We start from the raw sequence: 144,179 nt of genomic DNA on the forward strand, positions 1-144,179 counted from the left end.
AATGGCATTTAATACCTGTTGCCCAATGGAAGGAGGAGGCCACCATTTTGCTTTCTCCCTTTTCCTCATCTCCTTCCTTTAATCCAATAAGTAAGACCTGCGTCTCCTGTTTTCAAAATAGATCTGGAATCTGTCTCTCCATCCCCATTGCTGCCAGGGTGTTCCAGGCCACCAGCATCTCTCCCCTGATCTACTGCAATAGCCTCCTCAGTGGACTTTTCACACCCCGTCTTGTCTTCTTCCAGTCTATTCCTTTCAAAGTATAAAGTGATCTTTTGAGCACACATATCAGAGTAATGTTACTCTGCTTAAATCCTCTCATGGCTATACAATACACTTTTTTAAAAAAAACTTCTGTTTATCTACAAAGTCCTGAATGGTCAGCCACTTACCTTTCTCTCCAAACCAGTCTCAATGTGCCTTCCCTCTAGCTAGCTGTGCTGTAGCATTGCTGGCCTTTTTTTCTCTTCCTGGAGCATGCCAACTGATTTTCCAGGGACTTTGCCAGGAACATTCTCTTGGCCACCACAACAGCTTCCTTGCTAACATCACCTTCCAGGTAAGTGTCAGCTCTTCCAAGAAGCATTTCCTGACCGTTTTAAGTAAGCCAGTTTCACTACCACGCTCACCACCGTTTTCTCAGATCGCCCTGCAGGTCCCCTCCCAATATAGTTTATAAGAGCTGTGATGGTGGAGCTCACAGCCGTCTTGTCCACAATTATATATCTCATGTCTAGAACAGTACCTGGAACCTAGAAGGTGTTCAGTAAAGACCTTATGGACTTCGCATCTACTGTTTTCTGTTTTGTAGAACTCTTCCCTGACATCTCCACACTGCTTGCTCCTTCACATCTGTCCCCTGAGCTCGTCTCACCAGCCACCTCGTCAGAGAGGCCTTCCCTGACTGCCCTGCCAGCCTTTCCACCCCACCCACCCGCCACCTTCTTTTCCTTTAGTTAAGTCTTCATTATGTGAATCATATCAGATGCTTGCTTGTTTATTGTGAGACTTCCTCTAAGAAATGCGAGCTCCACAAAGGCAGTGACTTTGTTCATTGCTCTACCCCCAGCACTGAAAATAATGCCTAGAACACAGTAGACACTTATAGATATTTGTTGAATCAATGAATGTAGAAAGCCAGGCAAGGTCATGCTAATATCCATAATAAAGTAGTTATGAGGAAGTTTAGAACATGAGTTAGCATTAATTGCCAATTAAACCCTAAATATTTGGGGGCTTGAACCCTTTTCCTTGCCTCTGGCTCCGCCTCTGTGCTATAAGAAGGGCAAAGGAAGTGATCCAGAGCAGCTGTCTCCTTAATTCTTCCCTAGTATACAGTGTATTTTCATTTTAACTTGGTAGCTTAGTGGGACCTTTGCTTTGCATCTTTTAACTGTTGGAAACAAAATATAGAGTGCATGGATGAATGAACATTCAAATTAGAACATGAAAAGCATCATCGGTGGAAGCTTGAAGTTGTAGATCAGGCGTCACCTTGTAGAGTCACACACTACTGTGTTCTTGTGACTTGTGAAGCATTGTTGATATTATGAACAGAGTCTCCCAGCTCTGTTGTGCAGTAAACCTGTATTATATTTGTAATAATTTTTTTAAAAACATGTTTTTGAAAACTCCAGAGAGCTTTACCTATATTTAGCTAAGGATCCCTTCTCCCATTCATTAAAGCTAGATCATTTCAATGTGCTGCCATTGGTTTTTTTCCAAAGGGTACTCACAGGGGATTGAATTTGAGTGCTTGTGCAATGCGCCATTAGTTAAGTCCTTACAGATATTTTGGGTTAATATTGTCAAAACAGAAACATTATTTGCAATAATCAAGGAGTTTATCTTAAAGGTGTGAATCAATTTTTCAAGGAATCTCTAATTGAAAAATCATAGGACAAAAAAATGATCACATTGTTTAATGCAGAATATACTAATTACCCTGATTTGAGCATCACTTATTGTGCACAGGTATTGATATTCAATGCAGCACCCCACAGATATGTACAATCAATTATGTTTCAATAAAAAAATAGGTATATGTATAATATATGTGTGTGTGTGCACGCACACTAACAAATCAATTGTAGCAAAACATTGTAAGGTTTTTACAAGTATGTTTTTGTAGTTGTGAAACTCGATTGTAAAACACATATTAACATGCTTTGTAACATGCTTGTGGGAAGGTATTATATTTTGTGTATACAATATTTTACTAAATAGAACTACGTAAATGTCTTGTTCTCTTGTCCTATATGTGTTTTGACTGATCCATGGTTATTTGGACAAATTTTGAATTATTTCCCTTGGTAGGAAATAACCAAGACCATACATTTGTAAGGCCAAGGTCATGGATGTAGCCTAGAGCCTTGAAACCATTTTTCTTGGTGCAGTTCTAACTGGAGTAAATGGAATTTGACTGTAAATCATGCCCTGGCCAGTAAGAACCAATCTCTTAATCACTGAGCTGACATGCCAAGACTTCTTCTCTTGCTGGGGGTAGGTTTGATCCATACACCTCAGTACTGTGGGCTCAGAGTGCTGTGTGTGTCATTCAGCACCATGCCCTGTCTTCTCTGCCACCATGCACAACAAATGGCCACAAGCAACTTGGGACATGTGACCCTTCTGTCACTGGGTGGCTATGTTGTTGGCTGCTCTTCAGCGATAGAGGGAATGCGACAACACTAGCAAAACCCTAAAGGAGAAGAAATGAGAAAACCCAAGATAAAAGCAGTGAGGCCTTTGGAAACTCGGGTGCCGTACTGAATGTCACTCTGAATTTCTTTACTAGCTCCTGAGAATCTTTCAGGAGCATAGGAACTGTGGAAAAAGGATAATAGATTTTTTCTTTTCTTTTCAGCCCAAGGAAGCTAGGCTATAGGTGCCAGTTAAATAACCAAGCGCATTGGGTCAGGTTAATGATTTGCTGTTCTCTATTTCTTCCCCCATTCAGCCTGCAGAAGAGACATGTTTAAACTGTAGCAACTGGAATTTGCATTAAGCATAAACCATAAAACAAAACTTTAGAACCCGTGGCTCCTAACCAAGAGGTGCAGCAGAATAACCTGGGATTCTTTTTCAGAATAAATATGCCTGTCCCACCTCAGGCTTGCTGTTTTGTGGGGTGGGCTGGAGAATCTGCATTTTAATTTGGACTCGCTGTTGGAAAGGACCCTCTTTGGTTTTCATCTTTCGGAACACTGGATTCTTCATTGAAGAGCTCAGGACTGTTTTTCTTAGTTGATGTGGACCTAACTTTTCTATCAGCTCACATTGGCAGGAAGATGGTCTTCCATCTATGCAAAGCTCAGGATCCTGCTGTAAGGTGATGAATGGTTTTCTGAAAGGCCAGCAGAGGGAGCTGAGAAACAAGTCTTTCTTCTTGCCAAATATTCCCAAAGCCTATGGATGTAGAAAAACAGAAACTTTTCTCTAACAGGTTATAATTTGGAACAGATCAGACCAAGATCTAAATATTCCACAATTTTGCAAGTGAGTGTGCCTGGCATGGCAATCCCACTTTGCCTTCCAGAGCCAGTCATGTGGTCCCTGTCCCGGAGTGCTAGGAGAACAAAGGTAACACAGGCCAGCCAAAGTGAATGTCTGTGTCGCCTTACAAGCCCACGTGGGGTGAAAACAAGGAAAGCAAAATCCAATTGTACTTTGGATTATGAGACAAAATAGCCAGTACATTTGCTGTGGGTTGAATGCCCCCCAAAACTCACTGAAACGTAATCTCCGTTGTAACAGTGTTAAGAGGGTGGGAAATCCTATTATGGTAATTGAAAGGTGCGGCAGTGAGGCGATTAGGTTATGAGGACTATTCCCTGGGGAAAGGATTGATCCATTCATGGAGTAATGGGTGTGGCTCTGATGGGTTCAGAGGAGAGCAAGTGAGAAGGTAGCTCTCGCTTGTTCAGGCCATTTGCCATGTGAAACCCTGCATCACTGTAGAGTCACCACCCACAAGAAGACCATCACCTGATGTGTCCCCTGGACTTTGGACTTCCCAGCCTCTGAAACTAAGAAATAAATTTTGTTTCTTTATACATGACCCAGTTTCAGGGAGTCCATTATAAGCAACAGACTAATACATTTCTCCTCAGATTTTTTTTCCAACAACTTATAGAATGACTTTCCTTAAGGTAATAGTGTTATTCTTTCTGAGAGATGCTTTATTGAAGAGTCTGATGATAGCCCTTCCCTTTGATCCATAAAGAAAGCAGCCAATTACCCAGGATGGATAGCGTGGGGTTGATTTTATGCCAGGTCAGCAAATGGGTCAGAGAGGTAATTTATAAATGAAAAGGAGAATTAGCCAGAGAAAGGAAGGGAAAAATAGTAATTCAACCTAGTGTTGCAATTGTGAAGAGAAATGGAAATGCTTTTTTAAAAAAGACACAAATTTGAATTCAAAGAAACGCATTGATGGGCAGAATCCATTAAGTTCCTGAGCAAATGGAATAATAGCAATAATTCTGTACTAATGGCAGTACTTCAGATATTTCCTGGGTATCAGCTGGGAATGATGGCTACGACCAAATGGAGCGTAAGTATCATTTGAATGAGAGTCTGTACTGAATGGAATGATTACGGAGTGATTCAGCTAAAGCTCACTATAGAGATTTTATTTATTTTCTTATTTATTTCTTAAAGAAACCCCTGCAATAGATCAGGTTTGGTTTTCTGGCTTCTTCCACCAGTGAACACCTGCCTAGGAGTTCAGAGTTGCTCCGTTTGAAGGATACACTTAGCTTTTGGTCTACAGTGACTTCCAGGCCATATGGTTCTGGATACTGTTGTCTGCACCACCCACTCCCTTCCAGGGAGATGCCTCTGTAACAGGTGAGGGACAGATCCCTCTCAGGAGGCCAGAGTCCTCAGTTACCTGGTGATTTCACAAGGCTGAAATATTTGCTCCCTGACATGAACTTGGTTGCTTTTTCTAGTTCTTATGTAACTGGGACTCAGCTGGGGGCTGACCTGCCCCTTGACATGTAGGTGAAATTGCTTTCGACTCTGTAATAACTGGGCCTGTGGAAAGTGAAAACGAAGATCTCTGCTACATCTCCCTGGTGCAGACAGACATTATATAATTCTGAGTCTCCTCTGCCTCCTTGGCCTTCCCCTTCCTCCTGAGTTGTCTGGGTCAACACATGTCAAACTGGAAACTTGAACCCTTTAGTTTCCAACACAACAAACACACTCACACAGAATGCAGCCCTCTCCCTCTCAATGACACCCATTTCTCTCTCTTTCCCTTCTCTCCCTTCTTGGCTGGATTGCCCAAGGAGATCCAAGGGCTTCTCCCTTTATTTGCTGAGCATTCAACTGTTTCTCTTGAGCCTTGGTGCTGGCCGTTGCAGAGGTCCATGGTGCTGGTGTGAAGGCTTGGAGAGGACTGGAGGTGAACTTTTTCCTTAGGTCCTTCTCAAAGTATTTTTCCAAAGGGGAAGAGTTCCTTTCCTAAGATCAATTTTGGTGAAAGCCACAGGTTAATATTTTCTCAACTTCATTATGATGATTTTAACTCAATTATTGGTATCCTTGAAAGAATAGCTATTCCCACTTACATTAAGCTCCATTTACAACCTGGATCTTGCTACATAAAAATGAGAAATGAGAAAACCCAAGATGAAAAGAGAAATAAAGAAAATTGAGAATATTCTTTAGTAGGGAAAACATGCATATAATCGTATTCTATTAAAGCAATAATACAGATGAAAAGAAAAATCCAGTCCATTCAGATGGGCATATAAACAGCAATAAAATGTCTCACTTCCTCCTCTTCCTCTCCAACCCCCTCCTCAGAGGTGGCCACTTTTAACATTTCTGCTTTTAGCTGTTCTGAAGGTTACCATCATAACTTCCCTGCTGAGAGGGATGACTAAGCTCTGAGGGTGAGGCGGGCATGTGGGCAGGAAGTCAGGTTAGAACCACTCTTAAAATGCCCAAAGAGGATGGGTGGGCCCTTTCACTGTTGGTTGCCTCCTCAAATCCAGTGGTTCTTGAACTAGAGCCATCAGCACCACCTAGGAAATGGATAGAAATTCAAACCCACTAGCCCCACCCCAGACTTACAGAACCAGAACCTCTGGGGATGGTGTCCAGCAACCCGTGTGGTGCTTTAATAAGTTCTCCAGGCATTTCTGAAACATGTTCAAGTTTGAGAAGCACTGTTCTAACTTAACCCACAGGAAAAAAAAAATCCCATTCCTCCTGCCAGTGATCAGTTTGGAAGTGGGCACCTGACCCTGCTCTGGCCAATGAGGTGTGATGTGAGGTTTGCTTTAGGAGCTTTTGAGAAGAGTTCTTGCTCTTTAGAGAGGTGACTGGAAAGAATGGAAGACCTCCTCAGTCCTTCCACTAATATTTTCCAGACCAGGTGAGAGGCTTGGGACTGCTGCAGCTGTCTTATAATCATGAGGTACACTGACACCCTGAGCAGGAAGGAGCTGAAAGGTGGAAAGAATCTGGTTGCTAATGATGTCCTAGAGCCCTGAAATTAACCATCTTGGAGCCATCCTACTGTGAACTTCTTGTGTGATGTACGTATAAATATGCATATATATATATATATATATATATATATATATATATTTTTTTTTTTTTTAAATTAAAAACCAGTTGAGTTGAATTTAGTGGTCAAGTTTCCTGATAAAGTACTATTCTGGAGCTCTGTCTCCTCCCAGACCTATGGATAAGTGTCTGCAAAGACCAGCTCTCTGGCTCCAGATTGGGGCATAAAATCCACTAATACTCATACACGAATGGGTGAGGGAGGCGGGAGGCGGGTAGGAGACTGAACCTGCTCCACTGTCTATTCCATAGGTGTTTGTTCAGGAATCTTCCTCTCCGCCATTTCTGGGTCCAGGGCCCTTCCCAGCCACTGCAGCCTTCTCTGGGCTGTGTTCTGAGCTCTTGCTCCTTCTGCTGGTGTTTATCCCTCAGGGTTATTCCACCCACTGACTGGCTTCCAGAAACTCATGAACATTCTTGGCCTGCTGAGCCTTTTCCATGCTCTCCATTTTTCCTTCTTCACTGCCATTTAGATGGGGTTTGGGGTCAGTGGAGAGATGAAAGCATGCATGGTTTGCCAACTTGAATCAGAGGCTCAGCTTGTTTGTGTGTTTGCTTTCATTGAGACTTAGACTTATTGTTCCTTATAACCTGTTTCAAGAGAAGCAGGAACTATGATGTCACAGAGAAGTAGAGCTGCTCCGCAAGGTCCCCTCTGAATGCCCACGTAACAGTTTGGGACATACTCCAATGCTATGGAGGTAATTCTTAACTCCAGCATTCTGTGGCTCCTCCCGAAATGTAAACACTTCAGGATAGATGGGGACACTGCAGTGATCAGCCTGGTAGCGGAGAGACCCGCAGGGTGTCTGAGCGTGCCCGAGTTCTCCCATCCCTCCCTCTCAGAAGGTAGCTCAGAAGATGCGGATGTGGGTCCCTTTGCCTTCATTGTTTTATGAAACTTGTTTCAACTGTCTGGCACAGACAGGTCGAGGATGTATATATCTGGCTTTATTCAAACCCTCACCACATAATGTGATCTCGAGGTAGCACTTACATTGGTGACAAACCACCGTGGGATCTACAGGGCCATCTCAGATAGGTGTTCTTATTCGACTTTATAAAGTTTTCTGACCCAAACATCCTTCAATCTGGTGTTGGTTTGCCATAGCTCATCTTTCTCTTTACCCTTTGACCCTAGTTATACAATATATGCAGATTCTCTGTCTTTTTAAATGTCTGAATGTGACATTCTATATATTTAGTATCATTTGGTTTTTTTGTATTCCTTAATGTTTATGTTATAGTTAAATGTATGTTCAAACACAGGTTCTATGCTATATATAATCAGGGACCCCTCTTTTAAAGGGCAAGATATGACAGAAGCATTGTGATCTGGCCCAGGGTCAGAATGTTGAGGCCTTTACTTCCTCTAGAACTGAGTCAATTCACTCTTTTCTTTTTGAGCTTTAGACTTCCTCTGAAAAGATGGGAGATTAATCACAGCCTCTGACAGGTTTGTGGTGCTGGGGCTTGAAAATGGTGTTAGGTAGAAACTTCAGTGTTGTGTATGTGAAGCCAAAGTTCTGGAATGTAAACAGGCACACCGTCAGCAACTTTGTGAGTGGCAAAAGTCACTTGACATTTTGCATTTTAACTTGAAGAGTAGATGCCTATTTCTATGGCTTTTCTTGCAGAAACCTTATCTACAAGGTACTGGCAGAAGAGTTTTGGTTTCTTTAAAGTGAGTGCAAAAACTCAAGACATATTCTAAGGCATTACAAGTGTAGAGATTTTTATGATCCTCTCTTCCACTTATGCACATGTGAATTGACATATTTATGGAGATATATATCTACTCTTTCTTTCCAAAGCCATTAACTTAGTTTTTATAGAAGGAGCTCTGTTTTTTCTTTGTACTCATTTTACTGGTTTATGTGATCTACTTCATATACTTAGAATAGAAAGTAGAGCTTGTATTACCTTGGCATGCATTAGCTGGGGAACAGATACAACTGAGTTAATCCATACAATTCACTTGTTGGGACTAGAAGTGAGTGGAATGCTACCAGCTGTGAGCTCTCAGCAGATATTGGGCACCCATCAAGGAGTTTTACAAAGGACTGGAGGGAACTGGAAACTTAGTTAAGGGCAGATCTATTAAAGGAGTCTCTTTCATGCCAATCAAATGTGTTCCCTTAACCTGGCTACTCAAATTCTGGTCCAAGGACCAGCAGCATTACATCATCTGGGAATGTGTTAGAAATGCTGAGACTTAGGCTAGACCCCAGACTTCCTGAATCAGAATCCCCATTTTTTTCAAGAATGCAGATGATTCAAATGCACAGGGAGGTCCGAGAATCACTGATGTAGGGTGAGCCTTAGGGCCTCTGCTCATCGCCCTCTACACATCCTTCCTGGGTAAGCTCGCCTACTTTTGAACCTGGTATAAAATAGGTATGTCATAAATATGTGATAATCTTGTCCTGAAAAAATGGGAAAGATGGTCTTGTAGAAAATTGCCTCCAGATACAGCTTATGAAACACCCAAGAAAATTAGTTTCATAACCTTTGTATGAGTTTCCTCTTGCTGCTGTAACAAATTACCACAAACTTAGTGGCTTAAAATAACGTGGATTCATTCTCTGATACTTCTGGAGGGCAGAAGTTTAAAACAGATCTCACTGCACTAAAGTCAAGGTGTCAGCAGGGCTGGTTTCTTCCACAGGATCTGAGGGGAGAATCTGTTTCCTTGCCTTTTCCAGCTCTTGGAGGCTGCCTGTACACCCTGCCTTGTGGCCCCTGTGCCTTGTGGTCCCTTGATCCCTCTGACCTCTGCTTCTGTACTCACATCTCCTACTTTTCTAGTCAAATCTCCTCCTACCTTCTTCTTATAAGGAAGGACCTCTGTGATTATAATTAGGCCTCACCTGTATAACCCAGATTAGTGCCCTCATCTCAAGATCCTCAACTTAATCACATCTTCAAAGTCTCTTTACCTTGTTGTAAAATAATAAAGAATCTTTAAAAAGTTCATAGAAGCATTCATTATCTTTTAATTCAATTTTTTAGTGAACATTTTGAAGTACCCTCATTGTGTGTGTGTGTGTGTGTGTGTGTGTGTGTGTGTGTGTGTGTGTGTGTGTGTGTGTGTGTGTGTATCTGCCTCTGGTTCCTGACACAAAATTCCTAAAACTCTCATAATTCCCTAAGTAGTGGGGTTGCTAACAGCATGTTTTGTTCTAATATTTGGTCTTTGCCCTAATTCTTGGCATAGAGCTCTTAACACCCTTGTCATTTCCTAAGCAAATAGAGGTATTAGGAGTATCTTTTGTTCAAATATTTGAGCCTTGGTTCCTGACACAGAGCTCTTAAATCTCCTGTTATTTCTTGGCTGATAGGAGTGTCTTTTGTTCTAATGAGGCAACTCTTAATGGGCTCCTGGGTAGCTTCAGAATGGGGCCTGGCCACCAGAAAGACCAAGCCATGATTAGAAGCTTGGAACTTTCAGTCCCACTCCATCCTCTGGGGAGGGGAGAGGGTCTGGTGATTGAGTCAATAATCAATTGTGCGGACAAGATGAAGCCTCCAAATATGTCCCTAAAGTGCAAGGTTCAGAGAGCTTCTGGGTTGATGAACACATCCAGGTGCACCCCAACCCCAAAGGGACAGAAACTCTTGCACTTGGGCCCCTCCAGACCTTACCCTAGGTACGTCTTCATCTAGGTGTTCCTCTGTATCCATATCCTTTATTATATAATAAAGTGGTAAGCATAAGTGTTTCCCTGAGTTTTGTGAGCTCTTCTAGCAAATTATCAAACCCAAGGAGAAGGTCATGGGATTTATAGCGGGTCATTCAGAAGCACAGGTGACAACTGTGGACTTGCGATTGGCATCTGAGGTGGGGGCGATCTTGTGGGACTGAGCCCTTGATCTGTGGGATCTGATGCTAGCTCCAGGCAGATGGTGTCAAACTGAATTGAATTATAGGACACCCAGCTGGTGTTGGAGAATTGGTCACCATAGCAAAACAAAGCACAACAAACAAAACGCACATACAGACATTTTGGTGACCAGAAGCAAAGTATTGAGAACATAGAGAAAAAACTTTTTTTGTATACAAATGTAAAGAAACACATTCTCAAATGCTAGGGATTAGGACGTGGATGTCTTTGGAGGGCCTTTATTCAGCCTATCACAACCTCCTTGTTGGATACTGTTTTAAGGCAATCTATTATCACTACTATTTAACAAATGCCTGCTATGAGCCAAGCATATGAATATACATGAAGCCTAATTCTCACAAAAATATCCTGCAGTATATATTATCACCCTGCCCTTGTAGATGGGAAGTCTGGGGTTTTGAATCATGGCAAGTAATGATGGAGCAGGGATTGGTGCCCAGACACCCCTGGGTCTGAGCCTGCTGAGCTTCTCTTAGGGCCTGGCTCATGTCATCATCATAACCACCTGTTTTATTCCCAAACTCAGCATGAGTGATGTCTCATGCCAGGGTTGTCCAGTGACATATCACATCCACCTTTCTAAAGCCTATGCTTATTTTCAGAAGGAATTGTTAAATGTTATGCAAAGACCACATTGATGGTTTTGGTGAAAAACCCCAGAAACTTCCTGTGCACTATCAGCTGACTGATTGGGCCGTTTTCTAGAAATCACACACCCAGGAAGAGAAGGTTCCCATCTGTAAAATCTCAGGAGTCAGGCAGAATTGCAGTCCCTTGGCAGGGGTAGCTTGAGAGATGCCACTCTCATGAGTTTCCATGATAAACTGTGGCTCAAATGTTTAGTGGGACAGAGGGATGAAGCTGAGACAGAAGAGAGATCACCGACATGGGAACATTTCAAATGGTCTTCTTAAAAAATAGCTCCCATTCTTGTTCTGGAAGCTTGGCTCTGTGCAAAGATCAAATTTTCTCAATTATATGGCCATAATCACTTTGTTATTGGTGCCTAAGGGCCACAAGCTGTTTTCAGCCTTTTCCCCACCCCTCAGTCCTAAAAGTCCTATAGCAAGGTGGTTTTAAAACTTGCAGGCTGCTTTCTGATGCACTCCCTGCACCCCGGATGTTTTGTGATATTTGAAGGTGATCCCAGTAGATGCCTTTGTTTGACCAATATTATCTTTCAAAATTGAAACAGATTTTTATAGAAATCCAGCTGTGCTCACACTGGGTACAGAATACACTTAAGGCACACCCAGCCTTGAAAGCCTTATTGTGGATTAACATCCTTACCGCTTTTTCGCTGCCCCATGTATCTGGAACACACATGAATCATCTTGGGGACAACTTTAACTAATACCACCTCTAGCTTAACACTGGAACTGGTTATGTTTCAAATGAAAATGTACACAAGTTTTAATTGCACTGGTTACTTCTAATTTCATAAACAAACCTTTTTTTACATAACAGGTAAACTTGGTAACTTCTTTTATGAAATTAGCCAAAACTCATTTCTTCTTTTTTAGCATCAGATCCAGCAATCAGAAATTAATTCCTTGTTTTATTTTGAATTTTATACTTTATCTTAAGGATCACATTGTATATTTTCTGACCATTAAGGTTTGCAGCAACTCATGGACAAAATATAGATTTCCGACCTGACCTGTAAGCAAATTATTACCCTATTCCATGCCTCTTATCTGTAAAATGGGATGAATAATATTTGCCCCATTCACATGCAAGGTTGCAAGGTCGTGGCGAGAGTCATGAGGGGGAGATAGATGTGCAAGGGCTCTGAAAGTCAAAGTGTCCTCTCTGCCAATGTGTGGACTTAGTTTACTAAGTGAACTCACATACTCCCCTTAATTCTTCCCTTCCCCCAGCAGGTCTGGGTGTTCTTAAGTGTAATTACTCAATGTGAACCGTGAGTTTCATATCAGCAGGGAAATCAGCTGCCTTTGTCACTTCCTGTTCTGGCGGTGCCCTGCTGAGCATCTCGTGATCTCAGGAGTGTAGAGAGAAGTCCAGGTTTGACTTAAAAATGTAGTTCTCCAACTGAGACCTCCTGTCAGTGAAAAACCCAGGTAGACAGAAGATTGCAAGTTTGTCTTTCTGCTACTTGGATCTCTTTGGGTGTCAAGATTATAACTCTCCCCCTTCCTGTCTAACCCTCCTCACGAGGACACCACCCCCCACCTGCCCACATATCCAGGCCGATCAAACTGGATGTGTCATTGTCTGCACATGCTGGGCCGGTGGGCAGGCAAGGAGGGCCTCCTTAAACCACACCAGTGGTTTGTGGTCCAGAAGCAGTCCCCACCCTCAGCATCTCAGCACCGCAGTGCTTTGTGGACAGACAGGTCCTTCCTTACTCTTTTACATGCCCCTCTCCAACTGGCCCAAGCTGGCTTAGCCCAAGACAGGCCATTTAAGCAAGGAAGGGCAGGTCTCTCGTGTTCCTACAGTTGGAGCAGATATAGCACATTTTAACTTGTTAGCTATCCTTTCTTAACAAGTCACATGAAGTGGAGCTTTAAGGGCTCTTCAGAACTCATAATTCTGCCAGTGAAAATTATTTTCTTCTCTAACATTTATTTAGAACTTGCTTCATACCAGGCACTAAATTAGCTGCTTTTTATATACTACCTCATTTGATCTGGTCATCAGCTCCATGAGATAGACACAAGAGCTACCTTCATTTTGCATATTAGAAAAGTATGTCATAGAGAGATTAATTAACATGCCCATGGTCACAAGGGTAGTAAGCTGAAGAATTAAGATTCGAACCCAGGGAGTCTGGCTCTAGGGCCCCTGGTTCCTACAGCACCTTCTTACTCCTGCTAAGGCTGCTGAACTCCTGACCTTTCCATATTACTTATGGGCACATGAGCCTTCAAGGACAGCTTTGTTTAAGCACTGTGCAAAGGACATGGGGCAAACACGAGTGAGTGTCACTTTGTGTAGAATGTCAACAGGCACACAGGTTCCCCACTCTCTAAGCTGGGGAGAGGCATGCTTGGTCTGGGATTCAGCTGGAGAAACATGGGTTGGTGCTCCAGCAGAGGGACATCACTTCCTCTATGTTATCACTTCTTATGGACAAGGGTGATAGTGGCTGTGTTTTGGTCCTTGAGCTGGCTATTCCAGTCCTCATTTAGACACACTGGCAGTGGTTGGTAAGGTGTGTAGAACAGCCATCAAATTCCATGTTGTCAAGCCCACTAGAAGGCAGTGGTGATAAACTGAGATCCTGTTGTCAAGTGTCAGGGAATCCAGCACATGACAAAGGAGGTCATCTATAACATTAATAGTCTGTGGTCCTCCACTCAGGAGAGGTGGACAACTTCATTCTCTGAGAATGTGTTCAAGAAAGTGAAGCCCCCAGTCAGGTGCAGGGAGCCTGTGAAGTTAGTCTGCTCATCGTGGGCCATGCTAGCCCCGTGGGATTGAGCCCCGCTCACTTGAGCCACAGACCACTCACTGGCAAGCAGCACATCTCTGTGTCAAATAGGTTCCCTGTTGGGCTTCCACATTCTTGGTGGCTGTTTTATTACTGTGCGGGGTCTGGGCAGGGATCCTGCTGGCCTCCGTGGTCTGTGGTAGGTAAAATGGCTGTTGGATCCAACTACTTCTTGGGCTTTTTCATTCCAAATGCTTTTCTCAGAAGTGGTTCCTCCTGTGGAGTCCAGTTCCACATGCATGGCCAAGAGGAAGGGGACTGTGGTGTCGGCTGCTCTTCTTCCCCTGGTCCCAGCCTGCCCAAGAGGTGGCACTGGTGGTTTCTGTGGCAGAGTGTGTCAATGTGGAATAGGCACACGGGAGGGTATATGAGGCCCATACCCCAAGGGTGATGGCAGCTCAGGAGAGAGCAATAACAAGGGTGACCACAATGTCTACAGGCCAACAATACCCTGAGAGAGCAGATTACTGGCCCTAAGTGGGGGCTGGTGGTCTGGAGGCCATGGTGTTATCTGTAGACCACAAAAGCCCTGACAGGAGGGTCCCTCGGAAACCTGGCATGGAGGTCACCCATGTAGAAAGAACTGGAGCCATGAGGCTGCTGCATTCAGTCCTTCAGTTCCTCCTTACAGCGTGAAGGACCAGGGGAAAGGTGGGACCAAATGTGAGTCCCCAGGGTGGAGCAGCTCCTGTTTAGATGTACCCTGGGGAAGGAGCACTGGGCTCCCTGAGCCCGAGCTGGGAGCATCGCTATCTAGACAGAATCTCTTTGCAGTTGAGTAAGGCCACACGATAGGCAGTAGAGGGTTAATACTGGGCCCTTTACTGCAGAATGATGGGTCTAGTCTGGCTGATCAGGAGGGAGCAAGCACACCTGCCCCAGTGGTGAACGGGACTCACAGTGAACACGTTTACATACCTGTGGGGGATGTCACTTCCTAGAGACCCCAGTTGCAAAGTGGAGCATCCTTGCCAAGACCACAGGAGCCTGTGCACAGCCCGCATGGTCAATGTGAACTGTAAGATCCCAGGCAGGATGGTCTCCACCCAGGAAAGAGTTAGGAGAGAAAGGGCAGAGGAAGGCCAGAAAGGGAAAAATGGCTGGGACAAATCCATTGGGAAGAACTATCATCTCAAGCAAGATGGCTGACAGCGTTTTTGTAAAATGAGAAATAGAGGAATTCCTAATTCTTAAATTATGGAGAAAATACTGAAAGCCAAAAGGAAAAGCAAGGCTCAGCAGATCCTGGCAGAACCAGGGCAAATGCACATGGTGTTATCTATCTTGACACTAGGCTTGGTTGGCCTGCACAGGGCAGTGGGCTTGTGTTCAAGGCCAGGAGAAAAAATCTGGGCTTGAGGGCCTGCAGGCAGCCACCTAGGTGTGTGCACTGTGGATGCTAGTTAACAGCAAAAAAGTCTCAGTGGAGCCCAGGGGAGGGAGGGAGAGTGGTCATTTTGGTGGACTTACCCTCCTGGGGCTCTGGCCAGGGCAGCCTTCCCGGGCCTGTAGACCTATTTGGGGAAATAGGTCTGCAAAACAGAAAACCATGATCTACCCAAAACTTGGAGGGGCCTTTCAAAATTATAGAAATGGGCTATATTTACTGGGAACCCCCTTGCAGTTATTTGTAACAGCTAGGACAGAGCAAGAGGGAGCAAATGAAAGCCTACAGCAGTTATGGGAAGGAGGGTGACCATCCAGAACACGGCCAAGTAGGAGGAAAGGCAGAAAGGGCTCCCCTCTTGTCCCAGGGTTCCTTCTATGGATTAGTGACAAGTCCACCAGGTTTGGAGGACTTGGAGGAGAAAGAAGAAGGCACAAATCTTGGCATCCTGACCACTGATGTCTATCTCAGGGGCTGGTGTGGCTGAGTGCTTGGGGAATGCTGGTAAGGAGGGCTCCCTGAGGGGCTCCCCTGTCATGAGGAGACTCCTGGACCCTCGAGAGCAGAGGGATGAGGGCGAGAGATGCTATTCTCCACCTCACTGCTCACCTGCCTGCTCGGCCAGGTTGTCCTGCATGCTGCTCTGACTTCCAGTCCTGGGGATCAGAGCCCACAGATGCACCCTCTGCTACAGGGCACTGGGACCCTGGGCCTTGGGGGTGGGGGTGAGAGAGGAGGCACTGTCACTGCTATAGCCATCAGTCTGGGATAGACTCAAACTGAACATTTGGATGTGCCCTGGGTGGTTTTACTAACACACTGCCTGGTTCCTGGAGGTCACTATGGTGGCAAGATGGTGACTCCCAGATCCCTACAGAGCTTGTTGCTTCAAGGAGAAGAGTAAATCATCTGGCTCACTTTGGGAGGAGGAGAGACCCCAATTGACTGGGCATGGACACATCTGACACTGGGAAGTGGGTGGGGTGGGATAAATGATCTCTCCTTCATCCAGATAGGACAGGGCCGTGACCTTGGTTGATGAGCCACTGGGGTCAGAGGGCATAGCAGTGAGCTGAGAAGGACTGTCAGATGGCTGACCTCAGAGCTGGCTGGGTGGCCTGGAAGGACGGCTTTCCACCTGGACTCAACTTCACACTGGAATGGACCCCCAACTCTCCAAGTGTTAGGATGCTGACATTTGCCCTCAGCCCCCTAAACACCTGGCCTCTAAGCTGAGACCGCCTGGCATCTGAGCCTAAAATGTTTATTTCTCCTGAGCAAAGCCTCTCTCGTACTGGTACTAGCCGCTTTTTAAAAAAGGAGAGCAACAGCGGGCAGCTGCCTTGGCTGGCACAAGCCCCACCGGGCGTGATCTCTGCAGGAAGCTGAGCGAATGGGGGCTGCAGGCACCTGCTGACCCCTCAGGCCGCTACCAGCTGCACTTGCTGATGTTCTTCCTGAGCCACTCTGGGTGATCAAAAACATTTAAAGTTAAGGAAATGAGTCTTTTTACATTATCTAAACTGTCCATCCATTGGACCTCAGCTATAAGCACCAGACTCACATCCAACTGCCTGCCAGACCATCTCCATTTGGATGTTTACCTTGCATCTTTAGCTTAATATGTGCTAATCTCCAGCCCCCGTCCAAGCCTGCTCCTTTCCCGTCTATGCCACCTCAGCAAATGGGACCTTGTGGTTTCCCTTGATTCCTCTCTTTCTCTCACACCCCAAATCCAATCAGTCAGTGGAGCTGACAGGATCAGTCCAGGATACGTCTAGCATACCACCAGAGCCTTTGCTGGTCCATATGGCATAGCTTTTGTAAAATTTAGAAAAACATCACCCCATGACATAATGGCAGACAGAGCCTTTGTGCATAGTGGTGCCCCTTCCTTTGGATGGATGCACCTCCACACTTAGGCTCTGGGCTGGTGCTCAGTGACCTGGCTGGATTGCAGCCCCACCTACCTGAGGCTGGTGCCTTGTGCAGCGCACCAACTGCACAGCCATGTGCAGTGTGCTGGCTGGTCCGCACTGGTCCAATGGGGCTCACCTGCCCCATTACAATCAGCTGTGATGTCTGCTTCTGCCCTTGCCCTCCCTACCCCTAGGTCTGTTCTCAACGCAAAAGCCATAGTGATCTTTTAAAAGTGTAAATCAAATCAAGCCAGTCCTCTCCTGCAAACCTTACTGTAAGTAAAAGCCAAAGTCCTGGCCAGGTCCTGTAAAGCCCTGTACAACTGACGTCCTGTTACCTGGTTGATCCTGTCTCCAATAATCTTTCTCCTCTTCCCCCTGCTGCAAACTCGCGGCCTCCCTGCTGTCTCCTAAACACAGTGGGCTTGCTCCCACCTCTGGCAGAGCAAGCTCTTCTACTCTCTCTTCCCTCTGCTGGAAAGTTCTTCCACATGTGCTCACCTGGCTTGCTCTCACTTTCTTAAGGACTTTCTTTACTTAAATGTCCCCTTCTCCATGAAGGCTATGCTGTTCTACTCTTTAAAACTGCAATCTCCCTTTTCTTCCTCTCAGCCTGACACTTCCTCCTCCTCTTCCCATAGCACTTTTTCTTTTCCTCGACAGCACTTACCTCCATCTAACATATTTTATTTACTTTGTTTATTTATTTTGCTTATTTTTTTTTTCTCTTCTGGAGACTAAGCTTCATGAAAGCAGGCATTTTTACCTGTCTTGCTGATGGCTGTATTCTCAGCATCTAAAGCAGTACCTTGAACCTAACATGTGAACAATTTATTTGACATTTGTTGGATGAATGAGTGGCAGGAAGTAGAATGGGCCTATTGCATTGAACCATAGGTAATTGTTTTTGCAGGTCAAAAGCTGCCAGATGTTGGCATCTTCATGTGGCTCAACCTAATATAATGTAACCAACTCATAACAGTGGCCGAAAGGAGGTATTATGTGAGGGGCATTTCCCCCTGCTTTGCTCTGTGTGCTCCCATTTGAAAATATCAGGTCTGTTTATAGTCACCTGGCAAGAAATAGACATTTCTCTTCCTAACCCTGTGATCCCCGGAGCAGCCTTCCTCCAGGTAGAGCCTTGGTAGCAACACTGACAGTCTTGGCCTTCAGGACTTCAGATATAAAACTTTTGGCTGTGAGATAGTTAGAAAAATAAAGGTTAATAGAATTATCAAACTGTGACCAGACATAAGATTCAATGACAGGGACCTTGTCAAGAGCAAGATCAGTAATGAGATGGGCACCTCTGACTCACTGCTTGGGACTGGGAGGAACAGCTCTGTGGTCTGAGCCAAAGAGCCTGTCCCTGGTCCCTGGAGCTCACACTGTTCAGAGGACAGAAATCTCTTCTTATGCCAGGTGGTGGTTTTCTGTTTTTCACGTATAGCCAAGGGAAAGGAAGTAAAACCTTGGACTTGTGCCGTCTACATCCAGTGTACTTAAAGATATAGACTATAAAATCCAAATGAGGAAGAACTTTAATTTTTGTGTCTCCATATGCCACGTGGCAGGGCATGAATGCTGGGGAATCTCATTCAAGACTGCAAGATGCAGCCATCAGCCCGAGGCAGTTAGTCTCAGCTGCAAGCATAGCTGCTGGTTGAGTGCACCGCAACGTGGGGCCTCATCCAGACGCCTGCAGGAGCCAGGAGGGAAACACACACGAGTGAAACTGGCTGACTCGAGTCCACCAAGAAGTGTGTTCTGTCCCAACCTGCTGGACCTCAGGCTACCTTTTCTTCTCCCCACTTTCAAATGAGATTTGGGCACAATGTATTACTGTTTTCTTTTTAAATCGATTATAAGGAAAACAACAATACCAGTGTGAGACCTCAGCACCTGGCACTGCCTCGTGGGAGTGGAAGGGTTTTGGCCCATGTAGTGCACTTGACCTGTCTGCGAGGGTCAGTCTCTGCTGAGCTTCCAGGTACAGGGCACTGTCTTACTGCACGGGGGCCTGGGTTCAGAGAATGCCCCCCGCCCCCGCCGCCTTGTTCTATGAACAGAGAGCTCCTGACAAACGTGGACACTCACATTCTGACTCTCCAGAAGTTTGTTCTTCACTCAGAGACACATGCTGTGTAGAATCCAGAAAACCAAACTTCCCTTCTAGCCCCATCCATTTCTCTGATGCTTATCAGTGAGGCCGCTGGACTCACCCCTCTGTCCTCTCCCCAGGCATCATTATAAAACCCTGCAGAAAACCATAGCTACAACAGTAATGGTGATGAGGACGACAGTGACAACCACAGCCTGGAGTGTGTGATGGGGAAGGGGACGGAGAGATCTGGTGATGAGTGACTCTCTCCAGCAGATCCAATCACTCCAGAGGGATGTGACTGCTTTTGCATGGACAGCATTACTTACAAGTTCTGGAGAACCAAGCCGGGGGAGGAGAAGCTGGCACATCAGTATAGCACAAGTATATAGGAAGAAGGCTGCTGGAAACCCGGAAGGAGACTGAGCATCGTGCACATCGTCTTCCCCAAAGAAAGGATAAAAAAGAAGAAAAGCAAATAGCAGAATTTAAGTCAAAGCTGGAGAACTGAGTTTTAGAATGTGGTCTTGTAGAAATGCAGGTTCAGGATGGCTATGTCTTTGGATGTTTCAGGAAGCAGGATTTGTGCTTTGGAAAACCAAACCATCCAATAAGCACGTGAAAAGATACTCAACATCATTAGCCATCAGGGAAATGCAAATCAAAGCCACAATGAGATAACATTTCATCTGTACTAGGATGACTAACATAAAAAGGAAAGATAACAAGAGTTGGGGAGGATGTGGAAACATGGAGCCCTCATGCATTTCTGGTGAGAATGTCAAATCGTGCAGCTACTTTGGAAAACATTCTGGCAGTTGTTTAAACGTTTAAACATAGAGTCACCATATAACCCCAAAATTCTTTTTTTTTTTTTTTTTTTTTTGTCATTTTTGTGACCGGCCTCACCGTGTTCAGCCAGTGAGCGCACCGGCCATCCTTATATAGGATCCGAACCCACGGCGGGAGCACTGCCGCGCTCCCAGCGCCGCACTCTCCCGAGTGCGCCACGGGGTCGGCCCAACCCCAAAATTCTATTGCTAGGTACATACCCAAGAGAAATGAAAGCATAAGGTCCACAAAAACTTGTATATGAATGTTCATAGCCGCATTATTCATAATAGCTCCAAAGTGGAAAGAACCCAAAAGTCCATCAACTGATGAGTAAATAAACAAAATGTGCTACATCCATACAATGAAATATTTGGCTGTGAAAAGAAATGAAGTTCTGATACACGCCACAATATGAATGAACCTCGAAAACATTATGCTAAGAGAAAGAAGCCTGTCACAAAAGACCACATATTATATGATTCCATTTGTATGAAATGTCCAGAATAGGCAAATCTATAGAGACAGAAAGCAGATTAGCGGTTGCCTAGGGCTGGGGCAAATGGGGAAGTTCTGCTAGTGGGTGAGGGGTTGCTTTTGGGGGGATGATGAAAAATGTTCTAAAATTGATTGTGTTAGTGATGGCACGGCTCTATGAATATACTGAAAGTCATAACTGTATGATATGTGAATGTTATTTCAATAAAGCTGTTAAAAAAAAAACAAGCACTGAAATGAGAGACATATATGAGAAACTCAGTCTAAATGCAAAAGACAAAGATGATGAAAGGCATGGAGGTAACAGGCTGGAGTGCCAGCATACAAGCAAGTAACTGGAGTTTCTGAGAAAGATCCTAGAGCCAGTAGAGTGAAAGTCACAAATAAAGACATAAGAAAACCTTTCTGCACTGATTCCTTTCAAAAGCACTCAAACACGTTCAACCCCTACAAATGGCCAATAAGCTCATTAAAAAGTAACTTTAGTTTTACTATTTAATGAAAAATTGCTTATTCAATTGGAATTTTTTTTTTTTTTAATAATAGCAATGCCAACTATCAGTGAAGCTATGAGAGAACCAGGTCCCTAATATACTGCTCATGGAAACATAAATTGGTAGAACCTCTGGAGCACAATCTGGAAATAGACACCAAGTCTTAACATTTCCTTATCCACTTTCTCAGCATTTATACGTCTAAGAAGTCCTCCCAGAGAGGGGGATGGGGAGAGAATGGATTTATCCAAATATTTCTGTACAAGAATATTATGAAATTTTATACACATCTCAAATGTTCAATGATGCAGTGATTTGTTGAATAAATTTTGCTCCCACCAAATAATTAAAAACTAAGAGGCCATTAGTGATATTTTGGAAAAATGCTAAATGACAAATAACTATTCATGTTTTCTTTTGTCAAGAGAAGATAACAGCTCATAAAACAGCACATACACTATTTAAAATTTTTAAAAATACATATATAAATACGCACATAAATAGAAAGAGCAAGAGAGAGATAGGAAACTAAACATGGGGAAAATTCTTATTATGCACTAAATGGTAACAGTGATTTTTATTTCCTTTATGCTTATTTAAAACTTCTATAAAGATCACACATGGACTTCTGCCATGGTAAAAGTCACAATGAAAGGAATGTTTAAAAATTTCTTCAATGACTGTCACCTCAGGGTAGCGTCCAACCCCTCAGCTAGTTTGTAAGACCCTGGCCCCAGAGCCCTACGACCGCTGTCCGCCTCCCCTCCAGCCATACACCATTCCTCAATTGGCACTTACCTAAACGGGTGCCATGTTTTAACAGAGATCTGCTGATTCATTGGCCTGGAACGTCCTCCTCTCATGACTGCTCTTTCATGGGTCACCTTTCCTGGGAAGTCACCCTGGCTACCCATGCAGAGCTGCTCGCTTCCTGCTGCCACCCCACCTGATACGGGCACTGCTCCTGTCCCTCCCACAGCACTGCTGTTATGTTTACTCTTCTCTCTTTTGAGTCACTTGAGGATTAGGCTAGGTGTTTAATCATGCTTCTTTACTCAGCATCCAGCACAGTACTGGATAAGTAAATGGAGTAAATGAGTGAATGAATGAACGAGTCTGTCTGAGCTCCAGGCTCACACACGTGTGGGAGCTTTGCCCTCAAGTGTTCCCTGGGTCCCTGTATTAGTCCATTTCCATTGTTTATAACAAAATACCTGGAGATGGGTGATTTATAAAGAAAAACAAGATTTATTGCTTACAGTTTCTAAGGCTAAGTCCAAAGTCCATCTGATGGTGGCAACAGTGACCCAGGGGTATCACAGTGCAAGATGGTGGAAGCAGAGAGAGTAGAGAGAGAGAACGAGAGAGAGAAACAGACTCTCCTCTCTTCTTCTTTTAAGGCCCTCAGAACCACGCCCCTGGCCACCATTTTTAATCCACTCACTACAGCGTGGTCCTGCAATCTAATCACTTCTTCAAGGCTCCACCTTTCAATTACCATAATAGGATTTCTCACCCTTAACAATCACAGTGGGGGTTAAGTTTCTAATACATAAAACTTGGGGGACATAATTCAAGCTTCAGTGAGCTTTGGGGGGACATAATTCAATCCACTACAGACCCTAAATGCAACATGCCCCAAACTGAGCCCACCATCTTCTCCCTGGGGTACCTCAACTCCCCTCCCCCATTATAAATCCTCCAGCTTTTCGTGCATGCCCCATTTCTGTGACTGGAACTCCCACCCCTCCAGTGACTGGAGTCAGGATCATGAGTGTCTTTTTTCTCCTGTGCTGCTTCCCCTGGGGCTATCAACTCCACCACTTAAACGGCTCTTGCGTTGTTTCCTCTTCTTTCCATGACCTCTGCTGCTGCCCTCTCTCCCCATTTCTCCCTCCCCCTTAGATATCTGCCACAGTCCCCTCACCACTATCCTGCTAAAAACTCCTCAATGACACCTGTTCCCCCAGGGTGAAGTCAAACTCCAAGGCTTACTGGTCCTGCAGGATGCAGCCCATCCAGCCCCGGCCTGTGTCTCCAGCTCCATCTCTCCTCCATCTGATACTTTGCGGCCTTCTCAGGAGCAACCTGAGGAGTTCTTTCTGTCCTCTGCACTTCTTGCATGCTGTTTTCTTGGTCTAAAAACATTTTTCCAACCCTCTTGCCTCCCCCAACTCATTCTTCAAACCTTAATTTATTTAAAAATCACTTCTTCCAGGAAGCTTTCTCTCACTCCCCAAGTCCCAATTAGGCCTCTCCCATATGAACCCCCATGGCTCCTTACACTTCCCCCAAATAGCCCTTCTCTCATTGTAGTTAATTGTTCTTCTCCCTCAATAGACTGTAAGCTGCACGGGGGCAGGGGTGGAGGTGGGATGGGGATTGGTACAGAAACCAAGTCTGCTTGTTCATGAACATTCCAGCAAATATTTAGTCCTTGATAAATGGTTAGCATTCAGTAAGCAAACAGACAAATGAATGTTTTTGCTATTGTAGATGCTGATTCAAACTTTGGGACCGGGCAAGACATGTCATTCTTTATTTTATGAAGATCAGGGAGAGGGAGCAGCAGAGCAGCAGTCGACAGCCTTCTACGCCCATCCAGGCCACAGACTGACCCAGAGCAGGCTCTGCAGAGGGCAGGCCGTGTGCTGGGCCTTTCCAAGGCACTGCTCATCTGATTGCCAAGCACGCTCAACCAACTTCCCCCATGGGTCATGAGTTTTTCCGAGTTTCACAGGAGCCTACTCTAAAGGGTAGAGGAAGTTCCCTGTGTGATTCGAAATGCCACCTTCAAAATATTTTCAGAGTTTCTGAGTTAAAAGTCCCAGGACTGAAACTTTGGATGGATGGTGTCAAGTTCCCTGCGGAGATGCCGCTGGGTGGGGCTCAGGATGGCTAGCTCCCACAGTCAGGACAGAAAAAAGAGTAGTGGTGTCTGGGTTGGGGAGGCAGGAGAACAGGGTGGGGACTCCAAAGTCTTCTGTTGGCTGAGTCAGGCTCCAGGAATCTGGCACTGGTGGGGAGCTGGCTAAACTGGGTTGGCATGATGGACTGGAGTCTTGATCAGCAGACATTCCCGCCCTTCTCCCTTCTCCCTTCCTCTTAAGGCTGTGTGACTTCCTGCCTCAGTGACGCTGGGTTTGGCCACGTGAACTGTGTTGGCCAATGAAATTTGAGCAACCAGGATGTCCTGGAGAGGCTTTAAATATGCACGTGGTTTTTCCTTCTTATGCTCCTTTTATTCCCAATGACAATATGCCCTGGGTCGCCTCTGCTCCTTCAGCCTGATCCCCTGAATATAAGTTTTGGACATGTTTAGTTTGAGAGGACTACCAGAGATTTAAGCAGCAATGTATGTGATTTGGAGTTCAGGGGGTGGTCTGGCTTGGAAATATACATTGGAGTCATCCGCAGGTACATGGCATTTATAGCCTTGAGACAATTAAGCTCACCGAGGTGTGAGTATGGATAAAAAAGAAGTCCACTGATTGCCTTGGTTTCCTCTAATAAGTACAGGTCAGAGAGACGAAAAGGAATCAGCAAGAAACTGGAGACAGAGCAGCCACAAAGGCAGGCAGACACCCAGGTCAGACACAAGTCCTGGGAGCCACAAGGAAAGAGGGCTTAGAGTTGGAGAAAGTGACCCAATGTGCCCAATGCAGCTGACAGGTCAGTGAGAGGACAACGGAGAACTGACTTGTGGGTTTAGAGACAGGGAAATCTTCAGTGTCCTTGATAAGTCTGTATTTTGTGGAATCATGGGGTCAAAACCATCAAGAGGGGATTCAGAAGAGAATAAGAGGAGAGACATTTGCAAGTGTAGACAATTCTTACCAAAGCTTTGCTCAGCAATGAAGGAGAGAAATGGGGCTGTAACCAAAGGGGAAAGTGGCATCAAGAGACTTTTTAAAAGACAGGATAAAGGGCCAGCCCCGTGGCGCACTCGGGAGAGTGCGGCACTGGGAGCACAGCAGTGCTCCCACCGCGGGTTCGGATCCTATGTAAGGATGGCCAGTGCGCTCACTGGCTGAGTGCGGTGCAGGCGGTTACAAAAAAAAAAGACAAAAAAAAGACAGGATAAAAAATAATGTTTGAGTGCTGATGGGAAAGATCCAGGAGAGAGAAGAAATTGACAACACAGCAGAGATAGGCAGGTGATGACAGTCAGTCTGTCCATTGTAGCAGGGAGAAGGCTGAGTGTACGGGCTTCCATGAAGGTAGGTGGGCGGATATGGCGGTGGAGCGTGCAGATATTCTCTTCACTTGCATCAGTTTTCTCAATGAAACAGGAAGCTGGGTCATCAACAGAAAGTGAGCATGTGACAGAGTCGTCCAGGAGAGCTGAAGAATGAATAAACCAAGAATGGGTAGCTTGCATTGCATGCTGGCTAGGTGCAACTGTTCTGAGTACTTTGCATTTGCTATCTATTAAAGCCTCACAACAACCCTATGAAGCAGGCGCTGTTATTTGCCCCACTTACAGGTGAGGAAATTGAAGCACAGAGTGGTCATGAAACTTATCCAAAGTCACACAGCGAGAAACTGGTAGAGCCAGGATTAGAACACAGGCAGTCTGGCTCTAGGGCCCAGATACTTAATCTCTAGGTTAGGCCAACCCTGTTAAACATATGAAAGCCTTTCATGAAACTTAACGAAGTAGAAAGGGTTGAAAATGTTTGTGGTGCAACCACTGTGCGTCAAGCTCAGTACTAGATTCCTTCACAGCAATGCTGTGCAGTTGTGGTTATTATCAACCTCATTTTACTGGTGAGGACATTGAGGCCCAGAAAAATTCAGTTGCTTGTGAAAAAGTTGCAGAGATAGGAAGTGGGAGAACTGAGTTTTGAACCTTTGCTGGTCTGGTTCTAAAGCTCACATCCTGTACACAGTGCCAAAGAACCGTATGACGTGTGAGTGGGTTTATCCAGCTAAAGTTGACTTATTAGCTAAATGCATCAACGCCCTCCCTAGGTCAGGCTGGTATCACTTGGAACCTTTATCCTGAGCAGGTGGAGAAGAACTCACTATGTGGTCCTTACAGCAGAAAGAATTTAGAAGAAGGTAACTGAGGGAATGTTGGTTGTCTTCCAGATTGTTTTTAAATACTTGATCCATTAGGTGAGGAGAAGGGGAGCTTACAGTCAAGGTATATGATGGGAGTCTTGTCATTTTCTTTTATTTTTAATCAGAACTATAGCCTTATATCACAAAAGCACTCATCCTAGTTTTAAAAGCATTTCCAAAAACCGTTTTCTCAAGAAAGAAAACTCATAATGCCTCATCTGCACTGAGCAGCCACCCACTTCCTCAAATGCAAGGAAGCAGACAGTTAAAAAAAAAAAAAAAAGCAAAACGGAGAGGCAGCAGTTGTTTATCACGACCTCGCCTCAGTGAGGCCTGAGATTCTTTCCAACGGGAGCTTTGCTTCCCATGACGCAGAGTGAAGTGCCAACTGGGATCTTTCTGGTAAAACTGAAAGCAAGAAAAGCAGAGTGTGAGCCCCCTTGAGACTCTGGGTGGGGATTAGGGGGAGTTCGGGTGCCATCCCCAAGTGACAGATGGATCAACCTTTCATCTGAGAGAAAGGAGGAGACACGTCGGCAAATCAACCTCAAACCTCAGATTGCTGCCGAAGCAATCATAAGAGGGAAAAGGACAGATACAAGCTAGGGGGAAAGATCGAAAAGCAAGAAGGGCACGAATTGTGACAGACTCACCATTTCACCAGCTACGCCTCCAAACCAAAAGCAAAATGTCCCTAAAGTTGCCAAGGAACTGGGATTTCAACCTGAAAGTGGAGGCCGCGAAGATAGGTATGTATGGTCCGTGTCTTTTCGTCCCCTCTGTGATTCTTCCTTACACTTGAGCGCCCACTATTTGCATGTTGGTCTGCAGAGAGCATAGTCTGCGTAAAAATAGATCTGAGTTTGGGGGAAATTTGCATCTGAATTGATATGTTGGCTCAAGGCTCCAAAATGCTGGGAAGGGGTTTCTCTCTCTCGTTTGGAGGTAGCAGTGGAATGGAGCTCTTCGGTGTGTGGGATTTGAGGTACATCGGATGGTCTAAAGTCATAGATCGCACACAAAACTGTGAGTTTTTCTCCATATATCATGGAAGAGTCATTTTCCTTCTATTTGGAAACTCATCTATATTTTGAATGGTTTTCAATGGGAGCTGAAATTTTGGGGTCTTTTGAAATGCTCAGGGTGTCCTATGTTGTGAGTTCAGGGGGTCAAGGTGGGGCTACCTATAGCAAAAAGTAGACAACAAGGGCAAGACGGGAATGTAGGAACATTTGAAAGTATAATAAAAATAATCTAAAGAAACAGAATAGAAGGGAATTCTTAGATAGAAGAGTTGAAAAAGATGTATTTTTGATTATCTTAAGGGAAACTGGTGCATTTTATGAAGTATTCTGGCCTTTAATCCATACTCTTTCGTTCCAATGACAGTGAAACATTAAGTTTAAACTATTGTATAATTGTTATCATGAGGTTCTTTATGCAGATTTCTTCTACCATTAGACAGCAATTTAGAGTAGAGCAATTGGGCCCAAAGTGACTGACTATGTTTTATACATATCTCGCCCACATAGTGAGATAACTTCCTTGTATTATACATGGATAAGTGTTAAGATGTTTCTAACAGTTTGAAAGAGTTGTGCTTGGAACAAGGTTTAGATTTGGGCCTCTAATGGTGGTTAATGTGCTACTAAAATAAGTGGTTCATTGAAAAGTCACATAACAGGGAGAGCAGGTCTGTTGTAGGTCTGAGAAAGGATTTGAAAGAAAACTGCAAGTAATCAGAGGAGCCATTTATCTTGATAACTAGGGAGGATTACTGTTTCCTAATCAGCTAGGAATCACTGCATGCTGAAGTCGGTTCAGGGAATAGATAGTGTTCACATCTTTTACATAAGCAGGTGATTTTTCTCCTAACTACCGCTGATACAAATATACTTGGCTAATGCTCATTCTATGTCATAAAAATTCATTTTTGAGAAGTCAGACTTCTATGGTTCTGTTCCTTTGCAAGTGTCCTGCTTCTACTTACATAAAGCATTCTGTCCTCTCACCATCTGTGTTTGAATAAGTATTAGGGTCTTACTCTCCTTTGATTTAAAAATGGAAAACTTGAGACACTAGTTAAATGATTTTTTTCAGGGATATAGAAATTGCCACATTAGAGCTCAAGTCTTCATATTCTCAGACCTGGGACTGGGTTGGGTGGATTTCATGATTTCTACCAATTGTTCTTAAAGTGCAATCCCATGGATGGCTTGCATCAGAGTTACCTTGAGTTCTGGCTAAAAATACAGAATCCTGGGCAGCATCCTGACTTACAAAATCAGAACATCTGGAGGGAGGCCCAGGATCCTGCATTTTAACAAGCACCCACCCCTTCCATCCCCATCTGGTGAACTCCTGCTGAAGGTACGTACATTCACTAGCCTCAGAGAGGTAACATTCATCCAGCATAGAGCATAGCGGCTGGACTTACTGGGCGCACAATAAATCCTTGTTGACTGAATGAATGCTTGACTACAATCGGGTGATATTATTTAGTATTACTTAATGAAAAAAATGATAACATAATAAAGAGGAGCCTTTGTCTTATCCATGCCCTCTGCAAGCTTGTCACCCTGAGGGACTGGACTGCAGCAGAATGCATTTCACGCCTGTCACGTGAACTAGAATTCAGATCATGAGCCAAGTCCTCTGAGGGAGAGAGTCACTGACTCAGTCATGGGCCCTGTGGTCCCCTCTCCAGCCTCCTGTGTCCAGGTGCACCTGTAGGAACTGGATTAACAATACATCAAAGAAGCCCACCTCTATTAGGAGGAACTGGGAGTTATGGCAGGGAGGCCAGTGACCTGTGGCTTTTCCAGCCTGGATGGTAAAGAGTGAGTAGATCAGGGTTTCTCAGCCTGGACGCTATTGACATTTTGGGCTGCATAATTCTTTGTTGTGGGGGCTGTCTTGTGCATTATAGGGGGTTTAGCAGCATCCCTCGCCTCTAGCTATTGGATAATGGAAGCACCCCCCTATCAGCACCAGTCATGACAACCAGAAATGTCCCCAGACATTGCCACATGTTCCCTGAGAGTGGAGTGGGGGTGATATCTTCTCTAGTTGAAAACCACTGGAGTAGAAGATCACCAAAACGGTGTGATTATATGGCAACTTGGGACTAGAATCCAAATATTACCTCATGATTCAGCCAAATAAGGAGGCTCTTATTAAGATATGACTTCAGGCAAGGGATGGGTGGTAGCTCAGGAAGGACACCAGGACAGGCACTTGTGGGGGAAACAGCAAGACATAGTCTCTGCTTTTTCTTGGTGAGCTGCACTTCCAGTTTCCCCTAAATTCTGTGAGTTCTGAGGCGGGGCTGGAGTGAAAGTAAAAGTCTCCGGGGAGGGGTGGCACAGAGGACACTCTCCACTGTCCTTCCATCTCAGAGAACTATGGGGCCCCCACCATGTGGCAGCACTGTCCCACAGACCACCACCATGAGCCTGGCAGATCTGTGGCAGTGATGGAGAACAGGGCACAGGCCATCCTGCAAATGACCTGTGGATCCTGGTGGAACAGGGGTTGGACGAAAAGGGAAATACAGAGCAAACAGCCCTGACCTGAGGAGGAGCCCAGTACCCATTTCTTCCCTTGATCCTTTATCATCTTTGATGTAACCCAGCAGTTAGAACCACGTGAGCCTTCCACTGTGTTCCCGCACTGTGACTCAGACATCTTCCTCTCTATCGTCTTTGTCTTCCTAACCAACTGTCATTGCTGGGGGTGGGTTCCGGGACACAGCATCCTTTCTTGCATGTTCCCCAGGGGTCTGGCATATTCGGTGCCTTGTATGTAAGCCCTCTGTTGAGAGGGCATCTGTCAGCCTAGGAAAGGCCCCTGTGCCCTGTGGGTGAGGAGTGTTTAGTTGGAAGATTACTGGGTGAATTCCAGGACCACCCACACTGTATCCAGTTGCAAGACATCTTATTTACTTCTCAGTCTTAGGAGGATCCAAAATAGGGGAGAACGGGGCCTAGTGAGTATATGATTCTGAGATACATAATGAAAGTGGCTGTAAAGGTGTGGTTGTTTTCAACATTTCCTCCACCTGCCCCAAAATTTAATATTTAAAAAAACTCCAACTAATTCAGAAGCAAAAATTCCTGTATTGTAGTCACCAAGTAGTAAATAATGCCTATAGTTGGGTGGAGGGGTTTCCATTTGATACCAGCCTAATCATTATTTGTCTGACATGGGGTTTAGTTTTGCCCTTTAGAAAATCAGAGTAAAGGGTATGAAAACATTTGCTACTTAAGACTTTTATAACTAGACCAATTTATAAAACTGTAAGGCTTTATTCAATGGACTCTATTATTCTTGTTAAAAGAAGTTAGATTTGGAAGTATAGTTTTAGATAGATTCATAGATAGGTCCATAGATACATGGAGTTAATATATAAAATATATCAATATATAAATATATATTTATGTATAAATGTATAACTAATATGTATAAAATATATAAATACATAACTGAAGATATAAAGTCATATGGATTATTACAAATGATTTTTTAAAATGAGCAAAGATGAATAGGCATTTTATAGAATAGGAAGAATACTTGGCCTATAAACATATGAAAATACATGTAATCTCGATAATCAGGGAATGCAAATTAAAAGCACAATGACGTACTTGTTCTCACCCACCAAAGTGGCTAAAATGGAAAAGTCTTACAATACCAAGTGTTGTCAAGGATGGAAAACCACTTGGCATTGCTGAGTGAAGCTGATGATGTACAAATCTTGGCAAGCAGCAGTTTTACTCATGAGACCATCCCCTGCAGAAGCTCTGCATGTGAACCAGAATATATGTGCAGAATTTTCATAGCAGTATTGTTTGTAATAACAGGAGACAGGAAACAACCCAAATGACCATCAATAATAGAAAGGAAAAATAAACTGTAACGTCTTTATAAAATGAAACACAGAGCAAAGAGTAATTAATTATGGTTTCACACTTAAATGAGATTGAATATCAAAAACTTAATATTGGGCAAAAAAAAGGAAGTCACAGAAGAATAGAATGGAATTCATTTATATTGAGATTAAAAACTACATACAGATACTCTTTGACTTATGGTGGGGTTACATTCCAATAAAACAATCGTACGTTGAAACTATTGTTAAGTCAAAAATACGTTTAATGCACCTAATCTACTAAACATCATAGCTTAGCCTAGCCTAGCTTAAATATGCTCAGAACAAAGTCACCTAACACAAAGCCTATTTTATAATAAAGTGTTAAATATCTTATGTAATTTATTGAATCCTATACTGATAGTGAAAAACAGAACGGTTGTATTGGTACTTAGAGTACAGTTTCTATTGAATGCATATTGCTCTAGCACCATCATAAAGTCAAAAAATCATAAGTCGAACTATCATAAATTGGGGACCATCTGTATGCATATGGCAAAACTGTAGAGAAAAACAAAGAATTTACTGATATAAAATTCAGGGTTGTTATTACTTCTGGAGGGGAGAGGAAGGTGAATGCCTTTGGGAAGCTTCAAAGATGCTTATCCTCAGTAGTAGGTACATGGGAGTTAATTTCATTCTTGTATGTCGAAGTAACAAAGAAGTAAACATATAAGTAAATTCTCAAAAATCTGGAAGGGTAAACACAGCATTTGTTAACTGGGTGAAGGATTCAGGGGTGAGATATACCCACACAAATATGCATTATTATTTTAAAAGCATTTTCCAAGTTCTATGATGAACAAGTGTTAACTGTGTTATTAAAAATACTCAAAGGTAAAACACCTCCAAAGTGCTTGGCCAGGCATGTTGGCCCAAGGTTCTAAGGGTGACACATGCTCTTTGGAGATTCAATAGCCAGCTCCAAAGCCCTCATCTGGCTGCAGAGGTTTGAACAAGCCAGGACCCTCACCTGCTCTTCTGCAGACTTTCTGGACCGCTAGCCCCAGGATGCAGGGCTTTCTTGGAAGAGCTACATGGCTCCAGGCCAGCCTGCATGGGCATATCTTATGATTTATCCGAACACTGAAATGCTGGTTCCCCAGGTAGGGAATCCAGAAACCATGCATCCTGTAATGAGCTGGTCTATGTTTCTTCAGTGCTCGGCTTTGGTGAAAGCTCCCTTTACAATTTGTTGCCAAACTCACCATGTGCTAATCCAGACTAGCCTATGTTCTGGGCTGAATGCTGTCCATTTGCTGTGGCCAAGGCCTTTGTGTTCCCTGAGTAGCTCCCAGTCCCTGATGCATAAAGGTTGCCACATGTGCAGGCAGAGTCAAGGCCAAGAGCATGCCTTCTTTAGACAGTGACGCTGACATAGGGGGGTGCTCCTTCCGGGGCCCACACCTGTTATATGTGGAAGTAACATCATTATTCCTTCTTTGAGTAAAAATGTCTGTTCCCATGTTATTGCTGACTTACCTTTAGGCATAAATTAAACCCTTTCCACAAGGTGCATGCTTCCTGCTGCCCAAACCTAGAGCCTCTTGGATACTTGGGGAACAGGGACTGATGTTATCTCTGGGCCTCCAGTGGCAGCAGCAAAGTGGGAACAAACTGAAGTGGTGATGGGAAGACAGAATTTGGTTTTATATCCACTCATGCACAAAGTCCCTCCTGCAGACACTAGACAAGGTCAACTTAGATTCTGTACTTTGTGTTAGGCTGGGAGCCAGGTGCACTTGGAGTGGCACAGGCAAGCTCAGTGGTTCCTGGTGCTTGTGTTTCTGAAAACGGGTCTAGGTTGAGATGCCCCATGGCCCTGGCATGGTTATACATAGCAATAAGATTACAGTAGTGGTGGTACTGCCATCTCTCTGTCTCACACATCACAGTTACAATGCATCTTCACATACTGTCCAATGGGAGAACTTTATGGAGACTCTGCACAGCTGGAATGTGGTCCTTTGGGGCAGGAATGCTCACTGTGGGGGTGTTGGAAAGACCCTAGGACTGATGCATAGGAGACAGTGGGTGACAACGGTCCCTTCACATACAAGGCAGCTTGAAAGAAAAGAATCTTGCATAAGTCAGCACTGTGTTAAGGTAAGTTGAGATACATGAGACGGGTAAAGAGCCGAAGCGAAGCCCCAGCTGTGGTCACAGCAATTGAGACCAAATGGTACCTGAGGAAAGCCAGGGAAGCATGGGGGACAGCCACAGTGAGGCACAGGCCAGTCATAGGGGTTCCATCACAGAGGACGACATGGAGATTTTGTAGAGTTCCCAGACAGGAACTGAGATATGAAAGTTACAAAGAGAGAAAATAATTTACGTTTCCTGCCTTATGCTTTACTCAGTACATTTTTCTCCTTGAAAACTTTTAAAAAACTAAAAATCACTTTACAAAAAAATTTTACCCATAGGTCTGGCAGCCAGATACAAAGATAGTCCTGCTCTGCACTGCTGTGGAGCCTATAGGTAAGTGGGGGCTAGACAAGGACATGGTCTCAACACAGTGAGAGAAGTCCTGAGATGAGAACACAGCTGTGGGAGCCACAGGGGGTGCCCAGGAATAGGAATTCTGGACCCACTGCCCCTTTCCCCGTCCCTGCCATTCTCTTTCTTTAAGAGGTAGACGTGTGTATTCTTCAGTGAGTCCCGGATGTGCCATCTTTCTCAGGTTGATTTTCTTGTACATAGTTTCTACTTCTTTGGAGAAGCAAAAGCCTTTGTAGTTTCATATGGCTCCTCCTCGTGAAGGGATTCGGCTGAAAGTCCTTATGACCCAGCCCTGTCTCTTGCTGTACCCTTCCTCAGGTGCACACACACTCACACTGGCCACCTCAGCCAGTCTTACCCTCTTCAGTCTCATCTCATCTGTCTCTTCCCTGCTCTATCTCATCCGTCTGGAGCCTTCTCCCCACAAGGGCTCCCTTACCACCACCCAATCCCTACCCATGCTTTGGGCACAGTGTAGAAATCTTGTCCACTGGGAGTTCCTGAAGTTTGCTAATCACTGGGAAGAGTGTAATAATCCTTTCCCACACCATTTAAACAGAGAAGTCTACAGCTCTTAAGACTATGGACTTTCTTTGAGGTGAGAGCCATGAACACTTTTGAACTTGCATGATGTGAGCCAACCCTACTAACCAACTGATCATTTCATTTTTGAACAAAAGGGTTTGTCCTTAATAAAATATGTAATGCCAGCACTCTAGGCCTTCACTGGAGAGAACAACCTCAAATTGCCTGAAAAAAAGTGGCACTGATGGAAGACTGTCTAAGGGTGGAATTGTCCTTTCCCTCTTCCTGATAGGAGTGGAGCAGGGCAGAAGGGTGTGTGCCTAAGCTTGGGATCCCACTGCTAACCAGAAGGGAATTGGAACCAGTTGCTTAACTTCTGCAAATAACTATTTCATTCACATGACATGTTAGATGATCGGCATCTAACATCTGTTTCCTCTCTTTTTAGACCATTTCATTTCCAATCTGAGATCGGACTAGATCTCGGTGCACTCACAGAACAGAGCTCACTGGGTTGTGCTTTAATATTACACCCTCAGTTTTTATCTTTACCGCAATCATGCTTTTGTGAAGTCTTTTGCTAACCGTATTGTAAACATGAGAATGAGGAACGGACAATGCCGGTGGGAAAGTTATGTGAGAATTCGGTGCTCAAAATAACTGTCTTCTCTGAGGAACTGCTATGCTCTCTCCTTTCTGCTTAGACAGCACTGCAACTTACCCTGTTCCCCTTGCTGTCTTGGCTGCCAGGAAGCTTAGCTAAATTTGAAGCTCAATCACAGCGACTTCCACCCATTTGATTAGCATACTTACATTTTTTGTCTTTTTAAAAAAATTTTTTTAATTCAGTGTTCTTTCCTAAAGAAGAAAGAAAAGATCAGCAAGTATGATATATGAAGACAAAATCTAGATGTTTGAATATAATAACAAAGTTGCTCTTAACAGCCAGAAGATAAATGCATTTACGTGTAAAGTGTCACTGGCATTCCCTACTTCCCTACTATTTTATTTTATTTTTACTTTATTTATTTATCTTTCTTCTTCTTTTTTTCTAAAAGGGAAATTTATTTAATGTAAATGAGTACATTAATAAAAAAGAAAGATAAATCAACGATCACCTTTGCACCTTAAGAAACCAGAAAATGAAGAGCAAATTGAGACCAGATCTAGCAAAGGAAGTAAACAATAAAAATTGGAGCATAGATGAAAGAAATGGAAAATTTTTAAAAAATAGAGAAAATTAATGAAACCAAAAGTTGGTGCTTTGATAAGGTCCATAAAATTGACAAACCTTTACCTAGATGGACTAAGAAAAAAGAAAAGAGATCAAATAACTAAAATCAGAAATGAAAGAGGGGTCATTACAACCAATTTACAGAAATCAAAGGGATTACCAGAGAATACTATGAATAATTGTTGGTCAATGAATTAGATCATCTAGATGAAATGAATCAATTCCTAGAGGCACACCACCTACCAAGACTGAATTATGAAAAAACAGAGTTTGAACAGAACTATAGCTAGTAAGATGAGTGACTATTGTTTTTCATTTTTTTGATGCTAGACTCCCTTGAGGATTTCTCGCAGGGCTGGTCATTCAGTGGTGAACTCCTGCAGTTTTTGTTTGCCTGGAAAATACACTATTTCTCCCTCATTTCTGAAGGATAACCATCCTGGGTATAGTATTCTTGGCTGGCAGTTTTTTCTTTTAGCATTTTAAATAGATCATCCCATTTTTTTCTGGCCTGTACAGTTTATGTTAAGAAGTCTGCTATTAGTCTGAAAGGGGCTCCCTTATAGACAACTTGATGCTTTTTTCGTGCTGCTTTTAAGATTCTTTCTTTGTCTTTGAACTTTGCCAGTTTGACTACAATGTGTCTTGGAGAGGATCTTTTTCAGTTGAATCTCTTTGGGGATCTTTGAGCCTCCCAGATCTGAAGGTCTGTGTCTCTCCCTAAACTTGGGAAGTTTTCCATTGTTATTTCATTGAATAGGTTTTCCATGCCTTTTCCTTTCTCCTCCCTTTCTGGAACACCCATGATTTGAATGCTTGTGAACTTAAGGTTGTCTGCCAGCTCTCTTGGATTTTCTTCACTTTTTAAAATTCTTTTTCCCTTTTTTTTGTTTGCCTGGGTTATTTTGAAAAGTCTGTCTTCAAGATCAGAAATTCTTTCTTCTGTTTGTTCTAGCCTGCTGTTTAAGCTATCAGTTGTGTTTTTTATTTTGTTGAGTGAATCTTTCAGTTCCTTGAGTTCTGCTACATTCTTTTTTAAGGTATTAATCTCTTTGTTAATTTCCTCCTTAATATCCTGGAATTTTTTTTTTTTTTTTTTTTCTCATTTCATTATGTTGTCTACCTGAGTCTTCTTTTGTCTCACTGGGTTTTCTTGAGATTGCTGCTCAGAATTCCTTTTCAGTCATTTCAAGGGTTTTTGTTTTTTTTTTTTTTTTTTTTTTTTTTGCTCTATAGGGTCTGGTATTTGAGAATTACTGTATTCTTTTGGTGGTGTCATTTTTTCTTGGGTTTTTGTATTTCTAGTATCTCTATGTTGATGTCTAGTCATCTGGTAGAGCAATTGCTTTTTCCATTATTCTGGAAAGGAGTTTGAGGAGACAGACATCCTCTTCTTTTTCTGATCTCCCCTGACGACTTTCTTTGTGTCAATGTAGTCGAGTGTCTGGTGGGCCGTCTACACAGTGTCTGTGGCTACTGCTGTGGTATTAAGCCACTTTTGCAGCAGCCATTGCTATGTCAGTGGCTGTCGTGGGCCACCCATGTGGAAGTGATGTTTTTGGTTTGCTACTTGACTACTTCCAGGCGGGGGATGCTGCCCTCAGCTCCTGCCTAGAACCTAGGTGTGCTCTGCTTCTTGTCTGCTTCCTGGGAGAGGGAGATGCCTTCCACATTCTTTGTCTTTGATAAGAATTTATGTGTTCACTACAAATGATTTTCTACGTGAATATGAAAACTCCATTAAGTCTTCTCTTTTAAGAAAAGAGTACAAGTATATGCAACATATCAGTACACGTTTGTCAGAAATCCTGTGGGTAGATTTCATACTTCTTAGTAGCAACCGAGCATTACAATTTTTTCTAAGAAGAGTTCAAAGAACATCAAAATGCTGAGGATTGGTTCTTTTAGTTCATAAATAATAACCCAATTCTATGACCACTCATATTCTTTCCCTGGAGTTACATAAAATTATGGTATCTTCAGTGCATTCAGACCACTCACTTCATTGCCTTCCTTCTTTCATTCACTCATTCATTCATTCATAACACATTTATTTGATCACCTCTACATGATAGGTACTATTTAAGGACCATTCCCCTGCTGTGATGCTCATGTTGAGAACACCCCCTCCTCCACACCTCCACCTTATTAAAGAAAGTGTTTCTCAATTTTGTTACCACCATATATTCTCCATAAGCTGTAAATGTCTGTCACCAAGATTGTGACTGACTCAGGTGACAGCTGCTTCACTCTCTCCCATCCTCCCCCTACTTCCCATCCACTTCCAAAATAAGTACAGCCAGATCTTAGTTCTAGATGGGGTGGAGATCTTCTCCTGCTAGAATTCTAGCCATAGCTGCTGAACCATTTGTGTGCTTCCTTGCTGATATGGAGATCCAAAGTGAAAGAGGAAGCACCACAGTATAGAGTTTCTGAGTTGGACGTAGAATAATTTCTAATATTTTGAAACAATTTTAGAAAGTTTACAAGAAATTTTCTGACAAAGTCTAAGCTACCATAATGGAATGAGCCAACTATAGTAAAGTGGTTAGAAAGCTGGCTGTAGAGTCAGATTGCCTGAATTTGCATCCTGGTATTACAATTGCTAACTATGTGACCTTGGTCCTCAGGTTCTTCAACTGTAACATGGGCACAATCATAGTGTTAACTCATACAGTTATTGTGAAGATTAGAGGAGATAATCTATGTAAAACCCTTGGCATAAAAGCTGGCATATTGTAAGTGCATCATAAGCACTTGTTGTAATTATCATCACCATCATGGGCAATATTACAATGTAGGTCTGATATCAACTCTTTCCAATCAAGTCATCAGTGAACACCACAGCCATTAGTGCCAAGATTTTGTTTGTCTTGGTCAAGTTTAGTTCTTCTTTCATTTCTTTAGACATACGGTCTTTACAGAATCTGCTGATCTCCTTTCCTGCCCAGTATGAGGCTCTGGCCCACAAGAATCTTGCTGGTCTGTAGCTCACTGGTCATGTTACTTTTTATATCCCCTATTGCCATATGTTCAGTCCTTCCTTAATTCACATGAGTTTTATCAATTGTGGTTGTGTAGCTATTCTTGTTTTCTTCATTTTTGTTTTGTTTCATTTGCTTGTTTTTGCCATTTCTTTCCCAAATCAATAATATGCCTGAGTTGTGACTTTCCAATAAGGATAATAATGGCTTTTGGTAAGTTTCTTGCAGAACACCCACTGTAGAAATGTCACGGCCTTGGTGCTGGTTGTGACAGCAGCAGTTCCTCAAACTTTCTTCACTTTGGATGGGAAAAGAGTGACTGCTTGAAAGACCCTCCCGATGACTTAGGAGCCACTTCCTCCAGAGCTGCTAACTGTCTTCTACTGTCCCTTGTACCTCTGGCCACTGAAGTGGGGTTGAAAGTTGTTTGCTTGGGGTTCAGTGTTTAACTGTTGGTGATCACTTACATGTGGATTATAGCAACAGCACAGTAGTTTTTCCCATTTGCTGTAAGAATCCTGCACCTGGCCTACTATTCATTTTCAGATCATTAGTTTTAGATATAATTGTGAGAGAAGAGCATGACCATTGAAATGAGGCTCCCATCTTTCTTTCCCTCAGTTCTGCTGATGCTACCCAAGGGTTCACATAAGTGCATTTTCCCCCTCTACCTACAACTCTACATTTTATTACATGAACCTGAGCATTTAGAACTCAGAAACCCACCTTGCTAGTGGGTAAGGAATCTTATTATGCACAAGACTTAGAGTTATGATGATAACAAATATATAGTTGTCATCTCCAGTCTATTCACAGACAAGGACCTTTGTGCCTTGTCCTGAGACCAGCCTGTTTTCTCTTCATTTTGGTACTGATTTTCTCTCTCTGAGCATTCCAAGTGTGCCACCCAGCTAGGGTGAACAGCTGTCCTAATTTGCCTGGGACTCAAAGGATTCCTGAGACATGGAACTCAGTGTGAAAGTGAGAAAAGTCACCCTAGAATCAGCTCTCTAAGCTCAGAGAAAACAAAGTATTTTGAGAGAAAAAAATGCCACAGTTGTGATATAGGTGTTCTGTATATTTCTTGAATTGAATTTCCATGAGGTCACATGGTTTAGGGTAAAAATGGATAATGGGGAATCATTGTTAAATCAAGAATGATTGTTCTTTCTTTCTAGTACCCATGATCAGAAGTCCTTCCAAATTAATTTTTCAGCCTAATTGCACCTGCCACTCTAGCTTCCTCCGTCTGTCTTTATGAAGTATTTTATTCCTGCTCACACTTTCTCTGGAAGGATTGGGAGCCACACCTGTCAGTATATTGCAGGGTACTTGGGTACTTCTTTCCAGAATCACACAAAAATCCCTGCCATCATGGATCCTATACCTGGCCCTGAAGTTTGCCATTGTGCTTTCTGGATTTTTTCAACTTTGCCCCTCCCTGCCCTTCCCCAGGGTCACCACCCCTCTCCTTCTGGGAAGCCTTCCTGGATTACCCAAGTAGGATTAGTCCCTCCTTCTTCTGTGAAATTGGGCCACTTTGTTCATTTTTCTATTCTGGTTGACAAATATTTATTGGACATCTACTGTGTGCTAGACGCTGTACAAGGCTCAGGATGTAAGACAAAAAAGATTAAGATTCTGATGGTTTCAATAGAGAGACACTCTAAGGGAAACAGGGCTCTCCCACTGCTAAGGGAAGTCACACCTAGGCAGTGTAACTGTGATCCATGTCCCAGAAATCCTCTGAGTCCCAGGCAAATCAGGACAGCTGTTCACCCTAGCTGGGTGGCACACTTGGAATGCTCAGAGAGAGAAAATCAGTACCAAAATGAAGAGAAAACAGGCTGGTCTCAGGACAAGGCACAAAGGTCCCTGTCTGTAAATAGACTGGAGATGATAACTATATATTTGTTATCGTGACATTTAAAAAGCTGACACAGGGTTTGTTCTGTAACTAAAGTTTTCTTTGACCCACTTCAACCATAACCCTTAAATATCTACAAGGGGCAAGTTTTTACACATTAATTGAAATATATATGCTCCTTGCAAAAAAATACAAATTGAGTTTCTAATTGCAGACTGCTATTCTGATTTAGAGCCAGTAGAGAGCACCCATGGACAGTGTAGTTACATTTCTACCAATAAACCGGTCTGTTTCCAGTATCTCCCCAGAAAGCCCCGAATTTAACCAGTTTTGTGGCCAGCACGAGGTCATCCCCATATCTCATTCTTCTGTGGCTGAAATGCCCAGCATTATAATAAAAGTTATTGATAATGTAGTTAGCTTTCTGTCTTCACACATAAAAAGTAAGGTTCTAGATAAAAAGTACTTCTTGAAGGGAAAAAAAAAAAAAACAACTTTTGACTCAAGAAGCCAGACCTGAGCGTAGGGTGTGTGAGGTTTGAGTCTTTGAGAACCAGGCCCTTGAAGGCAGATAAGCCTGGGTTTGATTTTCACCTCAGCCTTTTATCACCTCTTTGACCTTGGGAAGCCACTTTAATGTCTCTGTGCCTCAGTTTCCCCATCTGAAAAATGGGAGCAGTAGTTCTGCGTACTTTATAGAGTTGTCACATAATGCTTCCTCCAACTAGCTCAGCTACTAATAGTCATAAATAAACCATGTCATCCCCTATATTTGTGCCATCTCTGAAATCTCACTTTCAGACTTCCCACTCTGTGATCACTATAGCCTATGTGCCCAGCTCACCCACTCCAGGAATTCTCTGACATCACCTCAGTGAGCCCCCATTCCACTGGTCCTACTACTTTTTCACTATCAATCAGCCCATTACGTCTTCCTTACCATAGATTCCTAACTTTAGCATTAAGTCCATCACTGAACAACCACCCTTAAATCCTCTGGCCCTCTCTCCTCATCATAACCACCTGGAAAACTCCTAACCCTGTTTAAACCCAACCGTCCACCTTCTCAGTGCCTGTACCTCGACAGCTGAACATTACTGGAGAAAATCAGACCACCAAGCTGTCTGGATTCAGTTTAAATTTATGACCAATCATCTTAGGTGGGCATTCAGCAGAGCCAGACAAACCTACTACACCTACTGTCTTAGTCCATTTGTGCTGCTCCAACAAAATATCAATTACTGGGTAATTGACAAAGATCAGAAATTTATTTCTCACAGTTCTGGAGGCTGGAAGTTCAAGATGAAGGTGCTGGCAGGTTCAGTGTCTGGTGAAGGTCTGTTCCTCCTAGATGGCGCTGTCTAGGTGTCCCCACATGGCAGAAGGGACAGAAGGGCAGAGGGGATGAACACTGTGACCTCACATGACAGAGGAGCAGAAGAGGGTGAACCCACTCCCTCAAGCTCTTTTATAAAGGCCCCAATCTCATCCAGGAGGGCAAAGCCCTCATGACTTAATAGCCTCCCAAAGACCACACCTCTTAATACTGCTGCTTTGGGGATTAAATTTCAGCATAAATTTTGGAGGGAACACCATCATTCAAACCAAAAACCCTATCTAGTAAATTTGCTTTTCCCCAAAACTTTGATGCCTACCCTTTCTCTCTCCTCAAGGCCTTAACACCTCCTCCTGCCATCACTCTGGCTTTTATATTTCATGCAGAAAAATAATGTGCAACTGAACGAGAATTACTTCATTTTCCTACCACCAAAGGCTTCTGTCTATCCACATCTTTACTTCCAGTGCTGCCCTTACCTATGGACAACAGAGGCCCCCGTCTGGAGACCCGTATTTTAGAGGGTCCTGTTCTGGCCTTGCTCTAGCTGTCCTCCTCTTCACTGGGTGAGGGGCCAAAGGGACATGTCCACTTAGACCCTGCACCCTGCCTGCCTTCTAGACCATCTGGGACTGGGAAATTCCTGGAGCTTTGCGAGTGGTCCCCTGGGTCTTTCCAGTGGTTGTTTGAGGATGGTTGATTGCAGGGAGGCCCAGAGCACAGTCTGGACGTCTGGGCTGGGGTGTCCACATGCATATGTGTGAGGCTCTTGACTGTGAGAAATGGAGCTGGGGTGGGAAGAGAAGGGTGTTGCTGTAAGACAGGAACCTCCATTTGTATTCTTGCTGCAGGCTCTCAAATAGCAGTGATGGACCTGGCCACTTCTCATTCAGCAGTCACCCTAATTAAGCACTGGTGCACGCCACTCCACCAGGAAGGTTCTAATCAAAGTCACTACCTTGTCAAGCAAGGATGAATCCTCTGTCCTCGTCTCAATCAACTTCCTGCAGGGTGTGACTCAATAAGCCATTTTCTCCTTGAAATAATATCTTTTCAGAATTTCCTTGATACTGCTCCTCTCTCCCCCCATTCCAGGCTTTCCCCTCCCTTATCAGCCACTTTTTCTGAGTCTGCTTGAGGGAGTCTCCTTCTCTATCAAACCTCTTAATATTTACGTGCCCCAGGCAGGACTGGCCACACCAATTGTGGGGCCCAATGCAAATGAAAATACAGGGTTCCTTGTTCAAAAATTAAGCATTTCAAGATGGTGACTGAAGCGCATTTAACCAGGTGCCAGCCCTTCTGAGTGTGGGGCCTGTGTGACTACACAGGCTGCACGTCAATGACACCGGCCCTGGCCCAGGGCTCGGTCCACAGGCTCAGTCCTGTTCTCTTCCTTTATCCAGCCTCACAAGCTGGGTGATTCCACCTCCACTTTTATATGTCAGCCCTGGCCTCTCTTCTGTGTCTGGACAGCTCAGCCTCTCCACTTGGATGTGTCGTAGGCTCCTCTCTCCCAGCATGTCCAACACAGAATTCTCAATTAACTCTCTTTCCATGCTCCCCACCTGACCATAGTAAAAGGCTTTACTATTCACCAAGTTGCTCAGGCTAAACACCTAGAATCACCTTCCATTCATCTTTTTCCCTCCAGCCCCACATCTAATGCATCAGAAAAAAAACTTGAATTTGTCACCAATTTATGTCTCTAACCTATTTCCATTATCTCTGGTACTGTAAACAGCACTGCTTCTTGCCTAATCTAGTGCACCAGGTTGCTAACTAGTCTTCCTGCCTCCACTCCTGTTCTTTACTATATATTCTCTGCATCACAGCCAGACTTGACATCCTCTAAAAGTAGGAATCAAATCACATCATTTCTTCCTTAAAACCTTCAATATAGGTAGAATGAAGTTCAATCTCATGATCCCTGCCCATGGGGTCAGGCCCCTGCGCCTCCCTCCCGACCCGTCTGCTGTTCCTCTGCTTCTCTCGTGCTGTGCTCCAGCCGCACCTGCCAGAAGGGTCTTTAAACACACAGTGCTCGTGACTCCCTCAGGCCTGTGTTCTCCCTAAAATGCCCTTTTCCAGATCTTATCACAGCCTTCCCTCCACTCCATTCAGTCTTAGTTCCAATACTATCTCTTCAAAGAGGTCTTTCCTGATCGTGGTATCTAATATAACTAGCCCCTGTGACTCCCGTCTCCCTTTTATCTTTTATCTTACTTTATTTTCTTCCTAATGCTATTTGTGCCTGAAATGATCTCATTCATTGTATGTTTGTGCCTGCAAGACTGTAAGCTCCTTGAAGGCAGGGCTTTGTCTACTTCATTCACTTTCAGATCATCGCTGCCGAGAGCAGTGCCTCACATACACTAGGTAGCAAGGAGATTTTTGTGGAACAGCTGGGTCTGGTCTGTGGCCTGCTAACTTTCCTCCACCCCAGTGAAACTAAGTTAAAATAGATCAAAGCATGTTTCATTTGTTGTATTGTTGTCTTGGGGGTTTTGTGGGGTGGGTTTTTTTGTTTGGTTGGTTTTTGCTGTCCTTATTTCTGGTTGAGCAATGATTTGATCCAGAGAGGTACTTCTGACCTTAAGGAGAGGGAAGTAGGCTTTTTGTTTCTGAAGCTAATTTGGAATAGCACGTGGATGACTGAGCTTTTACCTATTCCTGAGGAAGATCAGAGCTTAAGTCGCAGGGCTTATACTGCTGAGGAGGGTCACAGGAGGCACTTCCTACTCCTGTAATCCAAGTGTTCTTGACGATTGAGACCAAAGTGTGGGCCAAGAATTCCTCCACTCAGGGGACCGGGGAGTCTCAGCCACCCTCCCTGCCTCTCCTCCAGCCCTTCTCTCTAACTGGACATTGGTTCCTTTCTTTACTATCAAGGGAGCTCCTAACTAGGCATTTAGAAGCACTTTCAGTGGGCCCTTCTTAGAGACAGAGGTCGTCAGTCCAGTGGCCTTCCATTTCTAGTCATCCCTTCATGGCCCCTCCATGCACTGTCTGCCCCTCCTTGCTCTGTCTAGTAAGCAAGATCCTATTCTCAGGCTGGCTGCATGAGTGTGCAGACTGTTCACAGTTACCTAGGGCCCATGCTCAGAAGGGCCCCATGTTGGTGTTCTGTTGTCACCATCCTGAAATTCTTAATGATTTGTGAACAAAGGGCCCCATGTTTTCATTTTGCACTGGGCTCTGCCAATTATGTAGCTGACCCTGGCATTCTTCCACCTTTTATTCCAGGAATTGGGTCTTCTTTGAGCCAGCCGTTGACCTCAGGACCTCTTCCTACCCCAACTAGTGCACCACTAGTCCTGTCAACTCTACCTCCTCCCTGTATCTCAAATGCACCCACTTCTCAAATGTCCATTTCAGACCTAGATTACACAGTGAGCTCCTATCCATTTCCCAGCCTCTAGTTTTCATGGCCTTTAATTTATTCTCTGAGAGCTCCCCAGTGCCTGCCACATTGGTTGCTTCATTGATCAAAGCAGTCTCCCCAGGGCTGAAGGGATCCCTGCAAAGGCCGCAGTAGGCTCCTGAGCTTTCTGTACCAGCAAGTCCAGCTCACAGTTATTTCTCCTGCCCTAAGCATAAAGGACTTGTTTTTGGAATAACATTGCAGACTCCAAAAATTGTATACCACTTCTGACCTTTTCAATGTTTTCACCTGTGCACAGTGTCTCATTCCATCCCCAGAGGGATTAAGGCATGCTGGTCCTTATTCGGAGCCCACAGAGGGTGTAGGACTTGCTCGCTCACTCGCTGGGTCGAAGGTGCTGGCTTAATCCCAGCCAGTCTTCTCACTCCAATTCAAACCTCATTGCTGGTCTACCAGGGACTTCACATGGAAACCAGAGGGAAATGGGAAGGCCATTAAAAACTCAGGTGTGCAAAGCAGGGAACCAATGTTAAGGGTGAAAAGACAAGGTGGAGAGGGATACACAGCATGTATAAATATGGCTAAAGAGCCAAACGGGCATGTGGCACATTTTAGAGGACAGCAAGATGCTCACTCTCCTCCAAACGGTGCCATCCTTTCCCTGCCCCATCCGCTCAAGGCATTTTCTGGCGGTTGTGTGTAGAGAGAAGTGGAGGAAAAGATTAGGCTGTGTGGAAAACACAACATGGGTTTGCTAGTTCACAATCTTTTCCTGGCCTAGTGACAGCAACCTGGGAGATGCCTAGCACTGCTTCTTGGTGCTGAACTACAGGTAATGCTGAAGCTGGGAGTAGACACCAGATGGCAGCAAACTCAGCCAGGGTTGGGATGGATTTTGGTAGGAGCTGCCCACTGGCAAACCATGCAGTCCATGGCAACCATTTCACTAGCTTCAAAATAATGTGCCCGTGTGTGGTAGATGATGGAATTTTAGACCCCCCTTAGAATTTATGGGACCCCATTCATTGCATTGAGGCAGGGATTTACTGTCCTTTCAATCATCTCACTTGGCCCTTATGTCAGAAAGGACAGGCAGCAAAATTACCCTCCATGTCTGACATCTCTAAGGAGTTAAAACTTGGGACTGCCATAAATAAACTTTATTTCATGAAATCAGCTATGCAAATTGTTCAGCATAATCATAGTTTCATTTGTTCCACAGCAGTGTAAAAAATGCAAACTGTTCTACAAGACAGAAAGAAAAATAAAAGAAATACTATGAATTCCGTTTCAAGGAGAGTCCTGCCATTTCTGTTTCTAAGTTACCTGGGCTCACAGCCATTTCTTCGATGGTATGTGTCTAGAGGATAGGTGGCATTATTGTCACTCAACAGATAACTTTTATAAGCCTCTTTGGGGCCATTTTTCCAACTCCACCTCTCTGAGGGCTCCCAATCCAGTCTCCATGGACAGCAACCAGCTTGCACTTTGCCACCCTAACCCTCAGACCTGGATGACAGGAACAGGGTGACCAGCTGACTCAAGTTGTGCCTATCTCATTTTCACTTGGTTTGAGGATTACAGAGAATGGGCATTTATCCGCCTCGATTTTAATCTTCCTAGTAAAGTCAGGATTTTTGTTTTCAAAATTTCCTTACATTTTATCAAATAACATCATATACTTAAAAATTACACACACACATACATATATACTATGTGACACACACACACATATACTATGTGACACACACACACACACACATATGTATGTCAGGGCTTCCCAACCTCAGCACTATTGACATTTGGGGCCAGATAATTCAGACAATTCTTTGTTGTTAGGGGCCATCCTATGATTTAGCAGTGTTCCTGGACTTCACCCACTTGATGCTACCAGCAGCCCTCCCAGTTGTGGAAACCAAAAATATTTCACTGGGGAGTAGGGGTGGGGGATGTTAAATCCATCCCCAGTTGAGAACCATTATCTATCTATTAATCTATCTGTCTCTATATCTATCTATCTATCTAGATGAAGCCAACTTGATTCAGTGTCTGTTTCTTATAGCCAAAAAATGGTTAACTAAGACAATGCAAAAATAAAGAGATGGAGAAATTATGCAAAATGCCTAAACAGGAACAGAGCAAGTTAGTGGCAGAACCAAGACTAGATATCAGATTTCCTGAATACTAGTGGGCTTTCTACTACTTTCCACTAGAAAACTCCTTTGCAGGATCGTTAATCAACACCAGCTTGCCTAATATTTTGTTGTCCCTTATACTAAAATTCAGAACTACCTGAATTAGAAGACTGTGTTTATGGAAGGAAACATCACTGGCTACATTCCTTTGTTTGGGACACCAAAATGAATAATGTGGGTGAGGAGCATGGTCAGACTTTCAGGAAGTTGAAGCACGTGGGCTTACTGTTAGGGATGGTACTGCTGTGGCCTTCCCTTGCACCTGTTAAAGGGACAAGCTAAATGAAGGGACACTGTTGGTCTACTCTGGGATCTTACTCCCAGATTACTGGGGTAGAATTAACTTGATATGTTGGTCTTCTCACAGTTCCCCTGTTTTCTGAGGACACTTATCTTGCCCAAGTCACTATGGAATGGTAAGCTTTTTTTTATTCAGCATTTGCATTGTCTGTGGAAACATTTGAATGTCAGGAGTAGATAGAACGTCAGTGTGTAACAAATGTGCAATGAATGTGAGAAGATGAAAAAAAATTTTTTTAATTGATATCCAGTAAAATTGATTTATTTTGACCTGCAGTTGTACGAGTGTGACAAATGCATAGAGTCAAGGGACAATCACCAAAATCAGGATACAGAACAGTCCCATTATGGTAACACATTTCCTCCCTCTGTCTATTTCTAGTCAACCCTCTTGCCCAGCCCTAACCTTGGGCAACCACTCATCTGTTCTCTGTCCCTGTAATTTTGCTTTCTCCAAAATGTCATTCAATGGAACGATATAGTATGTAGTCTTCAGAGCCTGACATTTTTACTCAGCATAACACGTTTGAGTTTCATCCATGTTATTGATTGTATTGATAATTTTGTCCTTTTTATTGCTGAGTGGTATTCTGTTGCACAGATGTATCCATTCTTCAGTGGAAAGATATTGAGATTGTTTCTAATTTTTGGAGATTATGAATAAGGTACCATAAATATTTGCTTAGAGGTTTGTGTGAAAATAACTTTTCATTTATCTTGGGTAAATATTGAGAAGTGGGACTTCAGGGTCATATGGTAAATGTATGTTCAGTTTTATAAGAAACTGCCAAATTATTTTCTAAAGTGGCTGTGTCGTTTTATGTTCCCACCAGCCATGTATGAAAAGTTCCAGTTGCTTTTCATACTTACCAGCCATTAATATTGTCAGTTTTTTTGTTTTAGTCATTCCAATATGTTTGTAGTGGTATCTCATTGTGGTTTTACTTGACATTTTCTAATGAGTAATGATATTTAACATCTTTTCATTTGGTAAAGCCTCAATTCAAACATTTTGCCCATTTAAAAATTGGCTTGTTTTCTTATTGTTGAGTTTTGAGATTTCTTTATATATTTTGAAAACAAGTTGGTTGTCAGACACGTGATTTGCAAATATTTTCTCCCAGTCTATGGCTTGCTTTTCATTCTCTTACTGCTGTTCACACAGCAAAAGGTCTTAATTTTATTGAAGACCAATATAAAATTTTGTTTTTTATGGATTGTGCTTTTGATATCAAGAGTTGTTTTTGATAACCCCAACCTAGGATATTCTGTGAATATCAAATACATTTCATAAATATTATAAACTCTTTGAGTCTTTCACTTTACTTCTGCCTGCAATGGTTTGCATACATTTTCTTTAATTTTTCCTCTCCGGAACTGCCCACATGAACACACCCATACAATCACAGATTTCCTGTGTCACTCTGAACCCTCAGCTCTCCTTTTGCAGGCCTCCTCCCAAAGATCATAAAAGTCACATTTTCCAAGTATTTTTTATCACTCAGAGGAAAGTGCTGGAAGATTGGAAAGGCCAGTGCTATTTTTATGGAAGAACACTCCAAAATATCATTCTGGATATTGTTTCTCAAAATTATGCAAGTTAATTTGAAATGGAATTCTGAAAACTCATCTTCCAAAACATATCTTTCCTGGTATAACAAAACTCATGGTAGATATCAGTGTAATTTAATGTTCAAGTAAATTAGTTAGCTATGTTTATCTATTTGTATTTTGAAACATCTTCCCATATAGAATAAGGACCAGATGCTTCCAGAGGCTTTTCTTGAGTCTGAGTACAACTCCCTCCTACTAATCTTGGGTCAGATTTTAAGTGAGGCCATTCACAGTTAATATAGTGAGAAGGAGGGAGGAGAATGTTGGGGTAAAAAGTTAAAGGAGGAAAATTATGGTTTATTCTTGAGCACAAAACGCAAATCCTTTTCTTCCATTTTTAAATTCTACATTAAAATATTTACAATTTCTCTTTTAAATTTACCCCATGCCAGCTTATTTTAAAACATGTGGGTTATTTTATGTTTGATAAATATTTATTTGCATGCATTAAATTTAATAAAATTCTACTCTTAAAACATAACTCATAGGGGATTATGGGAAGATGATAAAGTAGAAAGCACCAGAAACCTATCTCCCCACCTAGAAAACAATTACCCTTGCAGAATTTGTCTGATGTAACTATTTTGGAGCTCTGGTGTCTAATGGGAGCTTGCAACTTCCAGGGAAAGTCTTGGATAGTAAATTGTGCTTAATTTCAGCCAATTTCAGCTCTTGACACACTAGCAGCTACCTGCCCCACCCCTACCCCACCCCCAAGCCCTGTGGAAAGCAGCTGTGCCTACATTTCAAGAGCAGCTTGCACTAACCTTGCAGGAGACAGGGTGGGCAAAATGAACTCTGTCCTCAAAGTTAGGAAGCTCTGATCGCTGATCACTTCTGCTAATCATAGAGGTATAGACAAAGAAGAGGCAACCATTGTTTTCGCACCTGTCTGCATTGCTGTAAACCCCTTCCCTTCTAGCTGAAGAGAATTCCAGGGGATTTGAAGAGCTGGTGGCTTTCCCCTCCTCTCTTTCATTCTTCTCCTTTTCCCCTTTGGGAGCCAGACATTGAAGACTAGACCATTCAAAAGCAACCACATATAAGGGGGAAATTAGAAAGTCACTGAGAATGCCTGGGGGAAGGTGCAGTCTCAGAAAAGACCTGAGAATACCTTAAGTTTATACCCCAGGCTGACTCTTGGAACGGAGAAAGCCTACATCAATTACAACAAACAAACAAAACCCAGGAGATTCTGGGGAAAGGGTGAAAATCTAATTTTCAGAGTTACTAAATCATTAGATTCAAATGTTCAGTTTTCAACAAAAAAATCACAAAGCATACAAAGAAGCAAGCAGAAAAGTATGGCCCATTTGAAGGGGAAGAAAAAATAAACAGAAACTATATCTGAGAAAGACCCAATGGTAGATCTGCTAGACAAAGACTTTTAAACAATGGCCTTAAAGATTTTCAGAGAACTAAAGGAAGATGTGGAGAAAGCTAAGAAAGTTATGTATGAACAAAATGGAAATATCAACAAAGAGAAAATGTAAAACAAAACCAAAGAGAAATGCTGGACCTGAAAAATATAATAACTAAAATGAAAAATTCATTAGAGGAATTCAAAGGCAGATTTGAGCAGGCAGAAGAAAAAATCAGCAGACTTGAAGACAGCATGATGAAAAATATTGTACCTGATAAATGGAAAGGAAAAAGATTGAAGAAAAGTGATCAGAGACTAAGAAACCTGTGGGGCACCATTAAATGAACCAACATACTTATTGTGGGAGTTCCAGAAGGGAGAGAAAAGGTCAGAGAGAATATTTTTAAAATCATGACTGAAAGGTTCCCAAACTTGGTGAAAGACATGAATATGAACATCCAAGAAGTTCAATGAACTCCAAGTATGATGAACTCAAAGAGACCCATACCAAGACATATTATAATCAAACTGTCAAAAGCTAAATACAGTTTCATTTACAGTAACATCATAAAGAATAAAATACCTAGGAATTAACTTAACCAAAAAGGTGAAAGACTTGTACTACAAAATTACAAAAACTACAAAACATTTTTGAAAGAAATAAGAAGAAATGAATAGATGGAAAGACACCCATGTTCATGGATAGGAATACTTAATATTGTTAAGATGTCAATACCACTCAAAGTGATCTACAGATTTAATGCAATCTCTATCAAAATCCCAATGACATTTCTTGCAAAAATGTGTGTTTACTTCAAAAAGTTCATGAAAAAATAGAATTGAAAGATAATACAAAATTTTCCATGAACATTATCCTTGTAGAAAAACCCATCCTAAAATTCACATGAAATCTTAAGAGACCCTGAATAGCCAAAACAATCCTAAAAAAGAACAAAGCTAAAGGACACACATTTTATGATTTTAAGACTTATTGCGAGGCTACATTAATCAAAATAGCATGGTACTGGCATAAAGACAAAACTATAAACCAATGTAATAGAACAGAGTGTCTGGAAATAAGCCCTCACATATGTGTACATGGTTAAGAGATTTTCAACAAGGGTGTCAAGACCATTCAATGAGAAAAAGACAGTCTTCTCAAAATGGTGCTGGGAAAATTAGATATCCACATTCACAATAATGTTGGACCCTTACCTAGCATCATATACAAAAATTAACTCAAAATGTATCCATGATCTAAATGTAAGACCTAAAACTATAACACTATTAGAAGAAAACATAGAGCAAAAATGTCACAACACTGGATTTGGCAATGATTTCTTGGACACAGCACCAAAGGCACAGGCAACAGAAGAAAAAATAGACAAATTAGACTTCATTAAAATTTTTTAAATTGTGCGTCAAAAGACACTATCCACAGAGTAAAAAGGCGACCCAAAGAATGGGAGACAATATTTACAAATCATATATCTGATAAAGGATCAATATTCAGAATATATAGAGAACTTCTGAAACTCTACCACAACAATAAAACAACTTAACTCAAAATAGGCAAAGGACTTGAATGGTCAATAAGGACATAAATGGTCAATAAGCACATAAAAAGACACTCAACATCACTAGCCATTAGGAAAATACAAATCAAAACTACAATGAGATAGCACTTCACACCTATGAGGATGACTACTATCTATCAAAAAAACAGAAGATAACAAGTGCTGGAGAGGATGTGGAGAAATTGAACCTTTGTGTGCACAGTTGGTAGAAATGTAAAATAGTACAGCTGCTGTGGAAAATGGTATAGTAGCTCCTCATAAAATTAAAAATAGAATCACTATATGATCCAGCAATTCTTTTCTGTATATATACCTCCAAGACTCAAAAGCAAGATCTCAAAGAGATATTTGTACACCCACATTCGTAGCAGCATTATTCACAATAGCTAAAATGGGGAAGTGACCCAAGTGTCTATTGATGAAAGAATGAATGAACAAAATGTGTAATATACAGACATTGGAATATTTAGCCTTAAAAGGGAAGAAAATTCTGACATGGATAAACCTTGAGGACAGTATGCTATGTGAAATAAGCCAGTCACAAGAAGATAAATAATGTGTCTATTAGTCTGTTTCTGTTGCTTATAACAAAATACCCAAAACTGGGTAATTTATAAGAAAACAGAATCTTTAAGTTTGGAGGCTGGGAAGTCCATAATCCAGGGGACACATCTGGTAAGGGCCTTCTTCCTAGTGCAGAGTCCTGTTAAGATGCAGGTTATCACATGGCCAGAATGGGCTGAGCAAGAGAAAGCTAACCTCCTCGCTTCCTCTTTGAAAACCATCAGAACCACGCCCATCACTCCATAAATGGGCCATTCCATTCACCAGGGCACAGTCCTCACAATCTAATCACCTCTTAAAGGCTCTGCCTTTCAATTACCATAATAGGATTTCCCACCCTCTTACACTGTCACTGTGGGGGTCACGTTTCCAATACAGGAATTTATGGGGACACATTTAACCCATACACTGTATGATTCCACTCATGTGAGGTAACTAGATAAACAAACTCAGACTGTAAGTGAAAGTTGGTGTCAGGGGCTGGGGGAAGGAGGATTGGGGAGGTACTGTTTAATGGGTACAAAATTTCAAAGTTTTGCAAGAAGAAAAGAGTTCTGGAGATGGATGGTGGTGATGGTTCCACAACGATGTGAATATACTTGATACAATGAACTGTACACTTAAAAAAGTAAATTTTATGTTATGTGTATTTTACCACAATAAAAAATAGTTGGAGAAAAATAATCCTAATCAAACATTACAGGTTATTTTCACCCTAAAAAGATCTCTTACGCTACTAGATGTGCAGGGCCAGAGGGATTCAGAGTGACGGGTGCATCTGAGGGTCATGGGGTCAGTCTGCTGAGTCACCCCCTCACGGCTGCCCTTCCCCAACTTCCTGTTTGTCCATCTGTGGTTCCTGCTTCTTCAGCTTCTTCTTCAAAGCTTAGTTCATCCTGTAGTGACCATTGGCTAATAACAAACAGATAAAGAAAAAAGAAAGAAGAATGGTGATCTTCTAGCTCTTCCATGAGAACTGTGGAGGAGTGGCCAGCCACGGAGCAGAGAGAAATGACAGGGCAAAGGCCGGTGTGAGCACTGAGAAAGCCCAGGTCAGCACAGCACTACGGTTCTCACAGAGACATACAAAATAAGTCCTAACATTTTTGTGGGGACCTTGAGCGATAAAAGGGAACCTCCTAAAACATTTTTCAGACAGCTGATAACGTGTGACAGCTTTGAAGAGGAAACAGACCTGCCAGATGTCGGTAGCAGAACCATGAAGGAAATTCTGCATTCTGCAAAGCCTCACTCAAGTACTGTGAAACATAGCCAGAAATGGACAAACTGGTAAATGACATAATCTTATGAAAAAGTAAAAACTCGATAATTTCTCACAAGTCAGTAGCTCTGAGCAAGACACAGACGTGGGTTTGTTTATTTTTTTTCCTATTTAACTTAGGTTTTGTGAACTTTAGAATGATTTCTGCTATCAAACGCTAAGCAATTATTGACAGAACTGCAAAATGTCACAGCCGTGGAAATTTTTACACGTGTTCAATTATATGACATAGTGGAAATGTCAGAAATGTTCTGCTGTGTCATTTTCTGTTTCTCTGAAGAGTCTCACCTGTTTTTCATCATTTTTTCTTGTACTGCTAAAACACCAAGCAAATGATTGCTAAGAATTCAGAATTCTTCTGATTTTCAGTAGAGTAGTTGAATTTTCAGCAGCATAGAGCATTCTTGCAATTCCCTCCTATTGTTAGTTTGAGACAGATATTCTTCGACACCTAAGATCGTAGTCTTCTATTCATGACAATTAATTTTTAATGTAAACTAATGTTGAATTTATCAAATGTGAGTTTACAATCTTTTGTGAACATAAACTTTTTATCTTTTAATTATTAGTAGGATAAACCATATCTTAGTTTTCTTAATATTGAAATATCCTTGCATTTCTGGAATATTATAGACACCTGGGATAGATGAGTGACAAAACAGGCAAAAACCTCTAACTCTGTGTAGTCTATGGTCTGTTTAACTCTATACAATTTGTTGGGAATTATTCCTTTTATTTTCTATGCAGAGACTATTTTGCTCTTCACTGTTCCTGTTGATTTGAATTATCTTTTAATTCTATAATTCCACAAAATTCTGGAAATACCCTTATATGGCAACTATTTATATATATTTAGTTTTTAACCTTTCTTTTTAGAGCTTTATTGAAGTATAACTTATATACCATAAAATTACCTCATTGTAAGTGTACAATTCAATGACTTTTAGTAAATTTACAGAGTTGTGTAATAATCACCACGATCCCTATTTAGAACACTTTCATCAACCCAGAAAGTTCTCCCTGAACCATTTGCAATCTATCCCTGCTCTTGGCTTCAGCCCAGGCAACCACTGATCTGTTTTCTGTCTCTATAGAGTTGTCTTTTCAGGATATTTCATATATATGGAATCATATAATGTGTTATCTTTTGTGTTTGCCTTCTTTCACTTAGCACAGTGTTTTTCAGGTTCATCGTGTAGCATGTCAGTACTTCATTCCTTTTTATTTCTGAGTAGTATTGCATTGTTTGGCTCCCACATTTTCTTTACCCATTTAGTTGATGGCTTCTGGACTGTTTCCAATTTTGACCATCATGAATAATGCTGCCAGGAACATTCACATACAAGAAATTTTGTGGACATGTGCTTTCACTTCTCCTGAGTAAATTCCTAGGAGTGGAATTGCTGGACAGTATGTAAGTTTATGTGTAACATTTTAAGAAGCATCCTGTTAAGGGAAAGCAGCTCTCCCTCTGTTGTGGAGAGTTTCTTTTTCTTCTTGTTTTACTCCTTGTTGGAAGCCCCAGTTTAGCTGGGAAAGTGCCCCCTGCTCTCAGTGGTTCACTGGTACAGTGACCCAGCAAGACAGGGCTGTCACTTTTCACCTGGTCTCACTTTGGGCACTAAACTGGAAGTAATATGTCCCCGCCAGGCCTCTGTTCCTGCGCACTTCCAGAAGTGGCTCTCCGGGTCTCCATCTGTTCCCTTCCCCTCTGGGAGTTGTTAGTGCACGTTCTTCTCGGCTCCTCCAGCCCCTGGGGCAGGCTGTTCTCCATATGCATTGAATTGTGGGTTGCTCAGCTCCCCTCAGTTTAGCCTTACCTATCCTTACAGAAATCGCCCTCCCCTCGAAATGGCATGCAGACAGCATCCTTCTTTACTTTTACTTTCATTTCAGATTTCCCCTTGTTATTACTGAGATACTTCTTTGGTCTTTTCAATGGAAATTTGAAAGTGGGAGCTGTTGCCATGAGGTCAGACCCCTAGAATTCCACGTGGTCTATTCCTTCTGGGCTCCCTCACTCACCGCCCTCCTGCCCCCTGGGGGTTCCAGATGTCCTTCCTCCCTCTCCACCACTAAGTGTTTGAGTAAAAGTTGACATTACAGAAAATACTGTCTGTACTGGAAGCATCAGGAGTCCCCAGGTTCCTCCCGTTCGAGAAGTGATAAAATGACAGCGCAGGGCAAACGGAGGCCGGTCTGTCTGGAGGGCATGCGAACGTGTGAGGGACTTGTGTGTGTGGTGTGACATCTGTGCAGTGTCACCTCAGTGCAGTATCATTCCACTGCCATGTGGACCCACCTGAAATTCAACAGTTACCAAGATTTCATCACATTCACTTCATCTATCCCTACCTCTTTCTTCTCCTTTTCTTTGCTGAGATATTTTAAAGCAAATCCCAGATTTACAAATTATGATATAATTTTCTCCCTCATGCTTAAGTATGCATGTTTTAAAATATGGATATTTTATTTCCTAACTACATTGTCCTGATCATTCCTAACAAAACTGATCAAAAATTTAGTGATATCCTCTATCCTCTATCCATAATCGAATTGCCTTAATTTTTTTTATTGATTACGTATATTCATGGGGTGCAAAGCTGACCATCACCACCTGTGCTCAAGATGTGATGGTCAGATCAATACTGTCAGCATGCCCATTACCACAAAGTACAATTATTCCCCATGTCATCCCCAACCTCCATCCCCTCCCTCTTCCAGCCATCCTATGTATGTCTCTCCCTCTGCAAGTCCAGTGCATCACTGTGGTCTTTCTTTCCTTCCTTCTTTCTCTCTTAGCTCCCACTTATGAGTGAGGACATGCAGTATTTTTCCCTCTGTGCCTGGCTTATTTCACTTAACATAATTTTCTCCAAGTTCATTCATGTTGCTGTGAATTGCAGAATTTCATTCTCTTTTTACGGTAGAGCAGTATTCCGTGGTGTATATATACCACATTTTCCTTATCCAGTCATCTGTCAGTGGACATTTAGGTTGCTTCCATATTTTGACTATTGTAAATAGAACTGTGATGAACATGGGAGTGCAGGTATCCCTTCAACATGATGATTTCCATTCCTTTGGGTATATACCTAGAAGTGGAATTGCTGAATTGTGTGGTAGATCTATCTGTAGTTGTTTGAGAAACTCTGCACTGTTTTCCATAGTGGTTGTACTAATTTATAGTCCCACCAAGAGTGTAGGAATGTTCCCTTCTCTCCACATCCTTGCCAGCATTTATCATTCTCTGTCTTTTTAATTATAGCTGGTCTAACTAGAGTGAGGCAATATCTCAATGTGGTTTTAATTTACATTTCCCTGATGATTAGTGATGTTAAGCATTTTTTAAAGTGCCTGTTGGCCATTTGTATGTCTTCATGTGAGAAATGTCTATCCAGCTCCTTTTCCCATTTTTTAATTGGGTTATTTGTCTTTTTATTGTATAGTTGCTTGAGTTCCTTGTATATTCTGGATATTAATTCCTAGTCGGATGTATAGTTTGCAGATATTTTCTCCTATTCTGTAGGCTGTCGTTCCACTCTGTTGATTGTTTCCTTTGCTGTGTAGAAACTTTTTAGTTTGATATAATCCATTTATTTATTTTTCCTTTGGCTGCTTGTGCTTTGGGGCTCATGTTCATAAAATCTTTGCCCAGTTCTACTTTCTGGGCAAAGTGTTTCCCCTATATTTTCCCTCAGTAGTTTTACAGTTTCAGGTCTTATACTTAAGTCTTTAATCCATTTTGAGTTGATTTTGGTATATGGTGAGAGGTACAGGTCTAGTTTCATTCTTCTGCATATGGATATCCAAATTTCCCAGCACCACTTATTAAAGGGGAAGTCTTTTCCCCAATGTATGTTTTTGTTGCCTTTGTCAAAGATCAGCTGGCTGTAAGTCTGTGAGTTAGTTTCTGAGTTCTCTATTCTGTTCCACTGGTCCAAGTGTCTATTTTTATGCCAGTACCATGCTATTTTGATTACAACTTTGTAGCATAATTTGAAGTCAGGTAGTGTTATGCCTCAGGCTTTACTGTTTTGCTGAGGATTGCTTTGGCTTGAATTGCCTTTATTTTGATGGTTATGCTTTTTTATAAGGTTGCAGAGTGGAAGAACGTATCATGACTTATGTACCAGTCTCATCCCACTGCCAGCATTGTTTATGTTCACATTTTCGGTAGAGTTAAAGGCTGAAATTATTGTCCTCAAAGACTAGTGAAGGCCCCAGGAATGGCTTGGAGTGACATCTGTTAGGATGAGCAATGGCTTGTAGCTTCCTGAAGGCCCAGTGCTTGATCATAGTTGCCATCCTCCAGTGTTGCCCTGGCGGGATTCTTGCTGTGAAATACCAGGGTGACAGAATTTTATTCACACTTATGAAACACAACTACTTCGAAGTGTACTATTTATTTATAAATGCTAGGGACTAATGAAGCGGTACCTCTTATCTAAAATGAATGGATAACTTTGACAAAGGAAGGGTCAATACTTCACCTAATGCTCTTCTTAATTTAACACACAAGTGTGCTGGGCAGAGCAACAGTCGTACATGATGAGAATTGTTTTTTCTTACATTCCTGCTTAGGAGAGCAGGTAGCTTCCACATGCAGTTAACCAACCACGTTTTCAACCAGAGTGAATTTACCACCCGATTGCCCAATCTCCACTTCACTTCGTGCTGAGGAAGAGGCAGCTCTGGGGCAGTGTTTAGTAGGAAATGTTCACAATTCTGCAAGCTTCTGCTATTACACATGACTTCCTGTTATGCAGAGATAGGCACAGAGGGCCAGATGAAGTGTTGCAACTGATGGAGACACATGCAGACCCACAAGAGGCGACTCTAAATTCCTAAGATACACGAAAGCTCCAAAATGTGAAAACCAAAGGGGTGGCCCTGAAGAAGCACTCCAGGCCCACTGAGATTGGCCGAGTGCAGAAAAATTTGCAAGACTTCTTGCTAGCTGAAGTGAAAGAAAGAAAAAAAAAGCCAAATTCTCTCTCTCTGTCTCTGTCTCTCTCTCTCAGACCAGATACACACACAAACACACACACACACAATTTCCCTCTGTCTCGTATTACTACATAGACTGCATTTTTACCTCTTCCTACAGAAGACATAGCTATCTGTGCTAAGTCCCTTTCCAAATCAAAATTTGCTCTTTTAGATTGAAATAGGTAGGCACTTGATGAACAATGGAGGACATTTCTAGAAGCTATAGAACACAGGAAAATTAAATCTGCTCAACTCCGGGGTATTGAGGCAGACATTCAGATGTTCTAATAACTTCTAGATATTTCTATGAATGAGGTTATGTCAATTTGTCTTGAGGGTGAACATCCTTGGGAAGTCCCATGGTTTAATCTCGAGTTACACAGAGAAGCCCCTTTGCTGTCATCAGTCTTACAGCTTGTTGCCTTTTGTAAGGGGCAATGTTTTTCATACCAAAGTTAAAAGCGAAACTTAGAATAAAAAATCAAGGAGAGTAATCACAGGGTAAATTTATTCTAAAGTCTCAATGCCAGATTTTAAAAATCCCCCTGACCCCTGAATGATGGGTGCTTTTAAACGGAGGACAATTTATTTTGGAGAGAGAAAAGGGATAAAGAAAGTGAGCCCAGAGGTTCTGAAATCAAATGTCCTAATCGTTTTCTGGGTGGAAACTGAGGGCCATCATCCCAGGGTCTGATAATGGGACAGGCTGAGGGTCTGTGTGTGCGACTGTGTGGGGCAGCACATGTGTGTATGTGTGCAGGGTGTGAGCAAGGGCGTGTGACTATGTTCATCATTTTCTGCAGGCTGCAATGATGGGTCTGCTGTTTCAGAGGCTCCCCGGCAGCTGCCTTCTCGGCCTGTGGGTGTGGGCCTGTGTGCTGGGCCCACGCTGGGTTAGCTCAGCCTCCCTCCATCCCACGCCTCGGCTGCACTGCGTTCTAGTCAGACTCCTTTGGTCATTTCGCATGAGCTGGGGTAGAGAGCTGGTGAGACACAGCAGGATTACCTAATATGTCCATTTTCCTGCCTTCCTTTGGGGTGTCAGCACAGCCTCGGGTGGGCTTGAGGTTTCAGTACCGTGTCTCTGTCACTGTTTTTGCAAGGCCTGCTGAGCCTTGCAGAGCACATGTTGGGCGGAAATAGTAGCACAAAGTTGTTTATGCACAATATTGAGGCAAAATAGGTGGGGCAGGTGCATCACCTGATAGCTTAGGAATAGTGGCTTTGCTTCCTGCCCACTCATTCTCATTCTCTAAACCTGTGATTTACTACACATCTATTCCCAGTGTGGACACCCTTCTACCACTGTAAACCAACCTCCTTCCTGGGTGTGTGGCCTAGGTGTGGACACCGACTTTGAAATCAGATTTCTAACCATGTAACTGGAGCAAATCATCTCCCATCTCAGAGTTTCAGTTCCTCATATGTAAGACGAGGGGTGGGCAGATGGATGGGAGGAACACTATGGCACTTAACTTAAAGAGCATGAGCATCAAATAAAACTAGACATATAAAGTGCTTGCACTGGTTGGCACATAGTAAGTAATCAATCAATAAATAATTATTGATGTTTATTATTACTAGATCAGGGATTACATCTTCTACCGGCCACTCTGCTTGAGTGGGCATAAGTGAATATATCTAGAAATCCCACAAATAGGTAAATTGGCCAATGTTTGCTGCAAATCTAAGATGCCTTTAATGGTGGCTCACATTTCGTTCAAAAATGTTTGCTTTGTTCACTCAACAAATGTTTATCGAGAAACTTCAATGGGCCTGACACTCTTCTGGAAGGTGTGGAGCTCTCCTGAAAGCCCTGAGGAAGATAGCACCTCTTTCGTCTGGCATCTAGGTTTATCTCCAGAGCCTTGGGTTGTAAATGCTTCCCTCGGGGAGAGTTTCCACTGTGCTAAGCCTTTTCTTTGAACATTATTTGTTACTCTTCTGATCTGAGAGTTTTCCATGCCATACAGACCTCCAGGTTTTCACTTGCACCTCTTCCCCCCCCCCCCCAACCTTTTCCTTAATCCATGAGCCTTCTCTGTGGCTCTCGGTCTACCCTCACACCTCATCAGGTCCAGACCTGGATTCACCCGCCTGTTCAAACCAGCCTCGTCCTCTGATTTCCTTCCCTGCTTCCACAGATGGGCCTTCGGGTCTATGAGCTCTTTGGGGCAGGGCTGTGTTGGCTGATCATGTGTCCCCATGGCATGCAACATGGTTCCCAGTGCATGCCAAGTGCTCAGCAGTGTGCGTTGAATGAGTGGATGGAGAAGGCTACCTTAGCGGAGCCCCTCCAACCCCAAACCTCACAAGAGTATTTGCCTCCTGCTCCTCTTGTGCAGCTGTGGCTAAGGCCTGAGCATCTGCCTCGGGGCTGCCTGTCATTTTCTTCCCCTTTCCACGAGCACCATCCCAATTCTGGTCTCCAGATTTGTACCTGGGATACTGTGCAATGTCCAGCTAGTCCTTCTTTATTCCATCTCTCTCCCTCCATTCATCCCTCCCCTCCTTAGCAGATTCTTTCTTTTCTCTCATTTAACGTTAAATCGAGTCCATACTATAATAATAATGTGAATAATAATACCTTTTATTTAATGCCTATGTTTTAAGAGGCAGGCACTGGCTGCAACCTGTCCACTTATCATTAGAAATTCTTATGGATTAATCACCCCACAAGGTACATATTATTATCATAATTACATAGAGGAGGAAACTGGCCCTCAGAGACAGAGCGTGACTTACCCAAGGCTGCCTATGGTGATGCCTGTGAGTCCCCCGTGAAGAGAGAACAGAGCTGGACAGTGACTGAAATGGGCTGAGCTGAGAAGGCTTCTCACAGGTAGTGTGGCCGAAAGTGAGTCTTAAAGGGGTGAATAAGAGTTTTCCAAGAAGTTGAATTGGGTGCCGTTGGGGATGGGTGGGGATGGGTAGGGGAGCCATCCAGCAGAGGGAATAGCATGTTGCCATGGGAAAAGTGCAGGATGGGTATGGCGAAGAGCAGGAAATCCAGTAGGAAAAGCCACAAAGGACCCCGACCTCCGTGGCAGAGAATTAGTCTTCATCTTTTAGGAGGGAGGTGTCAGGGTTCAGCAGAGGCTTTGAGGCAGGAGAGTAATATGATCAGATTTGTGCTCTAGAAAGATATGTCATAAACAATGTCATCTATGCTGACTGTAGGAATGGGGCAGCTTTCTGGTTTGGGTGGGTGGCTGGCTGGGAGGGTGTCACTCACAGCACATCACAGAGACCAGTAGAGGGAAGGCAGGTTTGGGTGGGTTTGTCGGTGCAAGGCAAGAGGATGGTGGGAGGTGAGAAGGGGGAAGGCAGTAAATTTGACTAGCAACATGGTGAGCTTGCAGCTGGAGAGACAGGTCTGCAGCTCAAGAGAGAGGCCTGAGGGGAAGCCACGTAAATTCTACTCCCTTTTCAAATCTGTTTAAATATGGTTCCCAAACTAATGCAAGGCTCATATCTACATATTGAGAAAATACCTAAACTAGCGCCCCCCCCCAGCTTTGAAAGAACTACTCACACCTCACCCACACATTCACAGCCACCTAAAATAGAATCTACACTGAGTCAGAGCTGAGAGCAGAGAGAAGGACTATATCAGAGTTCCACCCTACGAGCTTTTGTGATTATGTTGGGGTTAGGGGTCAGAAGGTGGGAAGATGAGCAAAGGTAATGGTAATGTTTCTCAGATGACTTCTCTGTTCATATTTTCTTCTTTAACTTTCTTTTGCTTCAACTTGTGGCAAAAAGCAGCTAAATTCTGCAGAAACAAATCCCTTCCATTTCTCTTCTTCCCTCTCTGGTAACTTCCCTCACCTGCAGACTAAAATTCAGCTTAAACAGTCCGATGACGTAACTTACCCGTATTTTAGCACGGTCCTCCCCTGCTCAGAAACACGAAATGGCTCCCTATTACCTCTCAGATAAGATTGAACGTCTCACTCTGCCACCTAAAGCCACATCTTCTCTGGGCCCTCTAGTTGATTTCTGTAATGGGTGAAATGCTGTTCTGCCTTTAAGACCCATTTCATCCCATGCTTTATATTGATGGAACTCAGATTCCAGGAATTGCTGCCCGACAGATCTTTCTGTAATGGTGGAGATGTTCTCTATCTGTGTGGTCCAGTATTGAAAGCCACATGGGGCTCCTGAGCCCTTGAAATGAAGCTGATATGACTGAGGAACTGAGTTATAGCCTGATTTAATTTATTTTAATTCATTTAACTGTACAACACAGCCACTCCAGGCTAGTGGCTACTGTCCTGGACAATGCTTGCTCTTTCTGTCTACTGGAATAAGGGTGGTTTCTGACCTCACTGAGACCCTCATTTCCCACTTGCCCCAGAGTGTTCTGTACACACTGAGCAGTTGCCTTCCCACCTTGCCTCCTGGTCTGCTCACGGCCCCCTCTCCAGCCTGCAACTAGGATCGGACCTCCTTCCCAAAGGGCCAGGAACACACACTCAGTGGACAATGACTGGCTCACAAGCAAAGCTTATCATGGCTATTGTTTTCATTATGAGAAACAGCTCCATTAATAGCAACAGATCTCTGTGTTTACTTTATGTGGGAACAAGTCACACCCACAAAGAACAGAGATTGTTCCAAAAAAAAAAAAAACAAGGAATGTTAGTCAAAACCAACTCAAACTCAAGGATTTCTTCCTGGGTATTCGGATCATCTCCTGACAGCCTGGCTGGTGAGCAATGCTGAGGGCTGAGGTGGAAGACCACCCTGCACGTGGGACACAAACCTCCCCTGCTTGATCACCAGCTCATCTGAGCCCCCAGCTGTCATCTCCCAGTGTCTGAGCCTAATTCTAGCAGTGTGGAGCTTTGTCCTGAGCATCCACACTCTGTGTCATACCTATCACGGTGGCATGATAAGAGGCACTCCAGAAACACTGGTTGGATGTGCAGTGAGTGGCATCATGTATGGAATTAAATAGGGTCTGTCAAAGCCTTGATCACGTGTAGTCAGACAGAGTGGTTGTCTCCCTCTCACAAGGACATCAATGCCCCTGTTGGCCAGGACTGGGAACATAAGACCCTCACACCTACCCCTGCCTTTGCCAGGCCATTCTGCAATGCACACATGCTTCTAGGGGAAGGGTTTTTGTTGTTGTTGTTGTTGTTGTTGTTTTTGCCATAACAAAGCATAAAAATTTCCCAGAACTAAGCACAAAATAATATCTCAGCAACTGAGTTCTATGCTGAGCAAATTCTCTTCACTCTGCAGTATCTTATTGCTCCTGCTAACTCCCATCCCACTTCTTCAATGCTGTTGGAGACCAGTTTCTCCTATTTCCCATAGTGGTTCTAACAATGTCCATGGGCCTCTGGGGGTACCCCAAGAAGCCTGAGTCCTCATAGCCACCATGTGGAACCTCCTTTTCCTCCTTTCCTACACTGGTGCCATTGGGGAGTATCACCCCAGAAGCCGTATGAAGGGTCCTCATTACACAGTGCTAGGAGGGGGGCCTAGTCTCTGACCTAGTGATTGCAAGGACTAGTCTCTGACCTAGAGATATGCAGAGCTGTATACAGTCCTTCAAATTCCCTCCTCCCCACTGTATTCCTGTCCAAACCCTCCTGTGGTTCCATTAGATCATTTGCACAGCCTTAGAGTAAGTGGTCAGCCCCAGAGTGGCTGTTGTTTGAGTTACAGATGGAAGACCATGAAAATAGCAGGTAACTGAGGAGCAAGATCTAAGGTGAAGTTCTTAACTGGGGTGCCAAGACACACTGATAAAGCAAAACTTTTGCAAGCACACTGCCAGGTTGTCATCAAAGTTTGCATATAACTGGGTATATGCACTCTTACAATGATGTCCATCCAATGGGAGGTTGAGCCAAGTATATGTTTTGCTACCTGCTGTACAGCAGAGCCTGGCCTCTCCAGGCCCCTGGTGGGAGGTGAGGAGTGACTGCAAGCTGGAATCCAGGTATAGGGTATGTTACAGGAACACAGAGCCCTTGTGAGAGTCAAGGTAGTCTGGTTAGAGCAGAGTCCTCTTCTGAAGGGTGAGACATGTTGACAGGGTGCTAGTTCTGGATACAACTGGAGTCAGTGGAAGAAAGATGGCCATGCCGTACAAAATTCTAGCATTTGAAAGTATGTTGTGAACATAAATAAAGGTTGAGAACCACAGATCTAGAAGGAGATAGAAAGAAAGAAATCAAAAGAAATGGGGGAATGTTGGCAATTAAATGCATTAAAGATAGAAATGAAGGAAGATGGGAAGCTTGACCATGGAGTGACATTTTGAAGTGGAGTGGTGGAGGAAGCTCTCAGAGATGATCTCCAACTTTGTAGTAAGAAGTAAAGTCATCTGTTGAGAATAATAATAATAATAACATATGCTTATTTTTGACCAGGGATCTGTGCTAAGTAGTTTGTATTTGTTAGTTTGTTTAATCTGCATAACAATTTCATACAGTAGGGACTATTAGTATCCTAGTTTAACAAGCAAGGAAACTGAGGCTCAGACATTGCATAATTTATCCCTGCACAAAGAGCCAGGAAAGGAAGAACTAGTTTCTAATTGGGTGAGACTAAAAGGAGTGAGAGTGGAGGTGACGGCTTAGTTCAGCTATTGTGAGTGTTCTGGGGACTGACAAAAACCGAATAAAGGGATTGTACGATGGAGACTTCCTCCAGCAACACTTGGCAGAAGGAGAGGAATGCAGACACTGGGTATTATCAAGCATGGGGCAGCAGCACAAGGTCAAGGAGACAAAGTGTTCTAACATGGTTTCAAGGTCGTTGTTGAACTGTCAGGGAAGGAAAGAAGGAAGGTGAGGCCCAGAAGGAGGTGTTGAATGGGGACCGGGTGATCAATGGATCACTGTGGAACAGTTGTTCTGGGTGGGAGTTACCATGGAGACAAGACTGGAGGCCCAAGCCTGGACCAAATGACAGGCAGAACTTGTGAGTGAAAACAAAAGCCAGTTGTACCATGCAGTGGGTTAAGGGATCTGGCTTCAGATCCTGCTTCTGAGTTCTGTGGGCAGTGACAACGTGACTGAAACGTAATAGGAAGGGAGCCCTGGTGAGACCCCTGGTCCGGCATGAAGTGCTGTGGACACTCTCACTGAGCAGGGGACAGAATGGGAGAATTCAGGAGGTGCCAGCTCCCTGCAGGCTGGCCGCGCGGCCGCGGCTGGGGTCTCCTGGTGTCTGTCGCGGCGTGAGGTCAGTGCTAGCAGGACAGCCCCTCCTCGGGGCCGGCCGCGATGGAAGAGTGCCCAGAGGCTTCCGGCGGCCTCTGCAGCTGCGTGGGACCCACCCCGAACCTCAGAGCAGGCATTATTTTCTCCTCCCTCCTGTCAGATGCTGACTCCCACGCAGGAAAAAGGAAGCACCTTTTGTCAGATGCTGCGGCCACTTCCTCTTCAGAAGGCTCCAGCCAATCTTTTACTTTGCAGAATGAGGGGGCCGGCAGCAGCTGCCAGACTCGGGCCACACTGGCTTTCAGCCCGTTTTCGGTCTTGATCCGGCCCTGATCAGGAGCAGGCCCCTGGCTGCCTCTCTGGGTCCCGGGGGGATTTTTTCTGCTCGGACCTGGACCCTGGAACTGGACCTGGCTGCAGCCCCACCCCCATCCCAGCCCCCTCGGGGGCTCCTCTGTCATCTCTCCACCCACTCTTTGCTCACTGTTCATGTCCCTCAGTCTGCCTGTCTGTTCCTCTCTCTAGCTCGGTCGAGGAGTGTGATGACTGGCGAGCAGATGGCGGCCTTTCACCCGGCGTCCACCCCCAATCCGCTGGAAAGGCCCATCAAGATGGGCTGGCTGAAGAAGCAGAGGTCCATCGTGAAAAACTGGCAGCAGAGGTACTTTGTGCTGAGGGCACAGCACCTCTACTACTACAAGGACGAGGAGGACATGAAGCCACAGGTACCGGCCAGGCTGTCCCCACTGATCAGGTGCTCCCTCTCCAGGCATGGAGGACACAGCAAGGAGCCCACTTAGATGGCACTAAAGCCCACAGGGGCCTTCTCAATGGGACTAGACACATCCATTTGAGAGGAGGTGGCTTTTGCCTTTTCACCATTTTCTAGATACATAAATTGACTTGCCAAGATGACCAAATGGTCCTCCACGAAGCCCCAGTATGAGCACTGTGGAGTGTCATAATGCAGCTCTAAGTCAAGGCTCACAGCATAGTGGGGATGGAGGTGACACTGAGCCAAGGGCTCAGAGAAAGAGGGTTCGGGTCCAGGAAAATTGATTCGGTGCTGATGGACTTGTTTGTTCAAGAAATACTTCTTGAGCTTTAATCATGTACCAGACAAAGTTCTGGGTACTTGAAACAAACCAGTGAGTAAAACAGATAAAAATCCCTGCTATGGGAAGCTTAGAATATGGGGGGAAAGACAGATATTAAGCATAATAAATAAGGAAAACATGTAGTTTATTAGAAAAAGATTAGTTCTATGAAGAAAAATTAGTTCTATGAGGATCAAGAGTCTGGGAAAGATGTTGCAATTTTAAATAGGTGGTCAGGGGACCTCATGAAGAGGGTGACATTTCAGCAAAGACCAAGGAGGAGAGGAAATTAGCCAGGCAGATCTCTGGGGAAAAGCATTCCAGGCAGAGGGAACAGTCTGTGTAAAAGTCCAAAGAAGCATGGCTGGCCTGTGTGTAGAATAGAGAGGAGGTCATTGTGGCAGGAGCAGAGCTGGGGGACGAGGATCAGAGGGGATGAGGTCAGAAGAGTGAGGATGGGGGCCAAAGGTCAAGGGCACAGATTGCCAAGGGCATTGCAGGCCACTGCAAGGACTTCAGCATTTACACTGAGGGCATCAGGGAGGCATTGCAGGGCTCCAAGCAGAGAGGTGGCATTCTTTGTCTACATGGTAAAAAGATGTCTCTGGCTACTGTGTTCATAAAGAGACTCAGGGCCAGGGAGGGGACACAAGGGTAATATAGGTAAGAGGTTATGATGTTAAGAAACTCAGAGGGAGTTGTGGGCTGGAGGAAAATGGTCAGATTCTGGATATACTTTGAAAGTAGAGCAAACAGGATTTTCTAATGGAGCGGATGAGGCTGATTCTAGAGTGGGAGTGGGTTTTGATCCCACATATTGGGCCTATGTCTCTTCTCCCTCATCATTGATTCTTCGTGGCCATTGTGGTGTGTGAGAGTGAAAGGGGGCACTATTAACAATTACCCTGAGACCCCAGGGGTAATTGGATGTCTAGGGCAACGAGTATGGCTCATCACCCACCTAGAGCTCACGTCCATGGACATAGAAGGGTGGGCTTAGGAACTTATTAGAAAAGACAGAAACCTTCTTATTAGAACCTTCTAGAGACAGAAAAAATCCCAAGGGTGAGGATAAAAAGTGCATAGGTATTGGGGCTGGATGTGCAGGTGGATGGGACCATTTCATTCAAAACAACCATTTCAGTTTGGAAGAGAATAGTTCTCTCTAAGGGCGAGCTTGAGAATCCATAACATTTCAGCAGGACTTGGTTAACCAGGCCCTCCACCTAGGGTTCTGAGTGTTCTGAGTATCTGCCACTGCAGAGGATGGGGAATGGCCACAGAGACCCCATGGCAGACTGGGTTTGTGCCCAATGTCATGTGCATGGTAACCAGACTTCCTTCTTTTTATGAACAGCCCAGACTTCACAGAGCCGAGCAATTCCAGGCTAAGTCAGTGGGGGCTGGTGCATTAAGACAATGCAGAATCATCTCCTCTGCAGAGTAAGGGAGATGCCAGTAACGCATTGGGCATTTCAAACCTCTGGGAAGGGCAGCTGGGTGGTATTTGCCCCTTAGAAGTGTAGAGGCTGAGAGAGGTTGTGCTCTTTTCCTGGCTCCACCACTGTCTGGCCATGTAATTATTTAATTTTCCTGGACCCCTCTTTCTTCTTTTATAAAACAAGACAATAATACTTACTTGGCATTTGTCACAGGATCAAACAATATGAAGCATGTGTAAAAGCAGTTTTGTAAAAACATAAACTAATGCCAAAGAGTAAAATAAATATTTGAAGGTCCTTGCTTCTCCCCCTCCCTTCTGATAAGAGGAAACTCAAAGCCTTCTCAGGATTAAATTAGCCTGGGATAATTAGGTAGAGCTTTTTCTAAAATGACAAAGATGGTTTATTTTTAGTAAATCAATTAATATAATACATCAGATTAATAGTTCAATTGAGAAAAACCACACGACCCCTCAAGAGATAGCTGAAAAAAGCGTTTGATAAAATCTAACACTTATTTTGGACGTAAAAAATTAAAAATAAAACTTTTAGGAAGAAAATGATAATTTCTTACAAAGAATAAGTATATCTTGCTGTATATTGATATGTATATTTTGGTTACAAGAGCTATACATGTACATAGTAGGAAATTTGGAAGATACAAAAAAGCACAAAGTAGAAAATAAAACTATTCACAATTTTATCAGCAAGAAATAACCACCTAAATCCCCATCTCTTCCAGCCTTCCCTGTACATATACATTTAGAAAGTCATCTATTGTGAATGCAAAATTAGTATAATAATAATATTTAATTTAAAAATTGACAATATGTCATGAATATTGTCCCCTAACATTATATATCATTCTACAGTGTAATTCTTAATGGTGGCAAAATAATCTATTGCATAGACATTCTATAATTTATTTAATTAATGGGGTGATATTTATGTATTATTTTCATGAACAAGAATTAAGTGGACAGCCTTATAGACTTTCCATATAGCCATAATTATTTTATTAAGATAAATAAAAACCTATTTAAAAGAAAATACTGTTATTATACTATCATTTAACATTGTTTTGGGATTCCTAGACACGGAAAATATCTGTAAATGACGTGAAAGTTACAAACACAAACTAAATTATTGGGCAAAAGTAAAGGTACATTTACACATTACATTTCATACCATTCATGATTCTGGATGGGTTAAAGACTTCAATGTAAAAGTTGAATTCATAAAAATGCTAGAAGAAAATGTAGTTATCTGCATGATTTGGGGGAAGGGGTGTTTTTAAAGCATAACATCAAAGACAGCACAAAGAAAAGACTAATTTAATTTCAGAAATAAAAATGCATCTTAAAAACCAACATAATAAAATGAAAAGGCATATAATAAACAGAAAAAAAATTGTACATGTATATATGGTAAACAAATATTCTTAATATTTAAAGTATTTTTTCAAATCAGTTAGAAAAGTTCAAAGAACTCAATAGAAAAGTGAACAATGATACAAATGGACAATTTACCAAAGAAATGTAATCACCAATGAATATGTATATAAAAGTTCAACCTCAGTAACTATTAAGGACACCCAACGTGAACTAATGAGACACCATTATCCACTTATCAACTTGGCAAAGGTTTTCTAGAAATTTTGGTGTGTGAGAACTGAGAAATAGAAGTTCTCATGCACAGCTGGTAGAAATGAAAATAAATCCTTTCTGGAGGGTAATATGCCTTTTTCAAAATACAAACCCTGTGGCCTACGTTTTTAATTTTAGGAATTTAATCTAAGTGGATGGTTAAGAATGATGTAGATAATTAAATTTACCTGTATAGGTGTTCACCATAGTGTTGTGTATAACAGTGATATGAAAACAATGCCCAGTGGTAGGGGCTAACTTACATTAGGGTACATTTATATATTTATACAACAGAATACAATTCAGACACTGATACTCTAAGGTAATACTTTGTGAAATGGAAAAATGTCTGTAATATTATTGTCTTTTAAAAAAAAGAGTTTCCAACAAAAGATGGTGTATATACTAATCCTGTTCTTGAAAAAAAAAAAATCATGAACCTGTATTTATGGAAAAAGTCCTGAAAAGAAATACACAGAGGTGTTAATTGTGGTTATCTCTGAGTAGTGTAGTTACACACACAATTTTTAATTCTCCTTTACTTTGTTTATTTTCTAATATTCTATAATTAAAATATAATATTTTATAAATTAAAAAAAGAACATACACACATCCTATCCCCCCAAAAACCAAAATAAATGATAATCTTGGAGCAATCTGATAAAAAGAGCCCTCACGTATACTGAAGATTTGTGTGTAAGCTGGTATGACTTTTCTAGAAAGCTATTTGGCCAAATTTGCTAAGAGCCAAAAAATTATCATACTCTTAGACCCAGTGATTCTGGTTCTAAGAAGCTGTCCAAAAGAAATAATAAGATATATGCAGTGCTATTTATAATGAAAAACATTGGACCTAGTATCCAACAAAGGAGAATGATTAAATAAATTATGGAACCATATATGATAGACTTTTCTGTATGTGATTTTGGGAAAACTTGTGGCTCTATAGAGGCAGTCTGTGCTTTTTTTTTTTTTTTTTTTTTGGATTCTCCAAAAGGTCCTGTCCAGCTCTAATGCTCTGTAAATCTATAAACTAGATTTATACAACCCATTCCAAAAGGTTCTTTGTCACGGAAGTTATTTAAAACAGAATCTCAACAGATTGCCCTCAAGTCTCTACTACGATGATGGTTTTAGACAATTCTAGCCTAGGAGGGTAGACCCATTGTCCCATTGTATCATCTCCCTGTTTTCTGAAAATTTATCACAGGTGGTTATTTGTCAGTGGTGTGCTGGACAATGTTTAACAACCAGCTCTCTGGTGGAAGAGTTGATTTTCTTACAGCACTTGCCAATTTCTGTGGTGTAAATTCTTCCATCATGACTGATTCAAGCTACCAATATGATGTCACTGAACTCAGGGTTGAGAAGAGATATGCAATAGTACAATGCTATATGGAATTTTCAACACACAGATAGAGTGAATGAGAATAACTACAACAGCAGAAATAATACTAAAATACACTAAGTACTTTGGAAGGGATAAATTTTGAGAATCATTACTTTTTTTTACTACAAAGTGTTTCACTGTAAGTTTATATAATTTAACTTTTAGTAATGGCTGTGTTTGACAACTGGCTCAGAGCTCCTGAAAATGTGGCAGTTAGTTCTTGGGGGCCTGTATAAGCTGGCTGTAGCATGCTGCTGCCACAGCTGTCTCCCCTGCTCCAATGCTGTAGGACTTGTGGCCTCCAGCATAAATACCCCCAGCTTTATACAGAGTTCACCCTAGACAACCTGCAAAGTAGGTGAAAGTGGTAGTGGGCAACTTGGGCCCTTCCCTTTCTGGGACAATCCCTCTTTCCCCATCAGTGTTCCCACTTTCACCCCCACTGGTGTCTCTTCCTCTCACCCACCTTCCTCTATCCATTTATGATGTTCAAAGCTCTCATGCCTGGTGTGAGGAACGGGTCTGCAAATTTTATGCCTTGGTGCAAATAAGTCTAACTCTGATTCTTACTTCTTCCAGCAAGTGGGACTTGTATGTAAAACCTTATTTGTAATTCTGGAATCACACTGACCGAGGTTTGAATCATAGCTTTCCTGTTGACAAGCTTTCTGATTTGGGGTCTGCTAATTAACCTCCCTGGGACTTAACTTCATTATCTCTCCAACAGGGAAAGTAACAGTTCTTCCCTCATAGAACACTTATGAAGATTAGATGTGCTAATAATGTATTCAGGGCAATTAGCATAGGGTCTAGCACCTAATAACCGGTGTATAAAATAAATGGTGTATATATATTTTCAATAAATGGTGTGCATTTTTTTTTAGTATTTTATTTTTATTATTTTCTGATTAAATCCTTTTGGGTATCAAATGACAGTTTAGAGAGGTACTGAGGGAAAGCAGGAACCTCTGAAATTGCACTTTCCTTATCTTTTTACAGACAGTGTTCTTCCTGTCTAAAAGTAACATGCTTTTTATTCCAGTGCCATAACTCGTCCAAGGTAGCACAATCTCAGGGTCATTTTTTCTGAAGGCGTTGATGTGATTTGCTAAAGATGGTGAAGACCATGTAGGTGGAAGTTATTTTTAAGTAATAAAATTAGAGGAATGTAGAGGAATTGCAGAATTCCACTTTACAGACAGATTCTTTTTCTTTTCTTCTTCTCCTCTCCCCTCCCCCTCCTTACCTTCCTCCCTGGTGGCCGCCACCGCCTCCTCCTCCACCTCCTCCTCACACAGTTGGAGACATCCTTTTTTCTAGATCCTCAAGAAACATTTATTCTTTCAGCCTCCTGAGCTTATCTTACTTCTGCTATTTCCTTAAGACTCTTTCGCCTGCATAACGTTCTCTGTTGCCAATCCTCTCCATCCAAACTTTGTTTTGGGACAAAGACACATGTGTTTACAACGTGCCACCTTCAGCATTCAGTGAAATGTACATTATGAGCATCTAACTCCAGGACAAATTAACTATGTCACTTTGTGCAGTCACTTAGACTTTCGAAGTGCTAATTTCCTTGTGTGCAAAGTAGAAGTGATCAACCTTGCCATGCTTTTGACAGGAGCTGTTGTGCGGATCTATTGAGATATTGCATGTGAAAGTGCACGCTAAATGTGTACACATGGTGTTAGAGACTTGTTTTTCTGATAACATATCTGTGTATAAGAGGTCACATATCCTACAGAACCCTCGCTCCCCATCCGTGGACCCAGGGGTGGGGGTGGGGCTAAGGTGATGGTTTCCCACATCTCAGCTGTGATGGTGAGGAGCACTGACTCTGGATTCACTTCACAGACGAACTGGCATTCTGCCACTTACTAGCTCTGAGACCTTGGAAAAATTATAAAACCTCTCTGATCCCCAGTTTCTTCACTTGTGAAATGTGCGTAATAATACCCTGCTTGAAGGATGGCTGGAAGGACTACATAAACAATACGTTCAAGGTGGTTAGCAAAGGGGCAGGCACCTGGAAAGTGCCGCTCATGAGCTCTTGCTACTACTAAGTACCCCATCGCCTCAAACAGTTGCCTGTGGTTCAGTCCTACCTGCCTCTCTCTGGCAGCCTAGCAGGTAGTATGGTCCCCCTAGTCTCAGACTTGCCTTCACAAAGATCAAAAATGGGAAGAGGCAAGTGTCAGTGATGGCACCTCTTAGCTCCTTCTCATGTCAGAACCTTTCCCTTTCTCTCTGGGTACCCAGCTTGCTCTTGGATAGCTGCCACTTAATTTGACTGAGGCCTGCATAGCAGAAGGGCCCCCATTAAAGCTGGAAGGCTAGTTTCCCGTGTTCCTGTCCACTACCTTCCTCCCCATCCCACCATGACCCTATCTGTTACCCAACTTAATTTTAGTTCATGGGTGATACAATTGCTGCTTACCTTACAGGCCTGACTTTTGATCTTTCAGGGGTACATGTATCTACCAGGAAGTACAATCAAGGAGATCGCCACAAACCCGGAAGAAGCTGGGAAGTTTGTCTTTGAAGTCATTCCAGGTAGGCAGCAAAAGGTGGGACAGAGGTACATTACGTTCCCATTTTACTTCTGGATCCTAGAAGTCAAAGCTAATTCAGGGAGTCCTTCAACCAACTAACCAACCAACTTATTAAGAACACATAGTGATTCTACATATAGTTAATTAGCCTATCCTAGTTCATTAACCAGTATCAAGTGCCTGATAATGCCCATGAACTACATGGTGCACATTCAGTTCAACTCTGTAAGCATTTCATGTGTGTGTGCTTAGAGCCAGGTGCTGCATTAGGGACAGGGGCACTGACATGGAAAGTACATCATCCTGGTCACTAAAAGGAGCTCAGTCTAGAAGGTGAGTAGGGCATTAAAACAGAAATGAAACCATGTGCAATGGCCATTATGGTAGGTCAAAAGAGGTAGAAAGTCAGCAGTTTCATATGGTTCAACATGACCTCATGAGAATGACAATGCCCACTTCCTGAGCACAGAGCATATGTCAGGTGCTGGATGTCACCTATTACACACGTGAGTGGCACACTGAAAGGTGCCTCTTCCCCATCAAGAGTTACCTACTTTGAAGGCATTTGGAGCAAGGGGAGTTTGTCTCATCTTCCTGAATCTGCCACTTTGAGGCTGCCTCTCCCCGTCTCCCTGTCTCTTGCTCCAATGCCAGCCCTAGTAGCCCTGCCAGAACTCTGAGACTGCTCATCTAGCTGTCGAGTCTTGCTGCCACTGCCATACTGACTCTAGCAGGGAAGGCCATAAGTTCCTTGAGTGCCTCTTTCCTTAATTCCCTCCATCCCACTCACACAAGTTGGCTGTGTGCATAAGAAAGTTGATGGAGAAGGCAGCAGAGCATAAAGGTCAGAAGCACCCCAAATCCTGACCCTGTCACTTACTACTTGTGTAACAGGTTACTTAATTTCTCCCTGCCTCTACTTCTTTATCTGTAAGTGGGAACAACAATGACGATAGAAGGATTAAATAAAGAAATCTATATGAAACACTTGGAACAATGTGTATTTGATATTTAGGGGATAACTAGAGGGAGCTATAATGCAAAAAAAAAAATTCTAAAACTGGCTATGACTGTTTATAAAAAACAAACAAAAAATATTTTTTAAGGTTCAACTCTTCTCAGGTGGTCCCCTCACAGGCACTCCATTGCCTTTTTACCTGAAGGTCTATCCCCCTCTTTTCCTCCTGCTTTTTCAGTCTTTCCTTTCTGGGAAAATTCCACCCCTTTCCCACAAAGGGGTCTTCTATTCCTAGGATTCCTCTCCCAGTGCAGTGCATGGGCACAACCATCCATGGTAACACATGTCCCAAACAAAGCCTGGATTTTCAATCTAGGACAACCCTACTGAGAGACGCAGCTGAAAACTCACCGTGGGCTTTGCACCAAAAGTCAAGTACCCTCAAGGACTGCTGGGCCAGGGGACTCTCTCTCTCTCTCTCTCTCTCTCTCTCACACACACACACACACACACACACACACCTCATAAGGACAAATAATTCTAAAGCAATAGTAAGGTGGGGAACAATTTTCCTAAAGGCACCATGGTCTTCCAAGGCTCCACCCAACCCGACATGATACAACCCTTTATGTTACAATGTAGAGAATTTTCATTTCCTGTCTTTGCCACCATCTGTGCAACATGATTCTCAGGGGTCAATCCTGACATAAGATATGGGCTTCCCACTCAAGGTTCTCTCTCTATGATCACCAGTTTTAGTTGCACAAAGTCCACATAGATGTCTTTACTCACAGTTATGCTTTTTTTGGTGGGGGGGAGGGACAAGCAACATTTTAGGGCAGGCTTCCCTCTCCCTACTGACCCCTAAGAGAATGACTATGTTCTCCTCCCAGCCCAGCAAGTCACCAGGGATTGGGCGGGGGGGGGGTTCCTTCTGCTGCACATGTTGTTTCATTTAATTCTCATACCACCTATGAGATGTTGTCATTCATTTATACAACAAATTTACTGAGCACCAGCAGTGAGCCAGGTACTATTGCAGGAGTGGGGATCCAGCAAAGAAGAAAACAGCCTGCATGCACCTTATAGTCTAGTAAGGGGAGACTGGCAACAAACCAAATAAATGAGTAAATTGTGCAGTTTTCCTGAAGGCATAAATACTGTGAAAAAAAAATTAAAGCAGAGAGAAAGTGCCAGCCAAGGTAGGGATGGCGGCAGTTGGTCTGTTGCTTTAAAGAGAGCTGGTAGAGTATGTGGCATGGAGAATGTGACCTCTGGGGGAAGATCTGAAGGTGCTGAAGGGGTGAGCCGAGGGCATATCTGGAGCAAGAGAATTCCAGGAAAAGGAGACTGCCAGTACAAAGTCCCTGAGCCTATTTTCCATGTTCAGGGAACATGAAGGAGGCCAATGTGGTGACTGGGGACAAGAGCAGGGGATTTGGTCGGGGTGAGCACAGGTTTTGCAGGCACGGCACTCCTAGGCAATTGTAAGAACTCTATCGCTTATGCTAGAAGAATGGGAAGCCATTGGGAGGTTTTGATATAACTCATGTTTTAAAACTCTTTTGAGTCAAGAATAAAAAGTAATGGAGAGGCCAGGGCAGAGCAGGGAGACCAGGGAGGAGGCTTTTGCAATAATCCAAATCATAAATGGTAACAATGAAGGGGTGAGAAGCAATCAATTTCTGATCACATTTTGATGGTAGAGAGGACTTCGCTTACTGATGGATTGGATGTGAGAAAGAGAAATCAAGGTTGACTACAAGGTTTTGACCTAAACAATGGGAGAGATGGATTTGCTGGTATTTGCTGAGATTTATGCATGTAGCAAGTTTTGGGGGGAGGGAAGATCAGGGCTTCAGCTTTGGTCATACTAATTCATTATCTCAGTTGTACTGATAGGAAACTAATGTTCAGGATAATTTAGCTACTGCTGTGATAGAAGTAAGGAGAGGATGTTACAGGGTTATAGAATAGGGACTCCCCACTAATTTGAAGTAGGGGGAGAAGATGCTAAGAAAAATTTCCTAGAGAAGATGACATTTGAGCCACGTTTTCAAGAATGAATAAGAGTTCTTTAAGCAGAGTAAGAAAAGAAGGGAGAACCATTTCTGACAAGGGAAACAGTCCAACAGGTAACACATGTTGAATAGGCTGTGTTTAAGTCAGGGAAAGTATGTGCCTGAGGGCAGTTTCTTTTCATGGGCTTTGTCTTAATGTCAGGCAATTTCCCTCAGAGAGAGCCTGTCCTAGCACCTCAATTGTGCCCAAATGTTTACTTTTTTTTGTAGGGCAACAACAGACTCAAATCCCCTTTGGTTCTGGTCTGTCAGACCTATGTTAATATTACTGAGCCTCACATCTTTCACCCCTTGGGACAACCTGATTCTGAATCCATCTTGTCGTGGGGTCATCACCTGTTCCGGCCAGAAGTGTCAGTCCATGGAAGCTCTGTCCATTCAGGAACATTCTGAGAGCTGGGTGTTTTCCAGTGGCGTTCCTCATGACAGAGGTAAAGGATCTTCCAGGAATCAGGGTAAACTGAGAAGGCATGTTTTGACAACTTAGTAGACTGGAGTGTAGGCATGGTGGGGGAGGATGCCGGGTAATCTTTGTCCAAGGTCAAATTTTGAAGCAATATGGGCTAGTGGAAGCAACATAGTCTCTGTTTAGAGAAAGGAGACCAGTGGCCCTGCCCTGCATTTGGCAGTAACTTACTGTGTCCCAATGGGCAGGTACCTTTGCATCTCTGTGCTTCAGTTCTGTTGTCTGTAAAATGAAAATAATACTAATTCCCCATTCTATTTCAAAGGGATATTGTGATTCCTAGGGGACTTTTAGTTCTGCTCCAAGCACTTTCTACTTCCCATTTTTCTTCTAGAAACACCCAGGATGTTCCTGAATGGTCAGGGCTTCCATGGCTGACCCTTCTGGTCAGAAGAGCTGATGCCCCAAGACAAGATGGAGTTAGAATCAGGTTGTCTCAAAGGGTGAAAGATGATGAGGTTTGGTGATATTAACACAGGTCCAACAGACCAGAACCAAAGGGGATTTGAAAGTCCATTGTTACAATGCAGGAAAAAACAGGTGGGAGGGACAATGAGCTTCCATGTGACTCTCTCGCAAAATTCGTGCTTCCTATTCAGATTACCGCCCGCCTGACCACATGTGACCTTGCAGATGGTAGGTTCTCAATACTTAGTAAATGCACGCATGAAGCTTGTTAGGACTTTCTTTATCATTTTCACTTTACATCTAATATAGACATGTAGTGTTTCCTCGGTTGCTGTTCTCAAATGAACAAAAGGATCCTCCCCTTCCCCACTCCCATAACTGGGCTCAGGACTAGCTTAGGAAACTATCCATGACTGGCGTGATGATCTGAAGTCTTCAAAGTCGTATGAGCTGATCCTGTCTCCTCTAATACTGAACTTGCACCATGATCTTCCTCTTCCCTTTGGTAGGCAATGACTTCTGTCTTCTGTGGAAGCAGCTGTCAGTACAAGCCATCCCAATTGCAAACCACTGTGTTCAATGATTTGCCTGTAGAATTAGAGCTTCAGCAAAATCAACTGGAGGGCATGGATACCCAGTTCCACTGAGGATAATTAGAGAATGCTTTCATGTTGTTTGACTGGTAGTGCTTCACCAAACCAAAGAATCAGTTCGGGTTTGGCTTCCCTTCTCTCCCCCTTGCTCTGGCCCCCTTACCACTCTAAGCCTTCATAAGTGCTACTTCTTTCTCCAGCCTCATGGGAACAGAGTCGCACAGGACAGGACTCCTATGTCCTCATGGCCAGCTCCCAGGCAGAAATGGAGGAGTGGGTTAAATTCCTCAGGAGAGTCGCTGGCACGCCCTCTGGAGGTAAGGACCCTTGCAGGCTTTCCTGGGCAAGTGTCTGTGACATCTCAGGGATGTGGAGGAAGTAGCTTCAGACATGATCCCTCCTTGAACTGTGTTCAAGGGAGATGACCAGTGCTATGCATGGTCATGCCCAAGTCCTCTGCTGAGTGTGGAGGAAAAGAGGGTTCAGAGCTGCCAGCTTCCTCACTGGGTCATCTCAAAGAGCTGACTCCAGATCAGCTGGAGGGACAGCAAGTTCTTCGCACTGATCAGCAGATGTGTGTGAGACCTTACAGAAGTCCTTTCTCCTCTCTGGGCCAAAGTACTCTCCCTGTAAAATGAGTGGGTTGGACCAGCTGACCCTGGGTCCCCTGCAGCACCAACTCATGCAGCACCATGAGTCTGCCCGGTTACAGGACTTGAGGGACCTGAGAGGGCTTATGGCAAGAGCTATGCGGAAAGCATCAGTTAGGCTGATCAGCACAGGAAAATAAAGCTGCTGTCCGGAAGAGGGTCCGTCATGCTGTGGGAAAGTTCAGAAATTGCCTGGAGTTTTGCAGGTCCATGGTGAATTCAGCATTAAACACTTTTCTGGGTTACACGACTTAAGTGTTTGAGCTTTCTGGGAATCTTGGTGATGTTTCCACACTACAGGAGGGTCCTGCCTGCAAAAAACTGACGCAAAAAACATCTGAAATTGGCAAACACGTGTACCTAGTATGTTTTCCTCCTTTTATAAAAATATGAAAGAACTGACACACATGAGTTCTGAAGTTACCATTCTCTTTCAGCATTTTAGGAACACACCTACTTGTGTCCAGGATAACTGCACAAATATATAATCATTTAACAACTGTGCTGCCTGTTGTTTTAGAAATAATTTATGGAGGCGTTCATGGTTTAAATATTATATATTTATTTGATTGCCTAACAGCTTCTTTCAAAAATTATAAAACACTGAAATAATTTTGTTTAAAAATTTGAAAAAATAAAACAACCTCAAACCACCAGAGATATTTTTATGTTTTCCTTCCAACCAGCATTCCTATATACGTACTTTTTCCAGAATGACAAATACAAAATATATGCAATTTAAGACCTTTTATTTTATTTTATTTTATTTTTTGAAAGGCATGATAGTTTATTTTTAAAAATTGTGCCACACTGATCATGATGACCAGCATACACATGATAATGGCTTTTTTCTTGGGTATTAACTTTGCAGTATTTTTGTACACTGAAATGTTTTGATAGGACCAATAATGTTAGAGAACAAAAATCTTAGACGAGAATGAACACTAATAATTCTGATGTCCTACCCCATAGAATTAATTTGAACCCGTTATGAATCAGTGGCATTATAACGTTATGTAGTTACGAAGAACAACAGGCATTGTAAAGTTATGTAGTTAGTAGTTGGCAGCATGAGCTAGTACTTCCTTATATTTTAATCTTTAGTTTTAATCATTTAAACTGTGTCCACCCTGGCTAAAGCATAATCATACAAGACACCTCAGATAATTTCCATGCTACCTTTGCACAAGTCTAGTGACTTTACTTACTTTACTTACTTATTTTACTAGTGCCCCCTGCCTCCCGCCCAGCACTAGCTCGGTCTCTGCACCATCAAAATAAAAAGGCAAATAAAAGTGACTTTCGAATCATTTGAAAAGCATGGTGCTTATTTTTCCAATATCAACTCAAACAAATTAAATGCTATGATTATAATCTCCAACTTTCTGCAATAAAATTAACATTTATTTATGTGGGTTTTATCTATAGAACTGCATTTTGCAATAAACAAGGGAAAGTTACTGTTTAGAGAACAACGTATTTGGCTACAGTTCCGCATATGCAGAGCAAAGACAAAGCCACGTGATGTTAAATCTGGCTCTAAGTAACCTAAGGCACAAAATTTTGACCAAAGATCAAAATTAGGATAACCCAATCTTAAATATTCAACCCATATGAAGTTGCTTTTTAGAGAGTAAATGTGCTGTTGAGCAATTATTTCAATAACCTCTTCTTTTTATGACTGTTTTTCTCTATTCAGCAGCCCCTTGTGCATACTCTTGTCCCTAATACTGCTGTGCCATCCCCAGCTTTCCTACACCTCTCCCCCAAGGACTAGCTCGGGCTCTGCAGCCCCATTCCAAGCTCCTGAGAAAGAGACTCTACCTGGCTCTACTGAGGTCGGGAGGCCACCTGTGGACCCAGGACCTGGAGCAGGGAGGCAGTTGTGGCCTGTGACCCACCCAGCGGGGGCTTCAGGAAAAAAAAAAAGTGACCTGAATGTGAAAGTCAAACTCAAGAGTGCCTGTCACAGTCATCCTTAACATTTGCATCCTGTTACAAAAAGAGCAGTGTGGTTTCATTAACCATTTTCCCAGTCCCTAACTCCAACTGTTTTAACTGCTAATCAGGCCAAAATGAGGTTTTTATGTATTAAAGCTAGATTGTATGTTGTTTCTGCCTGGATCATCTTAGCTGCGGCCTTCCGTATTGCCCTGGATTATGAGGTTGTGAGCCATGGTGACATTTTCTGCTTTCCCTGGTCCAGTGCTCTAGGCTGTCCACGCTGACAAGGGTGGCGGATGTTGTATAATCTTGCACCTGCTTGGAGGCAAAATGCTGCCTATGTACTTTGTGTTTGCCTCCCACAACGCTTGGCTGAGCCTTGCCATGGTCAACTGCTGTACTCTGTCACAGTACACATGAGGATCTCTCCCTCACCTCACCACAGTGCCACCACCCTGAGAAGCAAGTCAAGCGTAAGTCCTGTGGGCAGTGGAAAGTCCAGGGGAGGGGAAATCAGAGTGCAGCGCGATTTACTTATTCAGAGAACAGTGTTGACTCTGATGTGGCATCTCAGATGTTTTTAAAGTTACTCGTTGAACCGAAATCAGAGATCCCAGAAGTAGAAGGCATTTTAAGACAGCAGAGAGTCCCATCTAAGGCCATGTTTGTTCTTCCTATTTGTGAGTCAGAGAACTTCAGTCCTGAGGAAATGAACGACCTGCCTGAAGTCATTCTTGGCAGGGGCAGGGGCAGGGTTCCTTTGCCAGGTCACAATACCACTTGGAAAGCACCTCTAATCTGGGTCTACTAGACCGGCAGGGCAGGCCCCCTACATATTGTGACGTCACCGAGATACTCAATGTTGCTGCTGCCCTTTTCTAGCCCTTGGAGAAACTTTCTATGGCTTTTTCTACCCAGAACCTGCCCACTTCTCACCACCTTTGCTACAAGCACCATGGTTGAGATGGAATCCTTTCTTATCCTAAGTACAGCAACAGCCTCCAAACTCTCCTCCACACTCTTGCCCCTGCCTTCTTACAGTCTGTCTTCAATGGAGCAGCCACAGCAACCCATTAAACCAGTCATATCAAGGCCCTTCTGTGCTCAGCACTCTCCAATAGCTTCCTTTCTCACTCGGAGAAAAAGTCATAAGCCTTATAATGACTTATAGGGACCAATTTGCACTCCCCCATTACTTCTCTGACCTTGTTTTCTAGCACCTTCTCCTATGCTCATGTCACTCCAGCTTCACCAGCCTCCTCAAACACTCTAGGCAGCTCCTGCTCAGGGACCTTGCCCTTGCCCTTGCTGTTTCCTCTGTCTGGAATCCTCTTTCCCCAGGTAGTGGCACGGTCTGGTGCCTTGCTTTCTTCCAGTCTTTGCTCAAACATCACCTCAGTAAGACTGTCCTGATTATGCTATTTAACACTCAAGGTTCCTTACCCTACCCCCAGCTCTCCTTATCCCTCTGTTTAGTTTCACTTTTCTTAGCATGTACTCCCTTCTCACATGCTGACTATTTCACTCATTTGTTTTTTTTTTTTTTTTTTTTTTTTTTAAAGATGACCGGTAAGGGGATCTTAACCCTTGACTTGGTGTTGTCAGCACCACGCTCAGCCAGTGAGCGAACCGGCCATCCGTATATGGGACCAGAACCCAGGGCCTTGGTGTTATCAGCACCGCACTCTCCTGAGTGAGCCACGGGCCGGCCCACACTCATTTGTTTTGTTCATAGTTAGTCTCCCCTCACTAGAATGAAAGTTTCAGTCTACTTGGCAGGAATCGTTTTTCTGTATTGTTTAGTACTGTATCCCAGAATCTAAACAGTGCCTGGCATAATAGCTGCTCATTAGTTGTTAAATGAATGGGTGAAGGAACGGCCTCCTCTTCCTCTAGCAGTCCTATGTTCTATTCCTCTATGCTTTCCTGTCCATTAAATGATGATCAGCTTATCCAAGAAATTATTCAGAAAATGGGTTTCTCCCTCTAGAATTATCTCCTTACAAGCAGGTCAATGGTTGAGACTTGGTGAAGCTCTCTATGATTCAAATGCCCCCTCTGAGAATTTGATAAAAGGTATGGAAACTGTCCCCAGAAAGATATCTAGACACAAACAATTTTACTTTCAACAGCAGGATATTTTCACTACTATGGAGTGTAGCTCATCCGTACTCTCTAGATAATGAATCCTAACTTTAAATTTTAGAAGCCCCAGTGACAATTCAACAGAGCTGTGTGCTTCCTGCCCCCAGTTCTCTTTTTCGCTCCTTTTCTCCCTTGACTGGAGAGATGGCCCATGTGGCCTCCATGGCACTCCCAGCCTCTTCCTATTGGCTCCCCCACCTCGTAGCTGGCTCTGCGTGTTCCTCTTGCCTTGGAAAGCAGCACCTCGGTGTTCTAGCCTTTCCCTGAGCAGGCTAATTTTTCACAGCCCTCTTTTCACTACTCTCTCCAAAGGGCCTGGTTGAAAAGGTTAGACCAACTCTTTTCCCTAGAAGTTCTGGATGCAATTCCAGGTTTTTCTGATTTAAGGAGGAGGAAGGGAACAGAGGCAATCACATCTCAACTCTGACAACTCGTTCCCAGGCTCACTCCTGCCCTTGTCTCCAAACCACCCCCTCCTTATATTGAGAGAGTCAGGCCTTTTCTGGATCCCCACATTAAAACCTGGTCTTCATCCCATCCCCAGGCAGCAAGCAGTCCAAGTTGCAGTTTGTCACTCAGTTCAGACTTGCTTGCACCCTCTTCCTCTGGAGGCTGGCCATCTGAGGCTTTGCTAAGGCCACTGCTGGGTGCATAAGCAGTGGGTAACACTGTGCATAGTTCTGCTCTGCCCAACCCAATTGTAAGGCCCTGGGGCAGGTCCTATGTTTTAAGCATCTTTGTGTGTTTGCCAACATGAGGCAGATAGTACGTAAATACTGAGTTGTTATGTACTTCGAGTTCCTTTTCTTCCTCTCATTTTTTTAAGTTCTCTGCATCCTTCAGAGCATGATTTCACAATCCACATCATAGTTTAGCCTGGTGGGGTGTGCTGTGTCTGTGATTCATTGTCATTTCATGTGTTCTTGTCCTTTCTCTCTAGCTAAACTGAATATTAAGAGAGATGATTTTTGCTTATTTCTACTAATTCCCTCATTTTTCATTCCAGCAGCTTCTAACACCAGATAGATACTTATAATTTGCCCAACAACTATTTCTTGAGCATGTGCCATGTGCCAAGCTAGCACTGGGGTACAACAGTGAGAAAGAGACAGAAGAGAGAGGAAAAAGAAAAGACAAAGCCCCCTCTTTCAAGGAGCTCACAATCTAGTGGAAAGGACAGAAATTAATCAAAAAGCCAAGGAAAAACATAAAAGTACAACTGTGCAAATTGCCATGAAGGAAAGACACATGTCCATGTGGAAAAAATGTCTTTGTCAAAGAGGTTAAGGAAGGCTTCCCTGAACTAAGCTTAACTCTGAAGGACCAGCAGAGGCTAACTAGACAGAGAAGGTGGGGGAGAAATGGTGTCTCAGTCAGAAGGAACAGTGAGTGCAAAGGTCCTGTGACAGAAGGGAGAGCAGGCCCTGGAGTGAGGGGAAGGTGGTAACAGTAGAGATAGCTTTGCTGAGGATGTTGGTCTTCATCCTAAGACCAGTAAGTAGCCGTTGGGGTTTCAAGCAGGAAAGTGATAAAATCGGTGCATATTTAGAAGATCATTCTAGTTGCTGTATGGAGAATGAGTTGGGCTGGAGGTTGCAGATCAGAGTGAAGGCGGGAGACCAGATATGAAACTCAAGCTGTCATCCAGGCAAGAGAGGGCGGATGGTGGCTTTGACAAAGGTGGTGGCAGTGGAGATGGAGAGAAGTAAACAGGGTTGCACATTTTGGAGGTAACATTGCCAGGACGTGGGAATGACATTGACACAGAGGGAGAGTTTCGTGTCAGAGATGAGTCCTTGATTCCCAGCCTGTGAATGAATGGAGAGATGAACGTTTGGTTGGCAGCAGGAGACTCCCCCAGGGCCCTTCCTGGCAACCTTGATCTTGCCTAACCCTCAGTGATGCTGAGAGTTTATTTCAAGTCTCTGGGGTACTTTTGGTAAGGTCGCTGCACTGTGCTAAAACTTCTCAACAGGAGGGGGAAATCATCTCAGTCTACCCAACAATACACCCCCAAGATCATTATCTCTGAAGGCCCCGACTGAGCCACGTGCAACTCTGAGAGCATTTCCAGGGGAGGGTGGGCTGGCTTCATAAATGCTAAGTGAAATTTTGTGTTCCTGCCAGACACTTTGATATATGGAGCAATGCTGGAAAGGCTTGCATGTGGGATTTTTTTTTTTTTTTTAACCCACCTCCGAGGTATCCCCTGAATGGCAGTTGACAATTAGCTGCTAAGTAAAAGGAGGCACTTATTTTTATTGCGGGCCCTGACAGCTTTATGTTCACTCTTTGAAAGCCAAGAGTCATGTGTGTAAAGGTGAGTGGGGAGGGGAGGTAGTGTGGGAAGGAGGGCCAGGAGGGGAGGGCTGGGGCAGGTGCCGACAGATCCCATGGTTTCCGCGTCGGAGTCAGAACCCGAGCAGTATTTACAAGCATGTGCTGATCTGGAAGCCAGAGAGGACGGTTCTTCCAGCATGGGGAGGAGGGAAGGCCTGAGGCTGGCTCCTCAGAGGCAGTGAGTCCTCGGCCCGGCCCGCCATGCCTCATATCCCCAGGATGCCGCGGTGGGAACTGGGCTGTGGCTTTCCTGCCCTGGCACTGCTCTTTTGCTGGGATTTCAGGAGGAAAAACCCCAAGCTCCGAAAGAAAGGTATTTCTTCCCTATTTTATGATTCAATTCTTCCATGAAAAGACACTTTTCCCAGCCCTTCTTCCCTCTCCTGTCAGAGATGAGGGACGCCCCTGGAGCTGAGTCCCTGGGAGGCAGGTGACAGGGCTGTCTGGGCGAGCGTGGAGAGGGGGCTGGGCTCTCCTGGGGGCCTGGGCTGGGCTGGAGGTGGGGTGGGGAGGGGCTCTAGTTCTGAACCCAGGAGTGTTTGAGTGATGACAAAGGAGGAATGAGGTTGAGAAGGAGGTGACAGCTAACCTGTCCATTTTCACTTCCTAAACCAACCCACGGTCCTGGGGGTTTCTAGCCAATCTAGGGAGGGAGTTTGAGAGGTAAGAGGTGAAGAACGGACTGTGAGCAGAGATTGGGTAACGGGTCTCACCCTTCTGTGGCTGCTTGGTGAGTGCGTAGGGGGTGCCTTTTGTTCAAAGCTTTAGGTCTGGAGGCTGAAGGACAAGGAGGACATGGTGTGAGGGGACATGGGGATGGAGAGGACTGTGTAGGAAACACCAAGAATCCCTACCCCTTAGTCCATCTTCTCGAGACTTGATGATATCTGAAATTTAATTCCATTGCCTTGAAACTAAAGGAATTAAGGCACCAAATATTGAACTGGGGTAAATATGACCTTGGACAAATTCCTAATTGAAGTCTCAGTTTTATCATCTGTAAAATGGAACAATAATATCTACTTTGTAAGATTTTTGTGAGGCTAACAAGATAGCACACATGAAAGCATGTAGGGCAGTTACCTTAATTAACTTAATTAATTAAATTGGTGAATAATTATAATTATTATATTACATATATTATATTATATCACATATAATAATTATAATGAACTAATTACAGTTTATACCTATTATGACAGGAATGCATCTGCTAATGGTAACTGGCCAAAGTGATGATGAGTTCCATGTGCATGAGTTGATTAGACCCTATCCTTCTGCTTGAGGGTACAAAGAGCCATGAAGTACCACTTCCCTGAACGAGTGGGTACAACCTAGGAGGGCATGGCACAGGAGGAGGAGCCTGGGTTTTGTCCCCTGTCATCCTTGGAGTAGAGGATGGTCTTTGAGTAACTCCTACCCCACTGTCATCTTCCTCCACTGGCCCCCTTTCCTAGTTTCCTTGGGATTTCTCTGTTCATCCATTTCCCCACAGGTAGGCTTTTTCATGTCCATCCAGAATCAAAGGGTGGTGACAGGACCCAGAGGCCAGAGATTGGTAGAACTCAGGATTGGGTCTTTGGAGCTACAGGGATGTTTTGGATGCTGAACTCCTCCTATGTAATCTAACAAAACCTGACCTAGACAATCTGAAGGGAACAAGGATGCTCTTTCTCCCGTGTAAGAAGGGACACTGTCAGTGCTGATGTCTCCAGTGCATGCGGTGGGGAGTTTGTGTTGGAGGAAACAGCTTTGACTGTTCTCTAGGCTGGAGATGTAAATTTGAAGTCTTCATCATATGGGTGATATTGAAAGCTGTGGGATTATGAGGCAGTATGTGCAGATGAGGAAGGGAGGCCCTCGGATGCTCCAACATTTAGAGGACGGTGAGGAAAGGCAGAATCACCAGAGGAGACTGAGTAGGGGGGCAACCAGTGAGATAAATGGAGACCCAAGAGAAAGGTGCACCAAAAGCTTTGTGGGAAAATGTCCCAAGAAGGAGGGAGTGGTTTGCTGTGTCCTGTGCTGCAGATAGAGCAGTTAAGATGAAGACTGAGGATTTAACCCCTGGATTTAAAATTGTAGAGATCATTGATCTTCTTGATAAGTGCAAGTTTGGAGAAGTGCTGAGCAGAGGGTAAGGGCAAAGAATGGGAAGGATGGGAGACAGCAGGTATAACAGCTCTTTGAGGACTGGTCCATCATGTGCCAGGCTCTGCGCCAGGTGATAAAAATAGATGGGGAGCCAGACGGTCTGTCTGCCTCGGAGGAGCCCACAGTCCAGTGGGAGAAAGAGATGTTTAAATAAATCATCATAAAATTACATAAGACATGATAAAATAGAGGTACACATAGGGAGCTCAATGGGCATAGAGGAGAGAGTGGTCAGTTCCCTCTGAGAAGATACCTGATCTCAGGAAGACTGGGTTTCCAGGTGGAGAGTAGGAGGAAGGGCATTAGCTTGAGGGTTGTTAAGAGCACAAACCGTTTTTCATTCTTTGTATCATAATGTCAGCTACCAAAGAGCCTGGCCCACAGCAGATGCTCAGTCTACATTTGCTGAATGATTTTGTGATTTCTGATGAAAGGAATTTTCAAAAAGCAGAGTCACAACAGAAATCATTACGATAATAAAGACAGTAGCAGTGGGAATAGAGAGCTGATTTAAAGCATATTTAGAATGTATTGATCTACTTGGAGAGAGAAAAGAGTGTTGTGGATAATTTTAATGCTTACAACTTTGCTAACTGGGTTCGTTGAGCGCAGATACTTTGTATTAGTGGCTTTGTGTTTGCACTGCCTAGAAGAGTACGTGGTGCCCCACTGATTGACTGAATGCTATTACCTGCAAGGAAGGATACAGGAGAATCTGCGATCTGGGGGTGAGATGAGAGTGAAATTGAAGAAGACAATGAGAGAATTGCTATTAAACATTAGACTTATGGGAATAGAGCGGGAGGTGGAGGCAGAAATGATGGACAGAGAAATGGTTCAGATAGAGATGTACACACAGAGGTTAAGATCTGGATAAGATATGCAAATTTATAAGTTATCCGTTTATAGGTGATATCCAAATGTGTGGAATTGTGTGAACTTTCCAAAAGAGAATGGCTAGAGTTAGAAGGCAACAGTTCTGAGTTGGAATCCCAGAAACTAACACAACAAAGGAGCAGATGGAGGACAGGGCACAGTAAAGGAGACTGAAAGGAGTCATCAGGGAGATGGGAATAGAATGAGAACAGATGGTTTTGTAGCCACGTAGGGAGAAAGTCTTGAAGAGGAAGGAGAATCAACACCATCAGAGTCTTTAGAGAAGACCAGTAGGGTGTGGTCCACATGGGCTGACTTCGTTCATTAGGAGGGCACCAGAAAGCTTAATGAGCAGATTCAATGGAGAGACGCAGGCTATGAAAACAGATTGCAGTGAGCTAAGCAGCTGAGAAGGGAGTGATAAGTAAAGAGCTGGGGGCTGGGGGGCGGGCAACTCTCTCGAAGCAGACACATTTTTCTACGAGCATATCAGTAAAGAGAAGAAAGGAAAGTACTGGTCGTTTTCACGAGAGCTAGGCTGAGAGATTATCCTTTCATAAACTGGCAATGACCGACACTCACAGGGGATCTTTTCATCAAAAGAGAAAATTTTAAGATACAAAGAGAAAGTCCTGGAAGAGGTAGAAGGGCTGGACCCCACAGTTCAGGAAAGCACCTTCCTAGAGGAAAGCAAGGCCCTTCTCTCCCTCTGGAAGAGGACAGAGACACAGACAGAGGAGGGAGGATGGGAGAGACAGGGAGTAGCCGTGAGGGAATCCACTCATCTCTCCATTTGAGGACACAAGGGAAAGAGGAGACCAGGTCATCTGTTGAGACAGAGAGGGGAGGGGATGAGTGTGGAACTCAAGGAGAGTGGTGAAGATTTGGAACCAAGGTGTTGCGGAGAATGGAATGATAAATTTCCACGATATGGTCATGTCATGTTCCCTCGTAGCTCTCAGTGACCTGAGGAAGGTGTGGAGAGGGTGGTGGGAACCGATGGGTGGGGATGTTGCAGGGAACGAGAGTGTTGGGAAATGAAAGTTCCGGTGGGTGACATGGAACTGGCTGAACATGGGGCTTGGAAGGAATAGAGGACGGATGCAGAGCAAGGCAGATAGACTCGGATGAGGAGAAAAGTTGGATGATTACCACACCATGCCAAGTGGTGTGATAAGGAGCTTGGTTCCAAGCCAGCCACGAGGTGGACTGTCTGCCTCAGGACCTCAGACATGCAGCTCACATTTGAAAGCTCCGACTTCTCTGCGCATGCCCTTACATTGGGTTTCAGCTACCTTTCCCCTTCAGGATCCAGGGGACCCACAGAGCCCAAGTTTCAACTCTCCGAAAAGATATCTGTCTCTCCCTTTGAGGGGCCCCTCACTGGACCCCTCAAAGGGAATTTTCCAAATGCCATGTAGTCTATGTTTTAAATCAGATCATTTCAATCACATCCTACCAATTTGGCAAAAATATCTATCCAGCTCCTTTTACTGACAAATAGAAACCTAATTCTATATGATTATAGACATTTTCTAATGGTTTCTAATGGACCACATTTTTGTGTGGTCCTTTTACTTTCATAACTCAATGGTAAGCAAATTGAAAGCAAGAACCAGGTCTTACATGCCCTCTGTAGTGTAGCCCTTGGGGCCTGCTACTGGCACATGGCAGGGCACTTGATAATGGTAGTGTGAACATTTACCTAAGAGATCCCTATTACGGTTTAAACCTAGAAATGCCAATATAACCACTAGTCATGAAAAATACTTGCTTACAGACAATTTATTAAATAATTCAGCAAAATTTGTTGACTATCTACATTGTGCCAGACATAATGCTAAACATTGGGGGTGAAAAGAGACCCTCCACATATTCCTGGTATCAGGGGGCTTACAGTCATGCAGAGGGCACAGGCATGTGCAAATCATTATAGCACAGTGCGGTAAGGAACATGGATATTCGAGAAGGGATACAGGCACACAGAATAGGGTTGTAGTCTGTCCATCTGGTGTTCAGACATAGCAGCGATGTGGATATTTGAGGGGGGCCAAGGGAGAGAACAGCCTGGGTAGGGAGCAGAGACTGTCCGTGGACATGGAGACGAGAGAGCACTGTGTTTTGGGAACTTCAGTGTGAGGTGCCTTTGGGGGCATGACAGGAAGTCAGGCCAGAAAGGTAAGTGGGTTCCAGCCTGGATGCCAGCCCCGATTTTCAAACTTTAGCCACGGAAATATTTAATCAAAATCTCACTGAAGTGTAACAAGGAAAGCAGAACACAGTGAGGCAGATCTGGCTGGGTCAAGGGAGTACAGGGGCCCACCTCCTCTGCTCCTCCAAGATCCTGCACTCTCACCTCCAGCACCTGCCATAATGACTGACAGGGCTCTGTGGAACTCCCAGAACTTTGGGGGGCAATTGGAAAAACACTGCTGTGGCAGTTGGGAAGAAGCAGATGACTATTGAAAGCTAGGGAAGACCAGGTAGACCAGAGATTTAGAAAAGTAAGCAGCAGGAGGGTTTCGAATGTGCCAGAGAGGAGCGACTGCAGCAGTTACTGGTGAGACAGGAGACCAGCCTGGCCTGAGCAGTGGGTGGGAAGTGAGAGGACAGAGTGGATGCAAGAGCCTGGCACAGCTCTTCGCAGGTGGAATCCACATTAACTAGACACTGGACATAGGGACTAACCAGCGAGAAAGAGAATCATGGGGAGAACCAAGGGACTTTGTGCACCAGTGTCCTTGGGATTGAAGTGCTGGGTGCTGCCAAGCCCTAATTATGACAGAGGGAAAATCAGGCAGGACAGAACTGAAGCCATAGCCTGTCTTCTAAACCTCTGGGACACGAAGGCTCCCGGGGCCTGGTAGGAGAATGGGTGGGCAATGATTGTCCCAACTTATAAACTAATCTCGTCACACTGCGGGGGTGGGGAAATTATAGAACCAAGTGCTGGCAGGGCTGGGGTGGAGCTGGTCCACACTTGCTTTGCTGGAGGCAGTGTAATTTGGAAACATATTTTTGGAAAGCAATTTGGATACCTTCAAGTCATAAAAATGTTCAAACCACTTGACCCAGTAATTCTACATGTGGGAATATGCCCTGAGAAAATCGTTCAAAAGAATGAAACGTCTGTGTTCATCCATCCAAATGTTAATTAATTAAGTAAGCAATTAATTAGGAATTATGCATTGTACTACGTACATTCCAGGAACTCTGCTAGAAGAATGAACATGTTCACTGTGGCAATGTTTATAATAGTAGAACATAATAAACAACCTAAATTATTTTAAATGCCTCAATGGTTTAATACAGTATGAGACATCCAAGTGATAACTGTTATGCTTTAAATAATAAATGGTACAAGCAGAACTCAAATGGCCTGCTTGCTGCTGTGGGTAAGTGCACATTCCCAGAAGTTTACTGCCTGGGCTTGAATTCCAACTGTACCATGCCCTAAGCTACCTGACCTTGGCAAGTTCATTAGCACCTCTAAGGCTCAGTGTCCTTAACGGTAAGGTGGGTGTAACATGACTACTGCCTCATGGGGTTGCTGTCAAGATTAAATGAGAAAAGTGTGCAAAGTGCTTGGCACAATTCCTAGCACATAGCAAGTACTCAGTAAAAGCCAGCTGTTATTTTAAATATGTAAAAATGAGTCAATAGAAAAAAGACTGATAGAGACTGCCCCAAATTTACAACTGCGGGAAATAGTATGTGTGATTTGTTTCCCATATTTTGTTTAGTATCATTGCACTAAAACCTTTGAAGTCACAGACGATACTGAAAATCAAGAAATAGGCAAAGCACTTTGACCCATCAGTTCATTCAAGAAGGTCAGAATGACGGGCAGGTCCTGTTGTTTCTCTTCCCAGCGGTGTTTGGCCAGCGTTTGGATGAGACTGTGGCCTATGAACAGAAATTCGGCCCCCATCCAGTGCCCATCCTGGTGGAGAAGTGTGCAGAGTTCATCCTCGAGCATGGCCTGAATGAAGAGGGCATCTTCCGGCTGCCTGGGCAGGACAACTTGGTGAAGCAGCTGAGAGATGCTTTTGATGCTGGGGAGCGGCCCTCCTTTGACAGGTACGCTGTCCTTGCCTGCAGTGTCTCTCCTCCGTCCTCCTCTCTGCCTCCAGTTGAGCTGAGGGATCTGCACAGACACTTTCAAGAGCCTTTCCTTGCAGCAGAAAGAGTCTTTTGTTTTGCTCATAATTTGGAATTTGGGAGCCTGGAGCTCAGTTAGGAGAGGATGCTAACAGTTTATCTGAGAGACGATGTAAACTAGAAGGAGGGCCTCGCTGGGCAGATTCAAGTGATGTTTAGGATACAGGGGAAGGGGATGTGCAGAGCAGTGGGGAGAGGTGGGACCTGGCCTGAGCCCCACCCTTCGGGGCAGATGAGGACCATGGAAGAGGTGAGCTGGCTGTACAAACACTCGGTGTGGTGGGGAGCTCACCGCACCTGTATCCAAGAGCACTGGCGGTCTTCCTCATAGTTCCAGGAGTGGCCAGAGCCAGGATTTCTCGTTAGTGTCTGAGACCACAGTACTGGGCGATTTTAAACTCAGTTTTGAGCTCCTTTGGAGGGAGCACATACTGATTTCTCGGCAGCCTGGCATTCTCCCAAGTCTCCTCTGGGAATGTGGCCAGCCCTGTTTGGGGCATATCAGGTGTAGTGACATCCCTCCTCACCATTCTCTTCCCCTCCTCCACCCAACTGAGGTTTCCTTCCCGGCCACAATCAGCCAGTGAAACCCCCACCTTAACACTGCCCACCCCTGCCTGCTGTGAAGGATTCACTCGGTTGCTTGCATGTGCTTGTCCTGCTGGCATAAGATCAATCGTTCTTTCCAAATTAGCAGCCCATAAACCAGGATTTAGTAAGATGGGCCTGAACTCTATCCAGTTTCCAAAAGCTGGAATTCCTCAGAGCTTATTTAGGACAGAGGGGTAGGGATGAAAATTGTGAAGACCTAAGTGTCATGCTTGTGTGCACAGTCTCATTGCTCCCTCACCCTCAGCCCTCACTCTAATCACCAACCCTGCCCATTCTTCCTCCGAAGCATCTCTGAGATCCATCTGTTTCGCTCCATGCTCGTGGCCATCGTCTTAGTGGGACCACTGTATGTCTGTCTTTCCTGCCCTTGGCATATAATGGTTTAATTTACCAAGGACGTTGTATTTTGGCACACTAGGTTCTCCTAGGGAAGCAACGGGCAGAGTTGTTCCTGGAACTATCGCGGGTTATGATTATCGAATTTAGAGACCTTTCAGCATCACCATAAATTGCATTTCATCATCAGGCACCTGTTCCATTATGCTCACTACCTTTACATTCAGTTCTCTTTTTACGTTTTTAAATAGCTTTGAGTTGATCAAAAGATGCAAGTGGGTTGTTGCTAAAGCAATACAAACAGTAAGCCAAAAGGAACAGAGGTGCTTGCCGGGATTTGCCAAATAACTGCATTGGGCTTTAGCATATGTACCTATAACGTCAGCATGGGTGGTGTTGTCAGAGTCTTTGGTTCCTATGGAATATTTGGGACTGGAAGGAGGAAAGTTACCACATCTTGTCATGACATCTCCACCCCTCGAATTGAGGGAGTAGAGTTTACACATCCAGAAACAGGAAGGGTCACTTGAGGCTCTTCAGAGTTCTCCCAGGGCCGATTCTTAGGTGCATATGACCCTTGATTTGGGAGGGGTGACTGGTTCTTGTTTGATTCTTTTTATTTAGTTACAGCTGAACTTATTTAGGAGCCAAGGCCTCCTCAAGGACGATGTCTCAGGTTAAGAGAAACTCCTTTTCCACCTACGGATTATCAGGGGTAGCATCCCCCAGGCCTGTACCCGGGTGTGACTACGGAGTCAGCAGAGTTCACCTCCATGCCCAACTTCCCATTTCCTTTCCCTTCGTGATGTCACATGAATGCCTAACATCACATTGAACTACAGAGTTTTAAAATTATTTTCACACCTCTTTTCTGATTTGATCCTCAAGACAAATCTGAAGATCTTAAAAAACAGGTTATTTCCATTCTACAGATGATGAAGCAGCCTTAGGAAGATTAAGCAACGTGCTCAAGGTTAGCACCCTTTCCTGGGCCCTGGAGAGTAGATCTTGGGTCTTCTCACCCCTGGGCCACTCACGACTCCCCAGACCCTCCCTTTCCCCTTTCTCCTGCCCTCGCTCCACTCCCCCCACCCCCATCTCTCACCACCCTCCCGCCCCAACACACACACTTGAGGTTAACACAGTCTCAAGGTTGGTATCTTCCTCCCCTCCCCGCCCCAGGCCAGACTCACTCTCAGGAAATCATGTTAATACTGGTCACTTTCACTTCAGAGTTAATGTGCCAGTTTTGTTGACCTCTATTGGGTTATTGGCTTTGTAAGTCTTTACTATGTTTGTAGCTTTTTCCCCCTATAAAAGAAATGTTAAGAATTGGTAACTGGAAGAGGGGATACAAGGCAAGGAGCTCCTTCCTGGTGTCCCCAACATCACACCTGTGGGGTACTCACCTAAGGTCTTACATTGGCTGTATGCTCAGTTCCATGGTAAGATCCCCCAACTGCCTCATTAGAATGAAGGGAAACCGAGGAGTTCTTGTTTAGTGAGATTCTAGCACGGGTGTATCTGGTTCTCATTAAACATACAAACATGAATTTTAAAATCTCCTTGTCAAGTTTCCTCCAGGCTGGATACTGCTTGGCCACAAAGCTGATACACTTCTGATACCTATATTTCTGTGGAAATGGACAGACAGACATGCCACACTATAAGCACCAGGACTCCAAGGACAGGGCTGACAGAGCCATTGGAGGAGCTGTGGGTATCTCTGGGGGATGAGCCATTGAACTCAGAAGCCACCTGGCCCCTGACATGTTCTTACTCCTTGATTTAAAAGGAAAAATCATTTAAGGATGTTCCATTGAGTTGGAGGAACAGCAAACTCAGGAGAAATAATGCTGGAAACTTAGTAAGAATGACATCCGAGTCAACCCTAGTACAATGGGGGACCAACATTAAAACAAAAAAATTGCAGAAATAACTGTATAAGTTCCATTGTGTTAGGTGTTAACAATGAAAAATAGGTAGTACTGTGAACTTAGAATAGGGGGCTTTTGACATGGTCTGGTGGACCTAAGGATGTCTCCAAGAAAATAACATTTAGACCGAGACCCAATAAACAAAAATGAGGAGTCAGAAAGTCCAAGCAGTGAGCATGGCTTATCAGCATTTGCTTTGACTGGTAAAATGAAGTGGGAAGCTTTCATCTTAGTGTTCTGAAATGGTTTGTATAGTTAATTGAGCTCGTGGATTATAACTTTGAAGTGTCTATACATCTGTGGTTACAACCTCTTCCTCTTTTCTAATGTTGGATATTTTTGCTGTCTTAATGTCTCCTGATGGAACTATCGAGTTGTCTTTTCTATTGTTATCATTTCTCTTTGAAAGATCCACTTTTTCAATTTATGATTTATGCTGTTTTTCTCCTTCCAAGGGTTTTTATTTCTTCATTCACTTTGTGGGTGTGTTTTGAGTGTTGGAGGTTGTGCCAGGTAGTGACAGTGCATCTGTGACTAGCACGCTGGAGGCAGGGAGACCAGACAGGAGGCTGGGTGGAATCCCGACCAAAGCCAATGACCTTCAGAAACAGGGTGGTGAAAGGAAAGGGGCTTAGAAGGATTCTCGTGACTTTGGCATAACAGAATTGAGGAGATTCGGGAGACTGATGGGATGTGGGGTGAGGGAGAGGCTCCAATGAAAGGGGAATCCTGGGATTCTGATAAAGGCAGCAGGGACATTAGGAGAATGCAACTTCAGGACTTTATGAGAGTGCTGCTTCTGCCAATGGTCAGCTGATTGTCTTTCTTCCACTTTCTTGAAAACTTCTCATTGCATTTGGACAAGAGTACTTTTCCCAGCCTCGCTTTTCCCAGGGGTATTTTTAAGCAATGACTCAGCAGGAAGGGGTTTTTCAGAATCTTCTTGTTAAGAGGATGATCCCCACCCCAGATTTCCTGAGGGCAGCCATGGAGCTAGACAGGGTTCTGTGCCAGCATGTTCTCCTGTCAAGGTGGAGAGTTCACAGGCTGAAAGGGGGAGCCTCTTCAGAAGGCACCTCCAACAACTGGCTGTCAAAAACAGAAACAAAAAATGTATGCAAAGCGCCAACACCAAGCTTTCCAGTCAAAGGCTGGTGTTCCTGCTTCTGCCGCCTCAAATGCCTCCTTCTCCTCCTCCTGCCTAAAGCCACCTTTCCCCTCCCTCCTCCAGGAAGCACGTCCACCCAGTCTATTCTGTATTCCTCATCGCTGAAACCAAGGAGCTACTCTGCTTGTCTGGACCTCTTACCACATAACAGCTTTTCAAGAGACTACCGGAGCTGCCTTCTAAGAATGCCAGGCTTTATCACTCTGAAATACACAAACACTTTTTCACTTGACATTTCTAAATTGACATTTCTTCAATTGACATTTTTTCTGTAATAAGCTTCAAGTTATGGTAAATTCGGACTTACTTTCTCCTGCAGAGCTGCGGAATAAATTAAATAGTCCTGTAATCCAGGGGTCAGTAAACTTTTCTTAATGGGCTACATATTAAATATTCAGGCTTTGCAGGTTGTGTGGTCTTTGCCGCAACTACTACACTCTGCTGTTATATGAGAAAGCAAAGACAATAAATAAACAAACAAGCATAGCTGTGTTCTTCTAAAACTTTATTGATGGAAGAAGAGTAACTGCTTATTTAACATCAGTTGACTTCAGGCTACCTTTTTGTATAAGGATTAAAGCACAGGAAACTTCATTATCATGCCTATTGAAGACTTAAACTGGCCTGTTTGGGAAATTGACTGTTTTTTCTCTCTCCTGATTTCTCAGAAAGTCAGACCACAACTTAGTTTAGTCTGGTGATGTGGAACTTAGCAGGGGTGACTCCAGCACATGGAACGTTCTCCAGGATAGAACACATGTTAGGTCACAAATCAAGTCTCAACAAATTTTTTAAAATTGAAACCATTTCAAGTATCTTTTCAGACCCCATCAGATTGAAACTAGAAATCATTTTGAGTTTTAGTTTGGTCTTTCTGGGCCTAGTGCAGAAACTTAGTCCAAAACAATGGGCTCCTAGAGTTTTTATTTAACACTCCACATAACTTAGCAGAAATATGTGGAACTATGAAGTCAGATTGGTTCCAATATCAGTTCTTCAAACAAAATGAAACAAAACCAACAAACAAAAAATAAAAATAAGTACAACTTTATTGATGGATACTGAAATTTGAATGTCATATAATTTTCACATGTCATGAGATATTCTACTTCTTTTGAGTTTTTTCCCCCTAACCATTTAAAAATGTAAAAGTCATTCTTAGCTGTCAGGCTGTGCGAACACAGGTGGGGGGCCCACTGTGGTTCCTGGGACGTGGTTTGCTGAGCCCTGCTGTAAACTGCAGAAGCTGAACCAAAGAGCCTGTGCCTCTTTCAATCAGGCTGCATGTGAACCTGCCTCAGTTCCCACACTGGGGTCTCCTCTCCCATCCTCCAGGCTGGCACATAGGCTGCCTGCTCCGGGTTTTGATTCTTTGCCACTTTTCAGGTCTTATCTGAGGAGTCACCTATGTCTCCCCAACTCTGGCTTGGGTGTCCCTTTTCCACACTTTCATACAGTCCTGAGTCCTGGGCTTCCCATATCATGGTGGTAACCATATGGTATTGTCATGACCTGGTAATACTTGAGTCCCCACAGCTCTGTGGCTCCATGAGGCCAGGGGTTCTCTGTGTCCCTTGGGTTCACTGCTAAAGTACCAGTGCTTGACAAAATATCTTGTACCTAGTAGGCTCTCTCAATGCTTACTGATGAGATGAATCATTAAGTAAATATATGAATGAATCCCAGAACTATTTTAAGCACTCTGGGTGATTAAAGAGATTGATGGACCGAAGATAACTGTATAAAGGAGTCAACACATGAAAAATTAGAGACTAATTAGAAAACGGTAATTGTGAGGTATTAAGTGACTTGAAGAAAGAAGAAAGAAGCAAAGACTAAAATCTTTATAGAAAGTTTAATGAAAAAGTGGGCCTTAAACTCACCTTTGAGGGTAGAAAAGATACAGGAAAAAGTGTTTGGGAGAGAATTAGCAAAACTGTTTTGATTTGGATTCTTCTTTATCAGACTCTATGCCTCTGCAAAACGTCCCTTTGGATCTTAGGCTGCTATTGACTGGATCACCAGGGTAGAGGTGAGAGTTCTGGAACTTCCCTTAAAAGAGTGTTACTTATTTCCTTTCAGAAACACGGATGTGCACACCGTAGCCTCCCTGTTAAAGCTCTACATGCGAGACCTCCCGGAGCCAGTTGTCCCCTGGAGCCAGTACGAGGGCTTCCTGCTCTGCGGGCAGCTCATGAATGCAGACGAGGCAAAGGTTTGTCCCTCATTAGAGTTAGTCGTCCTGTTTTAGAAGAAAGCAATTGGTTTCCTGAACACGAATCTCATAGGCAATGGTGTGTCAGAGGGCCCCATACCTTGTGGTGAGATATTTCATCAAACTGGAGCTTCCTCAGTAACAAAAGGTAGATGATGCAAACCACAGCCGTCACAGGATGTAATGATCCAGTAAAGAAATGGACCATGATCAAATTGCTGTTAGTTGGGTTTCTTTTGTTGATTGGTTGGTTTATTAACATGACTCCAGTGTGGTGATTGTTGACTATAAGGCCTGTCTGGAAACAATTCATATAAAAGCAGAAAACCTGCTGGTGAATTTGCACACTGTCATAAAGATGATGTTGCAGGTGGTGATAGCAGACCCTGCAGACAGCTGAGCCTGAAAAGACCAAAGAAAAGCTCCCTGTCCTTCCTCTCCCTGGCACATGCATTCCTCGAATGACCATGCCTGAATTTCATGGCCACCACAGAGCTTCCACAGTCTGACCTCGCATCTGCCCTGCAGCTTGTGTCCCAGCAGGTCTCAACAAGGCCGCAGTGCTTGAAACCCTTCTCAGAAGTCTCTTCCTTTTCTCACTACTTGTAAGGTGATCCTGAGATATTTGATGATGGTCCAATTTTCTATTGAATTTGTTACGTCTCAAGCATTCATTAAGCAAACAATTAGTGTGAGTTTAGTTATCAAGTTGTCCTTGCCTTAAAGTAGCTCGGGGTTCAGGGTGGGGTGTGGTAGGGTGGCTTAATGACAGGCATATAAAAAAAATACACTGTACAAAAAACTATGACGCTCTATATACTATTTTTTACAACTTTCTGAGAATTTATAGTTACTTTCACATAAAAAAATTGTTTTTAAACCCACAAAACTACAGGAACAGGTCTTTCTGCACAGATACACCGCTTATATTCCCAGGTCTCATTGCTGGCAAGTGGGCAAGCTCACTTTCTGGTGTTGAAACTCTCTTCCCAGGCCCAGCAGGAGTTGATGAAGCAGCTCTCCATCCTTCCTCGTGAGAACTATAGTCTCCTGAGCTACATCTGCCGGTGAGCGTCTCCTGGTATCAATGCTACATTTTTCAGTCATGTGGAATGAATCCCCCCGTTAGAAGAAGGAGATTATCTCTGTGAACTCACAGGGCATGGGTCAGAACTTTGGAAGGTCGACTCTGTTCACATAGCACTGAGGTAGCTTTCTGTTTCCACAAGACAATTTCAAGGATCCCCCAAATCCCAGTCGGCACACAAAATGAACACACTCCCTCCTTTAGGCCTGCCCCAGGGCTGCCCAGAGTTCTGGGAAATGCAAGAGGACCCAGAAGTCTTACAATGTTTCTAGAATTAGCTCCCATCTTCCTGAATCTGCACCATAATGTAGCGCCCAGGAGGTATTCACTTAAGCCACCCTTTTTCTCTTCATCCGGCCCTTCTGGAGAACCTTGCTTTGTGCCATCGCTGGGGCAATATCTAGCATGTGGCCTGACTTAGATCTGGTTGGGCTGGGACCCTGAATTTCTATTCCAGACTGACCTGAATTTTGTCTTTTATTTTTCAAAAATAATTTCTTGCCGTTTCTAATAAAAGTGATGCTTTATTTTGAAACTAGGAAGATACTGCAAACTGTAAGAAATAAAAATTACTCACCATCTCCTCATTCAACAATAATCACTAATAATACTTAAGTGTTTCCTTCCAGATGTTTTCCCTCTTTGATAGATCTTTTCCCACATCAATATAAATGTAGGGGAACTATTTTTTTTTATAATAAATTGGAATTATACTATATAAAAAGTGCTGTATTCTGGGTTTTGGGGGTTTTGGGTTTTTTTGACTTAATAGTATATGGTGAGCATTTCCCTTTGTCATTAAATAGGATTATAAATGACTCCGTGATATCTCATAATGTTTCATCATTTGGACATATCACTATTTATTTAATAATTTCTCTGTATTTGGAATTTATGATCAGTCTATTTTAAAATGGTTTTTAGAGAGTATTTTAAAATTTCCTTACTGATCTGTTCAGGTTTTTTTTTTTCCAGTGAATCTGAGAGCTTCCTGCCTCAAATGGATAGAATTGTAGTAAAATTCAGTGTTAGTTATAGAGATGCTTGGTGCTCTAATAGGAGAATGACAGCAGGGCAAGAAGGCACTATGGATTCCTGTCTCCGAGGCCTTCTCACCAGTACATTTTCCTCTCTGGAGACTTGGGTGGGGTGGGTGCTGAGAGCTGGGAGATAAGCCTACAAGGGCAGTCAAAATACCCATTTTAGTCCTTCTAGTCTCCTGTTAGCTCCCTGAACTGGATCCTGCCTCCTGCTTAGGTGATTCCCCACCCCCACCCCCGGCAGCTGGGCAGCCCCTCCTGGTTTCTCTTCCTTTCTTTATCTTGAATCTTTCAGGATGAAGCTAAATTCTTGTGGGCAGAGCAGGCTGGTCCCATTCCTGAGCCCAGAAGAATTGGGATCCATCCTCGAGGTCTTGCTGGTACCTTGAGGTCCTTCCTCCTGGCAACTTCCTGTTTCTTACTATGGGATTTCTTGGCTGCCTGCAGGTTCCTGCATGAAATCCAGCTGAACTGCACTGTTAACAAGATGAGCGTGGACAACCTGGCTACTGTGATTGGTGTGAATCTTATCAAGTCGAAGGTTGAAGACCCTGCTGTGATCATGAGAGGTATGGCTGGTCCTGTGGTGAAGGCAGGTGGAGAGGAAGTGACAACACTACCTCTGACTTTTGTGCACTGCTCTGTAGTTTGCCAAGCATATTCAGCTGATTATCTTGGCTAAATTATACAGTAGCCCCGTGAGGTTGGCAGGGCCAGAATCATGTCCGTTTTCCAGATCACAATGGAAGAAAGAGGTCAAGGATTTGCCTGAGACCACAGAATTAGTAGGATAGCATGAAAGCAGTTAGCTAGTGTTACTTAGTCTTTTATTACTTCTAAATACCCTTAGCCAGATAGAGCAAACAGGGTTAATTTTATAAGCCAGCTCACAAGAAGACTGCTTGTAAAGCTATGTAGAGAAGGCTTCTGAGGCTCAATGAGAGAAAGTCCTGGCATAGAGAACTGCCATGGGTATGGGGAGGCTGTATGCCTGGTACATATTTGCTAAGTGTCTGGTAAGAAACCAGATGTCATATTGAAGTCCACATCAGGAGAGAAAGATGTCTTTGTTTTCTCTCCTGTTAAATTGCCTACTTTCCTGATCAAAATTGATCCTGTGGACTACAAGCTCAAAATAATCTTAACAGCTCCCTCTTTCACTCTACTCCCATATCCTTCATTTATTCCATCCCTTTTGCCATAATCTCCTAACCCAAGCAATTACGAATTACACCTCTTTCTTCTTTCTTTCAGGGACCCCTCAGATCCAGAGAGTGATGACCATGATGATCAGAGACCATGAAGTCCTCTTCCCCAAGTCCAAGGATGCACCCCTGTCACCCTCTGCCCAGAAAAATGACCCCAAGAAACCTCCAGTGGCTCGAAGCTCTGTGGGCTGGGATGCCACTGAAGACCCCCCAATTTCTAGGACAGACAGTTTCAGTAGCGTGGTAAGATGCAGAGAGCCTTCCTGTTTCTGTTGGACTCTTCCTGTAGTTCAGAGCATTCTGTGTAAGAGCTGCTCTGAGGTGGCAATTTGGGGAGTTTTGGATAATGTTGAGGCATAAGGCACAGCTGGTACAGATTCATTTGAACACATCTTGAAAGCCTGGCTTCTTTCAAAATCTAGTCTCTATTGGCATCTGGAGGTGGGACTAGTGACACATGTGCCAATTGCCCAGTGACTGAGTGATGAGGGTTCTCACTGAAGCCCACTTGAAAGCAGAAACCCTTTCAAACATAGTGCAGGGAAGTTGAATGGACAAGATATATATCACATTGGAAATGTTTTGGAGAGAGCTGTTGAAAATTCCGGGTGGAAGTCCAGAGAGAACTGGTTTCCTGCTAACCCGTGAAACGTGATTACTTTCTCATAGTATGTGATATGTTCGTGTAATATTTCTCATTCCCTGATAAGCCGTCTCAGCAATGTCAGCCCCCTCATTTGTACCGAAGGGTTGGAGCTCACGTTCCCAATGTCCAAAAACTCTGTTGACTCCACAATTAGACAATTTGAGGGCAATCATTTACAAAGGCCAAATATTTTTATATATTTATAGGGACAAATATTTTTTAAAAGAACATGTGAACTTTATATAGCAGCTTGATCTTTAAGTGAGGCCAAGAAATGAATTTAAGATTTCTGGTTGACCAGATAACTAATGTTACCTACAGTACTGTTAATCCTGAAGAAGACAAAAAAAAAAAAAAAATGGCAAGTAGTGGTAGTGGTTGTGGTTTTTCCTTAGATGAAGTGTGTCTGTATGCAACGCATCTTATTAACACTCTAAAACTAAGTTAAAATTTAGAAATGGTCATACTTCATGTAAGAAGATCATCCCTGCAGTCTTTGAGAGTAGCCACTGTTATATTTATTTAACGGTTTTCAGCTCTTTATTGTTTGCTATGGGCAGGTACTATGCTGGCAAATTTAAATAGATTACCTCTGGACTCTTCATCACAGCATTGTAGGGCAGAATTTGTCATCCATATTTTATAATTGAGGAGCAGAGGCTCAGAGAGGTTGACCAGCTGGCCCAAGTCTGCAGCATAGATCTGATTCTCACTTCAGGGCCCAGGTACTTCTGACCCCAGGTAGGGTTACCGAAGCAGGTGATTAGCTAAGAGGGTTCGAGGGAGAGCTTGAAGCCTGGTTTTCTGATTTTATGTTTAGGGCTCATTCTCTCTCTCTCTTTTTTTTTTTTTCTTTGTAATTTAATTTTTAAATATATAACATACAAACATCATTCAATCAAAAAGCTAGAAAAAGGTATACATTGAGAAGTCCTGCTCCCTCCTGTTTCCATGTACCACACCCCTTCCTGCCTTTATTAGTTTCTTATTTATCCTTCCAGTGTTCCTTTATGCAAATACAAAAAAGATGAGTGTAAATCTCTCTCTCTCCACCCTGCTGCCCATTACTCTGTATCTTGTATTTTTGTACTTAATGGTATAATCTGGAGATTTTTTCAAGTCAGTACATGAACAACTACCAGACATGACCTCATGTTTTTGGCTGGTGTATAGTGTTCCGTTCTGTACATGTACCATAATCTACTTAACCAGCCCCTGTAGACAAGCAGCATTTTTTCAGTCCTTTGCCCTACAGACAAGTCTGCAGTGAATAACCTTGACCATATTGCTTTTGTACTCAGGCAGATGTATTTCTGGGATAAATTTCCAGAATTGGGATTGTTGGGTCAGAGGGTAAAGAGATTTGAATGTGTAATTTTGATAAAAATTATTAGAGTGTGTGTCATTTTATACTTCTACATGCAGTGCATGAAAGAACCTGTTTCCCTATAGTTTCACCAACAGTGTGTTACATTTTGGGGGTTTGCCCATCTGATAGTTGAGAACTGGTATTTCAGTAATTTTAATTTGAGTTTCTCGTATTATGAGAGACTCTGAACATCTCTTCTTGTGTGTAAAGGCCAGTTGCATTTTTCCCTCTGTGAACTATCTGATCTTGTCTTTCGCCCATAATTATATTGGTCGTTGGTCTCTCTCTTCTCAATCTTGGTGAACTGGATATGTTAGGGAGAGTGACCTTTGGTCTGTAATCTGCATTGCAAATATTTTTGCCAGTTTTTCATTTGTTTTTTGATTTAGCGTGTGATGATTTGTTTCTTTGTTTTATATTTGCTATTTTAAATTTTTTTGGTCATAGAAATCCATGTAGGTTGAATTTATCAAACTTTTCATTTATGGCTTCTGGATTTTGAGTCATAGTTAGAAACACCTCCCATTCCAAGGTTATAAAACTATCCTAGTTTAGGACTCTTTTGCACAAAGAATTGATTTTAGTCAGCACTTTGTCTCTAGAGCGTGAGTTCCCTTAAGTGTAATACCCTTTTTGGAAAAGATGCCATGCAGATAATTAACTAATGTGATACATTAAGAGGTGGTCTTCTAATTAAGAGTTTCTTAGGTGCTCACCAGGAAACATTTTCTTTCAAGTCTCCTTATCCTTATCTGGGGAGCATGACACACACAGGTGGGAAAAAACCCAGGTAACATCCATGGCTATTTTTTTCTAGACAAGCGACTCTGATGCCACTAGCCCCACTGGACAACAGCCAAACGACAGGTATCTAGAGGACAGCAGCAAAGCCCCCAGGGAAAATCCAGGAGATTGGAAGGTGCAATCACGGAAAAGGACTCAAACGCTCCCAAACCGGAAATGTTTCTTGACATCAGCTTTTCAAGGCGCCAACAGCAGCAAAGTGGAGATCTTTAAAAATGAGTTCTGGTCACCTTCCTCTGAGGCCAAAGCCAGTGAAGGGCACAGGAGAACAGTGTCTCAAGATTTGCGCCACCTTTCTGACTCCCAGCGGACTTCCACCTATGATAATGTCCCTGCCTTGCCAGAGTCCCCCGGGCACGAAGTGGGTGCGCTTTCTTCCCACACCTGTGACTCCAAGAGAGAGACTCCTGCCAGCCCAAAGTCTGCAACTGAGCCTGGGAAAAAGAACTGTGGAGAAGAGGAACTTGATTCTTTGCAGAGGATGGTCCAGGAGCTACAAAAGGAAATAGAGACTCAGAAGCAAACGTATGAGGAACAGATTAAAAAGTAAGTCATATGCAGAGGAGCACTGGGCTTCCATCTTTAGAAGCAAGAGAGATTGTGCTGATCTTCCAAACAGGTCACATTATAGAACTGCAATTTAGGGAACACAGTAACCTATAGCAGTTGGGGCCCAGTAAGGACAAGGGTAAAGGGAGTGACACGAAAACAAAGTGTTAGATTAGATTTATGAAAATTTATCTAGCTTAAATAGCTTAATCAACAATTTCCAAATAGTGGTTCTTTAAGGACCAACATGCTTTAATGAATTATAAGGAACCTTTAACATTTTTCGTATTAATGTCATTCATCAATTCTGCAAAATGTTTCCTGAGCACCTTCTCTGCGCTGGCACCACCCCAGGTGTTGGGCAACAGCACTGAACAAAAGAGATCAAGTCCCTGAGCTTATAGAACTTTCCTTCTAGTGGGGACAGGCAGACAATACAAATATGAAATATCAGATGGTAGAAAATGCTATGGAGAGTTCAAGAAGGAGATTTTAATGTCAAGTAGGGTGGTCAGAGGAAGCCTCACAGAGGAGGCAGCGTGTGAATGAAGGCCTGGAGGAGATGAGGCATAGTCGGGCCCATGCATCAGGGAAAAGCATGCCATGCAGAGAGAAACAAAGGTGCAGGGGCCAGGCAAGGGCAGGGTCTGGCCTGCTCATGTGCACAAAGAGTGGCAGCCGGCTGGAGCGGGGCAAAGTAACCAGCAGGAGAGGAGAGGAGGGCAGTACAGGAGGCCAGAGCACAGCCACCGGAAAGCCTGGGTAAGATGGAAGCTTCTGGATGGTTTTAACCTCAGAAGTGAGTGGCCAGTTAGACAGCTACTGCCACAATCTCATGCAAATTCCGAACATGCTTGGACACAGTTTCTTCTCTTGGATAGGTAAAGTATTGTCATGAAAACTTTTTTACAGTACTGATGGGCCAGCAAATTCTTTTTCATGAGAGACACCCTCAACCTGGCTTTGCCCATGTGAACACTTGTCCTAAGGGAGTGAAATGTGAATCGGTGAGGCTTTCATATTTATGGATACTTCTGAGTCCATTCAGAGTCAGGTACCTGGGAGAAAAACTTCTGTGAGCTCTCATCCTTTGTTCCTGCAGAGGGCTGCCCCTCTAGAAGCAAAATGTAACTCCTTTGTCTAAGAACCTAAAATCTATCATTTGTAGAATTACTTCTGTGACATCTTGGTAGTGACCCAAGCAGCCCCAGAGAAGCTCGCACTGCACTCTAACATGAGTGTCATTGACAGAGTAGGAAAAGAAGTGGCTGCCACAGAGGCGGCTGCACCTCCTAAACAGAATAGAGTCCTCTGAATCCACCTGTCAGGGGAGCCTCCCGTGTGTGGCAGAGGGGGAGAATCATGAGTCCAGCAGTGCTTGCCCTGTGCTTTGTGCTTCAGAGACGTCTTCTCATATGATCCCCACAGCAGTCCTGTGCAACAGGTAATATCCCCATTTTACAGAAGAAATGGGGGCTCAGAAAGTATAAAAACATTCCTGAAGGTCACACAACTAATAACTGATGGGGCTGGGATTTGAACTTAGGTCAGCCAGGCTCCTGAGCCCACACAGATTCTACCTGTTCACTGGAATAAGTGGTCAAGATATAGTGCAGTGTCTCACTTGGGAGTTCCCGTAGAGCCAAAGAGGAATGGCAAACTTGGAGAGGAAGACTAGATTTGTAATGAGAAGGTCAGAACGAGTGAGACCAATTCAGCTTTATGAAGAGACAGGCGGGGGTAGGCAAGGCTCTGAAGAGAAGTCATTACACGCAGAGTAGGCCAAGGCCCTTGGAGATAGAACCCGAGGCCTGGGCTCAGGTGGGAGCTCAAGTCTCCATATAAGAATGGGCAGGCTGTTTGGGGAGCAGGGAGGCAGCACCCCACAGAATGAAATTCTGAAGCAAATCTCCAATCACACAGTCTCCTGACAGCACTGAAATTCCCTCCGTTGTCTTACAAATGACGTATGTACACTCACTCCTGAGGGCTAATTCAGCACACCTGGCAGGAGGGCACCTGGGGCTACACTAGGATTTTGGCCAGTAACAATGAAAACCCTGGGAATCCAGGAATCAAAGTGGGATTCAGAAGTGAAGGTGGGACCTCCAGGGCTGCTGCTCCCAAAGGGCAGTTTCCCTTGCTTCTCAAATCTTGATCTCCAGGAGGCCCTTGATAAGAAAGGGCTCTGGTCTGTGCTCTCCATTGGAGCAGGATGCAGAGGCACTCATGTGACGAAGGCTTCGGGGAATCTGGAATATGGCTGGAGCTTCAACAGTTTCTGTGGAGCAGGACTGCCACAAGGTGCTGTGCGTGTAGTGGAGGTGGCCCCTCCTTCCAAAGACTCTGTTATTATCTGGTTAAAGATACAAAACATAGAACCACAGGAAAAACATTAGCAATAATAAGATGGGGTTACCTAAGACATGCTCTGGGATTTCAGGTTTAGATATAAATAAAAGGTCCAGGTTGATACGGATCTCATGATTTGGAAAGGAAAATGGACAAAGGAAGTTGTGAGCGAGGGTGAAGGAAAAGTCTAGAATTAATACCTTGCTCTTCCCTTCTTTCCTTTCTTTCTTCGTAGCCTTGAGAAGGAAAATTATGATGTGTGGGCTAAGGTGGTGAGGCTCAGCGAAGAGCTGGAGAAGGAGAAGACGAAGTTTGCAGCCTTGGAAATCAGCCTCCGCAACGTGGAGCGCTCCCGGGAGGACGTCGAAAGGAGGAACAAGGTCTTGGAGGAGGAAGTCAAGGAATTCGTCAGGATGATGAGACAGCCCAAGAGCGATGCTTGAGGTTCCAGCAGTGCCACAGCGACAGCTTGACAGAGGCCCAGCTCTGCTCCCTTTTTCGTGCTACCTGAAGACGGAGAAGCAAAATTACTCCATAAGAGGGAAAGGACATTTGAGGGTACACATCATGGGGAGGAGGGACATTCGTGGACACCTATGACAGCCTGTTGCCATATTCAAAGGGATTGCATTATTCCACCGTGGCGTCAGGCAGAGTGAGGTGGAACCTTCCGTGGCTGGATGACCTTGTCCGGCAGAGACATTTGAGGACCTATTTGAGGCCCCAACCAGAGCCCAGGCTGAGGCGTTCATTTCTTGTTTTCTGTGTGGAACAATTCACCTCGTCAGATGGTCTCTGGGCATCTCTGAGACACAGGGGCAGAAAACGATATTGAGCTTTAGAGTGTGACTCATGGAGTGCTGTGTTTTGGGGGATGCCATTCCGGGAAGCCAGAGCCCCATTCTGCTTCCCCCACCGAGATGCACATTCTCCAGGGGTTCTTCAACGTGTTATTAGATGAAGACAAAACAAGCAATAAACTGTATTTATGAAAGCAAAACCAAGGAGAAAATTAGTTTAAATAAAGCAAAAAAAAAAAATAGATATTCTCAAATGTGCTTTCAGCTCTGGAGACCACTGCCCAGTTTCTTAGCAAGTATTACCTGTACCAGTTTTACATCTTTCACCCCATCGCTCTGGTAAATTTATGTGCACCCTTGAAGTCCCCTGGCTTAATTAGTGGTTTGGAATCTCTGGTTCCCACAGTGAGAATTTAGCCTTCCCCAGACCAGATGCCTCCTCTGCTATTCCTGTTTTTCCCTTTGTTTCCCTCACTCTGGTTAATCCCCGCACCTGTGGTCATGCTCAGTCCCCACAGAGTGCAGGTACAGATCTGGAGTGTCAGTCTTTGCTACTCAGGCCCTGCTCCACCACGCCCATCCCCCTGAAGACCAGATTGGAGAGGAAGGATGGCACAGAGCATCTTTTTTTAGGCCTTCTTGCAGAAGATTGGAGGGATGGGAGGGGGTGGGAAACTGGTTTGGAACATTCTGAAGAAAAGCAATAAAATATGTGATTTCCTGGGGTTTACTCATTTTTCAGTTACAGAGTAGCAAACATGGAAATGCTATTGGACACCTGATCTACACTGATGAATATCTGTGGTTCCTCCCACGGATTCCTCACACTGAGTATAAGTGGCTGGCACCACAATTCCAAAGGGAACATTTCTGCAAGTACTAAGAGGAGACCCCGAAGTCTGTCTGTTTTGAGGTCCATGTTATAAGACCTTGCTGGTCTGGGAGCCAGAGCTCAGGCTGAGTAGAAGTGCCATGTTTGAGTCCCAACCCCCTCCTGGTCTGGCAACATCTCTCGTTCCATTCCTCCCACCAGTGTTATGAGACAGCAGAGCAGCTGTTCCAGCTCCAGAAGCACTGGGCAGCCTGGGAATGTCAATTCCTCTGCACTGTTGAGGAAAATCTGGCTTGCTTAAGTTGTCACTACTTGGTCCTGTGCCGCCCTCCACACAGAGGAAACACAGAAAGAGTTCTAGGCCTTGGGTCCTCATGTGCCAGGGAAGAAGATCTGGGGTCTGATGCCACTGTCCTCACTGCCCTGAAAGGTTTTGCATGAGATGCACGACAGCATAGCTCCTGGCCTTACCTGGACCAGGGGCCAGTTTCTGGAAGGCAGTACAGGTTGAGCACCTCTGATCTGAAAATTCCTAGTTGAAAATGCTTTAAAATCTGAAACTTTTTGAGCGCTGACATGATGCTCAAAGGAAATGCTTATTGGAGCATTTGGGATTTAGACTTTTCAAATTAGGGATGCTCAGCCAATTGCTGCAAATATTCCAAAAAAAAAAAAAAAAATCACAAATCCAAAACACTTCTGGTCCAAAGCATTTCAGATAAGGGAAACTCAACCTGTACCTGGAGACTGACTGATGTCAGGTGTCCTGTTGGACCCTGGAGTGACCAGCTTACTCTCAAAGCCTTCCCACAAACAGGACTCTACCAAATCTGTGTTTTTTCCAGCCACATCCCCACCTGCCCCTTACCCTTTCTTCTATCCACTCACATGCTGAGTACCTAAAAGGTCTGCAATGTGCACTTTAAAACCCCTCGCCTTCTTTCATACCGAATTCCTTCTCCCTCGCAGCCTCGAGCATGGCACATATCAGGGCACTTTTCCATTCAGTTTCAGGCAGATTTGACAGTTTTCCAGTACGTTGTGTGCACCAGTCAGGACAATTTGTACTAGGGAATTGGCTGGGAGGATCCCCTTCCAGTGGATTTTGATTAGAGTCTGAGGCCTGGAGAATCCAAGTGTGGCATTCCTCGTACAGAGACTGCTGCGTAGGATGTGAGCACTGAACATCTGTTGCTGTTTTGACCAGCTTTTTAAGCTCTGCTCACAGGCACATCCTCTCAGGGAAGCGTGAAGCAGAAGACCGCGAGGCATCCCGAGGCTGCTGGGAGGGGGAAGACAAGGAGCGCGGCGGCACAGTGACTGTTGGCTGGGCTCCCCGGGGAGCAGGACTGGAAGATGCACGTGCACTAACATCACGTAAACTTCCACATTCCACCACTTCCTTTGCAGATACCAGCAGCGGTCGGGCCGCGTGCTCGCCAGGGAGCAGAGAGAACACTTGGGGGCTGCTCCTGCAGTTTAAAAGGGCTGCGTTTACAAGAATGGCACAAAATCTTTCACCCTGCTGGAGAAGCCTGGGAGAAGGAAGGCCCCAAGGATGGAGCTCCAGCTGCCACTCGAGGGGCCCAGACTGGCATTTGACCAGCAGCAGAGAGGGCTGGAGCTGGAGGGCCTGTGGCTCAGAAGATCTCCCAGGGCAAATTTAGACAGGGAAGAGCAGGGAATATCCACATGAAGGTGGAACTGTAACTTCCATTTCCTCTGATGCTGGAAAACTCTCTTAGAATCATAGACTAACAGAACTGGAAGACACCCTTGAGTGTATATAATCAACCATAAAATGGACGGGGAAACTGAGGTCCAGAGACATAAACTGAATGGCCAGTGCTCATCCAGCAATGAGGAAGAAGAATATAAAAGGAGGTGATTTTTGAGGGCTCCTTTAGCCTGCAATTCAATTATTCCTGTGATTCCTGGCTTCTATCCAAGGGTTCTTTCCCCTGCACCACAACCATGGTATGAAACCCTCCAACATTAGTTGCCGAGTCCTTCCAACATACAGAGCTCACAACAAAGACCCACCTAATATGATGCCATTTCTTCTCCTGCTTTGTATACTATCATCTATGCTGTTCTCATACTGTGGTTCTTAGTCTTGACTGCACAATAGGATTACCTTCGAAGCTTTTTAAAAAATCCTGATGCTCAGATCCCACTCCATATCAGTTGGATCAGAATCTTTGGGGATGGAGGCCTGAGAATTGGTATCTAAAAGAAAAATTCCCAGTTGATTCTGATATGCAGTCAGGATTGTTAAGCAGTTCTAAAACTGCTAGGTTTGGCTCGAGTCATGACTAATGGTGATATTAAAGCTACCTGCTTCCCGCTCTCATGTCCAATGAACACAACTACATTCTCTGGTCCTCCCTACATGCTGGCTTATCATGTGCTTATTCACATAAAATCATCAGACACATCTATGAGACAGAGAATGGATTTATGTTATATACTCATTTTGCAGACGGGGAAAACTGAGCCCGAAGATGTTACCAAAAATTCTCAATATAATAGTAGCTTAGTCACAAACCAATCCAAAGATTTTTAAACTTTCTTAAGATATGGGAATACTCTCAACTTGCTTTAAGAGTTGTCTCTGTACATAGGCAAAGAAGTTGAGACCTTGAGGACTGGATTTAAAGAGTCCTGAGAATAGCTCGGATTAAAACCATCTCCCCTTTTATACCCATAACAGATGGAGAAATACTTACCAGTAGCCTGAGGGATATTAACCACAAGTGTGATGTTTCTGGGAGACAGTCACGAAGCCTCCATGAATCTTTAATGCCATCTTTATATTAGTTGATTTCTAGCAGACAGCTGTGTAATGAAGAGATGAGAGCCTGGCCAGAGAAGTTGGGTTGTACGTGGAGGGATAATCAGAGTATGGGATGTCACCAAGGAATACTGCGGTGCAGGGCCCTGGCCACTTGAGCTGGGGGGAGGGCACAGAAATAAGGCCTTAAAAGGGGAAAGAGGGATTCAGATAGCAGATGGAGGAGCTGGTTTGCCCCCAAGAACACCTGATAACTGGTCAAAGCTGGCATTTTGACTTCCTTTTCTGGTCTCTGTTCTCCCCTTAAGTGATGTCATTTCAATCCTGCTGAGACCCGTACTGCTCAAACATCATCCTAGATTCTTAATCAGGGTCATTATCAACATCATAACAATAAACACCATTAATAAACAGCAATACCATTTATTCTCTGTCAGGCATGGTGCCAAGCATTTTGTACATGTCATCTCTTTTAAATATCCAATCAACTCTTTTTTAACTGGAATCAAACCTATTTTACTAAGGTTTCAATGCAGTGGAGCTCAGACTGAAATGAGTCTGTCCAATTTGTCCAGTGCTATATTGGTCTTGGCCTCATGTAGGCAAAGTGCCACATTGAAAACTATCTCTAAAGTACTGATGGACTAAAATAAAATTCCAAAGGGCTTTTTTTTTTATTTAAAAAAAAAAAAAAAGATATGCTTGGCAGGCATCCAGGAAAGAACCACTAGTAGTGCCTTTTCTGATTCTGCAACAAGGTGGAGAAATACCTGCAGGCTGAGGCCTTCCCCACAGCCCAAATCACACCCACCTGATTGCCCTGAGGATGGCTAGGAGGCCACACATTGCCAGGTCCTTGCCTGGAGTCACTTCTTGGTCTCGTGTCATCAGCACCACCGTCAAAAGACCACTTGGGAATAACTCTGGGATTGGGGTCTCCTAGGAGTCTCTGGTTCCATGTGGCTAAGAAGTAGGTATCTCAGTTCTCCATGCTGAATTTCCTATGTATTCTCAACACTCCTTTCTTTTAGGTCCCTGGAACTGAAAACCTGACTTTTAGAAAGACCCCACCCTTCGGTTTCATTTCTCTCAGTTTCATTTCTCTAAGTTTCTATCTCCCTAAGTCTCTGTTCCTACCAGCAGGCTGAGCAAACTGAACCTAGAATGTAACATTGTAACTGCTTCCCCCTCTAGCCCAAGGTTTCTGTCTCCCCAAGTCTATTCCCATGAGCAGGCTATATCCAGAGTAGGACGTTTTCACTGTCTTCCTCAGCTAGACCAGATGCCAGTCCTATCCCTAAAGAAATGACACCCTGCTGCCTCTTGGTGCTGACACAATTTTTCAGCTCAGCCCAGCAGGTCCGCTTGCTGCTTGCTAATAAAATCTTCTTTTCCTCATTACCTGGCTAGCATCTCCTTCCTCGGCAACCTTAAACTTTCCATTTAGAGAAATCTTTCTTCCTGCACTGAACCTGGAAGGACCCTCAAGTGGGGCACATTGGATAAGTTTGAAGGACGTACTGGCAGTGAGACCTTTAAGAGAGAGAAACATCTCTTCGTGTTCCACATGAAGGATTCTGTGAATGGTGTGGTGTTGGTGGGAGGAAATAGGGGCACCCATTCCCATCCCTTCCTCATCTTCAGATGTGACTTAAGTTAAATGCAGGCTCTGCCCTTTGGAAGGTCACGGCCTTGGACAGCCCGTCCCGAGTGGGGGCTTGCAGCTTCTGAGTGTAGGGCACCAGAATGTCTTCAGTTTGCTTCACATGATCCGACTCTTTCCAAAACACTTCTGGTAGGTCAGCGAGCAGAAGAAGTGCCACAACGTGACCACTTGGGAAACAAGGCTCATGTATTGATGCATTGACAAGGATTTTCCCTCTGCTTCTTGCGTTTTTTCGTTGCTGTCTTTTTCATGATGGTACAAAGCTCTCATTTCTCTTGAAAATCCCTTCTTCCCTGGCTGCAAAAGAGGACTGTCGTTTGCCTGTTGGTCCCCTTTTAGAGAAAGAGCTGGGTGAGCCTGTGGCCCAACTCAGCTGGCCTAAGGCTGGTCACCAGAAACATTCTGTGGGAACTTGAATTTGATCACTAGGAAGCCCATGATCTGGATTAGATACTGTGTCTATTTTAGGGCTGGATATTATCTTCATGGAAAAACCCACCCCAATCAGAAAAAGCCTACACTGTACTGTACAGTAGTACTCAGATAACTTCCAAGGACCCCAGAGGATGCCTGAAAGTGCAGATAGTACCAAACACTATATACACTATGTTTTTTCCTATACACGCCTATGATAAAGTTTAATTTATAATTTAGACACAGTAAGAGATTAAGAACAATAACAACTAATAAAATGGGACAATTATAACAAAATACCAGCATCACTACTCTTGCACTTTGGGGCCATTATTAGGTAAAATGAAGGTTACTTAGCCACAAGCACTGAGACACTGCCACAATCAATCTGATAACGAAACCAGCCACTAAGTGACTCATGGTCAGCAGCTTATACAGCATAGATATCTTGGACAAAAGTAAGATTCATGTCCTAGGCCAGACAAAGCATAATGGCACAAGAGTTCATCTTGATGCTAAAAACAGCATGCAATTTAAAACTTATGAATTATTTATTTATGGAATTTTCCATTTAATATTTTCAGACCAGATGTAACTGAAACCTCAGAAAGCAAAACTGCATATAATGAGGGATTGCAGGACTGAGTTTATTAACTTGAAATGCTGGTTATTAAGCAAAACTGATACCCTCAGAATTCCAACTATCACCTTCAAGTTTCTCATGTAGGATTTCATACTATTGGACACAACTATGGGTTTATCAGTGGTTTGGCTTGCTGTCCGTGCTACTTATTTACTCACTGACAGTCATTTTTGTGTGTCTCCATTGCTCTTCTGAAAGTATTAGAATACATTTCCCAAAGAATTTGAGGGTTAGTAGAGAAAATGCATGAAAATCATATGTTATCCAGCAGCTGGCATGCCAATCTTGAGATAGTTTATCTCTATACAAAGATAATTCTGGGTAACGTTGCCAGTGGTATATTTACTTTGCACAAATAAATTGTACCCAAGGTATGGCAAAATATTACAACACTGATTCTTTTTCCTATAGTTAATGGCATTTTAGGAGAGCTACATTTGACTAGAGCTATTTAAAAAATATGTAAAATTATTGAGTGATTTCTATTCCTTAAGCATGATGTTCTCTGCCTTATCTGCAATGTTTCAGTTAATTCTTACTGCAAACTACAAGGAAGTTGCCAGCATCATCCCTACTTTACAGATGAGGAAACCGAAGCTTAGAGAGATTAAGTACTTTGCTCAGACTCACAGTTAGTACTTTATTTCCATTTTTTTCATTTCAACACTTATGAAATTCAATATGTATCTAGCAGTTGATTGGTGCATTTAAAATGCAACATCTTTCCTTCTTTCTTAGCACCCAGTTATGAGTGAGGCCATTTGGTATTTCTCTGTGTCTGGCTTATTTCACTCAACATAATTTTTGTGGGGGGAGGGAGGAGGAACGGGGAATGATAGGTCAGGTAAGGGGCATAAAGAAAACTATGATTTGTGGGCCGACCCGGTGGCGCACTCGGGAGAGTGCAGCTCTGGGAGCCCACCAGCGCTCCCGCCGCGGGTTCGGATCCTACATAAGGACGGCCAGTGCTGAGCGCGGTACAGCCGGTCACAAAAAGACAAAAAAAAAAAAAAAAGAAAAAGAAAACTATGATTTGTGATCATGAATATGCTAATAAAAATAAATAAAATGGAACATCTTATAAATTAATGGCTACTTAGAACTGAGAAAATGTAGTAAGTGGCAGGAGCAAGCACTGAAACCAGGTCTACCTGGTTGTAGCCCTGGGTCACCCAATCACAATGGCTTAAGTGCCAGAGAAAATGCTCAGTCTGTGTCTAAGGAAGGACCACAAAAATTAATAACTAGCCCACGCTTAAATAGCAGATGTGGTTTACAGTGTTCCTACGTATTTGATAGTATTTGTTAGAACAACTGACCAGTTTGCTCAGTTGGATTAGATGGATCTTTTATTCCCTGTAGAGAATCATCAGTTAAATTTGGCATCACTTAGAAACCCTCAAGCTTTTCATTTCTCCAGTGAGAATTTTTTCAAAACACGTTTAAATAGTCAGGAGTCCAGACATCAGTATATTTACATGTAGGAGGATCTGATGCTCCCTGAAGTTTGAGAGCCAGTGTACAATATCTCACTTCCTACCGTTCTTCCGAGAAGAGAGACATCAAGTTAGTTGCCTTTGGCTCTTGTTTGACTGGGGAGAGACCCTCCATACATGCTTTTAGTAATAACAACATGTCTCTAGCTCTAGATTAAGTTTCTGCCCTCTGAAGATCTCCATATAATTCCTTATAGAAGGGTTTCCCAAAGTTTGTCCTTGGAAGAATTTTTTTTTTTTTTTTTTTTTTTGCAAGCCATACTCTTTGAACAAGGAATTCCGCGCTCAAATAAGTTTGTGAACCTCTACACACCTCCAAGATTCACAAGGCAGGGCAGCCACTTTATATTTAGAGTCTAATTCTTAAGCCTATAAGATGAAAATCAACTGCTGTGAAAATTATCTTTGAAAATCCCCCAAAGTTGCTTATGAAGTCCATAATTTATAGCTTTATGTGTACACCATGGTCACTGAGGTACAAGTATAAAGGGAAATGATAAGACCAAGATTATGGACTACAGATTGGCCCTAGTTTTTGCTATCTTCATTTCCTGGTATCCCATTTAAATTTTTATTTTTATTTTTCATTTAGTGTATAGTTTAATTCATGTCACTTAAAAGCACTGTGAAATTAAAAATAATAATTACTGTAATAGTAATAATCACTAACATTGGTTGAGGGCTGTCTGCTGTCAGCCAGACTGTTCTAAGTGCTTTGGTTGTATTAACTGAGTTAATCCTAAAAAAAACTCCAGTATTAGATACTAGGATTCCCTTTTTACAGCAAAATAACTTGTTTCTGCTTTCGCTCTTGCCTTTGGCAATACAATGACTCTGCAAACTGTCCCTCACCCAGAGGAAAACATTTTTCTGACAACCTCTGGGGTTGGGGATGGAGGTACGGCAGGTTTAGGGCAAAAGTTAACACTTCAAAAGATCTGCAGTAATTGCATGAATTGCTCATCTGACAAATTGGCTTTTTGGTAAATTAGTCTGCTCTTACATATTAATAGCCAAGCTTGGCCAACTGGAAACATAGAGAATTACTGGAAACCATAGTGAAGTGGGGAGAGAGCAACAGACAACTGAATTTCCCACTCACTTGACAGGAAAAGAGGGTTACACGGAGGGACAAGCACGAGCAGGGGCCACTTCCTGGACCACCCAACTGAAGTGGGGTGGGGCCAGGGGTTAGAAACCCCACAGAGAGGGGCAGAGGCAACTGCAGGCCAGCCTGCACTCTGCCCTCCAGGCCACATGCCTTGACTGCCCACCCAGGGAAGGGCCTTTTCCCCCATGCCAAGCACCAGGCAATGCCAGCTTGCTGAGCCCAGCACCTGCACGGCTGTGTTGGTCCAGAGTGGGCAGTGACACTGAGGAAGCATTGACAATGAAGAAGTCCAGGCACACCACCACTGTTAACAGGAACTAGGGAAAAACTCAGGCAGACAGATTTTTAGATCTCAAGAGATTTTCCAAGAATTCCACCTTAAGATAGACCTTTATTAATAAATGAAGCTATTATTATTACTTATAGTAGATGAGAAGTCCTTTTTGTAGATAAAGTTAATATCAAAAAGATGTAGTAATGGAGAGAATTGGTAGGCTGCACATCTAGAAGTACAGACTTCTAATTCTAAAATGACTTCCTTCCAAGTCTAGGCGGTGGGCGGTGCTTGTTAAGTTTGAACACAGGTATGACCTTAGGAGAATTGTTCCAAGTTTTTGATTGTTTGGTCTACTTCAAGGGGTACTATTTGTCTAATGGAACTATCACACCACTCTCTGCCTCATAGAACTTTGCCTGCCAGCAATACAAGCTCAGATACCTTCATGGATGCTTGGAGAATGGTCTGTCCAGGAGCCCCTTTGTGGGGTCCTGCGCCCCTACCACATGCACATCTATACACCTCCTTGGTCCCATGCTACCATAGGTGCTCTGTATCAGCTCAGCCCCCACTTTGCTTTCTTCCTTTGGGGCCCCCAGACAAATGCCAAGACAGTGCTGTTGCAGAAACCAGCATTCAGCTGCTTTGAAGGTGTCTCTTCTGCACACATTTTCATGCCATCATTTGACTGGCAGCGTAGGCGTCAGTCATGGTCCTCCTGTGAGACATCACCTTCCTCATCTGTACAACTGGGGTAATGGTGAGACCTAGCCCACTCACGTACAGGAAGGTCATTAGGACAAAGAGTCTGGAGCATGTGAAAGGGCTGTACAAGTGTTAGCTGTTAGCGGGAGGGTTAGGGGTGCTGCACTTCAAGACCTCCAGGATGAGGAATTCTCCTTAGAGTGGGCTTTATGCCCTGTTTGGACTGCTGCTCTCACAGTGAGACCTGCCACCATGCAGTAATCTCTCAGCAGGGCAGCAATTCTTCCCAGCTCCTCTGAGTGCTTGGAACTGGAGTATGAGGGTCCACGCCACAGTGTGGGTATCTGGGCCTCTGATACGGCCTGAGAAAATAAGGTGTTACTGCACTTAAAGCCACGGTGGGAAGTTTCAAGTCCTTGCCCAATGTGCACATGACAAGCTTCCGGTGCAGCAGCATGCTTACACAGCCTGTGGCAGCATAGGGAGTCGGGTCCTCCATTGTGCTTTTCAGGACCTGTGTTCATACCAGAGCACTTGGTTTGGAGGAAACACCTGGAGGACATGCAGAAGCCAGACTTAGCCTTCAGCCAGAAGCCTAGTACATCAAAACATAGGGTGAAATGGCCCTAACACTTTTAGAAAGCAGTCTTCACAAAAAAATTGTTTTTCTTCCAAAGTCATTGTTTCAAAACAGCCCAAGGTAGTGAACAATTAATATTTTCCATTTACATAAAGACTCCGGAGTGAGAATTACCTGATGGAATCCCAGTTCCACTCCATTCATTTTGAATTCTGCGTCACCATTAACATTGTCAGAAAACTCCCAACCTTGGAGGGTGGCTTGAGCAACAGAAATTTATTTTCTCACCATTCTGAAAGCTGGAAGTCCAAGATCAAGGTGTTGGCAGGATAGGTCTCTTCTGAAGCCTCTCCCTTTGGCTGTAGACAGCCAGCTTTGCCCTGTGTCCTCTCATGGTCTTCCTTCTGTGTGCACCTAAATTCTAATCTCCTCTTCTCCTAAGGACACTGGTCATATTGGTTTAAGACCCATCCTAATATCTTCATTTTACCTTAATTATCTCTTTGAGCGCCTTATCTCCAAAAACACTCACATTTGAGGTAGTGGGGGTTAGGACTTCAGCATATGAATTTTGGGGGGACAATTCAGCGCATAATACTTAGTAACTATTTAGTATTGTCACTTAGTTCTCCAATGAAGAGGTATCCCCATCTTTCAGAATCTCCCCTGCAAATCTTAATAACTAGAAACCACAGATCGTTGTTTTATTTTGTTTAACTGTTCTATCACAGGAGAGGGGTAAGACCAGAACTTCAAAGTCTTGCTCACCCATGGATGCTGCGAGGAGAGCACTAGAGGGGGATCAGAAAATATGGCTTTTAATTGTGATATTCAGCATTTTTATTATGAAATTATTTATTCAGCTATTATTATTAATAATGTTGTTTTTATTAGTTTGGTGTAATGAGGCAGCATTTAACTTGACCAAGGAACCCTGAATGCCTGACCCTATGTCACCAGCTATTACTGTGATGGGTTTATGAGGATATGCTAGACAAGCACATTCTTTATCACTATAAAGATTTTGCCCCAAACTACAGTTTAACCCCAGGGACCTGGGCTGGACCTCAAGGCAGCCCAGGACTCATCACACCTGGGCTTGAGGCGGACTGCGGCCTACACTCCAGGAAGGCCGAGTGGCCTCCTGCACCCTGCATGCTGGCTGCCCATCTCACCACCTGCCACTGAGGAAGGGCAGACCACAGGAAAGCATCATCAAGGAAAAGAGGAGAAGAGAGGGCTTTTCTTAATCCCTTGTGCGGGGTTTTTCTAAGCCACTCCCTCCAGACCTCTGTAGCTTCCCTGCCTGTGTCTCTGCTGGGGGAAGAGAGGGATAACATAAATGTGTGTGTATGTGTATGTGTAAGAGAGAGAGAGAGACAGAGAGAAACTCACATCTCTTGACTATGAACAATCCTCAGAAGAGGAAAGTAGAAGGGGAAGGAGGAAGGTGGTGGTAGGAATGAGCTGACTTTAAACATCCCCCCTAGTACCTGAGGCTTTGGGGGTCAACAATGAGGAGACGTTCATAATGGCCTGGTAGCATCCATTGCTCCCTGCAAATCCATAGAAAACTGCCAGTGCTTGGAGAAATGTCCCCATAAAGATGAAGATAGTATCGTTGGATGCTTCCAGTAGACCATAGGCCTGCCTGTTAAACCCAGTGTGAGTAAGGGAAGTAAGAAATGAAGAGCTGAGAAATGTTGGTGGCCCTTCCTGTCACCAGTGGGGGCTCTAGCTTCATGCCTCTCTATCAACCCAGAAATGCGCTAAGACACAGGGTGAGGCTATTTGGGTGGGGCCTGCCACTCAGGGACGTTGTCTTATGGGAGTCCTGTTACTCTACACAGCTTGTTTGCCAAGAAAGGCCTGGGGCCTCCCCCACCTTTTCAGTCCCTTAAACGCTGTGAATTTGGAAAACGGGGATCCAGAGATTAAGGGTGGGGGCCCAGGGCACAGAGGCCCAGGAAGCCAGGCAGCCTGCCTGGGACCCAGACAAAAGGCATCCGTCCTAAAAGCTCCAGGAGTCCAGCCTGGCCTAACTCCTAGGATTTGTAGCGAAAGCCTTGTTGAAACAATGATGTGATCTTTCTTGGACAGCCCCCTCTACACACCTTCCCAGAGTAACGGGATGATGCTGATGTAGGGTGTGAGCATCCTCAGCCCCAGCCAGATGCGTCCCTTCAAGACGAACACTGTTACTTTTAATTCCACAATCCTGAACATACCAGTTTTCTTCCCTGTCCAAGTTGTTGTTTTAGGAAGGATGGTGCTGAGTACGATGGCAGGTTTGCTTCTGCCAAAGGAGACACCTGCTGAGAATCCAGTGAGGATCGATTCTTCCCTTAGGCCTGAGAACAAGGCCCAACTGGTATCACCCTGGTTTTACTTCATTGCACCTATCACAGTTAGTGATAATGCATCTGTTGGCAAGCTTATTTCATTAATGCTGGTCTCATCCACTAACCTGTAAGACTCCTAGGACACTAACTGTGTCCTGCTTTGCTGCATTTGAACCAATGCTCAGCAGAGTTCTTGGCACACAGTAACTGACTAGACTGGTGGTGACCGGCTGTGCGAGGAGGCACCCCACCAGGAGCTGCAGCCAACTCAGGAGCACACCACATACTTTACATTTTTGAGGGAAACACTGAGATCGTCGATATCTGGGGGACCTGGAGCAGACCACTAGTTTGAGATAATTCGCAGCTCCAACATTAGGTCACCTGCATTCCTTTCAGTCACATCAAGTCTTCTAAATCTGGGCTTTTGTTTGTTGTTGTGCTAAAATGCAAGAGCCACACAAAAATCAACGTGGAACAGGAAACCCCTATGGAGAAACTAAGGGCACCACGAACTGAGAAGGTCTGGAAACTTCTGGCCTAGTTGCCTAGTCTATATTGGTTGATTGACTGATGGACTCAGGATCATGTGCTTTCAGTTATATGCCTGGCCACTATATCCACAACGTAATTCAAAATGAACAGAAAAGCACCCTTGGAAAAAAAGCATCACTGGATTTTTGTTTTTCCTCTACCATAGAGCTCTCTTTGTGAATGCTTACTATTTACCATCTGTTGAATACTTACCATCGGCAAGCTCTTAAGCTTGTATTTATTTATTTATTTATTTATTATTTTTATTTATTTATTTATTTATTTTGTCTTTTTTGTGACCGGTACTCAACCAGTGAGTGCACCGGCCATTCCTATATAGGATCCGAACCCGCGGCGGGAGCGTCGCTGCGCTCCCAGCACCGCACTCTCCCGAGTGCGCCACGGGCTCGGCCCTATTTATTTATTTTTAACACAACCTCCCTTAATCCTTCTAGCAACATTTTAAGGGAGATAATTGTTCATATTGATACAGGAAGAAAACAACTCAAAGAGGGTATACAAGATTCGAAACAGGTTTGTTTTAACATTAACATTCCCTTTATCATCATCATCATCATCATCATTATAAATTTTGATAATTTATCGTGATTGCAATTATTTTCACTAATTCCACCTTTATTACTATCGCTAAAATTTAAACAGTGCGCCAGACATTGTGTAAACAGTTTATATGGATTACTCCATGTAATAGTAGTAAAATCTTAAAGAAGTAGATAATTATAAGAATGATGACTCCTGTTTCACTAAATAAACAAACAAATAAAGGAGGTTTGACGGGGTCACATGACTAGCCCAAAGTCTCACTGCTATTGCTGGTGGAACTCATCCTGAATTCAGACACACTGTGCCCTATGGTAATAATGCTGGCAAAATAGAAGGAACTGTTGGGAAAACTTGGTTACTAAACAGAGAAATGTCTTGAGGCAAATCATAGTTACTGATGTGAAAAGCAGGGGTTGGAGAAGTAAGGCTCACTAAATCCCAGTGTGTTTTTGTATAGTTCTATGTGTTACAGTCCTGAGTCAAACGGAAGTTTTAAGAAATGTGAAGGCAAAGAAACACAATCTTTTCTCCCTAAGACTAAGTGGCTATTTTTAGGGGGTTTGTGTAGCCATCTGGGAAAAGGTGGGCCTCTCAGAGCCAGGGCACTTATTCTAAGTAGAGACACCATTGCTTTGGGGAGTGATTTGTGTTGAAATGATGAGGTGAGAACAGCGGACCAGGCGCTCTGTGTCCCTCCCCCTCCCACCTTCTCTTCTATAATCACCTGCACAGTAGGTGCACCTGAAGGCCAGGTGCACCAAGAAAAACAGTACAAAGAAAAAGAAGATGGTACTTCTCTGTTCCATGCTGTCTTAGTTTGTTTCTGTTGTTTATAACAGAATACCAAAGACTGGGTCATTTACAAAGAAATGAAATTTATTTCTAACAGTTTTGGAGGCCAGGAAGTCCACAGTCCAGGGGGTGCAGCTGGTGAGGGTCTTCTTCTGGGTGGGAACTCTCTACAGGGTCCCATGGGGATGCAGGTTATTATATGGTAAGAACTGGCTAAGCAAGAGAGAATTAACCTTCTTACTCACTTTCCTTATAAAGCCATCAGAGCCATGCCATTACTCCATGAATGGATCAATCCATTCAGAAAGGCAGTTTTCACAATCTACTCATCTCTTAAAGGCCCCACCTTTCAAATACGATAATTGGATTTCCCACCCTCTTAACACTGTTACAATGGGGATCAAGCTTTAGTGTGTTTTGGGGGAACAGTCAATCCACAGAAAATGGTGACAAATAATATTTCTCTTTGCTGGAGGAATTATTGAAGAAATAATATTTTCTGAATCAGTCGCCCTATCTGAATATGGAAGTTGAATTGGAAGCAATAATCGATAGGGACCAGAGTGCTAGGCTGGAGCTAACATCACACAGCCCCAACACTGGCTTTAGGACAGGTCCTTCTGGTCCAGCCCCTGCTCTGTTAACACCTACAAGGTAATGCCCAAGAGTGCTACCAATAGTTTCAATAGCAGGGGTTTTAAAAAGAATATGCTTTGGCTCAAAGCTCATGAATAACAAATACTCTCCAGAGAAGTACTCATATGTAGTCCTTGTCACTGGGAAACACCATCCCTCCGAAAAAAACTTTTACTTGGTTTCCACCTAAACATTTTAAGTTTTGTGTGTATCATATTAATAATACTGGTCTGCATGAAATAAAAAATTTTCAGTGACAAAAAAATGTAGATAATTAGCCTTTGGAAAGATACTCAGTAAAGCAGCCCTGGATTGAATTTTAGGTACTTGCTTTGACTATTATGTGCTAGAGATGTTATTATTTATTCTAAGATTTTTAGAGCACCTGGTGAATGCCAGGCTCTGTGACAGAGACAAGAAAGCTAGATCCTTACCCTCATACAACAGTCCCTGTGGAAAAGGAGAGAGACAGATATGAGAAAGCAAATAAATAAAAGACATGCAGATTGTGATTAATGCTATTAAAGAAATAAGGTGCTCTGCAAGAGAATCAGTGGAGAGCTGAAAATGGGAGAGACAGAGAGCCCTGAAAAGAACATTCCAGCAGAAGCAATGTTCCTGGTAGGCACGGGGATTAAATTATTAAAAACACTGTCCTGGTAAATAGTTATTTCCAGATCAGCAGGACCAGTGCTATGACAGAGGCATGTACAGGTTGCTGTCAGAACACGAAAAATGGAGCAGGCAACACTAAATGTGGGAGAGCTAAGTGGAGAAGATGGGGCTTAAGCAATGCTATGGTGACCAGGAGGGGTCAAAGGACAGTCCAGAGGAGGAGAGGAAATATTCAGTGCAGAAAAGACGGCACATGCCAAGCAGAGCCATCTATCAATTTGGGAATCCACAATTGATCTGGCTGGATGGAGCCAGATCCCAGAAGAGGCTAGAAAAGATTGGATTGAAATCAAAAGTTGCAGGATTTTATTTTATTTTTTTAAATTTATTTATTTATTTTTTTTAATGAAGAGAAATTATTTATGGTATGGTTTTCTTTCTTTTATTTATTTATTTATTTATTTATTTAAATTTTATTTTGTCGATATACATTGTGGCTGATTATTGCTCCCCATCACCAAAACCTCCCTCCCTTCTCCCTCCCCCCCCCAACAATGTCCTTTCTGTTTGCTTGTCGTATCAACTTCAAGTAATTGTGGTTGTTATATCTTCTTCCCCCCCCCCCAAGTCGAAGGTAAACCTGTTCCTCAATGTTCATCGCAGCACTCTTTACAATAGCCAAGAGTTGGAACCAGCCCAAATGTCCATCATCAGATGAGTGGATACGGAAAATGTGGTACATCTACACAATGGAATACTACTCAGCTATAAAAACGAATGAAATACTGCCATTTGCAACAACATGGATGGACCTCGAGAGAATTATATTAAGTGAAACAAGTCAGGCACAGAAAGAGAAATACCACATGTTCTCACTTAAAAGTTGCAGGATTTTATACTAATTGTTCAAAGCTCACATCTCTGAATAGAGTTGTTAACAGTTGCGTGTCCTTAGTTCCAGCTCGGACTTCTAAAAATTTGTTGCTGAACACATTTGTGCAACTCTGGAATGTAAGAACTTTCCTTTCCTTTAGTAAATACACTGCAAATTCACCTGGTGGCAGCCACCTCTCATCCCTTTCTTTTTTGACTCCACTGTTGTCCCCTTTCATTCTGCTCCACAGTGTGGCAGCTGGCAGAGTTACACAGTCAGACTAGGAATCGTGGAGAATAAAGTGTTACCTAAAAAAGGTTCATCTGCTGTACAGAAGCTAAGGGGTCCTTATTTCATAATGGCCTATAGCTCTGAGCCCATGTGGGCCGCTCTCCGTATAACTTCTCTTATGTCTGTATAGTATCAAAGACAGTGTGGAGAGATCAGAGCTGCTTTTTCAAGGAGAGAAATTCTCTGTTTTACTTCTGTCTTTTGAAACACCCCCTAGCAATAACTTTTCTTATCTCCAGTCTCTTTTATCCCCAGTCTTTTCTTATTCCACCCTCATTGGAGTCTCAAAATCACTTTCTCCACTCTCACCCCAGATGTTCTGTCAATTTCTGCACTTAGCCTTGGATCCTCTACCAACTCTCTTTGCTGCCTCTTTCATCAAGTTTATCAGTCTAGCTGCTCTCACTTTGTCCTCTCCTTATCATTCCCCTTTATCTGATTCTGTCTTTCTTTGCCCATTATCCATCTCTGCATCACAAATGTCCAGGAACCTGGCAGACAGAGATGGAGCTTAGCTAAAGAGCAGGCCCTGGAATCAGACTGCGTGTTAAGTGTGAGACTCCCTCCCCACTTACCAGCCTTAGCAAAGTCACTCACCTACCTTCTTCAAGTCTTAGTTTCTTCCACAAAAGGGGCTAATGATGGTAATAACCTGATTCAGTTAGAAGGGCTTAACCGCAAATTATAGGCCACCCAACTAAGAGCGGTAATGAAGACATGTGATGATTTCTCCTAACAAGAAACCTGGAAGTAGATGGTACAGGTGTGAGAGAGCAGCGCCACAGTGTCTCAGGGTTGCAGGCTTTTCCCAGCTCCCCACTTCCTCACCATCCTCAGCCTTTTGGCTTGTCTATACTGGTCACCTCCTGTTTCTCAGGTGGCCACCTCAGCTCCAGGCCATTTGACCATGTTCAAAGTCAAGGAGTAGAGGACAACCTCCTTTCTCCTTTTGAGGCAATGTCCTTTCATCTGGAAAGAGAAACATCCCCAGAAAACTTCCCCTGACTTCCCATTACTCAGAACAGAATCATGTGGCCACCCCTTGCTGGACAGGCTGCTGAGGATATGCATATCAGGAAAAGTAAGCAGAAAACTGTGGTTTGCTCATATCAGTCATCAGCCATACTGTGAGTGTGAGCCTAAATTGGAGTTCTCTCAGCAAAGAAGCTTGAGTAAACAAGGGATCTGTTTTTACCCACTTCACGATGTTGTCATGAGAATTAAAGGAAGTGAGACCCTTGGATCCCTGCCTGGCACTCATAAGAACTTAGTAAGTGTAGCTGCTATTTTTTATTTTTATCTTAATTGTTTCTGATCCTGTCTCATTACCCCTCACTGCAGCAACAGAGAGTCTTGTTTGTAACCATTTCATGTTCAGTCTTAGGTGTGTACATGTGTGCTCTATGCAACATAGACAAAGGGACTTGATTTTTCTGGGTGAAACTATGTGGTAGCTGAGATCCGCAAGAAGGACAAAGAGCCCAGAGCATGAGAAGAAAGTTAAGAATTTGAAACAGTCTTTAACCAGATAGAACATGGAGACTGCTGGTGACACTTGGAAAGATTGTTGGACAGTCTTGTGGTCTGGAGACTAGGAGACTACAGAGAGTCTGCAGCTCTCTTCTGGCTGCGTGGTTTCTCGCAAAGCAGTCTGAGAGCAGAGCGAAGAAGACAGGAAGTAATATGAATCCAGGCTCGGAGCTTTGTCTCCTGGTTTAGCTGAAGAACAAGGAGACAAGGTGACTTGAATATAAGTGGATGGACTGATGGACAGTAGATGCATGGCAGATAGACATGGGAGTGAAACCTACAGGGGCTGATAAACTAGCATAATATGGAAAGAGAGGTCAAGGGACCTATGGTCTTTTTAAGTCCAAGAACTGGTGCAGTCAGTGACAATGAGGAAGAGAGAGCCAGAAGAGTAGACAGGTAGCCAAGCATCCAGAGGGACGGACCAAGAAGCATCCCTTGCAAAATAAGGACAGAATAAATCTATTCCTGTCTGCCTAAGCCACACATTACAGGTCTACCTTGTTTGACATATACACTTCTATAATATTGTTCACAAGTTTCTATTTTTCTATCAAGATTTGCAAATCCCCACATATTTCTGTTACATTTTCACTGAGGTGTTCTACCAGCAGAGCATGACTCACAGGCTCACAGTGCTGGAACCCCTGTTTCTTCTTAGATCACCCTCAGGGTGAGTCTTCAACTGGGGCTGGGGCAATCCCAGTGCCTTTACCCCTATGTCCCATTGAGGCTGCCATGACCACTGCCACTTTGTCATGCTAACCCAAAGGCCACAGACACAGTGGCCACTTATCGAGAGAGAGGGTAGATTCAGTAGGGGTCTCTACCTCAGGGTCTTGGATAGAGAAATAGAAAGATCGATAGTTGACTATGAACAGGACAACCTTCTGGTGGTGACTGGCCCACCAAGGCCACTTTCCACTTTTTAGGATGGGTCTTCATCTCCAACCTTCCTTCCATTTCCACATTAATATTTCTAACTGCTGGACACATCACAGCAGGGGTGGAGTGGGCATCTTGCCCTCAATGTTTTCAAACTGGAACTCTTGGTTTTCTCTCCGGACATCCTCCTCTTCTTCATCATTCTTAATTAATAATGTCACCAGTCAAGCAGTCGTCCAAGCCAGAAAACACCGAATCATCTGGAGTTCTCCATGATCTCTGTTCCTCTCACATCCATTCCCCCACCAAGCTCAGGCAATTCTATTTCTGAAAATATCTCTGAAGTGCATCCTCTCCTGACCTCAAGCACTTATACTGCCTCAGATCCGGCCTTTCTATCAACTTCCTTGATGGACTTTCTACCTTCCATAGCTCTGAATGAGAAAATAGGGCAACTCTGGTGGAAAGAGATGGACAAATAAACTGAGCCACAGAAAGTGGCCACTGGATCCAAACCATCAGTAACCTGTAGCTGTTTCAGCTCCTGGACACTGTCTTGTATCTGGGTGAAGTGAGCTGCTGATATTCTGGCAGGCCAAGCGCCATCGTTTCCAGACTGGAGCAGGATCTGCCAGGCTCCTCCAATCGCTACTATGATTATCTCAGGAAATTCAGTTCTGCTTCAATTAAATACTACTTATTAAGTAACTACCACATGTCAGGTCCTGGGCAAGGCAGTAGTGATATCAGGCAATGAGATGGACCAGCATGGACCATGCCTCATGAAGGAAACTGACAGTCTAGCTAGAAGACAGACATTAATCTAGTGTGTTGAATGTTAAAAAGAGGAGGGGCAGGGTCCAGTGGAGCACGTAGCTGGAAGCCTTAACCTAGTCTAGGGGTTCAGGGAAGTCTTCCCTGGAGAAATAGTAGGAAAAGATAAGAAAACCTTGTCCAGGTAGTGAACACCTACAACAGGCGGGAAGGGGAGGAATTTCGTTCCCAGAGGGAGGAACAAAAGATGTGGTTTCCTTACTCATCTCCTTAGCAATTTCAACATACAGTGGATTTAGGAAAAGTGAAGAAAGATTTTCATATGAGGCACATGGCCACAGTATCATTGCCTCTTTGAGACCCCTGGCTTTTAGCACCACCATTGTTTTCTCAAATATTTCCGCTGCCATATCTCTAATAGCCGAAGAGCCCATTGCAAGCTAAAATTTTTGACAAAATATTATATTGTCTTTTTAACATTCATTTATTCATTCACTCAACAAATATTTATTGATTACCTACTATGGCAGGCAATGTTCTGGGAGTTGGGGATGCAGTGATATATGTGATATGGGAATTATTTTAAGTACTGGCCTTAGGGTAAAACTGAAGCTCTAGGAAGATGCCTCAAGTATCCTGCAACTTTTGTGGGCCTGTGTACCTAGGCTATGTAGGGGAGTACATGGACCCCAATTTCAAGAAGCCCGGAGTAAGTCACAGAAAGGGTTTTGGTTGGGGAGTTCTTAACCCAGACCTGATATGAAAGTGCTTTCTGATCTCAGAAGTTCATTTAGCCTCTTTGGCTTCAGCTTCCATGTGGAAAATAAGAGAGCTGAACTACATAAATTCTGAAGCCATTTCCAACTCTACAAATACATGAATGTGTACACCAATGGTGTTGGAAGAGACCCTAAAGTCATCTTGCCCATTACCCATCAAGCACTTAAGTGGGTCATTAGTAGGAACTTGAGGGAAAAGAAGCAAGTGTCAGGACTGCTTAGGAAGGAAAATGAGAAACACAGACCTAGCAGTCTCACTGGAGAGTGTTTATTCAGAGACACAAACATATGGAAGCTTTACCATGAGGTCACCTTCCCTTATCCCTGCAGTGCTGGTGGAATACACACGTCTGCCAGAATTCTTCTCTCAGAATCCATGACTCAGCCGGAAGCTGAGTCACAAACAGGCCCGCAATTAACCCAAGCGGTGGGCGCCTTCACTTTCTGTCTTCCCACTGCCCCCATTTCTCTGGTGAAGTGAACGTGAAAATTCTCTGGATCTCAAGGGGAGGATCTGCAAAGAGCAGAATGTGCAACTGTAAATCAAACTCTTTCTTTCCGGAGGAGGATAAGAAAAAAGACAAGCTTTGTGTGAACTACCAGATTTAGAAGAGGCAGTACTTCTCCAAGATTCACCTCCAAACCTTCTCAAATGCTTACTGTGGAAAAGTCTTGTCAAGGATAGTCTCTCTTTTTCTTCTCAGTGGTCATTGCAAAGCTCAAAATCTTGGAAATTCCATTTTGGCCTGTTTCTGTGCGACTTTCATTGCCAAAGGAGAAAGTTTTAGAACAACCACACTTAAACATGTCTGTGTTCCAACCCTCAAAATTTCGGATGTGTCAGCTCTCTTGGGCTATAGGAAGTTTCCTTGCCTTCACTGAGAATGGGCATCCGGAGGGCTCTCTGAGAGATCTTTGCTGAAGCCATCTAGGGTTATAAGCCGTTGCTTCCCCCTATCATAACAACAACCCATGTGTATGCAGAAAAGCAAGATAAAATCAGCTTTACGTTCAGCCTTATGGGAGAAGAATGGGAAAATGTGATGGGAAAAGGTAAACATAATATCAAAGGTGGTCTGGGGTTTTCAGAGGAGGGGAGTGTGGCTTCCTGCCTGCACTTAGTAATACTATTAGTTGATATTATTGCTTCCTTTCCCATTGACACACACTGTTCCAAGTACTTTGAATGCATTGATGCATTTAATCCTCATAGTAAGTCTATGAAGTCAGTGCCTTTATTCTTTTCACGTGGCAAATGAGGGAACTCGGGCACAGAGAGAAGTGACTTCCTAAGGTAACACAGCTAGTAGGGAGCAAAGCTGGGATTCAAACCCAGGCAGGCTGGCCCCAGCACTCAGCGGCTGGCTTTTAACCACTCAGCGGCACTGCCCCTTCAGGAGCAGGGCAGAGGCACGGCCATGATTGCAAGGTTACCCATAGGTCCCCCAGAGCTTGGTGGTCTGGGCAGAACTGAGGTCTTCCTTTCCACACCTCTGGTCAGCTGAACAACTGAATGTGCAAACACTGTCAGCTATTTACTAAAGATTTTAAGAATCCTTAATTTGTAAAACTGTGGCCAGAAGAATGTGAGATTTTTTTCCAATCTCTGTTTTCTCCTTTTTGCCCCCACCTCTGGTCTTCTAGTTTTGTTACTTTCCATGTGGTCACAAACACTTGTCCAAATCAAGTATATTTAAGAAAATCTACAACACCTAAATAGATTTCCACACACACACAGCAAAAGAGAAATTCAAAACATGTTCAACTATTTTGTCGTTTTCCAACTTTCTAGTAGAATTGACTTCAGAATTAAAAGGAAATTTAAAATTCATTTAGTTCAAAAGGTCTCAACTAGAGGCAATATCACCCTCCAAAGTGTTCTGGGTCTGTTACAATGGTTGAAGGTGGGGTGCAGTGCTCATCTGAGTTTGTAGAAGTGGGGGAGGCCAGGGATATTAAATATCATATAATATGAGGAACAGTCCCTCATAACAACAACTTTTTCTGCCTCAAATGACAGTCATGCTCCCATTGATAAACATTGACTCAAGTTCAAAACTTCAATTTTTAGTTGGGAAATTGAGTCATAGAAAAGTAAAGCAACTTTCTTAATTTCACCTAGCTAGTTAGTAGCATATGGATCTTGAATCTAGATCTATATGTTTCTAGGAAAGGGCTCTTAGTGTTACCCCAGAGGGTCCATAGAGGTCAAAACTATTTTCATAATAATACCAAAACACTATTCACCTTTATCAGTCTCATTCTCTCACGGAGTGTACAATGGAGTTTTCCAGAGGCCACGTGACATGTGATGATACTGTGTACTGAAATGTGTCAACATTTACAAGGTCTGTGAACAAATACTTTCAAAATGACAAATATATGATGTTGTAGAATCATGCTTGGGTAAAAGATCAATTAAAAGTGCAAGAAGACCAATAGATTTTAATGTAACTAGGTACAAAGTGTTCATTGATGGGTGTTTTCTTTTTGGTCTTCAAGATTCAGCATTGAAATGATTTAAGATTCTACCTTTCAACTAACGTTTAAGAAACTATCATTCACTGAATTTAAGTGTAGTATCAAAGAAAAATATCCACAATTATCTGAAGAGACTACTATGTCTCCGTTTTTCAACCACAAATTTGTATGAGGCCAAATTTTCTTCATATACTTCCCAAAATAATATATTGCAATGGATTGAATGCAGAAGCAGATAGGAGGATTCACCTGTCTTCTGTTAAGCCAGACATTAAAGAGATTTGCAAAATTATGAAGCAATGCCAATCTTCTCATGACATCAATTTTGTTTTGTAAAATATATTTATTATTCACAAAAATGTGTTATTTATACTAACATGCAATGAGTTTGTTAATCTTAAAATAAATTAATAAATATATATTTTTAAAATTTTCAGTTTGAATTCCTAATATGGCAAATAACAACAGATATATCCCATATAAACATAAGCTCTTTGGGGTAAGTCATTGTTAAGGGAGAAAAGAGATCCTGAGAATGAACCATTTGAGAACTGCTGCCCTATATCATACCCATTGAATTAAATATGATTCTCCTAGGTGAGACCAGGGAATCTATTTTAAAAATTATTCCTCAGATGATCATGATGCATAAACTAGCTTGAAAACCATAAAATCGAGTTCCTCTTTGTTGAAGAAAGTCCTGTTCTAATGTAGAGCTGTAAGAACAATGCTAGGATCAAGGGCAGTTCTTAATGGCCTTATTGGGTCCTTCAAAGATACTACTGGCTCTACATCAAAGAAGAGCAGAGATGAACTCTCCAGAACTGGGGCTGAGGAAGCACCCAACCCAACTCCTGAGCCAAGTCTTAACCAAGAGAGGCAGCTGAGAGTCAAATGGACGGATGATCCTTGAAAGGAACTGTTCTAGTCTGGACACTATTCTCAGAACAATGGGCTTAGGGGGAAAAGCCATGGTCCCATTCAAAAGGAGTGTATTTTTCACCGTATTTCTTCTACTAACCTCAAGGCTAGAAAGAGTAAAGAGGTAGCTTGTGAGCCAAATTTGGCTTATAGATGCGCACTTTTTGTACTTCCCAGAATGTAAACACTTTCTGGAATCAGATGGAAAATTTTTTAAGTTTTTAAATTCCATATTTCTAGTTTATCTTAAGAATTGGAAGAGCTGGCACACATGGCCTAAACTCTATTGTGACAACAACTGTCTGAAACTTTACAGCTGCTGCTGCCAACAGCTGGGGCCTGAACCCTCCTCCAGTGGTCCACAGCCCCCAGGCCACCTCACTTGTTTATGTTACTTGCCTAGCCCCTGAGGTTGTCATTCCTGTTCTAGGGAGCTCAAAGAGAACCATGGATCCTTTGATGGTCTAAGAAGAAGAAGAGGACTAAGGCCGTGTCAGTGGACAAAACTATTGCCATATAGACAGGCTCAGAGTGGCATAGAAGAGTCTGTAATCTGGCATTGGGACTTCACGTTAGTCTAATTTGCCTGGAGCACATGTTCCATCTTCCTATTACTGATTTTAAGTTATTATTCTAGTAACAGCTCTACAGAGCTCGAATTAGCTGTAGGTGGTTGATTAACTGCATATTGTTGGTGAATATCAGGTGTTGAGAGTAACCACTATTTTCCATTCAGTGTCTTTGTTATATCACTTGTTGACCATGAAAAGAGCAATTATAATAAACCACATAATATCTTCCACACTGAAATCTCTTGCTGTATTGCTGAATTTTCATATTTGGTCCTTGTTTGTCAAGCCAGTTAAGGAAAACTACTTCCTTACGTGTCAGCTGTGGATCCAAAAACATCTACCAAAGATAAGCAGTTGTCATGGCAAAAAACAACAAACCTAAAGGTGATAGATCATGGGACTTGGTTACTGTGCTTGCTGTGTGAATCCACATTGCCTCCAACCTTTACTTAACGCCACATGCAGCTTTTCAACACCACGTCCTGGATTGCCTCAAAAGCACTTTGCTTCTCACTTTGCAGCTCCTCAAGCAAATAGCACCCAATCACATCATGTGGATCTCTACTTATTAAATAATATTGCTTGGCAGTATTCATTTGTCAAAATTTGGCTTTTGTTCAAATGCATTCATGAAAGTTGAGAAGATGCAGAATATAGTCTAGTAGGATCTGATTTTTTTATTTGTTTGTATATTTTCTGCCTCATTAAAACAAAAACACATTGAGGTAGATTCTAGGAGAAAACTTCACTGAAAATATCTTGGCCACATGAGTTTGAATCCCAGTATTAGAAGTTGAGAAATCCAGGTCTTGTGTTTAATTCTTTCACTGATTGATAAGTGACTTTAGCTAAGTTTCTCAATTTTTCTGTGATTCCTTTGTACAAAGAGCAAGAATTTCAAATATAGCCTTAAAATATTCTAAATTGTTTAAAATAAATAAAAAGAACTGAAAGAGGCCATAGTCCTAGCTTAAACACATTGTTTAACCATTTGGGGTCACCAAGTTTTAAAAACCTATCATGAATTGACTTAAGAAAAATTGTTATCCTATTAAGGAAATATTTGCCATGCCTACAAGTATTCTATAAAACTTGATTTTAGTTGACTGTTAATTTATTTTTGAATAAATAGTTTACTATTTATTTTATATATTTATAAATATATATTTTATATATTTATACTATTTTAGTTTACTTAGCCAAGCTCTGATTGTTGGAATTGAGGAAAGTGGAGGAGTACCTATTCTTTGCTTCAAAAGTTGCTTCAGATTGAGTGACATCACCAAGATGGTGGAATAGACTATCCCAGCATCACTCCCCTCAACAACAGATCAATTTATAACTAGTAAAACACAAAAACTGCCATCCTGTATTCACTGGAACTTGGGGGAAAGGTGGAGATACCCACTGAGTCTGTGAAGACATGGGAAGCTGCTGTAAGCAGGAGGGACCACTTCATCAGATCCAGACCCAGCCATTTCCTGGACCAGCATTGCACAGTACATGAAGCAGCTACTTGGAGATAGCAATGCCACAGCAGTGCCCTTTGTGTGAAGCTACTTGGAGTATGAAGGGGTAAAGGAAAAAAAAAAAAAAAAAAACTTGTGGCTGCTGAAAAAAAAAAAAAAAACTTCAAAATGCACCATCCCGTTTCCCAGCAAAGCTGTTCACAATCTTCTCCAGCATCTGCATAGGAGGAAGGGGCCATAGCCAATGAGAGGAAGTATTCACTCAGAGGTCAGTGAGTCTTCTTGGGGGGCTTGTGCTGGGCCCACCCCATGGGATATGTTTGCAGTGTCAGGGGTGGGGGAGCTGATCTACCAGGGGTGCACTGCAGAGCAGCACAGGCAGCTGATCTGCCTTCCTATCAGTAGAAACCTTCCTATCAGTACAAGCACGATACAGTGGGGACCAGTCAGTGAGATAAAACTTCAGGGGGCACAATTTGTGGGAAAAACTTGAGCTGGAATTTCCAAACAGAACAACTGCATATGTGCTGACACCACATGACCCAGAAGTGACTAAAAGATCAACAGTTAAAATCTGGTCTGCACAAAAAGTTTCTCCCAGTCTGAGAAACAACAGTAAGGCAGCAAGTTAGCTCAGGCAAAGAGTTTGAGTTCCAGTCTCCACAGGAAATATCCACCAATCTAGGAATTAACCACAGGACATCAAATTAGTTCCATTCATCACAGAACAGAAAAAAAAAACCCAGACCAGAGACAAAGTTCTGATATTAATCAGTAATGGTCTAACACCATCAAAGAGTACCTATAAAATCTGGAAGAGATAACAGTCTCCTTAAATGTGCAGGCATCCATGTAAAGACACAAAGACAGAGAAAGAACAGAGAAATATGACACCACTAGAGGAAATCAACAAAGTTCCAGCAATGAAACCAAAAGAACAGTGGACATGTAAAATTTCTGACAGAGAATTCAGAATAATCCTTTTAAAGATGTCCAGAGAGTCATAACAAAATACCAATAGAAAATTAAATGATATTTGGAAAACAATCCAGGAGCAGAACAAGAAACTTGACAAAGAAATATAATCAATTTCAAAAAAAAAATAGAAATTCTGGAAATAAAGTATATGTTATCTGAACTGAAAAGCTTGATAGAAAGCTATGACAGCAGACTTAACCAAACCAAGAAACAGGAAAAGATAAGTGAGCTCAAAGACAGACCATAAAAAACTACCCAATCAGAGGAGGAAAAAGAAAAAAGAATAAGAAAAAATGACACAGAATTGCAGCAATAATGGGACTTCTTCAAGCAAAATAACCTCCACATAATTGGTGTACCTGAAGGAGATGAAAAAGGAAGCAACCTAGAAAGCATATCTAAGGAAATAATGGCTGAAATGTTCCCGAGTATGGAGAAAGGTGACAATATCCAAGTACAGGAAGCTGAGAGTTCACTAATCAAAATCAATCCAAAGAGGAACACTCCATGGCACATCATAATTGAATAATCAAAAACCAAAGACAAAGAAAGAATACTGAAAGCAGCAAGAGAAAAGAAACACATAATATTCAACAGAGCCCTAATAAAGCTCTCAGTGGATTTCTCAGTAGAAACCCTACAGGTGAGGAGAGAGTGTGATGATATATTCAAAGTGCTGAAGGAAAAAGACTGTCAACCAGGAATTCTGTATCCACCAAAACTTACCTTCAGATATGAAGGATAAGTAAAGTATTTTCCAGACAAACAAAAGCTTAAGGAATTAATCAACACTAGACCTGCCTTACAAATGCTAAAGGGAACTCTTCAAGCTGAAAGAAGAAAATGCTAAGGTATAACAAAAAAAATTTGAAAGTAGAAAACTCACTAGTAAAGTAAACACACATATGTTCTGAGAATATTCCAATGTAATGGTGGTGAATAAGCCATTTACATCCTTACTATGAAGACTAAAGGACAAAACAAACAAGATAATAACAAATCCAACAACCCTATACTATACATGATAGGCAGTATTAAAAGATGTAACCTGAAACAACAAAATGTGAAAAAGTAGGGGGAAATGATGTCAAAATGTAGAGTTGACTTTGTTTTTTTTTTCCTTTTTCTTAGTGATCAAAGCTAAGTTATTAGTTTTAAATAACCTGTTATAACTATAACACATTTTTTGTAAGCCTCACGATAACCATAACACAGAAACCTATAATAGACATACTAAAAATAAATATCTAGATATCAAAATATACTACTAGAGAGAACCACTAAATCACAACAGAAGTCAGGAAGACCAGAAAAAAGGAAAAAGGGATCTACCAAAAAAAGAGAGAGAGAGAGAGAAAGGAAGTAAGGAAGGAAAACAGAAAGAAAGAAAAAGTAACAAAATGGCAGTAACAAGTCCTGATATATAAATAATAACTCTAAATATAAATGGATTAAATTCTCCATTAAGTCATACAGTGGCTGAATAGATCATGAAACAAAAACCAACAATACCTGCCTACAAGAAACTCCCTTCACCTGTAAGGACACACATTGAAAGTGAAGAGATAGAAAAAGATATTTCATGCAAATAAAAATCAGAAGAGAGCAGGAGTAACTATATTCATATCAGATAGAATAGACTTCAAGCCAAGCAAAGTAAAAAAAAGATAGGGAAGGTCATAATATAACGATAAAGGGATCATTCAACAAGAGGATATAACAATTCTAAATACACACACAACCAACTCCAAAGCACCCAGACACATAAGGCAAATACTACTTGAGCTAATGGGAGAAACAGACTTCAACAGAATAAGAGTTGGGGATTTAATACCCCTCTTTCAGCAAAGGATGGATCATCCAGACAGATAATTAACCAAGAAACATCAGAGTTAAAATCTACTCTAGACCTATTAGACCTAACAGACATTTATGGAACATTTCATCTAACAGCAGCAGAATACACATTCTTCTCAGCAGTACATAGAACATTCTCTAGAATAGACCATATGTTAGGTCACGAAACAATTCTCAGAAAAATTTTAAAAATTGAAAGCATACCAGCTACCTTGTCCAACCACAATGGAATAAAACTAGAAATTAATAACAAAAGGGACATTGGAAACCATACAAATACATGGAAATCAAACAACATGCTCCTAAACAACAAATGGGTCAAAGAAGAAGTTTTTAAAAAGGAAATTTAAAAATTCCAGGAGGCAAATGAAAATGAAAACATAACATAACATTACCTAAGTTATGCAGCAAAAGTAGTTATAAGAGGGACATTTATACTAATAAATGGCTACATCAGAAAAGAATAAAGACTTCAAATAAGCAACCTAACATTACACCTAGAACAAACTAAACCCATAATTAGTAGAAGGAGAGAAATAACAAAGATCAGAACAGGAATAAATGGATTAGATATTAAAAAACAATACAAGAGATCAATAAAACAAAGTTGATCTTTCAAAAAGATAAACAAAATTGGTAAACTTTTAGCTAGAATAACAAAGAAAAAAGAGAGGAGTCAAATACACAATCAGAAATTAAAAAGACATTACAACTGACACCACAGAAATACAAAGGATCACAAGAGAATATAAGTGAACAGCTTTAAACCGACAAACTGGAAAATCTAGAAGAAATGAATAAATTCCTAGACACGTACAATTTGCCAAGGTTGAATCATGAACAGCTAGAAAGCCTAAACTGACCAATAATGAGTAATGAGATTGAAACAATAATTAAAAGTATCCCAACAAAGAAAACCCCAGGACCAGATGGCTTCACTGCCAAATTCTACTGAATGTTTAAAGAACTAATACCAATTCTTCTCAAACTCTTCCAAAAAATTGAAGAGAAAGGCGTACTTCCAAACTCATTCTACAAAGCCAGCATCATTACCCTGTTACCAAAACTGGGGAAAGACACAACAAAAAAAGGAAACTACTGACCAATATCCATAATGAACATAGATGTGAAAATCCTCAACAAAACACTAGTGAACCGAATCCAAAACACATTGAAAAGATCATTGACCATGATCAAGTGGAATTCATTCCCAGGGATGCAAAGATGGTTCAATATACACAAATCAATAAATGTGACACATCACATCAACAGAATAAAGGGAAAACTTTTTTTTATCAAAAAAAGCGTTTGATAAAATCCAATACCTCTTCATGATAAAAACACTCAAAAAACTAGGTACGGAAGGAATGTGCCTCAACACAATTAAGGGCCATAGACAACAAATCCATAGCTAATATCATACTGAATGAACAAAAGTTGGAGGCTTTTCCTCTAAGATCTGGAAGAAGACAAGGATGCCCTCTTTCCCAACTCTTATTCAACGTAGTACTGGAAGTTCTAGCCAGCCCAATAAAGCAAGAGAAAGCAATAAAAGTCATCCAAATCAGAAAGGAGGAAGTCAAACTATCTGTATTTGCAGATGACATAATCATATACCTAGAAAACCCTAAATACTCCACCAAAAAATTACTAGAACTAATAAATGAATTCAGTACAATGGCAGGATACAAAATCAACACATGAAAATCAGTAGCCTTCCTATACACCAATAATGAAATATCTGAAGAAGAAATCAAGAAAATAATCCCATTCGCAGTAGCTATCAACAAAATGAAATACCTAGGAGAAAATTTAACCAAGGAGGTGAAAGGCCTCTGCAATGAAAATTATAAAACATTGGTGAAAAAAAAACAAAGAAGAAATAAATAAATAAGAAGATATACTCTGCTCATGGATTAGAAGAATTAATATCATTAAAATGTCCATATTACTCAAAGTAATCTATGGATTCAATGCAATCCCTATCCAAATACCAATGGCATTATTCACAGAAATAGAAAAAAAAAATCTTTTAATTTGTATGGAACCACTAAAGACCCCATAAAGCCAAAGCAATCTTAAACAAAAAGAACAAAGTTGGAGGCATCATAGTACCTGACTTCAAAATATTCTATAAAGCTATAGTAACCAAAACAGCATGGTACTGGCATAAAAACAGACAAATTGACCAATGGAACAGAACAGAGTCCAGAAGTAAGCCCTCACATTTATTGCTAACTGATTTTTGACAAAGGTGCCAAAAATATACACTGGGGAAAGGACAGCCTCTTCAATAAATGGTGCTTGGTAAACTGGATATCCACATGCAGAAGACTGAAACCAGACCCCTATCTCTCACCATATGAAAATCAACTCAACATGTACTAAAGAGGGACATTTATACTAATAAATGGCTACATCAGAAAAGAATAAAGACTTCAAATAAGCAACCTAACATTACACCTAGAACAAACTAAACCCATAATTAGTAGAAGGAGTACTAAAGACCTAAATTTAAGACCCAAAACTATGAAACTACTAAAATAAAACAAAAGGGTATCACTACACAAAACGGGAATAAGCAGCACTCCTATGTTTTGAACAAGACTACAAAAGCACAGGTAATTAAAGCAAAAATAGAAAAATGGGACTACATCAAACTAAAAAGCTTTTGCACAGCAAAGAACTCAATCAACAAAGTGAAGAGACAACTTACAGGAGAAAATGTTTGCAAACTACACCTCAAAGGGCTAATATATCCAGAATATGTAAGGAACTCAAACAACTCAACAACAGTAAAACAAATAACTCAACTAAAAAATGGGCAAAGGACCTGAACAGACATTTCTCAAAAGAAGACAAACAATTGGCCAACAGGCACATGAAAAAAGTCTCAATATCACTAATCATCAGAGAAATGCAAGTTAAAATCACAATGAGATATCATCTTACTCCAGTTAGAATGGCTATTATCAAAAAGACAGGAAATAACAAATGCTGGTGAGGCAGGCGGAAAAGGGAAGCCTCCTACATGGTTGATGGGAATGTAGATTGGTACAGCCATTGTGGAAAAAAGTATGGAGTTTCTTCGAAGAACTAAAAGTTGAACTACCTGATGACCCAGCTATCCCACTAATGAATATGTACCCAAAGGAAATGAAACCAATATATGGAAGAGACACCCGCACACCCATATTCATTGCAGTACTATTCACAATAGCTAAAAGATGTAACCAACCTAAATATCCATCGACAGATGGATGAATAATAAAACTGTGCTATATATACACAATAGAATACTATTCAGCTATTGTGAAACAATGAAATCTTGTCATTTGCAGCAACATGAATGGAACTGGAGACCATTATGTTAAGTGAAGGAAGCCAGGCACAGAAAGACAAATACCACATGATTTCACTGAAAAAAAAAAAAGTGGTTCTCATAAAAGTAGAGAGTAGAATAATGGTTAACAGGGGCCAAGAGGGAAGGGAGGTGGTTGTGGGGAGGGGAAATAGTAGATTAATAGGTACAAAGCTATGCTACCCACCCTAAGTGAATCAACGTACAGTATATGCAGTCATTAAAAGAAAACACTGTACCCCCACAAATATGTACAAATAAATGTTAAAAAAAAAAAAGAGTTGCTTCAAATGGTACCCCTTGGAGAATTTGATATGCATTTCTTATGTTTGGGGCAGGGAGGACTCAAGTGTGAGCCCCACCAAGGAAATCTGAGGTCAAGAGACAGACTGATGACTGTGTCTGGAGGAGGAGTGAAGAAGGGACATTGTGGCTGAGCAAAAACTGGCTTGCAGTCTCAGGGTTAGTCAGGGCAAGGAACGCATACATGGACCGGGTACCAGAAGTGTACAGAAGAGAATCAGCTTAGAGGTTTCTTAGATCCTATCTGCGGGAGTTTTTAAAGATGTCTGAAAATTCATCAGCACATGTCCCATCAGGAAGTGGAGTCTGATTCCCCTGTCCTTGATAATGAGCTGGCCTAGTAACTCACTCCTACCAAATAATGGTGGAAGTGAGGCTGCATGGCTTTTGAGGCTAGACAATAAAAACCAGTACAGTTTCTGCCTCATTCTGTCTTGGAACATGCACCGTGGGAGCCTTCTGTCACCATATGAGAAGTCTGGTGACCCCGAGGCAGCCATAAGGTGAAACAGCACATCGAGAACAGAGAGACCCAAGGAACCCCAACCCAGGCACCTTTAAGATGATGACACCCAGCCTCCAGCTGACTGCGTGGGATTACAAGGAATACCGTCCTCCCTGAGTCCAATCAACTCCAGATTCATGATCAAGATAAATGACTGTTATTCAAAGCACTGTTTGGGCTTGGTTTGTGACACAATGATAGAAAAGATACCAGATGCCATCCAACAAGAAAGCCTAGAGCATGACGGGACATTAGCACAAAAGAACCTGGACTGGACTTCTGCTTCCCTGGGCACTGCCAGAGGAATAAGCAGCCAGCCCTTAGGTCACAGGAGCTGCACATTGAGAGGTTTTCAAGGAACTCACAAGAGAAAGTGAAGCTTTAAACTTCTTCCAGGCCCAGATGTTATGAAATTGGCCTATGATAGTCCCAGGTAGGGAAAGACTCTCATGCTCCCTGCACCTCTTCTCTCTTCCTTGGCTATTTCATTAGGCCAGGTCAAAAATGAGACTTACTTTGACAACAAAACATTTTAATGTTTTTGAGATGGAGAAACCATTTCTAAACATGAAGCACAAAGCCAAGAAACCACAAGGAAAAAGACAGATTCAACTAAATAAAAATGTAAAACTTTTGAACAGCAAACTATAATATTTTTTAGAAGTTTAAAGGTAAACAACAAACTGGGAAAACTATTGGAAGCATATAGCAAAGGATTAATTGTCATTATGTACAGAATTCCAACAGATCGGCTAGAAAAAATATGAAATATACATAAAAGACAGAAAAAGACTAGAGATAGAATAAAGAGAATTAGAATTAGTCAAGAAATATGTAAAAAGTATTTAAACTAACCGATCATTAGAGACATTTCTTTAAAATTTAAATTACTAAAAAATGAATTTATATCAATGAATTATTGTACTTGGCATCTCTATCAGTTTCCTAGGACCGATATAACAACGTTATCACAAACTGAGTGGCCTAAACAACAGAGATTTATTGTTTCGTTGGTCTGGAAGATAGAAAAGTTCAAGATCACGGTGTTGGAAGGATTGGTTTCTCTTGAGGGCTGAGAGGGAAAATCTGTTCCATGCCTCTTCCATAGCTTCTGGTGGTTTGCTGGCAATCTTTGGTATTCTTTCTCTTCTAGAAGCATCACTCAGACCTCCACCTTTATGTACACATAGGATTCTCTCTGTGTTCATGTCTGTCTCTGTGTCTAAATTTGCCCTTTTGTAAGGACACTACTGGTTAGAGTCCACCCTAATGACCTCATTTCAACCTGATTACCTCTGTGAAGACCCTATTTCCAAATAAGGTCACATTCTAAGGTATTGGGGGTTAGAGTTTCAACATATATTTTTTTTGGTGGGGTACACAATTCAACCCATAACAGCATCTATTAAGAAAAGCAATGGTATTGAATATTGGAAATTGTATAAAAACAGCACTCTTGTACACAGCTGATGGATTATAATTTGTTATAAA

General features: G+C 43.0%; 1 protein-coding gene across 2 annotated transcripts; it reads left to right on the forward strand.

Annotated features, from left to right (window-relative positions):
• Positions 1 to 26,932: 26,932 nt before the first annotated feature.
• On the forward strand, positions 26,933 to 108,750 carry ARHGAP25 (Rho GTPase activating protein 25). 2 transcript variants are annotated; one of them, XM_063078666.1, is made up of 11 exons: positions 26,933 to 26,993; positions 66,607 to 66,806; positions 74,122 to 74,209; positions 78,915 to 79,031; positions 92,696 to 92,903; positions 99,120 to 99,252; positions 100,246 to 100,319; positions 101,827 to 101,948; positions 102,634 to 102,830; positions 105,420 to 105,952; positions 108,543 to 108,750. In XM_063078666.1, the coding sequence occupies exons 1-11, from the start codon at positions 26,933 to 26,935 to the stop codon at positions 108,748 to 108,750; spliced, it is 1,941 nt and encodes a 646-aa protein (XP_062934736.1). The 2 variants fall into 2 exon arrangements, with proteins under 2 accessions (XP_062934736.1, XP_062934737.1); XM_063078667.1 differs by lacking the exon at positions 78,915 to 79,031.
• The last annotated feature ends 35,429 nt before the right edge of the window (positions 108,751 to 144,179 follow it).

This window comes from Cynocephalus volans, chromosome 14 (genome assembly GCF_027409185.1).
Source record: "Cynocephalus volans isolate mCynVol1 chromosome 14, mCynVol1.pri, whole genome shotgun sequence".
Taxonomy (NCBI): domain Eukaryota; kingdom Metazoa; phylum Chordata; class Mammalia; order Dermoptera; family Cynocephalidae; genus Cynocephalus; species Cynocephalus volans.

Bases quoted from the DNA above. Each gene is read 5' to 3' on its own strand.
- ARHGAP25 (XM_063078666.1), top strand. From the start codon at position 26,933: ATGTCCCTAAAGTTGCCAAGGAACTGGGATTTCAACCTGAAAGTGGAG. The intron at 100,320-101,826 runs GTGAGCGTCTCC...GGCTGCCTGCAG, and splicing joins CTCCTGAGCTACATCTGCCG to GTTCCTGCATGAAATCCAGC. The intron at 101,949-102,633 runs GTATGGCTGGTC...TCTTTCTTTCAG, and splicing joins CCCTGCTGTGATCATGAGAG to GGACCCCTCAGATCCAGAGA.